The following is a 144179-nucleotide window of genomic DNA, read 5'->3' as shown; positions in this document are numbered from 1 at the left end:
AATTGGGGGTCCCCATCTTCCCTGCCTTCCCCCTAAGGAGGAATAGACCTGGGGGGGGGGCAAAGTTCTGCTACTGGGTGGCACTGGCAGGAGGCGGGGGAGGGGAAGAGGAGTGTTGGAGCTGTAAATTATTAACCCAATGGTGAGCCAAAATTTGTGTTCTTCTGAATTGTTTCAGTTACAATGAAAAAAATGATATTGAAGTCACGTATTTCTTTGATGCAATCCTATTTATTTACAAAGAATGTACAAAATCTGGTATCCCTCAACAAACTAAGAACTAACCAGCAGGAGACAATTTCTTTGCTTACAGTTCCAATCCTCTTTTTAGCCAGCACTTTACCCAAAAGCAGCTTTTTTTCAGGGTCAAACTGCAAGTTCTCACACACACACACACACACCTGCAATCCTACTACAGCCTTGTATGTGACTTGTATATTGGGTAGTAGCTCCTATTGTTTCAGCTTGATTGTTGTTTTTTTTTTACGTATATTCTGAAGGAAGGCTGTTACACCCACCAGCTTCAATGAGGATTCACCAATCCCAAGCATAACATTATTAACCTACAAGACTCTCTTAACCAAACATGTCCTCATCAAAAACAGCAGGGGAAAAAAAACAAAAACCAAAACCAGTGAGCCCAATTCTAATTATAGCCCAAATTATGTGAGAAACAAACCAAATAAAAACTAAGAAACTTTCAAAAAGAAAACCACCTCATTTTTAAAACTCACTTATCTATGAAATGCCTCCTCCCGTTTGCCTCAAACTTTCAGCAACCAAAAAACTGATCTCTGGCTTCAAATCAAATCTAGAAAACTGTAGATGGACTGATTTACTTTTGGCAAAGTAAGATATGGTAGATAGGGGTCAAAATTGGATTTATAATGGAAAAATAGCTCCACATTTCTTTAAAGAAAGGCGATTATCTCTCCATAGTAATATGACAGGCTTTTGAGAGAATTTCTGTTATATTAAGCAGAAAAGCTTTCCTCAGTAAAAAAACAAGATCTCCTCTTCCTTCAAACACTGAGGACCATGGATTGAATAAAATGTCTTTGAAAAGCAATGTGCACATACAGTATAGTCTGACATTATCCCAGTGGCACTGGAAATTTGTTGAACACAATCACCCCTCATGGAAGCTGTCTTATAATAGCAAACACACACAAAAATAATCTTTCACTACAAAACTGTAAAAACATTCATGTGCTCAACACAAATCCAATTAACAGCCAGGATTTGAGTTACAAACTGAAACTACCGTAGTTGTTAGTGTCTCTATTGCATGAATTGTATCAGCATTAAGGCAGAGATCATGAAGGGGTACACTTGCTATAAACAATCATCCTCTGGACACTCAAAGTATGGCAGCAGCAGAAAATGAAATTCAATGTTTCCCCCACTTTGGACTAGAAGATAGCAGGATAAACTATGCCAGAATGCTTATTGATGCCAGCACTACTCCTACTTGTACAAAGAAATCCAAATCCAGGCTTGCTTTTCTTTGTTATAAGCATCATCTTATTCAGTTTATGAAAGCTGATGCTCCTATAATTACGGACAGAACCAAGCAACAGCAAAGATCAAACAACATCATTCCTGTGGGGGTGTACATGATAACTGTTGCAATACCAAGAGGTTCATGTTCAGAGTATGACTACCGCAGAGCAAAAGGTTGCAACTGAATAATTCTTAAATATGAAATGACGGGGTACTGCATCAATTCAAACTCATTCACAGTGTATTTAGCTTCCCTACAATTCACAAGGAGGTGTTAGAAACTTGTGATTAGTATTAATGACTACACATGGTCTTTTCACATACATAAGTGAAGCCAATATGAACAGAGGGCCTGATTCTGATCTGACTGTACACTGATGCGCATCAGGAGTAAGTCCACTAGGATTCTCTGGGGCACAGTTGAAAACACAGAGATCCTAATGTAATTTATTCAGTTTAGAGCTGAAAATATACATGTCAACTCTGTGAAAGACTGTTATAAACAAACAGGTAATGAGGCTCATGCTGTGTTTGCACCGAAGAGAACACAATGTGTTGGAACAAGAGAGGGGAGCATGATGCTCCCTGCACGAACACACCTCATATGCACCATTAAACATTGCATTGCAAGGCTTGCACCCACCTAGCTGTAGGTGATCCTGAAAATGAACACTACTACTATGAACAACAAAAGCCTGTTATTCATAATGCCACCACTCTGCTTCTTGACAAGCCTCTGCACGAACAATTAAAATAAAATCACAATAAGTAAGTAAATAAAATTGAAGCATTGCAAAACCAGTCAAATATTTCACACAAGAGATAGAAGATTCCATTTAGAATACTTACAACACTCAATATACACTCAGAGAGGAGTGATGTCTGGGTGGATTCCCATTGGGAGCATGTTCCAACCCATCTTGGGTTAGGTAGTAATCAAAGGGGCAGTGATGGGCACCCTAAAAGGTAGTTGGTGTCAGAGTGCAAACACTTGTCACTTTATCTGTTCATATTCCTTTTCTGAGCATTTTCGTTGCAAGTTGGCCATTTGCCCAGGAAACTGAGGGTGTGAAAGCTTTGTTGCCTCATAAATACTCATGATATGCAACTCATCTCCAGGCTATTCTAATTGTTTTTGACAGATCCAGTCTGTGGGTCTGATCTGTGACTCTGCTGAGGCAGGTACAGGAGCAACCTCCACAACAACCCCATTTCAATCCCCTGGCTACTCTTCTCCTCAGAAGTTCATACTGCTTTTTGTGGATTCGTGCATCTTATCTTAAACAGGCATAACAGTCGGCTTCATTTGCCCAAGGAGAGTGCGTATCAGGGTGACAGTAAGGAAGACGTTGGAAAGCTATGAACACCATAGTGCTGGCACCCCTCATCCTACTTTCCCACAGCAAGGGGAAGCTCAGCACTTTCTATCTCACTGGATATGAGTTTCAGATTTCAAACGCATCCCTCCTTCCTAATCCAATTCTGCCTCTTCCTTGTCTGCATAACTGAAGAACCAGAGGCATGTAGATTCTCAAAGATTATCCCTCCCAGGTTCTCTGGACTGTGTTCTGTCTGCAATTGTAAAAACCAAATAATTCTGTAAGTTGAAAGGTTTGTTTATCCCTTTATAGCTTTTCTCCATGCATATGACTGAAATCCCTCATGCTACTCTCATTTCCTTTCAGATGCTTCTATCCTCCATTTTCTGTAGACCTGACAATGGTCCCTCTCAGGGTTATGGTTCTGTGACTCATAGTGGAAGGAACTAATGTAACTCCATGTTGAAGCCAAATAGTAATTTGGTAGCCAAAATAACACTAACACAGAATGGCAGAAGAATAAAGGAAAATGTATGCCTCTATGTAGGGTGACCAGACAGCAAATGTGAAAAATCGGACGGAGGGTGGGGGGTAATAGGAGCCTATATAAGAAAAAGACCCAAAAATCAGGACTGTCCCTATAAAATCGGGACATCTGGTCACCTTATCTCTATGAGAGTAACTAGTAATCCTGAGTACCTCTAGTCTGGGTTTAAATGTGACACTTTAAAAGTGCCTGATTTTCAGAGATAGCCTAGAACCCACCCTCTGAAGCTCAGGTTCCTTTAAGATATCTCACAATGGACATCCAGAATCACTAATTCTTTTGGAAAATGTAGGCCATTGAGAAGTTATCACTGACTGGGGAGTAAGGTGGGTGGGAAAGTAGAAGCAGAGATCAGTGCTACAGAGACTTGGGCACCTGTTTAGAAGAGCTGCACTGGTCAGCGAGAGAAGTACCTGCTGCTGAGCAGATCCTGGCCTGATGCCGGAAGTCATCTCCTTCGCCAACCAGCATGGCCACGAGATGTTCTTCTTCCTGTTCTTTCTACAGTCAGAAGATTGGCACTCCTGTTTGGTTCTCTTCACACCAGGGGCACAAAGACACATGTAGGAGAAAACATAGAAATTTAAATTCTACATCTTCACAGAATAAGCAGCTATTCCACCAAGGAACTTAGAAGATTACTGAATTTCTTTCAGCAGCTAAGCTGCCTGAGCCACATCTGTCTGGCTTAAACATTTTACAAACACTGCTAGAGCGTTTGCAGAGCTTCTGAACACTTGGAGCAACAACTATTAGGGTCGTAGTTTCCTGGTATATGTATATTGTATGTATGGAGCTGTTTGGCTTATGGAGCTGTCAAGATCCTCCACTTGTAAGATCTCTGAAGCAGAGAATTTCCTTTGGTAGCGTAAAAGCTCTGTAGGGTGTCTGCACAGTTTGTAAGCTCCCTCAGAGGAATCATGAACTATGGAAAGTGCAGATCACTTGGCTAATTACTCCTGAATTTGGTACCCTACTTTTGGAAAAATCGTCCAATGCACTAGAAATTGAGGCATAATAAAATACCGTAATTAAAATGTGAAATTTCTACGCCATGTCACTTTTAAGATTTCACTTAACAAACATTAAGAAACTCTTCCAAAAGTGAAAAGACATCATGTTCAAAGTCCCATATGTCAGAAACTCATCATCTGGTTAACATGAAACTTTTGACAACAACAACAAAAAACAATACATACACAGATAAAATCTGCCTTAGTACTAAGATCAACACAAGCCAAAATACATAAAGAGAGGAGTTGAGTAGAAAATTTAGATGGTGTTTAAAAATCAGGCTTATAATGCAAAGGGAGGTATGGCCTTAATTGTGGAGTCATTACTGTTTTCCACCATCTAACTATACCTTATGCATTTTGTATGCAATAAGTGTATACATGATCTGGCAAGCCAGACCCCTAAGGCCAAAATGTCCAATAATTGTGCCTTTAAAGAACTGTGGAGCCTAGTTGCTTGTGATGCTGACTTCAGTAGGTTGCCCATCAGAGATTTAGCCCATAGTCAGTAAGGGTGAGATTTTCAACAGTGCTTAGCATTGGCCTAACTCTGCTTTCATTTCAGCAATAGTAAAAACACTGACATCAACAGAAGCAGAGTTAGGTAGGTGCTGAGCACTTCTGAAAATCCCACCCCATATCTGTGTAATATGCTCAAGACAAAGGTTGGGGATGTGGCTGCCCACTCTTTGTTTGTTGCACAAGGGGACGTCTCTAAAAACTGAAAGTTTTAGAAAATTTTGTTTATAGAAAATACGCCACCCCTAAACACTGTGCTTTTACATTATTCTTTCGTTACCATGGGATACATGCCAGAATTGAAAAGACCCTCTTTTGCCTGGTATGACAGAAATGCAGGGCCAACAGCAATTGTGCACTGCTACACTCAGGTTCCTGAAAATCCTCAGTTGTAATTACATTATCCTTCCCCACTCTGAACTTTAGGGTATAGATTTGGGGGCCTGCATGAAAACTTCTAAACTTAACTACCAGCTTAGCTCTGGTCCGCTGCCACCACTCCCAATGTGCTAATTCCCTTCCTTGGGTAGCCTTGAGAGACTCTTCACCAATTCCCTGGTGAATACAGATCCAAACCCCTTGGATCTTAAAACAAGGAGAAATTAACCATCCCCCTCCTTTCTCCCACCAACTCCTGGTGGATCAAGATCCAACCCCTTTGGATCTAAAAAACAGGGAAAATCAATCAGGTTCTTAAAAAGAAGGCTTTTAATTAAAGAAAAAGGTAAAAATCATCTCTGTAAAATCAGGATGGAAAATAACTTTACAGGGTAATCAAACTTAAAGAGCCCAGAGAACCCCCCTCTAGACTTAGGTTCAAAGTTACAGCAAACAGAGGTAAACAGCCTAGTAAAAGATACATTTACAAGGTGAGAAAACAAAGATAAAACTAACGCCTTTGTAGGAGCTGGATTTTATAATGTACTATGAGAATTAATGTATGATTTGATTTCATCTTGTCAGCCACCCTTTTTGAATAGCAGAAAGGAATGACAGACCAGAACAATCCTTATGACTAATTATGGTCATCCTTTTGTTTTAGAATAAGTTATAAAGCTACTATAGTTTCCTATATGTATTACAAATTAGGAAGTAAGAGACAGGATTCTCTATTGTGTCTATGTTAAGTAGATTAGAGGAACATTGAAGGCCTGGGTCTCAATGTAAACTGTCTTGGTTATTGATTGTAAAACTTAGCAAGGTTTAATTTGCAATGCCCTGTTGCTCAATATAAAATACTACTGTTTGTATTCTCAATCTGTTTGTGTGAATGAGGAATGTATGCATTAGAAAGATAAGGTGTGAAGGCCATTGTTATAGCCAGAGTCAAAGAAGAAGGAGTGAAGAAACTTAAAGGACAGCAAAGAATCATCAACACGCATCCATAACGAAGGGCAGATTGACGACCATGAGGTAAGGGCTGGCACCCCTAAAGACAATTGATTAAATCGGAACAAAGGACAGGATGACCCTCTCTGAGGTGTATTGAAATGTTTACACCAATTAAGAAGTAACCAGTCACAAAGTGACACAGCAGAATCCATAGGCTTCAACAAAGAAGAAAACCTATAAGAACCGGGTGCTTTGCCATAGGACTTTGGGTTTGTCTTGTCAGACTCCAGGAGCATCGGATCACGACCGATGGAGCCCCACTCCCCTCTGCGACCAATCTGGCTGGCCACTAGATTGATCCAGACTCTGGACTGGTAACTATAAACATAACTGCAGGAGAGTGTGTGTGTGTGTGTGTGTGTGTGTGTGTGTGTGTGTGTGTGTGTGTGTGTGTGTGTGTGTAAAAAGCATATGCTAACTGGTATTCTCAATAAATGCTGTGTATTTACCTTCCTCTATAAAGATCCCGTGTGTCTTGTATGAGCATAACACCTTGCCTGGCTGTTTACTTACAAGTTTGAAATATGAGAGACTTGTTCAGAAAGACTTGGAGAGCATGGATTGATGTCTGGTCCCTCTCAGTCCCAAGAGCGAACAACCACCAAAACAAAGAGCACAAACAAAAGCCTTTCCCCCCCCCCACCAAGATTTGAAAGTATCTTGTCCCTTTATTGGTCCTTTGGGTCAGGTGTCAGCCAGGTTACCTGAGCTTCTTAACCCTTTACAGGTAAAAGGATTTTGGAGTCTCTGGCCAGGAGGGATTTTATAGTATTGTACACAGGAGGGCTGTTACCCTTCCCTTTATAGTTATGACATGCCCCCCAAATCACAAATAGTGTTGGACAGCTGGTTCCACATTGGCTGTGATTTCTTCCTGGAGCTCCAGGAGAAAACAGAGTTAATAAGACACATGCACCTTTAGACATACTACTGATTATATAAAACCTAACAATATGTCCCACATTCCAAGAACAAATTTTAACCAGTTGATTCTGGGAAACTTTCCCGGGAGAGTGCATCAGCCACTTTGTTAGAAGCTCCTGAAAGGTGTTGTATTTCAAAATCAAAATCTTGGAGAGCTAAACTCTACCGAAGAAGCTTTTTGTTATTCCCCTTGGCGCTATGAAGCCACGTTAGCGCAGCATAGTCGGTTTGTAGTTGGAAACGCCGTCCCCAAACGTATGGCGTAGCTTTTCCAGTGCGTACACAATGGCGTAGCATTCCTTTTCGCTGATTGACCAGTGGCTTTCCCTCTCAGACAGTTTCTTGCTGAGAAACACGACAGGATGGAATTCTTGATCCGGTCCTTCCTGCATTAAAACTGCTCCCACACCCTGCTCGGATGCATCTGTGGTTACTAGGAATTGTTTGTCAAAGTCTGGGGCCCTTAGCACAGGGTCAGACATGAGTGTCGCCTTAAGCTGGTTAAAGGCCTTTTGACACTCATCAGTCCACTGAACTGCATTTGGCTGTTTCTTTCTGGTTAGGTCTGTCAGTGGGGCGGCGATTTGGCTGTAGTGTGGTACAAATTGCCTATAATATCCGGCCAAGCCTAAGAAGGATTGGACCGGTTTCTTTGACTTTGGAACCGGCCACTTTTGGATAGCATCCACTTTGGCCTGTAGGGGATTTATAGTTCCTTGACCCACCTGGTGCCCCAGGTAAGTCACTCTGTTTTGGCCTATTTGACACTTTTTAGCCTTAACAGTTAGCCCTGCCTGCCTGATGCGTTCAAAGACTTTTTCCAGGTGCTCCAGGTGTTCTGCCCATGAATAAGAAAAAATGGCCACATCATCGAGATAGGCAACTGCAGATTCTCCCAATCCCACTAGGAGACCATCTACAAGTCTTTGGAAGGTGGTGGGTGCATTTCGCAGCCCAAAAGGGAGCACATTAAATTCATACACCCCTGCCTGGGTGACGAAGGCTGACCTTTCCTTGGCGGGTTCATCTAGTGGTACTTGCCAGTACCCCTTGGTTAAGTCTAAGGTAGAGATGAATTGGGCATGTCCCAATTTCTCCAATAGCTCATCTGTGCGTGGCACTGGATAGTTGTCAAGACGAGTTACAGCATTTAGCTTACAGTAGTCCACGCAAAAGCGTATTTCCCCATCTGGTTTGGGAACTAGAACCATTGGAGATTCCCATGCACACTTGAGGGGCAGATTATACCCATCTGTAGCATGTCCTGGATCTCCCTTTTTATAGCAGTTTGGGCATGAGGTGACTCCCGGTAGGGTGGGGTTCTAATTGGGTGAGCATTACCTGTGTCAATGGAGTGGTATGCCAGTTCGGTCCGTCCTGGGGTGGCTGAGAACATTGGCGCAAAGCTAGTGCACAGCTCCTTGATCTGCTGCCGCTGCAGACGTCCAAGGGTCGCAGAGAGGTTCACCTCTTCCACGCCACCATCACTTTTTCCTTCGTAGTAGACACCTTCAGGCCACTCCGCGTCATCTGTTTCCTGGGCTGTAAACTGGAAAACCTTTAATTCTCTGGAATAAAAGGGCTTAAGAGAATTAACATGGTATATTTTAGGCTTTATGTTGGAGGTGGGGGAGGCTATGAGATAGTTAACAGCTCCTAGGCGCTCCTGGACCGTGAATGGTCCTTCCCATGACGCTTCCATTTTATGGGCCTGGAGCGCCTTTAAGACCATGACTTGGTCTCCTACTTTGAAGGACCGTTCTCTGGAATGTTTATCATACCAGGCCTTTTGCTCTTCCTGAGCATCCTTTAGGTTTTCTTTAACAAGGGCTAAAGAATGTCGGAGGGTGCTTTGTAGGTTGCTTACAAAGTCTAGAATGTTAGTTCCTGGAGAAGGCATAAACTCCTCCCATTGCTGCTTCACCAACTGTAATGGCCCCTTAACCTCTTGGCCATACACAAGTTCAAATGGTGAAAACCCTAAACTGGGATGTGGTACAGCCCTGTAGGCAAAAAGCAACTGCTGCAACACTAGGTCCCAATCATTGGAGTGTTCATTTATGAATTTACGTATCATGGCCCCCAAAAGTTCCATTAAACCTCTCCACCAGGCCATTGGTTTGATGGTGGTAAGGGATGGCAACCAAGTGATTCACCCCATGAGCTTCCCACAGGTGTTTCATGGTCCCTGCCAGGAAATTAGTTCCCGAATCTGTAAGGATGTTGGCGGGCCAACCTACCCTGGCAAAAATGTCTGCTAATGCCTGGCACACACTTTTAGCCTGGTGTTGCTTAGAGCTACTGCTTCCGGCCATTGGGTAGCAAAATCCATGAAAGTCAGTATGTACTGCTTTCCTCTGGGTGTCTTCTTTGGGAAAGGACCCAGAATATCCACAGCTACTTGCTGAAATGGGACCTCAATTATAGGTAGTGGCTGGAGAGGGGCTTTGACCTGGTCTTGGGGCTTTCCCACTCTTTGGCACACCTCACAAGACCGGACATAATTAGCAACATCCTTGCCCATTCCCTCCCAGTGGAAGGACTTCCCCAACCAGTCTTTGGTTCTGTTCACCCCAGAATGGCCACTGGGATGATCATGGGCTAAGCTCAAGAGCTTTACCTGATACTTAGTGGGAACTACCAACTATCTTTGAGGATGCCAGTCTTCCTGGTGCCCACCAGAAAAAGTCTCCTTGTATAAAAGTCCTTGTTCTACAACAAATCGGGATCGGTTAGAAGAGCTGAGAGGCGGTGGGGTGCTCCGTGCCGCCACCCAAGCTTTCTGAAGGCTGTCATCTGCCTCCTGCTAGGCCGGAACTGTTCCCTTGATGCTGGAGACACCAGTTCCTCCTTGGACTGTGGACTTGGGCTTGGTCCCTCTGGAAGTGATGCAGGTGCTGGGGTTGTTTCTGTTGACTGTGAACTGCTGTCTGCTGGTGCACTACGTAGTATTTCAGGCTCTGGCTGAGCCTCTTGGGTAGTGTTATCTGCTGCTTCGGGCAGTTCAGGCTCGCTGGTGCCCTCTGGCGTTGGAGTTGTAGATGGGTTTGCAAGCGCTGGACTCAGTGCTGGCAATGGTTCTGGTGCTGGTTGCATTGCCAGTTCCGGTTCTGGGACTGGCTTTGGCTGGGTCTCTGGAATTGGATCCACTACGGCTGTTGCAGTCGTTGGCAGGGGATCCGGTTCCGCCACCTTTGTTTGGGTCTCCGGTAACACAGACGGGGCTCTGGTGGACAGCTCAGGAACAGGGATGGGTGTGAAAGCTTGCTTAGCCTGGCTGCGGGAGACCATTCCCACCCTCTTGGCTAGCTTCATATAGTTGGCCAAGTCTTCCCCCAGCAGCATGGGGATGGGATAATCGTCATAGACTGCAAAAGTCCACATTCCTGACCAGCCCTTGTACTGGACATGTAACTTGGCTGTAGGCAAGGTTACAGAGTGTGACACGAAGGGTTGAATTGTCACTGGAGCCTCTGGTTTGATGAGTTTGGGGTCCACTAGGGATTGGTGGATAGTCGATATTTGTGCCCCAGTGTCCCTCCACGCGATAACCTTCTTTCTGCCCACTCTCAAGGTTTCCCTTCGCTCTGAGGGTCTGAGAGAGGCATCTGGGCCTGGGGATCTTTGGTGTGATTGTGGTGTAATGAACTGTAATCGGTTGGGTTCTTGGGCAGTGGGCCTTTGTATGTCCCAGTTCATTACATTTAAAACATCGTCCTGCTAAGGTATCACCGGGGCGATGTTGGTTGGTGGAGACTGGTGTGGTGGGGTGAGAAGGCGTCTGGGGTTTCCCTTGGGATGTAGGTGAGGCCTTGGGTTGTCCCCGGTGGTAGGGTTTTGTTTCGGATTGCCCCTTCTGATATTCGCTCCAACTGCTACTAGTTTTTTTCTTTTCTGCCACCTCCACCCATTTGGCTCCAATCTCCCCCGCCTCAGTTACAATTTTGGGCTTCCCATCTAGGATGTACAGTTCTATTTCCTCAGGAACACCATCTAAAAACTGCTCCATTTGCATTAGGAAGGGTAACTCTTCTGTAGATTTAACATTTGCTCCTGATATCCAGGCCTCCCAATTTTTCCCAATGTGGTAGGCATGTCGGGTAAATGACACGTCTGGTTTCCACCTTAGGGCTCTGAACCACTGATGGCCATGCTCGGGTGTTAGCCCCATTCTGATTCTGGCCTTGTTTTTAAAAAGTTCATAACTGTTCATGTGTTCTTTAGGCATTTCAGCCACCACCTCTGCTAAGGGTCCACTGAGCTGCGACCTCAGCTCTACCATGTACTGGTCTGGAGTGATGCTGTACCCAAGGCAGGCCCTTTCAAAATTTTCTAAGAAGGGCTCAGTATCATCGCCTGCCTTATAGGTGGGGAATTTCACAGAGTCTTGGTTGGATAAAAAGTGCTTTAGTGTCTGCCAAACACATTCATGGGTTTTCAGAACTTTTGCTGTAATTTCCATGATTTATGACATGGTTACCATTACTCCTTCATGACTTTTCCAAAAATGTATCTTAATAATCAACCAACACAACCCCAATTATAATTATAATGTATTCTTTCAAAATAAGAGACACTCTTTTCAAGAACCTCTTTACTACAAAACAACCTTCTTTGATCTAAAAATACATGACAACCTCCTTTGATAATGCAAAGATTAATCATTAATGTAGTCTAGTACACTGGATTTAAAATATAATCCCAGGAAATAAAGGAAATTTGGAAAGACACTCATTCTTTTCACATTTTTAAATGTTGTTAGCAAATCATTTTTCCAAGCATGTAATGTCAGGCTCCAGAATACTTAATAAAAGCTACTACAGTAGAATCGCAGAGTTACGAACACCAGAGTTATGAACTGACTGGTCAACCACACACCTCATTTGGAACTGGAAATACACACTCAGGCAGTAGCAGAGACAAGACAAAAACAAAAACAAAATAAAAGCAAATACAGTACAGTTCTGTGTTAAACGTAAACTACTAAAAAAATAAAGGGAAAGCAGCATTTTTTTCTTCTGCATAGTAAAGTTTCAAAGCTATATTAAGTCAATGTTCAGTTGTAAACTTTTGAAAGAACAACCCTAACATTTTGTTCACAGTTACGAATAACCTCCATTCCCGAGGTGTTTGGAACTCTGCGGTTCTACTGTATATTGATATACAGGGCCGGCTCTAGGCACCAGCAAAACAAGCTGGTGCTTGGGGCGGCACATTTTTAGGGGCGGCATTCTGGCGTGTGCCAAGCCGCCCCTAAAAATGTGCCCCGGCCGCCCTAACTCACATCCGCTGCTGCCGCTCGCGCACCACTACTCGCCCGCCCTCCCAGGCTCTCAAACCTGGGAGGGAGGGTGAGCAGCGGCGCGCGAACCAGCTGATTCGCGCGCCGCGGCCGCTCGGGATCTCCCCCTCCCTCCCAGGTTTGAGAGCCTGGGAGGGAGGGGGAGACCCCGAGTGGCCGCGGTGCACGCGCTGCTTCTCCCTCTCCTTCCCTCCTCGGTTTGAGAGCCTGGGAGGGAGGGGGAGCAGCGGTGCGTGAATCAGCTGTTTTGCACGCCGCGGCCGCTCAGGATCTCCCCCTCCCTCCCAGGTTTGAGAGCCTGGGAGGGAGGGGGAGACCCCGAGTGGCCGCGGNCCCCCTCCCTCCCAGGTTTGAGAGCCTGGGAGGGAGGGGGAGACCCCGAGTGGCCGCGGCGCACGCGCTGCTTCTCCCTCTCCCTCCCTCCCTCCCTCCTAAGCTTGAGAGCCTTGGGGGAGGAGGCAGGGCTGGGGATTTGGGGAAGGGGCCAGGGGTGGGGTAAGAAAAAAACGGGGGGTGGGGGGCGGCCAAAATTGTTTTTGTTTGGGGCGGCAAAAATCCTAGAGCCGTCCCTGTTGATATAATAATAAGGAAATCTGTTTATATGAATGCAAATGCAAGGTAGAGAATCATACATATACGTCCATGAACAAAACAAACATTGTTCCTATAGTCTCTTAACAAAGCTAGACTATGTGTGATGTGAATTCTAATGGAAGCCAGGGTGGGTTTAGCTTTTCTGTTAGGTCTTTGTTCTTGTTTTAGACAATATTTAAAAATAAACATCTTATGAATGTAGTGTTCCCGAAAGCTGTTTGATTGACTGGTCTGGAGATGAAATCCTCTGTTTAGTCCCAGAACAGACACAGCATGATCAGTGGCCCTGAAAGCCACTGCCTAGCCTTTCTGCCTCAATCATAAACTAGAGGGAACACCTTTAAGCGTGAAGGCTGTTCAATTCCCATGCCTACTCAAGCTTTGGCCACTCTTCTGAGACTGCCAACAAGGGTGCCAACCAGGGTGGTGGAGTGTGATGTGGTTACTTATCAGCTAAAGCACCAATTCAATTCAAACAGACCATCAAAAACCATCAGGTAGTAACAGATTTTAGTAACTACTGGTTTGGCCTGGATTGAAACCATTAGGCTTGGGGTGAAAGGCTATATAATACCACACTGATAATTCTCTGAGTTATCTTGTATCATCTTGTGTCAATTTATAGTATCCCCGTGCATTAACCCAGATTGTCTCCCATGAGGTTGAGGGTCACTCCATATATGGATCTCCACTCTCCATTATACTCCTGCATGGAAGGGGGCTCATTCACATCCATGATACAATCTTCTTCTCCTATAGCCTGCAGAAGCCTCTCCCTGGGACAATGTGCACCCCAAGCTTAAAGAGAAAAGATAACACAACATATGCTATATTTGAGAAGAACCTACGTGGAATGGATCCATGCAAGGTATATGTATCCAGCACACCAGTGCAATACAATCTGACTATAGCTTCAGGATCAAATGGATCACTTTCCAGGAAATATCCCAGAGGTTCATTCTGGCGGTTGCAGTATGTGACATTAAGGAAGGAGGATATCAATGTGAGGACTGCTTCATTAGCTCTCTGAAGGATCATAGCCTCTGTTGAGATCCAATCCACTTTCTGACCAATACCGCTCTCACTTACACCGAGCTCCTAATTTAACTTATGAAATTATATTAAAAAATGGCAAAATATTTGAAACACAAAGAAAGCATTACAGTCTTAACATCTCTGCTGTCACTGTTCCTGAAAAAAATATGCAGCCCTGGGTGCTTGAGGGACCACATCTCCCACAATGTCTATCCAAAGTAACTGACGTTTCCAAGTTGTCCTTGCCCCCCAGCTTGAGGGTTCAGGAACCCTGTCTCTGGAGGAAATTCCCTGGAGTCCTAGTTGTTTTCAGGGCCCAGTGCAAAACCTTTCTATTCAGATAGATTCTTCTGACCATTCTGATCTCCTTGTATTTAGCAGCTTTTCCTTTTTGCACTGTTTCTCTTCCCTTGTTTTATGGGAGGGAATGATTTTTTTTCTAGGTACTGAGCCAAGTTCTTGTTTAACCCTGTGTAGAGGTTGCACAGTGCCTCAGATAAAAGTGGATGGGTTGGGCACTTCATAAATCAATCCATTCAAAGTGCAGAGAAATTAGTTATTTTCCAAGTGTTTGTTTACAGTTTAAAATGGCCTGTATTAATAGAGCTGACCTATTAATCAACAGGTCAGTGCACTTCCACCACTTCGTCTTGTGTGGGCACATATTGGAAGTGGATACCAAACTGTGAAAGATATTTTTTCGAGAGGCAATCAATGACTTTCCAGGGTATTGTGTCTGAATGATCTGGAACTGTCCTGAGGGTTCTCATGTAAAGTGGCTGATGGACTGTCATGGCTGTCTTGTCTCCTTAGGTGGTATCATTCTTTGAAGGAGAAACAGGCTCTCTTACCTTTAGATGGGGACCTCAAGAAACTCACCGGGGTCCCATTAGGACTTCCCTATAATGATTTTGACAGAATGAAGACTCAGATATTTTCATCAGTGAAAGATGCACATGGTAAATAGTAGCGTTCTGGGTCAAAACATTCTGCCTCAGTTCTACATCTGAAGCAGAGAAGAAATCCAGTAAGATTTAGAATACTGCTTGCATGTCACAGAAAAAGCTAAATTTGACATACTAAGAATAAACTAGATATATTTTAATGGCCCACTACTAATAAGATGCTTTAGAGAACATTGGTCTAAATCTGCCCTTACTCATTACTTTTTAAATCAGGAATAATTCTAGTGAAGTTACATGAGGATATATAATAAGATCAGAATAGACTCAACATGTTCCCAGCATTAGCATGGGCATATCCACCTGCAAAACATTTTTATACCATAGGTCTGATCCTGCATTCCTTACGACCCAAACTTCCACTGAGGTCAATAAAAAATGTGGGTGTCCTATGAATGTGGGATCAGGTCCCAGGGATCTACAAAAACCAGAAGCCAAGCAAAAAGAAAAGGAGCCATATTATCCACACCAGCCTACTTAAAGAAACTTCAGATTGCTTCCCTCTTTCACTTGGATACATGCTATGAGATGACAACCAAACACTGCCCACCTCATACCTATGGTATAATTGGAAACCAGACATTCTTACATATTGTTTTTCAAATGTGCAGTTAGCCTGAACATAAGTATTTGGCACTCAGGTTAAATATGCAAAGAGTTAAGAGAAAAACACAGGGTGTAAGAGAGTGCAAAGAACACGATCCATTTGCCTAATCAGTAAAAAGTGACACTTTACTAACCTTTCAAAAATAATTTCTATTGTTCAGTTCCAATCTGAACCTCAACATGCATTATGAAAGATATCTAGAGTACTTACATTTTAGAAGTAGTAAATATTCCTAACAATGCAGAATCTGGCCCACAATCTATAAATGTCAAGCATAGAAATTAGCATAAAACTACTGTAACAACAAGTAGCTCTACCTATTTTCTTGTAGATCATTTTTTCTCCCACAAAAAAACACCACCATATTTTGGCTGAAAAATATTTCAAACTAATGCACTTCTGAAAAGACAGTTAGAGATTAACAAAATAGTGTGAAATGGCTCTTCTGACTATTTTTAACTATGAGAGCTCATTTAAATCAAATATAAAAAGACACCACAAAGTACTTGGTTATAAACTGTATTATTTGCAAGGGCACTTACGGAGCATGAATGATTTGTATTGTCAGAATAAACATTCAACAGAATACACCAAAGCATGTGATGTTGTTTAAAGGGAAATAAAGTAGCTCTCAATTCCAAATAAACGAAGGCAAAGACAGAAGTGTGCTTAAGCACATACAGATACTGTGCTATTTTGATTACATGGGGCAAGCTAAAAGCAGAAAGGCTGTCTGTTTTGCCATTTTCTCTTGCTTTTCTACAAAGCCAAATATTAAGTACTTGGGTTACAAATCTCCTTTCACAGTCAATCCCACTTCCTTTGACGTTCACCTCCTACGAATGACACACAATCCAACACCCACCTGCCAGCCCTGAGAAAAAGAGAATAGCTGTAGATCTAACAAACCTGCACCACTGGTTCCGGCCAAAAAGATAAAACATTCTATAAATGCAAACAAATCATACCATTTGCTGATGTCAAAAGAGAAAAGGTGGAGGAGGGAGGGGAAAAAAAGGGAAATGACCAGAGAAAGAGCCCTTAGTCATCTTGACTTGGTGTAGCGATTTCAACTGAGTGTTGAGATTAGAATCCTCTACTAGCTTTTAAGAGCTATGCAATAGGCTGTAAAATATATTTTAACAAATCATTGCATCACAGTAGTTTGGAATGGGCAACCTTATCGAATCCTCCTGCAAAGGCAGTTTATACTCTTCACCAGCCCCACAACAGAGAATGTTTCAGATTTTAAAATTTTATTAAAGTTTATATTAAAATTATCTAAAACACGGATTAATGAAAACGTTTCTATTCATCTGCGTATAATGCTTAAATTATCCAAAAGTAGCAACTTTGGTTTAAAAAGTCATAAAAAAGGCATATAGTTCATAATCTGCAATATCCCAAATTAAGGATCTTAACCGAAAGGTCAAAAAGAAGAGACACTGGCAGAATGGCTGGGAGAGGGAGAGTTGAAAGGGGATTCAGTGTTATACCAAAAAGTGTATTAACTTTTCAAACAGTTGCATGCAATCACTGCAGATGATTTGATCTTATGCTAGGGGGTCTCAAATATTGGATGATGTAACATAGCCTTATGGAAGTTTCAGATGGGAAAAAAAACTCATTGTGTCCAACTGCGGCAGGTCCCTGACAGAGGATGAACCAGATACTAAAATTGATGCTACACTGGATTGAATGTGTGCCTGCTGTTTGTTACTTGAGTTTCCCATCAGGTATTATTGTGGGGTCCCCAGTTGCTTCAGAGGATCATATAACAGCAGTGTGTCCAGGGTAACTTAATCGTATCTTCATCTGGTCCAGAGGATTCTGAAAAGCAGCAGTGAAAACTAAAATGACTCTGGGGAGTTTTCATCCTGCTGCAGCTTGGGAAAGCCATGAGAAGCAACCAAGGCTCAGGAGACATCATGGGACAGCACTGCATTGGCTTATACTTGGTTCCCATTTGAAAGGTTCTCTTTGTCAACCATAAGAGATAACACTCATTTTTTTCATAATAAAAGCTTAGATGCTGAAGAAGTTGATGGCTCTCATCTGGGAAATCTTCCAACTCACCATGGTCTCTTTGGTGTTTTATGCCACACCTTAGGATCCTCTCTACCCACCACTAAAGGTTACTATTTAACAGCACACTGCACACAGTTAAGGACTGGAAGTGTATCTAACTGGAATTGTACAGGGAGTGTATTGAATCAGAATAGAATGGTCCAAATTGGAATGTGTCCAAGACACCCGCATTAACAATACTGCAAAATGTACCACAGAAATTTTAGTCACCACAGATAGGCATGGCAAAAGAAACTTGAAAGTTAGACTATCATTGTGGTATCTGAGCTCCTGATGCCACAGCCTGGACCTTGATTTTATATCTCATCAAAAAGAGAGCACAAAGTCTTCTACACTGATGTAGTGTTTGGCTCAGTACTGGCTGAGAGTCTACCAAATCATCAACATCATTGCCTGCAACACTTACATTTTCTCTAGCTGTCTCCCAACCAAATACTCTAATCCTGCTCAGTCCTACTTACCTTATGAGATATGGGGAAGGAACATCTTCAGCTAGTATGGCTGAAACCAATAAATAACTTCCCCCATTCTTTCATATCATATTTGTAAATAAATGTATTTTAAAAAAAAGTGTTTAAGCTTGAACACCATGCTTTAGCTAGGATAGGGGTGGGAAAACTTTTTGGCCCAAGGACCACATCTGGGTGGAGAAATTGTATGCAGGGCCATGAATGTAGGGCTAGATTTGGGGTGTGGAAGGGGCTGTGGTGTGCAAGAAGGGGCAAGGAGTTGGGGTGCAGGAGGGGGCTCAGGGCAGGGGGTTAGGGTGCAGGATGGGTACAGCAGGGAGCTAAAGGCAGGGAGTTAGGGGGCTCAGGGCAGGGGCTCTGGCCTGGCGCCACTTACCTCGAGCGGTTCTGGGGTGGCAGTGGTGCAGAGCGGGGCTAAGGCAGGCTCCCTGCCTGCCTTGGGCCTGTGCTGCTCCCGGAAGCGGCAAGCATGTCCGGCAGTGGCTCGTGGGGATGGGGTGGGGCAGTTGACTCTGCCGCGCACTGCCCTCGCCTGTAGGGACCACCCCCAAAGCTCCAATTGGCCACCGTTCCCCATTCCTGGCCAATGGGAGCTGCAGTGTGTAGTGTCTGCAGGCGAGGGCAGCGCACGGAGCCTTCTGCCCCATCCCCAGGGGCCGCAAGGATGAGGTGCCGGCTGCTTCCAGGAGTGGCGTGGAGCCACGGCAGGCAAGGAGCCTGCCTTAGCCCCGCTGCGCCATGGGGCTGGTAATCCCGCAGGCCAGATTGAAAGCCCTGATGGGCCAGATCTGGCCCATAGGCCATAGTTTGCCCTCCCCTGAGCTAGGGCAACATTACAACTGAGGTCAAACACTCTGAAAATAAGAGTTGCAAATAGGAAATTATTACATCCTTAACTGTAACAACACTAGCAGACACCACCATAACAGAATTATAGCCTCTTTTATCAAGGAATACTTAGTGTGGTAGAACACTGTCTAATAGATATTGTACCTTGCTTGATTGAATATGTTCTCCTTGGAAAGGTTTCTAATAGTTTTTGACAGAGTGTGGTCCCCTAAAGCTACATTTTATTTCTGATTCACACTGACTGACTGTAATCCTAATACAGTTATTGAAAGTTACCTAGCCGTGAAGTGCAAAGAATTCTAGGAATTAAAATGCAAAGGCAGAAAATTGAACACAGATCTGCTCTCTCGGAAAACAAAACAAAACAAAAAAACAAGTCAAATAGGTTAACATAGAATATCTCAAACCAAAAATCTGAGAGTGATTTCTTTAATAAATGTTGCTATTAACAAACCAGTTCTGTTAATAAATATAACTGAGAGGTGACATTTTTATAGGAATTGATTCATTACGTGAATAAACATAACTAATATGTCCAACATTTCAGCCATGACTTCGGTTGTGACAGAGAGGCTGGTAAAGGCAATCTTACAAATATCCAAATTGGATAAAGACCGTTGAAGAAACAAAACTCTTGGTGGCTCCTTTCTTTAGAGTCTGAAGTTCATGCTTAGTAAATCAAAGATATTGCACATTGTATCTAATGTAAACTATTTTGGGCCATATTCACCACTGCCTTGCAGCTTGCAAGGTAGAATCCACATTTATATCTGTGCTGAGTGAGTGCAGAGTGGGTGTAAAAGGCTACCAAATAAGAATGACAGTGCCTAACCACCCACTTGGCACAGGTGTAAATGACTAGACAAGGTGCAAGGCAGTGGGCAGGCCTTGTACATGTTAAAAAAAGCCAAGATGAAAAACAATATTGGCCATGAAGGAAAAGGGTTAGCTATTCAAGGGTCTGATCCAATTCTCATTGAATGCAATGGACTTCCCCCAGTGACTCCACTGGGAATTGAATCAGGTGCTAAATAATCCAGATTAAAAAAAAAAGACAATGACCATTTGGCACATATTAATTGTGCAGTGACAAAAAGAAGTATGAAGTCTGACAAAGCAGAATGTAAAGGGCAAATAAAGGATCGGCTATAAAATTAAACATTAGTAATGCTAAAAAGTCTTGACATATTCGTGCTTATTGATTTTCACAGTATACGATAAAAGAAAACATTTTACAGACACATAAACAAATGCTTAAACATCCTTCTTGTTCTCCAGCCACATCCTCACATCTTGCCCTGATTTGCGGCTGACCTGTGAAGCAAGAGAGAAGAGTAGCGCACTTGTGACGAACTCAGACTGCATCTGACGTAGCAAAGGTTTTGATAGGTCTGACTAAAGGTTTTTTAGAAGTCTTCTGCTGTGGCTATGAAGGAGGCAAAGAAAAGTTTCTTTGTCTACACCATAGCATCTGCAAAACCTCACTCAGGAGATTGCTTCTGCGGGGGCAGAGGGCCTGGTTAATCTGTGTTGTCTCTGCTTTGTGGCTGACACTAGCATCCCCTTTAATGAGGAAATCTTGTTTCTTTCCAAATAGAATTGTGTGGATCCAGACCAAACTTTATGTGTCTGGAGAGGAAAGGGGAGAGTGTGCAGAGTAACAGATTGAGAGGACAAATACTAAATCCTCTATGCCTGAGTTTTGGCTGGTTTCTCAATCTGAGGTGCTAAAGTGGTGGAAGCACCTCATGCCAGTTCCTGTGCTTTGGACATAGCCCAATCCTATCTTGGCTCTTGAAGACCAATTGAGAAGAACTGAGTCCATTGTTGGTGAAGATTGTCAACATTTCTTTTGGGGAGGACAGAATGGTGGTGATGTCCCTCCAAGAAGCTTTTGTATTTGACATGGGCCATCTGGTCCATTATTACCCAACATGTGATCTGTTTTTAACATGCATAATGTTAAGCATTTGCAGAATCAGGCTCTAAAAAGACCAAAAACAGATGAGGGGAGGGAAATGGAACGTAACATACAAGCAAATGACCCAATCCTGTTAACACTTACACACTTTAATGGGAGCTAACGTGAACTTTTCACAACTTCAATGGGACTACTCATGAGAGTAAAGTTAAGCATGTGTGCAGGGCCTTACACTGTAAATTCTTTGATTTTTTCATGTATGTTTTAAAAGCACCTAATGAAACAGGTACCTGAATAGGGCTTTTTGGTACTAATACATTATCAATGATAAATAATTAATACCCCATATTTCTTTTTTATATATGTATTTAACACATAGGGAAACTGAGATACAGAGATAGAACCAAAACCTGTTGATGCCCTGTCCTGTGCTTTAACTACAGGATCATGTATGCACCTGATTCTGCTCCACTAAAGTAGGGTTGCCACGTGTCTGGTTTTTGACTGGAACGCCTGGTCGAAAAGGGACCCTGGTGGCTCCAGTCAGCACCGCCGACCGGGCTGTTAAAAGTCTGGTCAGCGGTGCTGCAGGGCTAAGGCAGGCTAGTCTCTACCTGTCCTGGCACCACGCTGTGCCCCAGAAGCAACTAGCAGGTCTGGTTCCTGGGGGGGGTGGGGGAGGGCACATGGGGCTCCACATGCTGCCCGAGTCCCCCCCGACCCAAAGCCCCCTCCTCCACTCCAAACCCCTCATCTCCAGTCCCAGCCCAGAGCCCATACCCCCTCCTGCACCCCAACCCCCTGCCTCAACCTGCAGCCCCATCCCACACTCCGAATCCCTCAGCCCCACCCCCCAGCCTGGAGCCCCCTCCTGCACTCCAACCCCCCTCACCCCCAGCCCCACCCCAGAGCCCGCACCCACAGCAGGAGCCCTCACCCCCTCCCACAGCCCAACTCCCTGCCCCAGCCCAGAGCCCCCTCCCACACCCTGACCCCTCATTTCCGGCACCAGCCCGGATCCCACACCCACAGTTAGAGCCCTCACCCCCTCCCACACCACACCCCCTGCCCCAGCCCAGTGAAGGTCAGGAAGAGCGAGTCACCGAGGGAGGGGGAATGTAGTGAGGGGGGGAGCAGAGCCTCAGGGAAGGGGTGGGGCAGGGTCTCAGGAAAGGGGCAGGGCTAGGGTGTTTGGTTTTGTGTGATTAGAAATTGGCAACCCTACATTAAAGTCAGTAAGAGTTTTGCCACTGGTTTCACTGGGAGCAGCATCAGGCCCTACCTAAGAAGACTCCTGAGAAATAACAATTCTGTTTTCATGCAAGTGTCCCTACCATTGGGGGAAAAAATGAGGAAGATATTCAAAATGACATATAAAACAGAATGGCTCCTAAACAGAATGTTTTTCAAAGTTTTCCCTAAGGTATCATCTGCTCTTTAATCTCCTTATTACTACATTGTCTAAAGTTCAGAATACATGTAGCTCAGAGACTTCTTGCAGATTATTCCAATTCAAATCCAACTGTTTCCCAACGTGTCAAAACAAAGTTAAGTAACAAAACTAGAGTTAAATAACAAACAGTGGGACAGAAATATTAAAAGATTAAGACAAGAAAAGATACATAATTGGGTGAGAGTAAAGTAAAATGGACAGTTGATGAGACAAAGCCTGTTCCAGATGATAACAGCTGCAAAGAAAGTGGGTCTCATGTCAACAGTGATGAGATTCTTTCAAAAAAGACAGAGAGGAAGTCAGTGCTAAAACTGTGGAAATAGGGAAGAAGATAGACTAGGTCCATGTGCCGCTATAGCACCATAGCATAGACACTTCCTACATCGATGGAAGGGGTTTGTCCATTGATGTAGTTGACCCACCCCTCCATGAGGTGGTAACTAGGTTGAGCCAAGAATTCTCCCACTGACCTAGCCTGGTCCACACCAGGAATTAGGTCAACCTAACTATGGCACACAGGGCCGTCCCTACCCATACGCAAACTATGCAGCTGCATAGGGTACCAGGAAATTTGGGGCACCCTACGCAGCTGCGTGCTGCATCCAGCTCCAGTGGCCAGCCCAATCCCCCGGACAGCTGAACCGGCCCCTCACGAGCTAGGCACAGCAGGGTCCATGAAAGTTGTCTCCGCCCCAGCCCTGCCCCTTCCCGCCCCAAAACCCCCAGGGGACTGCAGCAGGGTCAGGGTCGGGCCCGCCCTACACTCACCGGGTGATGGGAAGTGGAGCGACCCAGCCCCAGCCACACTGCTGATGAGTGCTGGGGGGCCGTTCCCCCCCTTCCCCCAAGCCTGGGAGCCGGGGGAGCAGAGCGGAGCAGGCTAGGGCTGGGTCGCTCCACTTCCCGCTGCCCCGTTAGTGTGGGGGTGGGCCCAACCCCTGCTGCATTCCTGCACTGGCTGTCCTGCCTCCCAAAGCCCTTGGGCGCAGCCCCCCCCCCACCGCCACGGAGGCCTGGGATGCCCCCTACCCCCTGCAGAGGCCTGGAACACCCCCTCCCTTTGGAGACTCCAGGCCAGCCCCCCTGCAGGGGGCTGTATAGGGCACCACAATCTCTAGGGATGGCCCTGATGGCACACAGGGCACAAGATCTTTTATAGCCTGAGCAATGTAACCATCTAATTTTTGAGCGTAGCCCAGGTTTGAGAAAGGCAGGAGCAACTTGTTAGATGATTTTAAGCATAAGGAAGGAATTTTTGAACTAGATCCTGAAATAAAAAGGAAGCTGTGGACTGGAGTTCAGCAGACACATACAGATGTTCTGTTGAACAAAGCAGAGATGGATCAAACCCAGAACATCAAATTCAAACCCTTCCGACTCCAGGGTATTGGCAGGGCCGGCTCCAGGCACCAGCGCAGCCAGCTGGTGCTTGGGGCAGCCCTTGGAAGGGGGCGGCACGTCCGGGTCTTCGGTGGCAATTCGGCGGCAGGTTCCTCAGTCCCTCTCGGAGAGACGAATGAAGTGGTGCTGTAGAGCAGCCGCCGAAGTGCCGCGGATCGCAGCTTTTTTTTTCTTTCTCTCTCTCTCTCTTCGCTACTTGGGGCGGCAAAAAAAGCTGGAGCCAGCCCTGGATATTGGGATGTGTTTCCAGGGCTGATCTAGGGTTGTCAACCCTTCAGAATTGTCCTGGAGTCTCCAAGAATTAAAGATTCATTTTTAATTAAAGACTGTCATGTAATGAAACCTCCAGGAATACAACCAAAAATGCCAGCCCCAGCCAGATCCAAGGCCATCAGCGCCCCATCTTCTGGTTCGGGTGTGACCAAAACCTCAGGTGAACAGCGGGGGAGAATTCAGCGCGACCACTCACACCCTAGCCCAGCCTGAGCCGGCTCTGGAGGGACCCCAAGCACCGTCTGGGCCACTAATGGGCGGCGCAAAGGTTTAAACGTTTCCCATCCCCAGCAGCTGCAGAGACCGCCCCGCTCAGAGGCTCCCCGGGGACACTGGGTCCCCGCCGCGGAACAGCGGGAGCGCGATCTGCCGCTGGGGCAGCTTCCAGGGGACGGGGAGCCCAAGCAGCTCCCGCGGCCGGGGGCCCCGCCAGGGCCTCCCCAGCTCGGCGCCCGCCTCAGCCCGCGCGCCTCCCTCCCCGCCCCAGAGGCGGGGCCGCCCCTTCCAGACCCAGCCAGCCGATCGCCTCGGCCCGGCCTCCCGCTGCCGCCATTCTCCGCAGCCAGACGGAGCGTCGGCCCCCGCGGCGCCGGCCCATCCATCGGCCCGGGCTCGTGGCGTCTCGGCTGCCGGCTCCACCTTCCGACGCGCCGCTTCAAACGGCTGCGGGGCCAATGCAGCCCGCGGGCTCCCCGCTGCGGCTCCTCTTCCTCCTCTCGCTGGCCAGGGCGAGCGGGGCGGCGGCGGGAGCAGGTAACGCCTGGGGCGGGGGGTTCAGACATCCCAGCGGGGCTCGGCGCTTGGCTTCTGCAAAGCCCCAGGCTCTGGTCTCTCGCCTCTCCCGGGAGCGCGAACCCGCAGCAGCCCCGCGGAGCTGGCCGTTTGGCCGCTTCGTGTTATTGCCTGATCAGGAGAGCGGGGTCCCGGGCGTACGCGGGGTTTGAGCTCTGAGGTTCCGCAAAGGTGGCTGGGACGTACCCAGAACAAAAGCTGCGAGAGAAACTTAGTTTCTGTATAAAAATCCACGTGAAGCAGGATTTTGGTGACACCCCTCCCCCAATCCACAAAGGTTTTATGAAACGAAACACAACACGCGCTCGGTGTTTCACTTCGTCAGTATAGTCATTCTTCAAAGGTAAAGACACACATTGTCGAAAAGGAAAGATGGGCAGTTCTGTAAGTAAAATGTATTAATGGAGTCTCCTCTCCACTCTTGGCTCTCTGAGCATCATACTTTTTATCTGCCCTTAGATGCACCCTAGCCAACTTATTTCCATTTTCACCATTGAACCAATTACACAGTTTTGACCAAACCAGTGCAACTGTAAAAAGCAACAAAGAGTCCTGTGGCACCTTAAAGACTAACAGATGCTCCAATACATCTGTTAGTCTTTAAGGTGCCACAAGACTCTCTGTTGCTTTTTACAGATCCAGACTAACAATGCTACCCCTTCTAGAGTTTCAAAGGTAGTGGAAGCAGATTGCCTCCACTCAGTATTGGCCGAGAGGAATATCCTAGAGTTAAATTTCCACTTCTACCTAAAATAGCATTGCCCTGTAGAAAGATCCAGAGGCCTGAAGCCTACAAATCTCTTAGAATCAATATTTTTCTATTATATTTCTGAATTAGAACAATAGATATCCCATTCCCAGCCTGAAATGGTTACATCTATTTGTCTTAACCCCCCAGCCAAGAAGTTCAATATACAGCCTACCTACTCAACCATCTTTGCTGTGACTTTTGAGGAATTCCTAGTCTCACAGAACTTCAAGAGATAATAGTAGTGTGGTATAAGCTACATGTGGGGAAAATATTTAAGAATGAGCTCTTCAGTCTAGCAGAGAAAGGTATAAAACAAGCCAATGACTGGTAGGTGAAGTTAGAAAAATTCAAATGGAAAATAAGGCGTACATTTTTGACAATGAAAGTACTTAACCATTGGAACAATTTCCCAAGGGTTGTGGTGGATTCTCCCTCACTGACAATTTTTAAATCAAGATTGGGTGTTTTACCATAAGATCCGCTCTAGGAATTATTTTGGGGAAGTTCTCTGGCTTGTGTTGTACAGGAGGTCAGATTAGATGATCACAGTGGTGCCTTCTGGCCTCGGAATCTATGAATCTATTTGATTCTGCCTAGGTGAGCTGCATGGTAGACTGCCACTGTTCATACAACAGCTCCCATAAAATGGGTGCTGATAGTGGCAGCATTTAAAGAATCAGGAAAATGCAGTACTTCCTTACTTGACTCATTGCTAGCTCCTCCTTTCTGAACACTCAGTTTGCTGTACGCAAGACACTGGAACTTTTTGGAACCTGTAATGAATGAATCAAAGAGCCTACTGTTCCTGAGACAGGATTTCAAGGGAAACTGTCTACTTGAAATCTAGCCAATTAAATAAAAAGAGTTAAAACAGTTGCAGATACCACACTTGTCCCAGAATTCCATGTCTATTTTTGTGAGTTTACAATCACACTTTCCTATATTTAACAATATTTTCTCTCCCTTGTTGCTGTGTGAGAAGCCCATTTAAACACAAAGGGGCAGCTGACTATTAACTGATTGAACAGGGAAAATCATGAAAATTCCTATAAATAAAGTGCTGTCAAATGCACAAAGTAAACACCCTGGAAAAAATAAAGAAAAATATTTGCCCTGTCATCTTTTTTCAGTTGCAATAAACCAAGGTCTTTCTTGTAATAGTAGATAAAACCAGTTCACACAAGTGTGATATTTAAGGTGATGGTGTCCCTTCCGTTCTCCCTGTAGTCTGGTTCATGATAGCTGAGGCAGAGTGTAGCTTTCATCGGAGAGGACAGTGAAAGTCAGAGGGACTATTGAGATTCCAGTTGCAGCACTGATGCATAGTTCAAGAGGCATTTTACCTGCTTGTTTCCTTATTTCTTGCACTGAAGGTCTCTGCCCTTGGTTTTGTTTTAGGATTCTACAGTTGATCCTGATTCTCTCCATAGCTCGTAATCTCTCACATTTAGACAGTTGCCTTCCCTTCCTTACCTCAGGTTAAGTCTTGTTTCTCCGGTGATGAAGTCACTTGTTCAAAGGGCTTTTCCTCTTGGAACTCAGTTGGTTTATAGTTACCCCAGATGTCACTCTCATGGAGTTGAGGGCATCCTTGAAGTGGAGGATGGCTTGGGTCGGGTGGTTTTCTTCAGAGAGAACATGCATATTGATATGTTAATGCTTAGGGTGGTACTGATAAGAAAACATCTACTAGCTCTCTGGGAATAACTAGCAGGGAAACCAGTTCTAATCTGAATAGACAGTTTATTGTAATCACTTAACAAATAGGGCAGCACCCTCAGCTCTTGCTTCTGGAAGGAATCCAAATTACTTTTGCCTGGGCAGGCAGAAATCTCCCTGCCCTAAGAACCTATTACCTAGCAGGGAAGATAAATTACCTGCAGACAGTCTAAGCTGAAGTGCAGTCTCACTAAGAGAATGGAGTTCCCTACTAGGTTCACCTAACTTTTAGCCAGTGATGGTGCCCATCCATGAACCTGTTTTTGACACCAGCAAGTAACAAATTCCCCAGATAATATAGCAAGTACTAGGATCCTCTATCGAGCCAGATGGATGCCTTTGTGATTCCCTTTTCCAATGTCATCCTTTATTCGTCCATCCCCCCTAGTTCTTCATAAAATAGTTCAAATGTTCTGGCCAGACTAAAGAGCCATATTCACTCTTTCATGACCCAGAAGGGTTTGGTTTATAGGTTTGTATATGGACAGGTAGTGACCATTCTCTCCAGCCCCCAAATCTGTTACCAGCTTTGTCCGTTACTTTGGGGAATGCTCATTTATTAGGGTTACTCTTCTGGGATTGGGGGAGGGTTCTGTACTTCTATCAAGGTACTGCTTGCGTCACTGGTGTTCTCATACGGAGCTCTACTTCTCCCTGCTGCAAGTTCCCTCCCAATGGAGCTATTCTGCAGGACCTCGGTTCCCCAGGGCTGGGTTCTTCCAGCCCCAGAATGAGATAAATATACACACACACATTAACAGAGCGTGTCTGAGAGGACCAGGTTAATCAGCACTCTCAATCTGACCCCTTATATGTCCCTGGACTCAGTAACTGGGTCGAGCAGCACCTCCAAGCTGTCACCCTCATATGCCTTGGGCACCGCACCGGAATAGAGCACACCTGAGCAGGCTGGGTCGAGCAGCACTTTCAATCTGTCCCCCTCATATGCCCCTGGATTCAGCAGACTGGGTCGAGCAAGCTGCCACCCTTATATGTTCCAGGTTCAGCACGTCCTTATCCCCACTTTCACATTACAGTTGTTCTGGTAGTAATCTACTTGATGAGCAAACCCCACAGGATTTTTGGGCGCTGCAGGGATCTTTTAGCTTAGGTGCGAGGAGCATTGCTGCAGAGCAAATGAGGAAACCAAAACACACCCAAGGGAGTGGGGGGAGAGAGAGAAGCAACCAGCTTAATCATGAATAACCATAGGGGAGCCAAACAAACAAAACAGTTATAATATTAAATCTAACTTAAGCTTGATTATAAAAGTCAGGTTTAGAAAACTATAACTGATCACACAAGTCAGGGTCAGAAGGCTATACATAGAGAGAGAGAGAGCTGGGTTCTCACCGTTCCATGAAATTTGAATCAATCAGGGGTCCCAGGTGGTGGGGGTAGCTGAGGGTCCAGAGTACTGGAGACAGGCAGAGCCCCCAGCATGATCCGTCAGGAGAAGATGAAGTCCCCCGGTTGATGGGGTGCTTGCGACGAGCGAGTATCCCCATCAATCCTTTCTCTGTGATCTGATCTTCAATCCATTGCAGCCGCTGCATCAGTCACTGGATCCAGCAAATGAGTAGAACTAGATCAATTGCTAGTATAATTTGGAAACTGACTATCACCACAATAGGGTGAAGCATGATATTTAAAAGACCTGTTGCACTGGGGCTCCACCCAAGCAAAGTGTCCCACCAGAAGTGATGGTCTGTGTTTTTAACTGTAGCTGCTAGCCTAGAGATCTCCTGGTTGTAGTACTGAATCTCGAGTTTGCCATTCTCCCCCAAAGTTCGGAGCTTCTGCAGCTCAATTTGTAAGGAGGGATGAGTTAATAGTCCCTTAATGGCAGTGAGACCCATTCCCAGTGAAATGGGGGAAACCTCCTTGTAAAGCTCAGGATAGGCTTAATATCACAACTAACAATAGTGGTTACATCACAGAAAGAGCGATTAATGTAAGGCACCATAGGTTGAATCCAATGTCCATTAAACAATACAATATTACATTTCGTTCTTACACACACATGCTTTACCAGCACATAATAACAGACCCCTCTTCCTGGATAACATCGAAGGAAAAGTGAGACCTATTCCCAGGTTGTGGGAAGAAGCCTTCATCATGTTCCTCCAGTGCTTGGTCTTCACAGATATCGCCCAAACCTTTTCTCCTACACCCCTTTACATTTACTGTGTTCCAGACATCATCTTGCTGCTAGGCCCAATTGTTAGGATCTCTGGAGTACATTAGTGAGTTATCAATAATCTGTAATCCCAGTGGGACTACTGGGTGGATTACTCCTCAGAATAACTGCAAGCTTTGCTGGTGGTGATTGTACAAAGCATTAATAGTCTCCACCAGGGCCGAAGGACTAATTCTTCCTCCGTTACATGGGGCTGAATCAAGTTGATTGCTTCCATGGGAATTTGTCCTGCTATGGCTTGCCGAATCATTCCCATGATTATGTTCTGGGTGAGAGCCTGAGTTTGCTCACACGCTGAGGTCAATGAGACATTATTCTGGAGGGACTGCACACCAGACATTAACTCTTCATTTTTTTCATGAGTCTTTTCCACCCAGGAAATACTTTACTTATTAACTGCTGTTCCTCACTTAACTGTTTCAAAGATGCTGTTAATGGGGTTCCCATCTTTTCTATATTTTCGGTGGCATATGATAGTTTATTAGTCAGAACTTTTATATTTGCGGCATCAACTAAAGAGATCCCTGTTCCTACAGGTGCAATCCAATCACTTAATTCCCTTTTTACTCTATTTACATGGTCAGCCCCTTGCCACATTCATCCCAACCCTTATGGCTATTTCCAATCAAGGGAGCGCATACAGGTGCTATGTGAGAGATATTCATGCCTTTTAAGTGGATTTGAACCTCCTTCAGAGAAGTCTGAGGTTTAGGAACCAAATGTTCTTGATCCAGTTTTAACACATGGGGTCCTGAAATTGGGGCTCTTAAATGTCAGAGGGGAGCGAGGTTTGTGATCAGAGGGTCAAAATTTAAAACTTTTTTTTGTTGTTGGCCCAATTCCATTCTGTACAATCTGGGCTCATGGAATCCCTCCGAAATGGCAACATGCCCAAATTGTTGGCATGAGCTTGTCACAATGTGTGCCCTTTAATGGAACTACCCAGTCTGGGGGACCTTGTTGAATCAAGTCAGGTCTGGATTCTGACGACAATGATGACACGTAGGGGCATGGTTGCTCCCCAAATTGCGGAGGAAACCATGACTATCCTGCACCTTCCGCCACCTGGGAGGCGGTTACTTACTGGTTGCATTTGATAGCGTACGTCTCTTTCGAGACCACAGTGGCTTACAGAAGAATGGGATGGAGTCTGGGGTGGTCTTAGCTTCATAACAAAACTTGAGTGACTCCCCGGGGCACTCTGTGTGCAATTGGCAATGTTTTCCCAGGGGCAACCGGAGGAGTTGCCAACAGCGTAGAACTGGTAGAAACGCTGCAGGGCCAGGGGGTTGCTTCCATTCCCATAGAATCCATGCATGTGGTACAGCAATTTTACTTCCTGGGCTCCAGCTGGCAAGCACCTCCAGAGGCTCAGAGGGATCACAGGTTCAGCATAGAGCCTGGACAGCATCAGACTCCAGACACTTATGAACAGCAGAGTGCTGGTGCAACAGTGGGATGTCATGGCTCGTGTTCAGGACCTGTGAGGGGGCAGAGAAGAGAGAACAAACTCCCACACTCCCCCCATATATAGTGGGAGAGTCTGGGACCAATATTGCAGTGTGAACATAAAGCAGTGACTTACGTGAGGGTGGCCATAAGTCGAGGATTTCTCTGGCCTTTTCCTGCCTCAACATTGCAGTAGGCACTGCCAAGCCCACCCAATACATATTTTCCAACGGCCCCAAGCCGTTCCTTCTTGCTAACCAAGAAGGGTGGCTGGCAGGATGGAGAAGACAGTTATACTATTCTTTGTGGGTCAGGTGGTTTACTCTTCTACTCTTTGAGCTGTGAGGAATGAAACCATTTCCGCCAGGGTTTCCCATTTTTTCCATTTAGGATTTCTACCTGATAAACACTGGGGCTGGCCCGATTCACAATTAAGCAGGGGCTATGCCAGGTGAGTGTCAAAGAGTGCTCCTTTGCTGTACATTACTGGTTGTGCTACCCGCACAAAATTCTTTGTTACTTACACACTCTAGGGGCACCCCCCTTTACCCAGTTCGTAGGGCTCCAGGCGAAAGGCACCTAACTTTACTACTCCATGGGCTCTGGGATCTACTCCTCCGCAGGCTCCAGGCAAACATCCTTTCCCTGTGGACTCAGAGCAAACACCTTCTCCCTGTTCATAGGGCTCCAGGTGAAAGGTACCTAACTTTACCCCTCCATGGGCTCCCAAATCTTTTGTCCATTGCAACTTCAGATGCTAATCTGTTGCAGTTAAGAAGCAATTCATTAGAAGGACAGAATGTTGGGAATAATTAAGACAGGGATAGATAATAAGACAGAAAATATCATATTGCCTCTATGTAAATCCATGGTACGCCCACATCTTGAATACTGCGTGCAGATGTGGTCGCCCCATCTCAAAAAAGATATATTGGAATTAGAAAAGGTTCAGAAAAGGGCAACAAAAATGATTAGGGGTATGGAACAGCTTCCATATGAGAAGAGATTAATAAGACTGGGACTTTTCAGCTTGGAAAAGAGACAACCAAGGGTGTATATGATACAGGTCTATAAAATCATGACTGATGTGGAGAAAGTAAATCAGGAAATGTTATTCACTCCTCATAACACAAGAACTAGGGGTCACCAAATGAAATAAATAGGTTTAAAACATATAAAAGGAAGTATTTTTTCACACAACGCACAATCTGTGGAACTCCTTGCCAGAGGATGTTGTGCAGGCCAAGACTATAACATGGTTCAAAAAAGGAATTAGATAAGTTCATGGAGGATAGGTCCATCAATGGCTATTAGCCAGGATGGGCAGGGATGGAGTTCCTAGCCTCTGTTGGATCACTTGATGATTACCTGTTCTGTTCATTCCCTCTGGGGCACCTGGCATTAGCCACTGTCGGAAAACAGGATACTGGGCTAGATGAAACTTTGGTCTGACCCAGTATGGCCATTCTTATGTTCTGAAGGAGTAGTCCTTCATCTCCATCTCAAGCTGTTGGTGCTGATATCTTGATGAGTGAGGCACTAAACTACTGTACTCAAGGATTGGGATTGCCAGTCAATCCATGGACCGTATTCAGTCCTGGCCTGAGAGTTTCCAGCTTCTGTTGGCTTCAATGTGGGTGAGAGTTAACTAGTCAAAGGGCTTGGCTGCAGAAGAAAGTTTCACCAGTTTAATCTAAAGTGTGGATTTAAACCGATTTAGTTAAACCAGTGCAAACCCTTGGGTGGACAAGTCTTAGGCTACGTCTTCACTACCCGCCTGAATCGGCGGGTAGAAATCAATCTCTCGGGGATCGAATTATCGCGTCTTGTCGGGACGCGACAATTGATCCCCGAATCGACGCTTGTACTCCACCAGCGCAGGTAGGCGTAAGCGCCGTCGACGGGGGAGCCGCGGAGGTCGATTTGCCGTCGTCCTCACAGCGGGGTAAGTCGGCTCGGATACGTCGAATTCAGCTATGCTATTTGCGTAGCTGAATTTGCGTATCTTAAATCAACTCCCCCACCCCCGTAGTGAAGACGTAGCCTTAGTTAAGTTTCAGAGTGGCTTATTAAACTCAGATAAGTGTGTCCAGACAGGAATTTGCATCGGTTTAACTAAATCGGTTTAAAGCACAATTTAAATTAAACTGATGCAACTTTCTCATCTAGAAAGATCGATTTTACCTACAAACAGCATTTCTTTGAGTTGACTAAATTAAGGGCTTGTCTACACTGGCAATTTACAGCACTGCAACTTTCTCGCTCAGGGTTGTGAAAAAACACCCCCCTGAGCACAGCTAGTTTCAGCGCTGTAAAGCACCAGTGTAAACAGTGCACCAGCGCTGGGAGCTGTGCCTCTCCTTGAGGTGGTTTTTTAGAGCTCTTGGAGAGCTCTCTCCCAGCGCTGCACTGTGAGCACACAAACCATGTTAAAGCGCTGCCGCTTTAGCTTTGCAAGTGTAGACTAGCCCCTAGTCTGCACAGGAACTCCCTTTGCTATCCTCAGTGTCTGACAACATTCTGTCCTGGATTATTCAGATAGTTGTTACATTCATACCTAGTTTTCTCTTCAGTGAACCAAATTCTTCCCTGAGTTAACAGCTGTATTATGTTTCTTTATTCTGCTCTTTAATTATGTTCCTGGAATCTTGAGGTGATACACTGTAGGGCAGTTTGTGTGTGTGTGTGCAGGTTTGCATGTACGCTCTTGAAAATTCGCCCCACAAATCAGTTAGGGATATTTATACTGTGAGGTATGTATCTAATCTTGAAAGCAGTAGGGAGTCTCTAAAATTTCCATGAAGCAAGACAATGGAAATGATTGATTAGACAAGTTGCCAATGCCATTAGGACTGCTAGAGACAGCTAATTACCCTCACCAGGAGGTGTTATCACTGAAAATTATGTTAACGTTCAGAACATGTAGGAGAAATAATTTGATTACATATTTTAATATACTACTTAAAAATAACAAAATTACACCATTTCTCCACTTCAAATAGGTTATGATGTTAAAACTTCTTCAATCAGCAACAATATCGTGTGGTAAATGACTATTTTAACATTAAAAGCCTGTTTTCCTCATTAGACTTCTACAGTCAAATTCACCATTGGTTTAAGCATTGGAGTTACACCCACTTATACCAATAGTGAATTTGGCTCATGGACTTTATCCCAATGGTATCAAAATACTAGCACAAAAACCATTTTTTTCTAAATGTAGTAAAAAGCCAAAACAGGCTAGAGACAGAATGTTCCAAAGTGATGTAGGCACCTAAATCCCATTGAAAATCATTGGGACTTAAGCTTCTAAGTGCCTAGGCCAGGTCTGAATTTTCAGATTGGGCTACTAAGTCATTTCAGAGCTTCTGAAAATATTATCCTATAGCAGGTTTTTTGTGTCAGACTTGTTGCAAATTGCTTATGGCTGCTGGAATATCAAACTACAATACAACAAAAGCATGAATGGAGGAAGTGAACATATGCCCACACTTTGAAATGCACTTCATTTAGTGTTTTTCTTTCTTTAGATAAAAACTGTAGCCATTTGAAGGAAATGGACATCATCCAAAAAGCAGATGCAGATTGTTACTGTTATATGCAAAATGAAACAATGCACTTAAAATATATTTGGTCAGCTCTTCAGGTAAGATTCTGTGTTTGGAGCTTGCTTCAGATTTTTAATATGTTACATGTTTTCCCAGCAACCAATCTGATCAAGATATAAGATATCAGGTGCATCTCCGTATGAAATCAGTCCGAGGGTTGCAGTTTGATGTCTTGGCAGTTTGATGTCTCTTATTTGTTGCACAGATGGGGGGCTTTATTTCTTTGCTGAGAGGCAGAGAATTGTCAACACAACTGTGTTGTGTGTATTGGATGTAATATGATGACTTTTTGACAGCAAAATAAGAACAAGGCTACATAATATCAGATGCATATTTCCAATACTGACAGGAGTGGCAAGGGTGCACCTTGTAAGATATTCACCTTGGGCTGCAAAGTACTAAGTCTCAACTACTTAGAAGCTTAGAACACCTCTTTAACCCCTGTGCTAAGGAGCAAATTCAGGATCTTCTCCTTGGCTCTTCTGAGTAGTTGACTCCCCAGGTGGGGAAAAACAGTTTCACTTCACCTCCAGGTGTAAGGAACTGGAGATTCCTCTTCATCCCTGCCCAGAACGTTTTTCTCCAGGCAGATACAATGTGTATGGTCATTTTGATGAGCGGTGGCAGACTTTAGGCAGTGATCACATCCAGGAACTGGGAAAGTTTCTTGATGTAAATGCTTAAAAGTAGGCAGCTAAGATTTTCCCCAGCAGATCACTCTTTGCATTTCAATAAAGAAGCCTGTCTTATTAGATGAGATAATGCTTCTCCTTGTCGTTGGGCATCCATTATTTCAGATGCCCGAGCTCATTAGTTCACAATTTAAGCATCAGGAGGACTTTTCCTGTTCAGAAGGTAGAGAAGATCAGTGTTACAGCTCAGTCCTTCTTGAAGAGAAGAGGGCTGGATTTTTTATTCAGTTTTTGTCGCACTCTCTTTTGCTTTCTGACAATTTCCATTTTTGTTCTCCCTTAACATCTAATGTGCAGTTAGCATCCTTATCCACAAGAAGATTCAGGAACAGTGGGTTCATAGCCTATGAGAAAAGTGAGCCTGGGCATCTGCCAAAGAAAATGTGGGCAGTCAATGTTAGTAGTGTGTCAAACATCTGTAGCATCACAGTGCCCATGATGGAATTGTAACCTTAGGATCTGGTTCTTCAGATGGATCCATGCACCCACATGGGGGCCCACTGACTTCAGTGAGGCTGTATATGAATCATTAAGTACAGTAGGACTAGGTATCTGATTTAAGAGACTGCAGTGGGATTATTATTCCCTAGGCTTCTGCTCTGTTATTTCTCCCTATGTTATGTTCAAATACTGGGAGTGTTTTTGAAAGATACCTATCGATCAGAGTTCCTACTATGTATGTTTTGTTTTGCTCTGTTTACAGGTGAAAATTAACAGCACAGAAATGTTCAAGTTTGTGCCTATCACAGCTGAAAGCAATTGTCATAATTCAGAAACTATTTTTGCATTTTTCAAGTGTATTGTTCAAATCATTTGGCAATCAGAGGCATCTAAAGAAACTGTCATAAACATAAACCAATATGGAGAGAATGTGTGTTTCACAGTCCAACCCTACAAGAAAGTACCCTACACCGTGAGTGTACAACGGAACAGTAAGTAGAGTGAGGCTTTCCATTCATCCAGTGAATGGGCTGGATAATATTACCAACATTATTGCTTGAATAGTGCATTCTGAGTTGTAAGTTACCGTAATGGAACAGCTGAGACTGGTCTGATAATGTTTGTACAATTAAAATCACCCAGATGTATTAGCCTAAAATGCTGTTTTTTGGATTTTCAGTGGTGGATAGGAAACTCATCCTTTTGTTCGTAGCTGGTGTTTTTCTGTTCCATTTTGCAAACGCCTTGAGTAGGTAAGTATTAGCCCCTTTATCTTGGTATTCTTTCCAGAGTCATTGCATTCTTGGTGTGTTCCTATTCATGCATTGTCTTCTCTATTTATTTGTATAGCTCAATGATCCCAAGCAACTGTTTGTTTTTTAAAAAATGAAATAAGAAAAATGTATGTAAACTATCATAATAACGTAGCCATGAAGAGGAGAGATGTAATGTAAAGATTTTTCACTTGCATGGCTGTGTTAGGGCTTCCCAGATCATGGCTCCTAGCACTTGTGGGTGTACAAGGACTGCACCTGGGATTCTCCCTATGAGCAAGTGAGCAAAGAGTAAGTAGAGCCATCACCTCCCTCCCAATGAACCAATGAAGCCTGGGGGATGCCGCATAAAGGGAGGTTGCAAATTTCCCATCCCCAGAATGTGGGAATCTTAGGGAGGAACTGTGTGTCCAATGAGGTCATCTGGGCCTCACGGTCTCTACTGCTCCCCGCCTCCACCTCACCCTGTACTCATGGCTGCACATTAAAGAGCACAAACTAGCCCTCATATTTTGTGTAGTGTAGCAAGGAAGATATTTGCAGTCATTTTGTTTCATGTGGAGTTTGGCATCGTACAGTCAGTTCATTTGTGACTCATCTCAAAAGTTCTGTTCCACTTCTAAAATTTGCGAATCACCAAATTTTAAACAGATTAGGTCAAATTTTATCAAACCTTTGGATTTTGTAAAAATAAGTTTACAAAACCAAGAGAGTTTCTACATTTTCTTTTTATTTCCATCAAAACGTTTTTTAAAAAGTAAAATAAAAATATTCATGCAATCCAAAAATTACAGCATTGTGGACAAGAAAATGAAATTGACTAGAAACATGATAAACAAAAGTGGAACTGAGGAGATGTTTTCAGTGTTGAGATTTTGCGATATGGAAAAGTAAATAAAAGCTGAAATAGGGAAAAGGCAATGAGATTATTTTTAATTCTCACAACTCTAGTAATCTAATGCTGTTTGTTTTTTAAAGAGTACTAGATCCTCAGCTCCCTTGAGTTCACACTCAGTCCAGCAGAGGAGCTGGCTGGGACCTAATGTGACCCTTGTGTAACTTAAGAGCAGCTCTAAGTTTTGCCAGCTGCCCCCATCCCACAAGGTCATTTGGGCACCATTCAGGGACCAGCTAGAATGCCATGCACTGCCCCCCACCCTCCCACAAACCTCTTGCCACCCTAACACAGGGGTTGGGGACGAGCAGGCAACCTACAGCCATCTGTGACACTCAAAGATTCCTCTCTGTCAGGGAATTCTCAGCTGCCTCTTTATGGGAGTTTTCTGGTTGCCTCGTTCTGCCTCCGCAGTGCAAAGCAGATGAAGCCAGAGCTGAAAATCTCTGTGATTAAGTACAGCGTTACACTTTCTACTTCCAAACCAGTTGCAACTCAATAAAAGATTTTTACAGTGTCCCCCACCTTGCTGTTCCCTAACAGGAGTGCTATGTTCTATTACTGTGCTGGAGTGGCATTGGGTGTTCTTGCTACGCTAGTCTTTATCCTGTTGACACTTAAAAGATTTATTCCAAAGGTAGGTGTACCATGTGGAAAACAAAATAGCAAATAGCAAGTCTAGAGCCAGATTCTGATCTCTCATTGGTTTTATGACAGAATAACTCCATTGACTTTGATGGGGGTTTACTTCAGTGTAAAACCAGTGTACCTAAGATCAGAATTAGGCCCTAGATAGACTGCCCTCCAAAGTCTGAAATAAACAGTTACATTTGCTGATGTACAATGACGAGCATTTATTCTGAAACCATAATTACAGGGGTGTGATTTTAGTCTTTGAGGTCAGTTTGCTTATGTTGTAAGTCAACAAATCAGTCAAAATGAAACCATAATTTTTGTGGCAGTTGTAACTTTGACTTTATTTTTCATATCCAGTAGCAAAATTGTCTCACAAAGGCAGGGCTGAATCTTATGCCACCCTTCCCCCCACTCCCCCAATGCCTTGGTCTCTATAAAACATGTCAGAGTTAAGTATTAATTATTATTATTGTAATATACAGCTTCAAGAAGTTTGGACAAAAATCCCATGCAGTGGCTCCTCTTCACCTCACTTATCTTGAGACTTCAGAGCAGGATATAGCAGGGTTAACAAGTGAATCAGCTCATAAGCTCTACAGTACAGATAGTGCGTTTACCTGTATGTTTGTGAAATCCCTAGCCCACTGTGGCCCAATCCTGATTGGGACCTCTGGATGCTACCATCATATAAATAATAAACCACAAGCTAGCTGGTTTACTAACTATTTTCTTTTACTCCCAGCACAGCACCTTTGGGATTTTAATGAGTGGCTTCTGGATGTCCTCTCTCTACTTTATTTACTGTTTGAAAGGGGAAATGAAGTGGCTGTGGTCTGAATATAGAAACTACTTACTGGGTAAGAGAATGAGTAGAAATGTACAGCGGACAGGTTTTTGTTAAGAGGTCAGAACAAACAGTTTGTAAGAATTGCATCTGATTAATATTTTTCTCTCATGAATGTGAGGTGTGGGAGGATTCTGAATGCTCCTAATCCATTCAAATGAGCATTTATTCTCATTAGATCCTTAAATAGGGAGTTTGATGTTGGTTTGTAGAGGCATGAAGAAGAGGGAACGTTTTGCCCATCTTATGTTTCCAGTCATTTCCATTTCACACCCACCATGGAAGCAAAGAGGGAGGTGGTTGTGGGAGAAGACAGCTACCATCTCCTCTCTTGTCTGGAGCTTGGAGTGGGGGTTGTGCTGCCTGGAAAGGGGGAGTTGCCAAGGGGGCTGGGGAACCTATTGCTTCAGCACATTTCCTCAGCATCTTCCTTGGTCAAAACAACTGTGCAGCCTCTATTATCAGCTAAAGCCATCCTCCCTGGAGTTTGCCACTGTCTGATGGGGCTATGGTAGAAACAGTGCTATCTTCCCTGAGCACAGCAAGCATCTCTGGCACCTGGAGGTGCAGCTAGGGTGCACTTATTCTTAAAGCATTTACTAATATAGGAATAAGGAATTCTCATGCCCCCTGCTGGCCTAGGGGGAGAGAGATTGGGATACAAGCTCGTAACTTGGTTCTCCCCCTTTGCTCTCGCAGTACAGAGCACTGCTCTTAGGCTACTATGCCAGCCCCTTATGCTCTGTGCCTGTTAATATTCACGAACTGCTTTTGACTCAGTTGAATACGATATCGTTTTTCAATTTTTTGTTATGTTCACTCACCTTTGCTTTGGTGGCACCCCCGAAGCACACAGGGAAAGGTACAGTGAGAAAAATTGTTCTTGCAGAATTGCCAGCATGGCTGAAACCAAAAAGTACAGTGTTGAATAAGCATGGACTCCTTTGGATGCTTATCCAAACTGAAGCTCCAGACCTTTCAGCATTCACTCTTCACCAGTTAGGAGGGGAACCATGGCTTGCCCACATGCTTTTAGCATGAGTGAGATTAATTTGATACACATACTGTATTTGCAAGCCTATCAGCTTCATTTCCAACATTTTATTTGAAAATAAATACTGACTTATTGTTAGTATGGAGCCTACTCCATGCATATGTTTACACAAGTATTGAGGTATAATTAGGACCTTTCAACAATGCAATTGCACACCATTCCTGCAATTGCACATACAGGTGAATTAAACTGATCATTTTAATAACCATTAAATTCTGACATGTAATTGTATTGCTAATGGTGTTTTAGAATGCCTACCGCCTTGGATAAGCATTGTAAGTTATGATTTAAATCTGAACAAACAAACATATAGGATATTTCGGCACATAGATAGCCAGTTATGCCTTTAACTTGCCATCTGCACATGCAGATACACAGTTTACATATGCAGTCATTGTAATTACATACTCAAGTCCAGTGTGCCACTGTATGCATTTTTTTGCATATGTATTTTAAATATCAGGTCCCTCATGTTCCCAAAGTACATAGTAGACAGCATGAGGAGTAACAGTGAGATATGCTGTGTGGCAGTTTTAAGCTGTCAGTCTATTATTAAAGTTAATCCTTTGTGTCATTCTATATATGGCATTTTTTTCTGCTTTCACAGGGTATTTTCTGACTGTTGGATTTATCAGCTTTGTGGTTTGTTACAAGCATGGACCACTTACCAATGAGCGAAGCATAACCCTCTTGACGTGGACATTACAATTAATAGCCTTTGTCTTGATTTATTTTGGGGTCACCATCCCACAGGTTGCATATGCAGTAATAGCTATCATCCTCTGTTCAAAAGGCCTGTGCTATCCCCTTGGCATGGTCTGCTTTGTGGGCAGGTTGGTATCCATTTTCTGAATGTATAAGTCACTGTATTATAAGGTAATATTAAAAGGTTAATAATAAAACCCACATAAAATGACAATTATCTGTCAGTTACTAATCCTAGTACGTATTCTTACCTAATGAATACTTACATTAGAGACAAGGCTCGAAACCCCAATGCATAAGAATTTAATAATTCTCAATGCAGGAGTTTTAAGCATGGATCTTGCTGTATAGAGAACTGTGACTATAACCTTCATAAATACAAATTGAACAGCTTTTCTGCAGCATCTGGTAACTGATGGCTTTTCATTCGATTGATTGGCTAGACTGCAGGGACAACATCATGGTTTAATAGGTCTGACAGGACTTTGATTTTTAACAAAGAGTTACCTGCAGATTCCTATGGGCCAAAACACTTACCACAAGATGCCATGAGATATTGACATTAGGATACTCTGATAAAACTGTAGGTTAATTGGTCATCACTGTCAAGGGTAGAGTTCAGGGGTGAACTCCTACCCCTATTGAAGTCAATGGGAGTTTGCTAGTGACTTCAATAGACCCAGGTTTTCACCCCAGACGTCCTTATTTACTCTTACCAGGCCCCAACACTGTACTGAGCTCAATAGGGGCAGAAACCTGGACCTGCTTGGAGCCCACTCTATAGAAGTGGGGCTGTGTGCTGGAGCTGGGGTCCACCCATCTGGAGCTGCTTCCAGGATGGAGACCGTAGTTTCGAACACTTTTCAATCCTGTTTTTGGCTTTCCTGTATATGCGGTGTAGCCACATAGGAACAAGCTTCTGTTTGCTATTGTCCTGTGAATTTAAAATATGTTTTATCATGTCAACAGTAACACACAAATGATGATTCTAAAGGCAGTCCCACCTGTTACACTGAACTAAGGAGCCTACGGGAAGTCAAAGACTGAAGCTGGCTTTACAACAAACCACAGCAACTTAATTATTACTTATATTTTCTATGCTTTACCACCGCTTGGTTTTTAAAAACCATTTTAATATTTCTTTGCCTTCCCCTAGAAGCTTGGATAAGTAGTGGGTTTGGGGTTTTTTAGCACAACTTGTCATTTGACAAACACAGATTTTTCCACCCCAGCTGAAAAGAACAACCTGCTTTAAACAGCTTCCTGTAAGAACATTTATCTGATGTAAGTGGTGCTCAGCTCCCTCTGAAGTCAATGGGAGAAGTACCAGTTTAAACCAGTGCTGAATGTAGCCAGAATATACCTTACCGTCAGTATATACTCCGACATGTCAAAGTGTCTTTGTTTCTGTGCTGACCCCTGGCATGATTTCAGTTTTTGTTTTGACTGCTCCTGCAGAACCAAGAGAGTGGTAGCACATACAATATAATACGAAAAATCTCTTTCAGAAAGGAAGTTTTTGATGGGTTTTACAAACAGTACATTTTAAAGTTATTTGTTTGTTACTTAATTCTACAGAACAAACCCAAACCTTGACGGTTTGATAAAAATGATCACAGAGGAAGCAAGCTGTATAATTCAGTTTAGTAGCCATCTGCACATACTGCTGATAATCTGCTCTCCTAGTAAGCTCTAGAACCTGGTCCCATTAGCCCACTGGGAGTTTTGTCACGGCCTTCAGTGGCATCAGGATTTGACCCTTACCACACGAACAATGACAAACAAGAGCCTCAATCCATTTCCCATTGTCTCGAGGGAGTAAGTCAAACACAGCTGGCTAGCACAGGTACATTCATATAGAGCTTAAACTCTGTTTATGGGCATCCAGCCCTTGCTCGGCTTAACTCCAAAGTTACCACAACAACAAAAATGGAAAGCAGTCAATAGAAGGGAACAGAACACAGCAGACTGTCTAAGTGATATCTAAATACATTATAAATTACTACGCAGCATCATAACAGCTACATCAGATTATAAATATTTTTGTCTCAAACTACTCAGCTGTGTAATTTTAAGGCACAAGTAAACAATATGAACAATTTGCTAAAGATTTTAAGAGCACTGTTCATCTGCAAAGTTCCAAGCGCACACTGGGCCTGATTTTCAGCCCCATCGTCCCTGTGTGCCTATTTTGCATGTGCAAATCCCTGTTGCACCTGCAAATGGCTAGATAAGCATCCATTTATTAGTTTCCATCAGGGTTCTCTGTGTATATAAAGGACCTTTTGAAAGTCAGTGGGACTTTGCATTGACTTCAGTGACTTTGGATCCGACCCAAACGAGGCAGGCAAATATACATGGACCTTGGGAATGAAAATCAGGCTCATTATGTTGGACTTTTAAAGTAGCTATTTGTCTCTCCCTCATGCAAAGGCAAGATGATATTATGCTGTTCCCTTAATAGTAGATGCCAGAAAGAAAGAAAAGGTCATAGTGATGTGGGGAGCAATGTATTTGTAACATGTGCGATAAATTTGGAAATATGAATTGTGTTTCATTTTGTTTTAGAAAAATCAAGAATTTTTTTAAATCAAAAAAACTGGTGTTTCGGCTTCTTACTGAAGAAGAATACAGGGAGCAGGGGGAAACAGAAACTGTGAAAGCCTTGGACGAGCTACGCTCATTCTGCAGGAGTCCAGATTTCTCATCCTGGTTAGCCGTGTCCAAACTCCAGTCCCCTAAAAAGTAAGCAAGACTCATCTCTTAAAACTGAATGTATTTTATAGGCACTGTTACACAGAAGAGCCAAATACTCCTTAAAGCTGCATAATTTATAGGCCTGATCCTGCCAACACTCAATCAAACATGTAACTTTGTTCACGTGAATAGTCCTGTTGGTGTCCCAGGGCACAGATCTTGCAGCTTAAGGGGCTAAGGTGGCTTGAAGGGACCTCTGTGCCCTTCTGGTTCTGGGCTGCTGGGTCCTCTCAGCTAATTTAGACAGACCTGGGAGCCTCTCTAAGTTATGGCAGCCTAGAATCTCTGCAGTGATGCCTGTAGCCCTGTCCCTAATAGGATCCTCCCATTCCTGCTCCTGGTATGCCTCCTACATTGGGGCTTGCAAAGGGGTCCTCAGAAAGCAGCTGGATGGCTGTCCCCACAGTGCCTGCTTTGGTGGGAATCATCCCCTGGCTGGGTATGGAGCTCTTAGGATCCTTCTACACTGCTTCCCAGTCTTGTACATGGTGTAAAGGGGGCAGGGTGGGAGTGAGGATCTCACCCCAAATGCTGGCAGGATCTGGCCTTATAATCATAAGTTTCTGCATTACCAAACATAAACCAGTTGGAGTGACAGCCAGTGTATCTTTTTCCATAGGCTGAGCACTGGTCTACATGACACAGGTCGACATAAGGCAGCTTATGTTGACCTAACTATGTCAGTGTACACACTACATAGAATCATAGAATATCAGGGTTGGAAGGGACCTCAGGAGGTCATCTAGTCCAATCCCCTGATCAAAGCGGGACCTAATCCCCAACTAAATCATCCCAGACAGGACTTTGTCAAGCCTGATCTTAAAAACCTCTCAGGAAGGAGATTCCACCACCTCCCTAGGTAACCCATTCCAGTGCTTCACCACCCTCCTAGTGAAAAAGTTCTTTCCTAATATCCAACCTAAACCTCCCCCACTGCAACTTGAGACCATTACTCCTTGTTCTGTCATCTGGTACCACTGAGAACATCCCCTTTGGAGCCCCCTTTCAGGTAGTTGAAAGCAGCTATCAAATCCCCCCTCATTCTTCTCTTCTGCAGACTAAATAATCCCAGGTCCCTCAGCCACTCCTCATAAATCATGTGCTCCAGCCCCCTAATCATTTTTGTTGCCCTCTACTGGACTGTTTCCAATTTTTCCATATCCTTCTTGTAATGTGGGGCCCAAAACTGGACACGGTACTCCAGATGAGGCCTCACCAATGCCAAATAGAGGGGAATGATCATGTCCCTCGATCTGCTGGCAATGCTCCTACTTATACAGCCCAAAATGCCATTAGTCTTCTTGGCAACAAAGGCACACTGCTGACTCATATCCAGCTTCTCTTCCACTGTAACCACTAGGTCCTTTTCTGCAGAACTGCTTCCTAGCCATTCGGTCCCTAGTCTGTAACAGTGCATGGGATTCTTCCATCCTAAGTGCAGGACTCTGCACTTGTCCTTGTTGAACCTCATCAGATTTCTTTTGGCCCAATCCTCTAATTTGTCTAGGTCCCTCTGTATCCTATCCCCACCCTGCAGCGTATCTACCACTCCTCCCAGTTTAGTGTCATCTGCAAACTTGCTGAGGGTGCAATTCACGCCATCCTCCAGATCATTAAGATACTGAACAAAACCGGCCCCAGGACCAACAACCATTAGGGCACTCCACTTGATACCGGCTGCCAACTAGACATGGAGCCATTGATCACTATCCGTTGAGCCTGATGATCTAGCCAGCTTTCTATCCACCTTATAGCCTTGCGCCCACAGATGTAAGAGCCCTATTACACCAACATAACAACTCCACCTCCATGAGAGGCATAGGAGAGCTTATGTCAGTGTAGTTAGGGCGACACAGTGTCCATGTAGACACTGTGTTACTTGCATTGGCTGTTGGCAGTCATTCTCCAGGCTCTCTGCTTGGAGCTGAGCTGCCCCTGGGCTCCTGGCTGGGAGCCTGGCTGATCTGAGGCTTCCACCTCCGTGCTGGAAGCCCATGAGGCTGCCAGGTTGGAGGCGGGCGCTGGGGGGCAGTGAGCAGGGAGCAGAGAGCGGGGAGGGGAGAAGAGAGCTGGCAGGGAGCCAGGAGCCTGTGGGGCAGCTGGGCTCCTGGAGGGGAGCAGCAAGTGGAGCTGAGAGACCAGGCTTTCAGCTCCCCACACCACCCCTCTTAGGTCAGTGGAAGCACTCCACAAACTGAAGGAGGGTTGTGTGGACATGAACCACCACAGTAATTACTGCAGTGGCTATAAAGGGGGCAGAGTGGGAGTGAGGATCTAATATAGTATTTATTGTAGACATGCCCTGAAATAGGACTAGGAGTGCTGTGGAAATAGCATGCTCTGCCCCTGGGAATCTGAGTGGATGGAGAGACTGTGTCTGGAACAGTTCAACAGAGACACCGCTAGCAAATTAGAAGAATGATGGTGGTAGGGTAACCAGATGTCCCAATTTTATAGGGACAGTCCCGATTTTTGGGTCTTTTTCTTATATAGGCTCCTATTACCCCCCACCCCCTGTCCCGATTTTTCACATTTGCTGTTTGGTCACCCTAGATGGTGGGCTATAAAGGAGAGGCCATATAAAATGGGGGCTGGCAGCCAGAGGAGTTAGGGTCATAAGACCCAGAATTCCAACATGCTTATCCGAAAACCAAAATTAGAACTGTAAAATATTAGCAGCAGGGCTCTAGGTATTATGCAGCCACAGAACTCACCCATGCCCCTGAATTGTGCTTCAGAATTTAAAGCACCATCAGCTTGGAATTTAATGTGTTATCAAAACTGAGTTCAAAGGAGTTTCGGGAATGGGAACTGCACCTGCACTTGGCTTCCCATGACACTTTCTGTAGTCAGGTTTTTGTAGTTTTCAAAAATGTCTGTCTCGCTTATTACCATGGAAAAACCCATACCAAGCAGAGGGAAAACTAACTGGTTATGTGCAACATGCTGCCAAATGCACAAAGTAAACAAAGCAAGGAGATATTTTCCCAGTCACTTTTAGTTATTCTCAGGAATTATTTGTAACAGTAGTATGTAAAAAAAAGAGTCTGGCAGAAGTCTGATTCGTAAGTTGACTGTGTCGCTAAGCTTTCATTAAAGAATAATTATATTTCTTCCTCTTGTGGTAACAAAGAAAACCTACAAATGAAACCAAAGCAATGATGTCTGCCTGAGTCTGAAGTACATTTGTAAGAAGAGTGAACAGCCCTCTTCAACTCATTGAAGTTTTAGCTCAGAAATATAATGACAATGATATGAATATTAACATTAACTATTTAACTTGTCATCACTGTAACAGAGCTGTTTCGCTAATGTGCTTTTCTTACAACCCCTCACCAAAAGTCCCCCACTTTCCAAAAAACTCCAGCATCCCCTCTGACTTCTGCAGTGCAGCGGTCTTTTATCAAAGTAATATTGGCAGCATGTCAAAATGCATGGGCCAGTGTCAAATAAATGGAATATAAGCTCTCAAGTAGTACACAGAATATTACTGTACTATTTGTTTTCGTGTTTTATTCAGTGAATCCTCCATTTTGGAGTTTACCTGGAGCTGCTGCAGAAATTCCAGCCTGTCACACCAGAGCGCCATAGAGAGCAGGGATCCTGCTGCAGGGTTTAGGCCCAGTTGCTGCAGAGTCTACAGGGCCTGGCTGTATGCGAGGCTGTAGTGCAGGAATTCCTGGGTGTTGAGCTCTTGCACTTGTTTCTGTCAGGAATAGAGAATCAGCACTTCTTGAATTCAAATAAAGGGCTATGTAAGTTACAGGGGTTCTCTCTCAAGTTCTGCACAGACATTAATGAATCCTCATAACATTCTTGGGAAAAAAGTATTATTAGCCTCACTTTGCTAATTGAGAAACAAACTGAGAGAAGGCAATTGACCTACATAGGTCTACACCGTGAGCAGTAAGAGCTGGAAACACAAGTCAGATGTGCCTGGCTCAGTCACTGTGCCCTACTCGCTCTCTAAGGAACCAAAATTACTTAATTAAAGCATGAAGCAAAGACTGAAAACATTTGAAAGGAGGATGACGAAGGAAAACAGCTAACTGAGGTGACAGAGTTCAGTACTGGATGCTGCCCTTTACAATTTACCCTCTCGTGTGTGTGAATCCTTAGCTCAGGCTTAAACTCCAGCATGCCATGGGGGCATGATTCCTGCTCTGAATGCTGTCTATACACATACCCAAAACATGCAGGTCTCTGCTCCAAGTCAGCTTTAATTGGCAGCATTCTGTGTATTTGGTTTTCTTCCTGCCTGATCCTTTCCCCTTTTTAAATCTGGCAGATTTGCAAACTTTATTTTGGGATCTCCCCACGTGTCACCTGCAGAAGTGAACGCATATGATGAGCTATATGGCATTGGAGGCTCCTTCTTGGAACAGCAGCTCTTTAGCATAGAGTCAGAGCCAGAGCAGAACCGACTAGCTAATTCCATTCCGGAGGATGATTATGAAGATGATGATGAAATGCAGGAACAAAACGAAAGTGAAAATGTTTCATACTCCAACGGTATTGGATTATTCTGAACCATTTGGAAAATCCCCTGGAAGGAAAGAAAATGAAATCAAGTTGGAAAGGAAGGCTACCTAGGCTAAATGCGTGCTGTTTCAGAGAGCCCTACTTCTGACTTGGCTGTAGAGGGCAACCAAGATTCTTTGAAGGATTTATTCGGGCTTCACTGTTCAAAACAGTAGTAAGTTGCTTGGTTTCTTAAGTGAATGTTACGTTCATGTAGTTGGTATTTTGTTACCTCACCTGTTTATTTACAGGGCAGGTACCAGGCAGCAGCAGTGCAAACTTGTCCCACCACTGTACCTCAACTCCCTTGAAGAGACTGCCTCTATAGAGGTCTGTTCTCTCTTCATGCCCTCAGTGCTGAGAGTGCCAGATGAAGAGGAAGTCATTTATAATGCACTTTTACTAAGTGCTCTATCTGCTAATAAATTCCTTTGAACTCCTTTCCTAAGGTGTCTTGCTTACCGCTCTGATCCCTCCATCTCACCTTCCATGAGTTTTAAGTTCCTCTCCCTCTCGAGAGCCCTGCACAACTGTGCTCCTCTGTTTCATTGCTCTTCCCTTAGCCTTCCTACACTAGCCAAGCCACACACCTAGCCCCCACCATCTTTGTTTCCTCTCCCACCCGTCTCTGCCCTCTTCATTGTGGCCCCCTGTGCCAAGGGCCCTCCACCTGATCCAGTTCTCCATCTCCTCCTCTGGGAACTGCAGAGGGAAATGTGTTTTCCCCAGTGTATTCTTATTCTTCCTTTCAGCCTCAATCTTCCCCCACAACTAACAAAACCCCAAACCAAAACCCCACCATTCCAGCCCCACAAGTGTGCTCAGTAAAAGCCATGTAGCCTGGGACTGTATTAGCTGCTCCAAGGAGTCTCCGTCGGTGCGGGTACCTGGGGTAAGGATGGCCAGGGAGAAGCTGAAGCTATGCGGTACAGAGCACCCATAAGTGGCCCTGGTGTCCTGGGAATCCACCACCTTTGGCAGTGGGTCCTGCAGCTCATTTCAAGATTGGGAAGAAACCTTGCCCCCAGGACCACAAGCAGGGAGGAAGTGCTGGATAGATCCTCCTGGAGATCTCCTGACCGCGTGGCCTTCTCCAGGGTTTACCTCAGGAGGTGAGGATCTTACACTGGCAAGAAAATAATTACGGTCAACTGCCAACATCCATTTGAGAATAGGAGATTCCTTCTGAGAGTATCTATCCTCCCCTTACCCTTGTACAAATGGGATCTCCCTCTCTGTTGTCCTTCAGACTGTGTTCCCTACCCCTCACTTTTCATACACACACTGCTTCCCATTAACCCCACTAAGTATCTCTTTGTAGGAGAACGGGGGCCATCATTTCTCCCCCCAACTGCCACTCCAAACTCACCAGGAACTGTCCCATTCCAACATTCACCTCTTTCTAAAAGGTGTCGCTCCGCAGAACAGGCTGCGCTGGGTTTGAAGCCAGGCTGACTCTGTGGGCACACTCAAAAAGAAAGTTTCCCTTTGCTGGTGAACATGCTTGGAGATGTCGCAGTTGCTAGTCTCCCCATGGTGGGGGGTGGGAAGACACGAGATGGGACCCATAAAACAGTGCTAAAAAGGAACCGCTTACCATATACATGGGTGCCTCCTTACACTGAAAAGTCATCAGAGCTTGCCTTTGTATTAGCACTTCCCAGAGAGAATTATTGGGAGACTCCAGGAGGCTCTAGAGTTTAAATTAAAATTTTAAAATGAGATTTTTTCTGTTTTTCAGTAAAGAGAAGCCTAACACCTAATTAAACACCATTAGACCATCTCGCTCATTCAGGAAGCCAAGCTCATTCTATAGCCATACAGCGGGTGTGTGAGAGAAGATAAGCCCTACTTATTAAAATTTATAAACCAAACCGGGACCATGATTATGTTAGCAGCAAGAGGGCTCTACCGAACAAGTCTGTAATTGTCACCAATAAAATACGGGGGGAGGACTCGGCTAGATTCACGGCCACATCTCTCCATCCCAGTCCCGGCATCATATTGGGCTTGCTTTGGTGCTTTCTACTACTAGCAAGATAAACCCATCACAGTAGTAGATACATTCACCAAACAGTGGTCAGAACCACAGGAGAGGTGGATAAAGTCCAAGTTCTTTGGCTGCGTTGCAGACGGGTGGATCTCTCCTCGAGCACAATGGCCTTACATGGCTGGAGGAGGTTTATGTTACACCTGCATAGTTGAAGCTAAGTACTTGAAATGTATTGTTATAAATATCTGGCTCGTCAAGGAAAGGCAATGTAGTAGGACACATTTCAGGCTCTCTGCACCATACTGAAGCAAGTAAAGGATTTTCAGCCACAGTGCTCAGGTGGCTGAAGGTTCACAATCATGATTTTTTTTTTTTAAGGGACATATCTTGTCCCAATTTAAATCCAGGCAACCCCCTTGAGCTTTATGAAACAAAGCAGCTAATAGATTGGTGGTGATGCCCCCACACATGAATATATTATCCTTGTGAAGAAATGTACTACCCCTTTAAGGGACAGGCTGGAACCTACAGCTAGGACAGCCTGGGGTGTAATCAAGAAGACCCTGCTCCACCCTAGGGCTGGGCTAGATAAACAGAAAAGAAACAAGAGAGAGGGAAGTAGAAACTGTGCATGTGATAACAGGTGTTGGTTGTTTTCTCTCAGGCTAGTCGGTGTCCTGGAGCTTAACTAGAGGCTTTGTTTATGGATTTAAATTTTGAAGTTGAAACAGGTTCTGAGGTGAGGACCTTATGGGCGGGTTTTAATTGAATTACTCCTGTCCTGAAGCCTTGATAAAAGAGAACTTTATGTTGTTAGTGTGTGTTAGCTCCCCTCCGGGTGTTAAAGCAAACCTATGCCCCCCCCCCCCCCCCCATCAAGGGAAATGAAGGCACTGCTGCAGTACCAAACTGAGCCACAAGGTGATGTACAGGGACTGCCTGCACCTCCATAAGCATATACTCACATAGCTCACTATTAACATTAATATGTTCACTGCGGGGGAAAAAAACAATACAATACAGTTGAATTTTTCCTGCACTTTACCTGTTTTCTCAATATTTTTCAGTAGATGATCAAGTAGGGTGGCTGCTTCAAACACCTCGCCCCGCACCCCCAGGGGAGAAGAGCAACAGCAGCCTGAGATACACACAAATGTTTTAATGACTAGCTCACAAAGAACATTAAAACAAACCTTTAAAGCCTCCAAATATCGCTACGATCATGAACTTTGAGGATTTATGAATGTTTATCTATGTACTTATAAACAACCCCCCCCCAATCGCCCACTTGGTTTCTGAGCACTTTACAAAACACTGGAATTTATCCTCTGGCACTCCTATCTCACAGGAGTGCCAGTGAGATAGGTTGGTACTATCCCCATTTTAGAGGAGCACTGCGAGAGTTGAAAGTGACATCCCAAGGTCACACACTAAGTCTTTGTGAGAGCAGAACCCAGATCTCCTAAGCCCCAGGCCTGTGTCTTTACCATTAGAGCATCCTTCCTCCCTTAACGAAGGCTTGTATACTATTTTATCCTCTGCTTCATTTATTTTTTTCAACAATTTCAGGTTTTGGAAATATATGAATTTCATGTACAGTGCACTCGACATACTATGCTGTGTCAAGCTTTTAAATAAAAATATTTTTCAGCTAGCAACGTTTGCTTGGTTCATTTTAACCACTTTATGAAAACAGTACACGTCACAAAGAGCAGTCAGACAGGGGGGTGCACCTGTCTTTTTGGGGGAGGTTGAGGTCCTTTGGTCTTGTACCTCAACACATCTAAAGGGTGCAGTTCCCCTGCTGCTTCAAAGAGGTGTTTCTCTATTTCCCCCTAACCCCCAGAGAAGTGTTTGCATAGTGTGAAATCTTCCCAGTCTTCTCCATGCCTACAGAAGAGCCAAACCTCAGCAGAACCACAGTGTGGCGATGGTCAGATAGGTACGGTTGAAGAGGAGGAACATAAGAATGGCCTTACTGGGTCAGACCAATGGTCCATCTAGCCCAGTATCCTGACTTCTGACAGCAGCCAATGCCATGTGCTTCAGAGGGAATATACAGAACATGCAATCATCAAGTGATCCATCCCGTCATCCACTCCCAGCTTCTGGTTGGGGTTTGTAGATTTCCCCTTAATGAGTATGGAAGATCTATAGATTCCCAAGGTCTCCCCCTTCTGCTGCTCCCACATGCCCCACAAATTAAGCAGTCAGAAGAAAAACGCAAATTAAATTTGTTCTGTCAAGATAAACTTCACTGTGCCAACAAACACTGCTACTGGACACACTGGTGCAAATATATTCATTTAGTTAGGAATTTGCAGCTAAGAGGACTAGAATCAGACGTTGAAGATGGCTGCTTAAATGGGTTTATTGGGGCTAAGATACAAATATTCAGAAAGGTATGAAAATGTGGTTACAAGTGGCAGCTGAGACCACTTTCTACTTTATCTCTTGGCCTGCAATAAGAACTTGCATAACTCAAACCACACTCATCCATCTATGCCGGGCTGTTTGGGATGCACTGACCCCTTATAGATCATCCCACTACTAGCTTTCCATTACCATGAGACTTGGGTGATTTGCTCCTACATTCTGCTCCCCCCCACAAACAGATTTTGATTTGAGATACTGATTTGCCTTTCACCTCGTATACATTAAGGCAACGCAAAATCTTTCCTGGGAGAACCTTGCCAAAGCTGTTTAGGATTGATTTTTTTTAAACTCAGATTATCATCAGGTATGTGGCCAATATGTGAATACCTAAAATGGGAAATTTAATAAAAATATTCAGACAGGTTCTTTTAAACACATTATAGATATTTTATATTTTTCTTACTGCACTTTTACAATTTTCACAAATATCAAAACCCATGTGTACATGTTCACTTTGCAACAGGGAATGAATGTACAGTTCCAAAAGAGCAGGTATTTCAAAACAACAATTTGGAAGTGTAAACACAATATGTAAGATATCCACCTCACAATGTAGGTGCTGTTCAGTAGAAGTTGAGGTAACACCATATTGCATTAACTCTGTATAAATGTTTTCGCTTAGCTGAGAAGATTTAACACCTTTAGCCTGTCACCCATTCAGTTCTCCATTCCCAAAATGTTATACAAACATACAATAAATACATTTCTGATTTTAAAGGACACTTCAACGAGTCATGAGAATTTACAGTACAGTACATTTAAGTTCAAGTGCAAAACATAACTAGTGGCTAGTTATTAACATTTAATTGTACTCTCTTTGTGGTGCTGCTCCCAGGCACCAATGTGTGCGCTTGACCTCAGCCCCATAGGCCTTGCTAAGGCATGTGCGAGGATAGCAGGGGAGGCCTTAGTTCATCCAACTGGGGATCAAAGGGTCTGGAATTTCCACTCACCGCTTCATTCTAAACCATCATTCTTCTCTTCCTCCCTCACACCCAGCTGTATCATGCCACCGGCTGTGCACTGAAGTCAAGTGAGGCAGCATGCACCTTCTGCAAGGAAGCCTGCTGAGCACGTGTCTGATTCCAAGACAGGCTGAGTACCTGCAGTTCCTAGTCACTTCAATGGAAGCTACATGGGCTCAGCCCCTCAGGATCAGTTCACGGATGTGAGACACTGGGACAAACACTGTCCTGACTTACACCCCATGCCAGCCCATTGATTTCAACCTTGAACCCAAGTTCTCCTCTCAGCAGCAATCTGTGTTATGAACCAGCCAGTGGGCTGGCTACAGTTAACATTGAAAAGCATGACTAGACATAACTCAAAATCTTCCAGTGTCTGACACTGTGTAAAACAAGTCTCTAAACATACGGTCAATTTAATCATGTTTCTTTATTTCGGAGGGTTTTGCTCATTGAAACTCCTGTTAACAGCATCTCCCCCTCCCTACCCCCAATCATTATGATTTACAGGCAATTCCCTCCCCAGGCACTTGAAGCTCTTATTATCTTCTATACATAACCACAGTAGGAACACTTAGTTCAACAATATTTAATATGATGAAATAAAAAATAAAATAAAAAGATATTTCCAGTGGACACACTCAATCAATCTCAAACTGCCCAATCTTGACCAAGGTCTGTGGTCTTGGGCATATCATCAAACCTAAAATTATACACACATACATTTAGCAAACACCCCGTTTAGTGAAGGGCTGTAAGCATACTGAGTTGATTTAACCTCACCTCCATTTGGTTTTTTCTAAAATGCCCTTTTCAAAAGTTTATGCCTTGACAAAGTAAACCTACCTCTCGGAAGAGCGTTAATGGCAGCTTTACTATTCAAAGATTCCACTTGGTGTCACTTTATCCATCACCACATTATAAAAACATTCTTGCTGAAGCTATTCAAGGTTTTTGAGAAGTCTTTGCAAAAGACTAGGCTGCACCTTTATTTATGTATTTACTTTGTCTAGTGTCTCTTAGTTTATTTAACTTTTCCAGGGAAATGCAATTTTTCTCCTAAAAAGAAAGACCATAGTGTTTTCTTCTCCAGTTTAGTTTCTCTGTGGGGAAAAATTAAATTTAAACTAATTGATCAAATAGGGGAAATTATATCAAGTGACTTAGTGTTTTTTTTTTCCCACATTACACAACTGTCAGTATAAGCTCCCCTTTCTCTACAGATTGCAAAGAATCTCATAACATTTGACCAAACTTTAGCAAAGCAACTGAGAATTTCTAAGGCAGTGAGATTCAGTCCCATTTCCTCTACCAAGCCTTCTAGACCTTTAGCTTCCCCTGCAATGTTGCTATTGTATATTGTCATATAAATGGTCTTAAATATTTAAAAGCTTGTGCTGCATCATGTGATGTGTCTGATTTCAAGACGTGCTGAGCGCCTGTAGTTCCTAGTCACATAAGGTGAAGGGCTCTTTTGAGCTCTTGTTCCACCATTTCCCAGCAGAGCAGCACGCTTTCATGCAGTGGATTTGATAAGACGAAGTCATCTTAGTGCCCTGCAGCAGCAGATGGAGCGTTACTGACAGAGGGAAGCTGATCCCACACTAAGGGGCTCTGGGTCAGTTTGGGAGTTCAGTGTCGCTGCAGGTATTGAACAATCTCTGGATTCATCATTTTCTCTCAGATTTGGGGGCTGTTCTGTTGGACTGGCTGCTGGAGCACTCTGATTCTCACTGGCTTTCTAAAGAGAGAGAACACATGCAAATGTAAGTGCATACTCTCATTACACTACCCTATGGGAAAATGCATTCAGACACATTCGGAAACTGTTCTTACACTGAATGCATGCAACACAGCAAGTGAACATAAAGCAGGAAAGCAATAAGATAGTAATGTTATCTACATATGAATGTAACAACAAGCAGAAAACTTACCTTCCATTTTTTTTCCTAACTGCACTTCCACAAGAAGCATGCAAAAAACAAACTCGCTATGTTTTAAGACAAAAACTATGAATAGTCTTCTACTGTATACAGACAATAATCATTATGAGTGCATTGTTTGCTAAAAACATACTTCATGCTCCCGTCTGCAAATCCACCTATATTTCCTTAACATTTTTTCTAAGTAAGGTATTTCTCAGAGCCACTGAGTGACAGCACTTTTGCAGTAAAAGCACATAAATTTCATCCAATTTACTTAGCAATAGGCCTTTTCTTAGTAATAACGGTTAGGTCAGTGATTCAAGCAGGCAATTCTCTGGTTCAGTCAAGAAGAAAATAGTTAAGAACAATTTTCTAAAAGGCTCAGTGCACATTTTTAAAAGCGTTCCCAGATTATGTGATCTTATTTTAAAGACAAATGCTAGCTGCATTCCCTGAGGGCCAAAGACAAAAAAAGTCTTGTACAATATTAGTACTACAACATCTTCTAACCTCATGATTTATCTTGGAAGATTTGTTTTGTATCAAGTAATTAGAGTGGTGAGCATGCTCTTTCCTTGAAGGATTACTATAAGCAAGCAGTAATGTGAAATGAGGAGGAACCAAAGTTTTTCTGTCATTAATCCCCTTTTCTATGCTCAAGTTTCTCCTTCAAATGACCAACTTTCATGTGAATTCATTTAGGAATGCCATTTAAAATGTTTAACAAGATAGCTAGGCAGCCTTTTCTGGGTTTAGTGTTTTGTTAAATTCAGGCTAAAAGAAAAAGGTGAAATAAAGCAACAGCAATGCATAGGAAGTTTGTTTTTTAATTTTTAGAATTAAAATGTGGGTGTGTTCTTTTGAAAGCAGGCAATTTCTCCAAGGAGCTGAAATGATTAAATATATCTTTAGCTTCATGGAGCTGAGATGCATCATGTGTGTGGAATACTGCTTCATTCTGGGTCTACACTAGTTTTTAAATACCAAAATTTTACATACAATACAGTGGGAAAAGAAGCTATGCTTTGCAGGTGCTTAAGTGTCTTCTTGTCGTGATAGGGTTGAATGCTCATTGGCCATCTTTTATTCACACTCCGGAAGACCGAGATCATTGAAACTGGCCAGTTGCAGAACAGCAGACTGCCCTGATACGAGTGCAACCAGCCAGGGGAGAGAGGAAACATTAAGAGTCATATTTAACCTAATTTTAAAATTTGGATTTGGTTGAGCAAGAAATACGTTTTTGGATGTCTGACCCTAAAAACACAGGCCTTAATGAGAGACAGTGGGGCATTGCATGGGTGCAAAGATATACCAGTGCAGATCCAACTGCAGGATTGGGGCCTTAATAAAACAATTTTCTCCCAACAAAGATTCGTTGTTCCCATAAATGCTAACAATCCTATCTAAGGAATGGTCCTCAGTTCTATCAGTCACGTGTGGAGTAGATAATGCGATGCCCAACATTTAATAGCATTAATAAAAAGGCTCCATGAGTAGCTGCATGAAGTTATGAGAGGGGGAAAGAGGTTATTAAGAGACCATGTTCCTGAAGATGGCAGAGAGTTATAGGAGGCAATAAAAGACTTGAGAGTCCTTCCTAATTGCTCAAGTCATTTACTGAGAGTATCTCCAACATTATGAACATTTGTTGATTCTCTCTCCTAGAGCTTACCACAAACAATAAACCAGTTTTCTTGCCCTGGGAAGTATGGCAGATTCTGTGTGACTGCCATTCTCCAATTGATGCCACCAACAGGGCTGGGCTTATATTAATAATTGCTTAAGAGAAGACTGATGGAAAATTGCTTGGGCAAGTGGCATGTGTAGAGAGTAACACTACAGCATTGTGTCAATGAGGATTTCATTGTCATTCAAAAGGAGACATTTGATTTTTCCAAGATGTGTGTGTCTGAAATTCTTCTTGTATAAACAGACATTCTAGAGTCATTTCAATATGGATGCTCACTCTCCCTGAGGCATGCAAGTTAGTCTCATCAAAGCTAATGCAAGCTCAGCATGCATACTGAGAAGGGAATATATGCGTAGGGATGTTTACAAGAATGTAGGCCAATGGGGGAGAAGGGAGACAGCTGGTGAAGTTGGGATTTATTCAAATGTTGCTTTGCCACATCTGCAAAGTCATGTCCAAAATCATCACCTTCCAAAGGTAGGACTGGTGGAAATGACATTTGGGTGCATATAGGATGGCAAATATGCAAGGGGGAAACTGCACCACTCCTTCCCCAGGCAGACAGGAAGTTTATTACCCACACTGTTTTAAAAACCAGCATTGACAGCAGCAGCACAAGTTTCCCTACATTGCCTCACCAACAACCACTGTGCTCCAACTCCGTTCTGGAGGGAGCACCCCAAAAGATCGGATGATAGTCCAGTCTCTGAGTCCGTCCAATCCTTGGCCCCTCTGCCAAGATTCCTAATAAGGGTGCTGGGGGATTCTGTAATGTGAACACTGGAAAACAACAACTCATTTCACACAGGCCACAGAACAGCTCTCAAGTCGTAGTCACTTTCAGTCACCACAAGCCCAGGCCAAGCTCCAGTGGGTGAAGGGCTTCATATTCCATTATTAATTCGCTGGGGTGCCCATTTCCACCATAGTTTGGATGTTTGGCAATTCTCACTCCCCCCATGCCTCCAGGCTAATCTCTAAAAGGAAACATTTAATTAAAACGGGAAAAAAAAAAAAAAAAAAAAAAAGATAGACAGGCATGTTACACCTTAATAATTATGCAACTTTGTTAATGCTCACCCTGAAGCCACAAAAGTTCTGCAAGTACACAAATGTGTTCAAACTAATATGAAAACACTGTCAATTTAAGAGGCAATCCCAGTATATCCCACCTTGTCATGACAAAGGGTAAGAGGAGAAAGTGGAAATTAGACTATAAGTAGCAGAAAGATCTGCTCAAATGAATTACTGAACACTCCCCCTGTATCATACACATGCAGCAACTGTATTTGTTACTATTGTTCAACTATTGCTTTACACAACTCCAAGTTTCTGATATATTGATGGAGAATGCTTGCCAGATATTAATAATGTTATGGTGCTGTAGATTATATTTGGTCTTAAAACCTTCGGCAGGATATTTTTAGGTTAACATTAATGGTGATATGAACATTGTGTATTAAGAGCGGGTTACCTGCAAAGGCTGGTTTTCAGGCATCAGATTGCTTTTAGACAGCTGTACCATCTCCTTTATTTGATAGACAGCGTAAGCCAGAGTAACCCAGGGAGAAGAACTGATCCCCCATGCAGGCTTGTTCACATCTTCCTGTTCTTCTTGGTGCTTCGTTTTCTTGGGAGGAAGTCTGGGCTCAGTTCGAGGCATGATATCTTCTGACTGTTGATGTATGAGGTCGATGGTTGCTATGGGAACAGGGCTGGAAGGCACTGGGATCCTTTCTGCCAGCATTGTCTTCTCTGAAGTATAGGGCAACATAATCATCAATGAAGTCAGTGATCATTACAAGGAAATTGAGAATCAAAGCACTGAACATGAACATACACAAACATGCTTTGCAACACACTAAGAATTACTCTGTTCCCTAACTGTGATTCAAGGACCTCTTGATACCAACTGGCAGTGGGTACAAGGATTCCTCTGGGCTCACCAAAAGAATGTCATGTAAGGTCTCTAATGAAAGCCCGTGTCACACTGGTCATCAAATAATCATTGTGAGATGTATGTTTGGAAAATATGCAGAGTTATGCATATACACTAAAAATTATGTTCTTTTAGGTCTGCAAGTTCAGACAGACCACCAAAAGGTAATCCACAAGTCCAGGGAGTGTTCAGTGGAGCAGAGGCTGCACACTCCAGAGGGAGGATTCGTGGGTTGGTGGGCACTTATCTCTAACATGTACAGAGACAGAGAGGCCTGTGGAGCCTGGAAGCCAGTGCTTGCGTTGCCAGAGGCTGGTGGCTTCAGAGAGCTGAGCCCCAGGCAGCACAGAAAAAGCTCCCTCATCCTAAGGGCAGGTGGTGGTGAGGTGCCTCATCACCCTGGCAGTAAGAATTACACTGTTCCCTCCCTAACACACACTTCTATTGTACATACACAGTTAAGAATGTGGCTCTATCACAGTTTTACTTTTGATTTGAAAAGGACTGTTTTCAATCTGGGCATCATACATACAGAAGAGCTGCACCTGTAACCTCAGTGACAAGTGTCAGACACATAACAGCAGAGAGGCCACCAAGCACATCAATCACCTACGAGCTGCCCAGGAAAGCTACTCCAGCCTTGACCTGGATTCACGTCTCTCTGCAGCACTGCTGCACCAAGGCATGCAGGTTTCCAGGAATCGGTTTTTGTTTCAGTATATGTTTGTATTTCCATGTTAAGTGCAATTTAATAAGGCTTTTGAACAAAATAGTAAACTTTACTCTTTACACCCAACTCTTTCCTTGTGACTGACCATTCATAGTTATAACCACCAGGCATCATGTGATGAAATTCTGTGGCCTGTGTTATACAGGATATCAGACTAGATGATCATGATAGTGTCTTCTGACTTTAAATTTATGCATTTACTGTTCTTCTGATGGACAGACCAGAGAAACCTCTTCCCCAGGAAGTTACAGAGAAATTAGGGAGTTGGTGACAACAAAGGAAACCCAAGCATCTGTCATGGTGGTTTTGGCTACAAGCAGCCAGTTCTAACACAGGATAGAAATGATCCACTTTCCCCTCAGTTCTTATAGGTGACATGATGCTGTTTCAGACCAAGATGGTTTTAACAATTGCCTGGAAATATCTGATCAATGCAGTGATTTATTGCCTAACAAACTGTGCCCTAAAGATTCTGGATTGCTGCAGAACATTTTTTTTTTATATATGTTCTGCAGCGATCCAGAATATATTTTATTTTATTTTATATATATATAAAAAATAAGTAGGCTAGATTTTTAAAGCAATAGTTCTGTGTCATGTAAAACAGCCTAGAGATGACATATACTAATTTTTCCTCAGACATTTTCAAAAGAAAGCTTAAATAAAATACAAACAAGTAAAATACTTAAGGCACTGCTATGGCACACAATTAATCACATGCTTAGCTATACTCATGTGAGTAATCCCATTTAAATCAATGAGACTATTACAATGCTTAAAGTTAGGCTTACATTTAAGTGGATGCAAGATTTATGTTTAAGATTTACAAACAAGTACACAGATGCAGAAGGAAAAAGAATAATTGGAATATTAAATTCTAGAGAACTATGTCCCAAGAGAAAAATATGAATCCATTTGGGAGGTTCACACATGTACTCCATATGCAACAAACAGCGATTATCCCGTCCAAGTTTCTCTTTTGTGCCATTATCACTTGAACACAGGTGGAAAAAATTAAGGCAAAACAAATATTTGAACGTTCTTAAACCCAGGCAACTCAAGAACTATTGAAGGACAACCCTTGTATTTTTAGGATAAAGAAAAATGAACTTCAGATCTACCTAGGTTTTAGTATGGAATAAAAATAACATTTGGGTAAAAGACACTAAATGTTTGCTTATTATTTTTCATCTCTATGAAACAGGTTTATTCTCTGTCTGTAAAAATAATAATATATAGGATTAATGAAAAAAATAATGTCACAGCTCCTGTGGAATGATTCTGGGCTAGTTTTCCTGTATTATGACCAAATATCTCAAATATCACACAGTGTCTTGAGTTAAGAGCATAGGAACAGTCTTGGTCTCATTGACCTGAGTATTTACCTTCTTTTTCATCAGGAACAGCTAGCCACTGGATTAATGCGAAGAGTAGCAGGATTACTAAACAGGCCATTCCTATCCCCCTGAATGTTGCAGCAGCCCCTGTAATGAGAATTATTTTTAGAGCATTTGTTTAGGTAATACAGGAAAAGACAGATATTGTGATGACTTCATTCGGCGCTTAAATTCCCATTAAACTTTCTTTTTATATGGCATCTCCATTGCTGGAGGCTTGCAACCATAGCAGCCCATTTTGTATGATCTTCTACTAATCTCCGTGTGGATGAGCAGTCCTTTTGATCTACTCCGGATACCACATCAGAGTCCATCCAAGATCAAACTCATTAGGTTATTTCCTGCCCCCTCCTGGCACTTTCAGCAGCAGGTTATTTTACATGGATTCTGAACAAATTATGTTTTCACTTCTCGATTGAGTGTGCAGAGGTTGCATGACAACCACACAATAGTGAACAGCCATTGGTCATCTCATGAAGGATTCATCCAGCTGCCTAGCTGAGGACAGGGCAGTGCTTAGGGGTGGATATGCTCACATAATACTAAAAATTCAAGGCATAATATTACAAACACATACACATATAATTATCAATGTACAAAGCTACATGTGTATAAATAGATTTTTTATGTGATTGAGTGTAACAAATATGGCTTCATTAGCAATACATTAAGTGTACATATGCTTTTAGTCTAGTTTTGCTGCACTACTAAGAAACTGCAATCACACTTAAATAAAATGTTTGCTTACCAAGATAGTTGACCAAAACCCCTCCGATCATAGCCCCACATCCTCTGCCCAGACCTAAGTGGAGACCTTGTAGAATCCCCTGAGCTGAAGTTCTTAATTCTGGAGGCACTGCAGCACTAAGATACGAAATACAAGCTGCCCATATGGCTGCATGGGTTACACCTATGGAGAGGAAACATTTTAGAAAGCACTAAGTATGCTGTCATGATCGGTTTTCATTTATTAGTTGACAGCAGCAGTTAAATGTCCTGGGAAGGAAGTGTTTATAATAAAGTACAAAAAAGTCAGCCATATTCCTCAGTCTTTCATGAAATAAAAAAAACTTTCAATTTTTTCCTGTGATGCCCAACCTGCCTAGAGATGTCAATTAATCGCAGTTAACTCACGCAATTAACTCAAAAAATTAATTGCATTTTTAAAAAATCACGATTAATCGTAAAATAGAATACTAAGTGAAATTTATTAAATATTTTTGATGTTTTTCTACATTTTCAAATATACGGCTTTCTATTACAATACAGAATACAAGTGCACAGTGCTCATTTTTTATTACAAAAATTTGCACTGTAAAAATAAGAAATAGTATTTTTCAATTTACCTCATACAAGTACTGTAGTGCAATCTCTTTATCGTGAAAGTGTAACTTACAAATGTAGATGATTTTTTTTTTGCTACATAACTGCTCTCAAAAACAAAACAACGCAAAACTTTAGAGCCTACAAGTCCGTTCAGTCCTACTTCTTGTTCAGCCAATCTCTCAGACAAATAAGTCTGGTTACAATTGCAGGAAATAATGCTGCCCACTTCTTGTTTACATCACCTGAAAGTGAGAACAGGCGTTCGCATGGCACTTTTGTAGTCGGCGTTGCAAGGTATTTACATGCCAGATATGCTAAACATTCATATGTCCCTTCATGCTTCGGCCACCATTCCAGAGGACATGCAGACACTTGTTAAAAAAATAATGCATTAATTAAATTTGTGACTGAACTCCTGGGGGAGAATTGTATGTCTCCTGTTCTGTTTTACCCACATTCTGCCATATATTTCATGTTATAGCAGTCCCAGATGATAATCCATCACGTTTGTTTTAAGAGTACTTTCACAGCAGATTTGACAAAACGCAAAGAAAGTACCAATGTGAGATTTCTAAAAAGAGCTACAGCACCCAACCCAAGGTTTAAGAATCTGAAGTGCCATCCAAAATCTCAGAGGGATGAGGTGTGGAGCATGCTTTCAGAAGTCTTAAAAGAGCAACACTCAGATTCGGAAACTACAGAACTCGAACCACCAAAAAAGAAAATCAACCTTCTGTTGATGGCATCTGACTCAGATGATGAAATGAACATGCGTCAGTCCGCTCTGCTTTGGATTGTTATCGAGCAGAATCCATTATCAGCATCCATCTGAAATGGTGGTTGAAGATGAAGGGACATATGAAACTTTAGCATATCTTGCATGTAAATATCTTGCAACCAGGGCCGTACTTAGGCATATGTGGCTGCCTAGGGCACCCGAAAATTTGGGACACCCTGGGTCTTAGTGTCCATCCTCCCACCTCTTCCTATCCTTGTTCTGACCCTTCCTGCAGGCTCCCACAGCTAGCCTGGTGAGTCTGCCTCCCTAGGGGATCTAGTAACTTAAAATGAAAAAGCCTTCCAGACCTATTAGCACAACACTGAAACTGTTAAAGAGCCATTCAAGGGGTAACGAAGCCATTTAACAGGCATTTGCCAACCCCTAGGTACAGACGCTCCCTGGGTTACGCAAACCCGACTTACGGAAATCCGGACTTACGAAAAAAGTTCTGTACGCTTTTTTTTTTTTGTGCGCGTGCACAATAGTCAAAGATACGGTCCTGACTTACGCAAAATTCAACGTATGCAATGCGATCTGGAATGGACCACTGCCTAAGTTGGGGAGCTTCTGTATATATTGTCAGTTTCTGAACTTACTGACAAAAACAGTTGTGCATTACTGTAATATTTACTCAGAACATGTTAGTCTACAGGACCTTAGTTTAAAATTTGCTTTAAAAATATTTCATTAAAAGATTACTGAAGATTATAAAATCACATCTCTAAAAAAATTCTTGCATAGATTATTAGATGTACAATCTCCGTATTCATCTTTAGCCTTAAATGCTTGGATCTTCAGACATAGTTTTTGAAATAAATCCTTCAAAGGACCATCCTTATCTAAAATACACATTTAATTTTAATTACTATAGTACACAAAACTTGCTTCCAAAGTCTTCTGTCCTTTCTGTCCATCCCTATCTCCCTTCACCCCTCTGTTGAAGAGCCCTTAAAGGGACAACACCCCTTTCCTTCCAGATAGCTGGACAAATGAGTTTCCCTTTCTTTACTGCTGACTATTTGATGAACTAGTTTTAAGAGAACCCTCTAGCAAAATCAGTACTTAGTAAGATATAAAATCCTTTGTTATGCCTAAAATCTTTGGAAACATATTTTTTAAAGTTGGTGAAATTTCATAAACACGTCTATTGTTACGGAGTTCACACAAAGTATATTAGTGTTCCCTTTTTCTAAAAGTAATGAATATTGTTTTGAACACACTAAACCTCTGTGACTGATTATTTTAAATTAATGTCTTTGTTTCAGTGAGTCAAATATGTACTAATCTGGAATGATTACTTTATGAAGGCTTAAAAGTACATTTAAAATATAAAATCAATTTAGAAAAACTAATTAAGAAAATGTAAAACAGAGAAGAGCTGCATCATGTATTCCATAATATTTAATGTTGTATGCAGCAAGATAGCTGACTTGCCCTTACTACAAAGTTTTTGCAAATAAATCTCTGACAAACTTCAGGGCATATCAAAATACCTGCAACTGACATTTTTTATTCCCAAGTTTAGTGCTTTTAATTAGGTACCTTCTGCATATGCAGTCTTCACCATCTGGCATGCAGTGGAAAACATCCTCCATTTTCTTTAAAAAAAAAAAAAAACACTTCTGCAATTTCTTTGGGTTCAGGGATTTGGCTGGAAGGGGGTGGCAAGAGAGGAGGGAGACAGTGGGGAGAGGGCGGGGCCTGGGGCGGAGCAGGAGTGGAATATGGGTGGGGCCACAGGCAGAAGAGGTGGGCTGGGGAGCCTAGTATCTTTGCTGCCTCCCCCCTCCCCCCTACCCCTCTGGGCTGCGAGCCCAGGCTGCTGTCCGGCATAGTGGCACCTGTTTAATAATACTGCGTAGGGCCCCATAAATCCTAAGGACGGCCCTGCTTGCGACGCTGGCTAGAACAGTGCCATGTGATCGCCTGTTTTCACTTTCAGGTGACATTGTAAACAAGAACCAGGCAGCATTATCTCCTGCAAATTGTAATCAACTTGTTTGTCTGAGCAATTAGCTGAACAAGAAGTAGGACCGAGTGGACTTGTGGCCTCTAAAGTTTTCCATTGTTTTGTTTTTGAATGCAGTTATTTTTTGTACATAATTCCACATTTGTAAGTTCAACTTTCATGATACACAGATTGCACTACAGTACTTGTATTAGTTGAATTGAAAAATAATATTTCTTTTGTTTTTTACAGTGCAAACATTTAAATAAAAAATAAAGTGAACACTGTACACTTCGTATTCCATGTTGTAATTGAAATCAATATATTTGAAAATGTAGAAAACATCCAAAAATATTTAAATAAATGGTATTCTATTATTAAACAGCGCAATTAATCGCGACTAATTTTTTTTTTTTTATCACTGGACAGCCCTAGCAACAACCCATCTTTCTGTCAATAGCTCCTCCTCCTCATGAAAGTAGCTGGGGGCTTCACAAACCCTAAGACTGACAATGTGATTGCCCATAAGCTATGAGCCAATGTTAAATGAAATAAATTAATGGAGATATCCCATCTCCTACAACTGCAAGGGACCTTGAAAGGTCATCGAAGTCCAGCCCCCTGCCTTCACTAGCAGGACCAAGTGACCCCCTGAAGGATTGAACTCACAATGCTCAAACCACTGAGCTATCCCTCCCCTAATGTTTCTTAGGCTACGTTTGCAATACTGAGCCTGCGCAGGGATAGCTATAGCTGCCAGCACAGCCTTGTAGTTTAGACGCAGCGAACACCTACAGTACAAGGCGTTCTGCGAGGGTAGGAACACCACCTCCCTAAACAACGTTAGCGATGCCAACAGAAGCCTTCTTCTGTTGGCATAGCGGCATCTACACTGGGGTGCTGTCAGTCTGGCTCTACTGTTGGGGGTATGGTTTTTTCACACCCCATGACTGACACAGTTATGCTGATATATGTTTTAAATGTAGAAAGGCCTTAACATTACTGCCACACTGGAAGGAGTTCAAAGGCTAATCCTTATATGTACACCGACATACCACTATGGATATCAAACTGTTTAAAAAAAATAAAATAAAAGCATGTTCTAGGAACCATCTCAAAATCAATTCTTTCCAAACTCTTGGCACTACTCACTTTGCATTTGCACTTGGCTTTGGGAGATCTTGGCTGACAGACCACAGAGGTTCCTCAGAGTTAGGCAAGATACAGTAAGCTTTGCTTATGCTGTTTTGAGTCAGACGCAACAGGATTTCTCCCACTGTTGTAAGTCTGCTTTGACTAAGCATGCCATTACAAAACAGTTTTGCCCACCGGCTGTCAGACATCACCAGTTTCCATTGCTAACAGTGGTAGAGGTCCTTTCAGATATCAATAATGCATATGCATTTGAGGCACTCTTGGCTAATCAAATTATAATACATTTTGAGTGCCTTTATTTTTTTTCTTACCATGGAAAAACAGAATATGCAGAGACAATTTTGCCTAAGGCAGAACATAGTGGTCAGATGTCATGGAGCAAGAAAAAATAAAAATAAAAAAAAAGCAATCATCGGCTGGCAGGGAGAGGGGAAGGTTGCTATCTGCAGCCTCAATTTGAAATCCTGACTTTGGGGCAAGAGGCAAGAATAAAACGGCAATTTTGTAGAGAGTTACATGGTGAACACACCTGAAGCTATTTTACTGTGGTTCTGCTTTAAAAAACCCTCATGGATTGGGTGGTGATATTTTTTCGAGGTTGGGTGGAATTAAATATTGTCACAGCTCATCCCCTGACTAGCCATTGCTAGCATTTGTCCAATTGCCAGTTTAGAAAAATGGTTTGGAGAATGGATGATTTAACTAACAAGGATCAGTCCCATGTACCTGATTTATTAACCAACATCAGGGAGAGACAGTTCAGTTCTGCAATTGCTGATCAGTGTAGACTGAACAGCCACATAAACTAAATTAAATAAGATAAAAGTAACAAACCTGTAGGTTGCATACTAACATACGAAATTCCACAGTATTCATTTAATGAATGGCAATATACTGGAATTGATCTTCTGGTCAGGAGCCTATTTGATGGCTAAAAAGTTCTATGTTTATTTTTCACTCTCTGCAAAAAGTCTGATTTAGATACCTTACAACAAAAGTATCTGGGAGCTTCAGGAAACTTAGTAATGGAGGGTTAGTCAGCAGATTATAGAACACACCATGATTAAGTACACATCTAGAAATAATTTTTGAATTGTGAGTCTGTCCTTACTTATAACACATCAAGCTTGTTGAAAGACAACTTATGCTAGACATGCTGAATGATTTTCAGACTACTTTATACAGTACACATGGGTCCAAAATAATTTAAAAAGTACTAATATTGAAAAACCTACTGGTTACATAATGATGAGATTCCTGATTGATTTCATTGTAAGTAGAAAGTAACTATTGTCTTCTTGATCCCCAATTTAAAGGCCTAAACTAACAAGGGTGATTCAGTTTTCAGAAAACTGTCTCATGCTGATTAAGGAAATCACTTAAAAGCTTATGTAATGCATTCAGACAGTCAGTTCCAAAAAAAAAAAAAAAAAAAAAAAAAAAGAATAAAATATTAATCATCAAGTTAAAAACCTGGCAAATCCAAAACATTTCTGGTGTACTTTTAATAATTTGAGTACCATGCTAATTAATTTGGTAAGGAAAACAAAGGTTACAATACTAAAAAGGCACATACACCCCAAGTCTAGAACAATATGGTCCAGAGAAATGCCTGGTGTTTTTAACTCCCTTCAAAATGAACCTAATCCCTCCTTTAGAGCCAAATAGGATGAAGTTAGCTTTTTATTTTCTGTGTGTTACTAAATCATTTGGTTTTTGCGATGGACGTCTATATAGCATTGGCAATTTCAAGCTACTTTAAAACCGAACCCTAGTAAGAAATCTGTTTGGATTAGAACTAGTTAAGTGTTTCAAGAGAGACTGTCCATGTGAAATATAAATCAAAAATCAAATACATTATCTTGCTTTAGCCACTGGCATCTCTGGACACAAGATCTACAGTAACAATTTACATCAAAGTTTTCTACTCATGCTCACCTCTAGCAAACTAAGCTTTAGAGCATGGATATTTTATGGGATGTAATTCATCCAAACAAAAAAGGAAAGATATTTTATTCATTACCCACATCCCCCTCTCCCCTTTGGGGAGTCAGATACATATACTCTGACTCTCCCATCTAGCTGTTTAAAATAGCCACAAATAGATTCTGTGACCCCATTCCACTGTTACACAATCCTGATGTACAAAGGAAGCTCTATTGCAGAAGGCACATGAAGAGACCTGCTCTGTCTTGGCTGGTCTTGTCTTGTGAGGACTGTTCCATTTTGTGTCAGTTAACTATTCTATTGGAACATATCTGGCATTGTTTCTCAGATCAGAACAACTGTGCATTGCTCCTCCTTGAAGAGTCACAATCAAATCATAACCTTTATATAACCAGATGGTCAGCGCCTATATAAAGAGCTTTCAAACGCACTGGGATTGTGTAAAAGGAAAAGATTTTAGTATCATAGCCTATCCAAAAAACTGGCAGAGTCTAATAAAACTGTGGTGAACAAACCATCCCTCCCTCCCCGAAGTGATTTACTCCACAAAAGTAACCATCTTTGCTAACTTAAACTGGAGCTTCAGGTGCAAAAGGGAAGCAAGATTGGTCCTGGTACTCATTTCTGGAGCTTTTTAGCCAGTTGCCACTTTGTAACAGCTCCATATCTTTAAAATTGATATTTTCAGGTCACTAGTCTCATCACCCAGCTGGCCAATTTAGAATGGCTGCTATTTGACAGATGAGGTAATTTTATACTGGGAAAAATTCTTTGCCAGAGCAGAGTTCAGCCCATCGTTTTGAAACAGACATGGCCTGAGTATTTGAGTGTTAAAACTACAGTCACTGAATTGAGACAGAAAAGTGATTGATGAGGCTCTTAAGCTTCTTTATATCTATTAAATGCAAAAAGTCAACATGTTTGAAAGACAACAGTTAAGAAGGGTGGATTTATGCTTGTATTAACTTTTTTAAATCTCTAGCTACCAAGGAAAATGTTCTGGAACATCCTGTCTCTGTTAAAGTTTTCAATGGCTTTCTGAACTTATAATTTAGGCTACTGAATGCTCTACTGTAACCTGACAAGAATTGAAGACAGGTTACATTAACTCATGTCCTTGCATGTTTGGAGAATTAACACATGCAGCATTGCATTTACACCTCATAGGCACTCATTTGGCAGGCAGCGTTGACACTTCTAGCAATTTAAGAGTTAATCCAACCCCTTATTTTCATATAACCGTGCATATGTGAATAAACAAGGCTTATAGTTTCCAAACTCTTTCATTAGGAAATAAGTGTAAAATAAACTCCTCTCATTTTCTGGCTTAAGAAGATGCCGGGCTTGGAGCAGCTCTCACCAACTTATATACACTGATAGCAATGAAATTGTAGCATGGTTAAAATTACAATCAATAGATGCAGTTTGCACAGAAATCTCTCCACGCCATACGGTGGTCTTGAATTCTTATCTAGAAATTCAATAGAAATTTCTAATTTTATGTTAATTAAATATTTAATCTTCTTTAAAATTAACTTATCCACCATTACATACAAGTATTTCATTTACTTTGATTTGACAATCAGAGACCAATAAATGAAACAGTTTTACATAGAGAACGTCAGGCATCACAAATGTCAAATCCCACCCTAGATAATAAACAGCACAAGTTTGCCATATTTTACTCTATCAGTTCTGCTAAGTATATAATTCTACAGAAAAGTCATTAGGCATTGAAAACACTGTTAGAGCATATAGTGATAAGATACTTATCAAATCAACAATTTTGAAATATTACATTAAAATGCTCTCATGTGATGTATATAATTTAAAAAAAAAACATTTGGAAACCAGAAGCACTAGATCAAAACAGAAGATTCATTAACACCACAACTTGTAGTGACTCATCGGATGTTGCTCACTTTAAATGGGAGAGTCAAGTAATCTAGGTCTCAGATTAGAACCACCTCAAAAATGGTAATATGGTGTGGGGGGGTGATCTTTCTGTGAACTGTGTTGCATGCTATAGTAAATTAAGAGTATAAATGGTAGAAAGTAAATCTGAATTATAGTAATCTAATACTGTATGCTTTCAGTAACACAGCTAAGGTCTTTTTTAAAAAAATATTAATTTTCATCTGACAGTAGGACTCAAAATGATGCTTCTGCACAGATCACACATCATTAATATCTCTAATTTAAAATAACGGCCCTGTAAGCAATTGACTTGAATAAAAAGTAAAACTAAAAGGCTTGCCTTGTCTTGAAAGCACATACAGGGCTTTGTTGAAACCCTAAGTTCCTGTCAGGTTACAATAGCCTAAACTATAAATCACAGAACGCCACAGAAAAACAATTGCAGAAAATTTTAACAGACAGGACGTTCCAGAACATTTTCTTTGGCGGCTAGGGCATTTAAAAAAAAAAAGTTAGCAGAAGCATAAATCCATTCTTTTTAACTGCTGTCTTTCAACCATGTAGATTTTTGCATTTAATAGATATAAAGAAGCTTAAGAACCCCAGCAACCAAGCAGCATGCGCAGGTGTGTATTCAACCCATGCTTCTGTCTCTTTGTTTAGTTATAGGGTGTGTTGATCTCAAGCAGATCTGTTTGGATCAACAAACAGAACAGTGTGCAGATCAAATGCAGAACCAACCTCCTGACGTCAAACCTTCTCCATGACAACCACTGTAAAAATTTATGAGACCATAAAGTCTTTTGGGATATTTATAGTCAGAAGCAAAGAGCTACTGGACTTTCTCTTAATCACAGCTCAGATGGCAACATGAATAATTAAATGGCTCGCTTTAAACTACAAGATCATAACTGCATCATCTTACCTTGAAGTACTTCCATAGGGAGAACAGTCCAGGCATTTTCCAAATAGGAGATATAAATGTAGCGAGCTGTATTACAGGCAAGGCCAATATAGAGCACTCTAAAAGGAGGAAGGGGAAAAAACAGTCATAGAGGTTTGCAGTTTCCATGTCTTGTATGGTACCATAAATACACCTGATTGCTTTCTAAATCCTAATAAGAAAGCGAAATGCAGTGCAAGGAAGTGTGTGCTCACACAACAATTTCTTACTCAAAAATCTTTCTTTACAAAGATCCCACACCCAAACGCAACCTCTTCCTGCTCTTCAGGCATGCAGTTAAACTTGTTCCAAGTTAAAAATAAAAATGTGATTGATTAAATTTAAACAAAACCTCAGGAGAATTCTTTTCAAACCACTAATGGAAAACAAATTAATCCTAAGTAGAGGGAGGTTTCTGTCTAGGGTTAACAGACCCTCTGACTAGGTACACCTCTACCTCGATATAACGCTGTCCTCGGGGAGCCAAAAAAATCTTACCGCATTATAGGTGAAACCGCGTTATATTGAACTTGCTTTGATGCACCGGAGTGCGCAGCCCCGCCCCCCCCACGGAGCACTGCTTTACCCCGTTATAGCCGAATTCGTGTTATATTGGGTAGCATTATATCGAGGTAGAGGTGTAGTGTCTATTTTAATTTTATGCAATGTCCTATTGCATTATATTTTAGAGAGAATATGGTTTCCATCACACCTGACACCAGCCTTTTTAAATGCCTCAATGATTCAGACATCATGATGTCCTGTAATTAGTAACAGAGCCGTACAGTTTAAGATGAGTATAGATCCATATTATTATAGGAATTTATTTCATCCATGCTGATGTAAAGTTAGCATTACACGAGTTGCATCCAGTTCACTACTTCTCTGAAATATGCACTCTTCCACAAAAAACAATAAATACTACATGTAGTGACAACATTACTGTTGTCACCGGTCTTGTTTTCAACAGGACAATCCAGTTTGGAAGCAAGAGGTTAAGAGTCAGGTTTTAAAATAACTGTTGACCAGAAAGCTCAAGCCTAGTTTTCCCAGTTGATTTTCTCATCTCACACTTTAACCAAACGTTTTCTCTCCTTTCCTGACTTCAGGCTTCAACCCAATTGTTTCTTCCTCACCAAGCTAAACTGTCATTACTAGAAGCAACCTTTGTTGTACATTATATTTTTCCTGTGGCTCTAAAAAGGAAATATTCTAGTAGGCGGAGATAAATCATCTCTTTTCCAGGACCAGGGAAAGAGGTAGATTTGGATAACAGACTAAATTAGTTTAAATTAGTGACAAGTCACTTTCCCTTGTTGTCTATCACTGACTGGAAATGCAATCTCTAAAATCAGAAAGGAAGAGGAGCATGACTAAACCGCCGTACCGTTCACCCATACATACAGGGGTAACATTAATTTCCTCCCTGGTTTGAATTTGACAGGTACAAGGTTCACCTAACTTTACAATAACCTTTTCTGATTTAAAAAAAAAAATAGGTTATTTTTGGCTCTTGATTTCAACCACTCTTTTAGCACCCTGCTTATTACATCTCCCTACAGGGCAAAGATGAGACTGCAGTATTTTCTGATCTGCACTCAGGTGTTTTGTAAAATATCTTATTATTCAACTTGCAGGTTTCTAGTGGACCTGTTCCAAGTGGGAGCGACTGCAGAACATTCAAGGTGGACCCACAGATGTTAATAAAAAACAAAAAACAACAACAACAAAAAAAAACCTAATCTTCGAATGATGCACTGCACCTCTTAAATAACCAGGGTACGAGGGCTACTCAGGATTGACCCACAGGAAAATTCAAAAGGAAAGGCTGGCCTGGGGGTTAAGGCACAGGCCTGAGTCTCTGAATATCAGGGCTTTATTTCTTCCACAGCCTCGAACTCACCATGCACTCTTAGCAAAGTAATTTAATTGTCATTTAATTCAATTTACCATGCTCCCATGATGTTCAGTCTTTCTGGCTTCCACTCAGACAAATGCCACAGCATGTACTATGCTCTTGATATCATTACCCAAACATAACTACACTGGAGCCAGCCTACTGGGATCAGGTAAGCCTGTGTTTTCTGCAATAATGCCCAGATTTGCAAAGTTTGTAATATTTTATACCTTATAGTAATTCATGTATTTTTGCAGAAAGTCTTACCAGAAACCCCAACAGGCCGGCTCCAGACTCTCTGCTTCCACAGGTGTGGCAGGAGGTTGGAGGGGGTCCATAGCCGATGTGTGTTGCCAGGATAGTGACACTGGATCACCACTTAGAGCAGAAAACGGGGAGCAATGGCAAGGCCGGATATTAACAGGCAAAGAGGGTAGGGAGATTAAATCTGTAGTGAACAAGAGCTATAACAAATTTGTTCCTTTCATCCATTCATCTCTACCATCTTTCTGTTCAACAACTTCACTTCTTTTCCCTGATTGACTCTTGTGCATACAATTTCTTGCCAACTTTCTCCCAAAGAGAAAAGTGGCCCTATTCAGGAAGCACACTTTTCATATCCCTCCCTCCTCACCAGTTTCTCTTCCTTTCTGCCAGCCTCCATTAGCTCAGAAGCAAAAAATCAAGTAAGGAATACGGACAGAGTTCTCCTGTTTACTTGTCTTTCAGAATGTTCAGCTAGATATTTATAAATCGAACCCAAAATGATCACATTTGAGTGTCAAAAGTTTAAGCACTTAATTAAAAGTGGCCTGATTTTTAGAAGGGCTGAGCCATTGAATTCAGGAGCTAGTAAGTACTTAGGGAGCCCTCATCATAACCTCTGAGCAACTGCTTGTTTGATTTTTCTCATCTTTCCATGATCTTTCATATCTTAGGACACAGCTCCTTAGCAGAGCTGGGCAAATATTGGATTTTTCTGTTCACTGACAGTTATGAAAAAATTAACCAAAATTGAAAAATTTCAAACTGGAAAAAAATCCATTTTGGGCAGTAGTAAAAGGCTAGATTTACAAAAATACACAGAGGAGCCACTGCCCTCCTTATAAAACTTTTAGTCCAGTGGTTAGGACACTCATCTGGGATGTGGGAGACCCACGTTCAATTGCTCTCTCTGCCTGATGTGGAGCAGGGACTTGACTTGAGACCTCCCACATCCTAGGTGAGGACCCTAACCACAAGTCTATAGAGTCATTCTCATGCTCTTTCCCTGGCCCAATGACTATTCATTGTCATTCACAGTGACAATTTATAGTACACCACCACCACCTCCTCCTGTCATTTTATGAATAGCATCTAAGGCCTGGGGGTGGGGAAGAGATGGGGATCAAAACTATTTGGCAAATTTCTGTCAAATTTACTAATAGTTTCTGGTCAACTAAAATTGCATTTTTCAGTGAATAAACTGTACACATGAAATTTTTTGCCCAACTCTAGTCATCACCCAACTGCTCCCCAGGAGAACAATGGGTGCTAAACAATTTTGAAAATCTGTCCACTTAATTTAGGTGTCTAAATGAGAGCTATTTTGAAAATCTGGCCCTGATGCTTTAAACTTCCTACCCTCCATATGACATGCAGACAAAATAGCTAAGTGCCAGCATAGAAAAACTAGGAAGCAACTGGAAGAGTAGGCTTATGCCCAGAATAGAGCAGTGGTATTCAGAACTGTCTGAGTTAGCAACCAAGAAAGAAGTGCTCATTGCCAGAGAGAGCAATTATCTCAATTTGAAGAAATTTGGACCCCTTCTCTAGATACATTTAGACATAAAATATTGAGATGGTTCAAAGAATGCCAGACCTTCATTCCACTTAACCTCTTTTTCCCTACCCCCTCCTCTCCCTATTAATGTAGATCATCTCCTAGCTTTTTACTTTTAACCCCACCCTGACATGTTATGTCTATGTGTTATTGTCTTTGCATTATACACATTGACTGGTATGACTGGTTTATTTTATTTTACTTTATTTTAAGGTTACTCCACCTATTAATAAAATGAGTAGCATTAGCTTTCAACTACACTAATGCATTAGGGATGTTTAATGTATCTTATGGAAAACAGGGATAACCAGACGAGACTAAGGCCTGGTCCCCACTTAGTCCGGACTTCGGACTAAGGTACGCAAATTCAGCTACGTTAATAACGTAGCTGAATTCGAAGTACCTTAGTCCGAACTTACCGCGGTCCAGACGCGGCCGGAAGTCTCCCCCCGTCGACGCCGCGTACTCCTCTCGGTGAGCTGGAGTACCGGCGCCGACTGTGAGCACTTCCGGTATCGATCCGGGATCGATTTATCGCGTCTTAACCAGACGCGATAATCGATCCCAGAACATCGATGGCGTGCCGCCAGACCAGCCGGTAAGTGAAGACTAGGCCTAAGGCTGTATGTTGTACATCTGTATAATTTTTTAATGGCCCAAAACAGAATGTGAACAATTTTGGCATATACAGGGTTAAGTGTCTCCAGAAACTGTGCTGTAAGGTCTCATATAATAGTGGGCGGGGAAAGGTTCCTCCCACTCCACACCCAGCCCGAAGACTTCCTAGGTCTGTTGTGAAAGAAATGACTATGACTTTTCTGTTACGGTGTGGAAAGGTCACAGCAGAAGTTTTTATCTTCCTTTAACTCCTATTACTAGCAAAGAAGTACGCTGATGTCTATGTATTCTTCCTCCCATTCTAAAGAATAGAAGTTCTTGCTGTAATTTTTCTGATAGCTTAGTACTAATACCTTCACTATCCCTTCTGCCTGAGTTTTTGGAGACAGGCACAGGCTTGATTCTTGTAATCACAAGCTCTGATACAGATAAATAGGGGGGGGAAATGTATTGGCACTTTTCACAGTAAGCTGTGCTTAGGTAGATCTGGGAGCTAGCTGAGCAAACACTTGTCTCCTCTCAGCTACTCACACAACTGTCATCCACCAGTATCCTGAAACTGCTGATTCCAGCATTCCAGGCTCAAACCCCTATGTGAGCTCTGAGTAGATCTGGGAGGGTAACTGATTTTTTGATTTGATGGAGGTTTTGAAAAATCAAAAATAATTGATTTGGGTTGAACTGAATCTTGAAAAAGTTCATTTTGGATTTGTTTCTGAGTTGGGATTCAACCCTGGGTTTCCCTCTATCACAGGTGAGTGTCCAAACCACTGGGTTAAAGACTACAAGAGGGGGGCAGTGGTGGCATCACCATCTCCATCTGCCTCCTCCTCTGTGACTGGCCGAAACTATTCATGACAAATTTGCATATAGTTTTAGGTCCACCGGAGCTGCATTTTTCAGCAAATAAACTATTCATCTGAAAAATGTTGCCCAACTGTAGCTCTGAGACACACAGCAGGTTCACATATCACTGTACTATACTCCAATTATGTTGTAAACATTTTAGAGATTACCATAGCGCTTTGTGCACAATTCAATGCCAGCATACTTACAAGGGGAGATAGATTCAATGTTTGTAATGGCTCAGCCATTCCCAGTCCTTATTCAAACCGGAGTTGATTGTGTCTAGTTTGCATATCAATTCTAGCTCAGCAGTCTCTCGTTGGAGTCTGTTTTTGAAGTTTTTCTGTTGTAATATAGCCACCCGCAGGTCTGTCACTGAATGACCAGACAGGTTAAAGTGTTCTCCCACTGGTTTTTGAGTATTTTGATTCCTGATGTCAGATTTGTGTCCATTAATTCTTTTGCGTAGAGTCTGGGACTGGGAATGGCTGAGCCATTACAAACATTGATTCTATCTCCCCTTGTAAGTATGCTCACACTTCTTATCAAACTGTCTGTACTGGGCTATCTTGATTATCACTTCAAAAGTTTTTTTTTCTCTTAATTAATTGGCCTCTCAGAGTTGGTAAGACAACTCCCACCTGTTTATGCTCTCTGTATGTGTGTATATATATATCTCCTCAATATATGTTCCATTCTATATGCATCCGAAGAAGTGGGCTGTAGTCCACGAAAGCTTATGCTCTAATAAATTTGTTAGTCTCTAAGGTGCCACAAGTACTCCTGTTCTTCTTTTAGCTACTGTTAGTATCTAAGCAATTTAGGCCGAGTGATGCAATACACTCTGCCCAATATCCATCTAAGTTTAGAAGAGATGGAATTTCTTTTTAAAAAGAAATCCTTAATATGGGAAATGTAGAGCAAAAGCAGCAAGGTCTACACCTCCATTCTTGTCCATTTTACCCTCTTACTTCCACAATCCTGCCATTTCTCTTTCCTACTTAAACCACACATGAAAGAAAAAGGACTAAACCTAAGTTTTTGTACTATAATCAAGCACATTTTGAAAACACCAGAAAATGGAAGTAACTTGATGTAGCCCTATGACTGACTGCGCTGACCACTTTGCTTGTATATTTTAGCTCCTCCTCCCCATACATGTTTTTAGAGGCTTTAAGGTCTTTAGGCAGGGAATTTCTTCCTATATATGTGCGTACAATATATAGCACATTGTACTGCAGTAGAACCCACAAAGAAAAATATTAAGAGGGGGAATTAGATCTCATGTTAAGAGTTTATCTTAACTCCCAAGGTTGCACGGGAGCATTATACTACAGAGCTTTATAATTAGTGTTGTATAAACTAACTCCTATTGATATCATGATTATAAACATCAAAGGTTAATGAAAAAAGCAGTGTTTAAAGGTACTCTAGGCAGCCAGGAGCTATGGAATTGTAGATTCCAAAGAATTTTGCATGTAGGAGATATAAGTCAAAACTGGCAGTCTCCTGTTCTGCGATTGCATCATACCCAGATTTAAAACCATTTTGACTATGGTCTGCTAATGACGGTTCTTTCCATGATTATTATACATTTCTCAATGTCACTGTGACCCTAAAAGAAAATTATGCATTTAACATGAATAAGTCCCAGGTCCAGATTATCTCCACAATTACATTGCATACACACAAACAGACAAGATTAATTATTATCTCTTGTTCATTTATATACCTTTATAGTCAATATACACATGTAAATTTCAGGGCTTCAGCTCCATCAAGGAGTACTTTCTGGTGACATCAGGTGCTACATATGTATCTCTTACCTAGGCCATGTCATTACCAAAACCTCCAGTATATAGAATTTAGCCATGGACTGTCAAATAAATAATTCTTGAATCTAATCTTTTATTTAAAAAGAAAGCTTTCCCTTCCATGATCACTCCTTCCACTTCCCTTTTCCATCCAAATGCATCTAGATCCAGTAATGAATATACTACATTCACACATCTGGCACAAGACCTCTTGTCAAAACATAGTGCCTCATAACTCCACCAGATTATTTATGTTTCTTTTTCCAACAGACACTAAATGTCAGAGGAGAAATACATATCTTTTTAGACTGCAATCCATCTAGTGCCTGTCACATAACAAAGCTAATATTCAATACACTTCATATGAGAGGAGGAAAGCAAAATTTAGTATGCCAAACAAGACATTTTCATGCTGCAGGTGTAGAAACTGTCTCAAGGTTTCAGCATGGTCTATGAAAATTAAAAGCATCTTTTGCTATTAAATTATACTCTTCTTTTTTCCTTTGCCTGCAAAGTGCCAGTAAATTTTGTCAAACTAATTATGTTTAAAATTTAAAGTTATGGAAGCTATTTATCCTTATTATGCAACCAGCTTAAATGGAAGAAAGATATGAAAATATGACAACTCCTGCTTCACCAATAAAAACAAGCGACGGGAAGGGAGAGAACATCTTGTGATCAGCACAGAAAAATGTATATTTGTTTGCTTAAAATAATGGATCTAGATTAATTAAAAGCCTAAAGACTACTTGGTATAAAATTTGATATCCCATGTGCCAGGCACAGTAACTTGAGAGATCACTTGAAACATACCTTTGAGGTCAAAAGAAACAACAGTGGGATCAACTCACCGAAAACAAACAGGACAGGATGCAGAAAAAAACCTGAATGACCCATATGGTTGAAAATGCACTGACATCTAGATAACAGATCCTCAGGTGTATTGGGAGAGGATATGGGAACAAGACTACATATACAGTTCTGTGAAAACATGCTTTGCCTCTGTTTAGGGGACCACCGTGAGATGTTATAATATTACAGACTTTAAGATAAAAAAGCCCAGAATAGATGGTTGTTCAAACAAATCATGGCGTTTTGAAGCAAAATCATTGAGGATGCACTTTAAAGTAATCCTTTCAAAGTTAAACTGCCAAATATCACTAAAGTGCTGAGGAAACATCTTGGGTGTTATGAATAAGTTATATTATATACATGTTTAAAATGAACATTTACTTCATCAGGCAGTCATATATCTGAGTGTACACAGGTCAGGACAGAGATCTTTAAAATAAGGGGCAAGAGTGGTTTTGGAGAAGTGTTGCCTCACTGTTTAAATCCACAGTAAAACAGAGTGCTGCAATTCAGAGACTGTAACCTAGTTCCATTCTCTAGAAAATGTATTCAAAGTATTTATATACATTTTTGTAATATAAAGTTATAGCACTGGAATATATTACAGATTCACTGTGTCACATTAGGAATTTGAAAGAGATTGGGGGGAAAGGATCACATTAAAAATAAGGCTTGCTAGAAAAAATTCATAGTAAACTTTCACCAGTTTCTAGCATTTTTTTTTTTTTAATATTGGGTAAATGCTACAGGGATCTTTATATTATCTCTTCTGTTTCTATTGCACTGGACTCCTAGCTTGCCTGATGTATCAGACAGACTACACTATTTCTGGATGTACGGTGTTCTAGCACCAACACAATATCACTCCCTGAAATACTTCTAAGGATGGCGCTGGCAAATACTGACATCTTCACAGATGGTGCTATCCAACAGTTAAGAGATAGGTGAGGTGGCCTAAATATCCCACTTATCTGCAGGACTGGGGGAGGGTATAAGCTCCAGGCAGAACCATTCTTGGTCCAGCTCAGCCAGGAAGAGCACAACTTAAAAGAAGTCTCATTTATAAGCAGCACAAATATAGTCAAAAAACAGATTCACAGGAAGAGACTCTTTAAAATAGAGAAACGTGAAGCTAACTCAATTTAATACTCTACACACTTAGCTCCACTAACACGTGCACAGTTCTTTAGTGATTATTGTCATTCGCTTACCTGATGTGACCAATCAGTTCAATCAACTTGTGGCTAAAGAAGTAGGCAGTCAGCTCAGACACGTGGCTCAAGACAGAACAGACTCCAAAGAGGGTGGTAGTCCCATTTAGGTCTTCCAAGTGCCAGTAGAGAAAGGTGAACACAAACCCATACCCAAACCCCATAAACCAAGCCACAAACAGCACAGACCCATACTGTATACTGCAAAGAAGCTTTATCAGGTCCCAAAAACTGAATGACTGAGACTGGCTTATGCTGCTGGGGGTGTCATCAGAGGATTCAGTGGAGGCATTTCCATCCACCTGTGGGATCTCTACTTCCTTCCTCTTGTTTTCATCTTCTTTGTAGTGGTTATAATGGAATCTGAACTGGGTGGCCACAATAAGCGCCATTGACATCAGTACACCAAAGACTATGAAAACAATCCTGTAGTTCTTGTACTCAGGAGCTTTGCACCCCAGACCTTCGATGATCACTTCTATACGGGTATAGTCTATACCAATTCCCACCGATAGCATGGCCAGTCCCCAGCCCAGAGAACCCCACATCCGTTGCAAGCCATAGCGGTCCCTGTGTTTGCCAAGGTATTGGAGAGTCACGGTGTCCACAATGGTAACAGATGAGGCACTGAAAAACTCTCCTATAATAACAACCAAGAGAATGAGTAGAAAGATAGCTTCTACTTCTTGATGATCATAAACCAGCATGACGTGGTCAGAAGATACTGGTTTTGTGGTGACAACAGGTGGTGGTGTAGGGTGGGTCATATTTCCTGGCAGTCCTGGGTTAGTGGTGGTATTCTTTAAAATAAAATTTGTATTGTTGTTATCCAAGGCAAGGTCTCCATTTCTGGTCTGAGCAGAAAATGGAAACAATTCCAAAGTTGGGGGACTGTTAGTTAACAGGTCCCGCTTCCCACGACCCTTCTGTAATGTAGCACTAGCTGTAGTTAGTAAAGAAGAAATGGTGGCATTTTGCGGCAGCGATGTTAAAAGGTGGCTGGCATTGGAAGGATGTGGTGGTGGAGGGACCTTTGGTACACATCTTAAGGTAGCTGGTCTAACAAATCCAATCCCCAGGTTAAATAAAATCCAACATAAAAGCGAAAAGAGAAGGACAACTTTCCCTTTTTTAAAGCGATCTGCCACCACTCCCCAGAAAGGAGCACTGCAGAATTCAATAAAGTACCTAATGCCCACCAGAAGTCCACTCTGACTAGCCGACATGCCCAGCTGCTTATAATACACAGGAAGCAATGGGTAAAGGGAGCCATATGCAGAATAAAAGAAAAAATAAAAGACCTTGGAGATCAGAAGATCATTGTTTATTTTGACACAGTGCCTTTCTAACCAGTCTAGCTCCTCATCTGGGACAGTGGTGGTCTCAGTTGAAGGGGTTTCATTTTGGGGCTGGAGATCTTGCTCTTTGGAAATTCCATTGAAAGGATCAGCAAGCACATACTTTCTCTTCTGCTCTTCTTCATCATCAGTTAAAATGGCAACTTTATCGTCAGCCGCCATAGCTCACCACAAGCATCCGATACTCAACACACTCTCCACAATGACTGCAGCTATCCTGTAGGGCAAATAAAATAGACTACGGTTAAAGCACAACACAGAGAATGAAGGGTGCAATCATGGAAGGTCAGGCACTAAGGAATAAAAGAAAGAGAGCCTCTTTTTATTACTTACATGCCTTGCCCATAAATACCTCAGGAGCGGAGGAAAGAAAAACATTGTATTCAACTGTTAATTCACTTTGATAACGATAGACAATATTGGCAATCATGAAAAAGTGGATTTAGTGACTGCCACTGCCACTACTATAGCAACTTATCTTCCAGTAGCAGTTCTGTAGCTCTTTGCAATAACCATCCTATACATTTATTACAGGAGAGATTTTCAAAGGCACAAATAGGAGCTAAACAACTAACTGCAATTTGTGCCTTTGAAATCTCCCCCTACAAATCATCTGCTTTCCTAAGAATCTAACTCCAGTATTTACCGTTTTGCTTAAATAACCGTAGGACAGGGAATGAGGTGACTCCGGGGACAAGTAATGAGTCATATCCATTCCACCTGGAGTCCCATTTTCAGAAACGCTGTGCATCTACAACTTCAGTTGAAGTCAGTGGGACTGTGGTTGCTCAGCACCTCTAGGAAAAAGAAAAGTAAGACCCCCTAGTTCCTAGTGGGCAGGTACCTACATCATACAAATCATCCTCACAAATAGGCTGGAAGCCTCAGTAGCAGGGGGCAAGGATTGAACAGACATGGGACTAAACTGATCTTTTTTCCCTTCCAATCAAGGTTCAGAAATACAGGAGGGACTGAGGAGAAATCATAATGCCACTGCAGGCCCCATACTTATTCTGTGGAGAAACAGTGGATTTCAGGAACGTCAGGCCTGTACCTTTTTACAAATCATAATTCATTTAAAAACCAATTTTAAAAGCCAGCAGGATTTAGATTTCAGTTTTAAGAGCATCTTTCATACTCAATAATAATTATTAATAATAGTAGAGTTAGCCATTAGTAATTTTCCTTACTGGGAACAAAAAATTGGTCTCCCACACAGAAGTGCAGTCCGTTAGTTCTTGGCTACCAGATTGGAGACATATTGCATTAATTTGAGATTTTGCAGTATTAATATTTGTGAGCATAACCTGGAAAAAATATTAGATTAGCAAACTATATAATGTAAATATGTTTCATTCTAAATAAATATTTCAGTGCATGTTTCTGGATAAGTCAAAAGATGCCACAAAACAATTTAACTTAAATGTTTAATAGATACTCTCTTGCCTGAAGCAATATATTTTTGTTTTTCACTCTGGATCAACTTACATTCCAAAGTAGAATTTTTTTAAGGACTAAGTTTTAATTATAGTGGTTTCAAGCTCTTTTGGATTGCTGATAAACTGTTCCACTGAAATTTATTAATGTCATAATATTTAAATTGTGAAATATAGAACAGGTTTCTCCAGTGATTCCTTTAATATTCTGTAAGGAACTTAACTTCCTAGTCTCTAAAAGCTAAGAAGCCCTCAGAAGATTCCAATCTCTAATATTTTAGAATCAAATTGGAAGCTTAGTTTTGCCTGCTTATGAACTCATTGTTGATTGAGATAAGCGGAGTTTATCCCTTTAAATAACTGATTATAGTTCAGAATTTTCTCCCAAACATTAAGGGCAATAACTGACAAGGGATGTAAGTTTAGAAGATTTCTTTCTGGCCTAATAGTATTCACAGGTATTATTCTAGTTCAGTGATGTTTATTAAGTTCTGTTCCATATTAAACCAATGTGCATTAGGTGTTGTTGTTTTTTTAATTAAGTACATCAGAAGTAGGAAGCCTGCCAAACTAATCAGTGGGGCCACCAAATGATCGAGGTGCTAAAGGAGCACTCAAGGAAGATAAGGCCATTATGGAGAAGCAAAACGAATTCTTTGCATCAGGCTTCATTAAAGAGGATGTAAGGGAAATTCCCATGCCCAAGCCATTCTTTTTAGGTGACAAATCTGAGGAACTGTTCCAAATTTAAGTGTCATTAGAGGCGGTTTTGGAACAAGTTGATAAATTAAACAGTAATAAGTTACCAGGATCACATGGTATTCACTCAAGAGTTCTGAAGAAACTCAAATATGAAATAGCAGAACTACTAAATGTGATATGTAACCATCATTTAAATCAGCCTCTGTACCAGGTGTCTAGAGGATAGCTAATATGCCACCAATTTTTTTAAAAAGGCTCAAGAGGCGATCCTGGCAATTACAGGCTGGTAAGCCTAACTTCAGTACTAGGCAAATTGGTTGAAACTATAGTAAAGAACAGAATTATCAGACACATAAATGAACACGATTTAGTTCATGAACGAAAGAGTCAACATGGCTTTTGTAAAGGGAAATCATGCCAATCTATTAAAATTCTTTGTGGGGGTCATTAAACATGTGAACAAGGGTGACTCAGTAAATATAATGTACTTGTATTTTCAATAAGTCTTTGACAAGGTGCCTCACCAAAAGCTCTTAAGCAAAGTAAGCGGTCATAGATAAGAGGGAAGGTCCTCTCATGGATCAGTAACTGGTTAAAAGATAGAAAACAAACGGTAGGAATAAATGGTCTGTTTTCAGAATGGTGAGAGGTAAATCGTGGTGTTCCCCAGGAGTCTGTATTGGGACCAGTGTTTTTTCCAACATAGCCATAAATCTGGAAAAAGGGGTAAACTGTGAGGTGGCAAAATTTGCAGATGCCACAAAATTACTCAAGATAGTTAAGTCCAAAACAGACTGTGAAGAGTCACAAAGGGAACCTCACAAAACGGGGTGAGTGGGCAACAAAATGGCAGATCAAAGTAAATTTTGATAAATGCAAAGTAATACACACTGGAAAACACAATCCCAACTATACATATAAAATGATCGTGTCTAAATTAGCTGCTATCACTCAAGAGAGAAATCTTTTGAGTCATTGTGGATAGTTCTCTGAAAACATCTGATCAATGTGCAGCAGCAGTCAAAAAAGCTAAAAGAATGTTATGAACCACTGGGAAAGGGACAGATAAGAAGACAGTAAATATAAAACCACTATCTAAATCCATGGCATGCCCATACCTTGAGTTTGTATATTAAAAATAGAAATGGTACAGAGAAGGGCAACAAAAATGATTAAGGGTATGGAACCGCTTCCATACGAAGAGAGATTAAGACGACTGGGACTTTTCAGCTTGGAAAAGAGATGACTAAGGAGGGATATGATAGAGGTGTGGAGAAAGTGAATAAGGAAATGTTATTTACTTCTTCACATAACACAAAAACCAGGGGTCACCCACTGAAATTAACAGGCAACAGGTTTAAAACAAACAAAAGGAAGTACTTCTTCACACAACATATACTCAACGTGTGGGACTCATTGCCATGGGATGTTGTGAACGCCAACAGTATAACAGGGTTCAAAAAAAGAATTGGGTAAGTTCATGGAGGACAGGGCCATCAACAGCTATTAGCCAAGATGGTCAGGAGTGCAATCCCATGCTCTGGGTGTCCCTAAGCATCTGACTGGCAGATGCTGGGACTGGACAACAGGGGATGGATCACTTGAGAATTGCTCTGTTCATTCCCTCTGAAGCAGCTGGCATTGGCTGCTGTTGGAAGACCGGATACTGGGCTAGATGAAGCATAGGTTTGACCCTGTTTGCCATTCTTATATTTGTGGAATAAACTGCAGTGGACCCAGTAATATAATCTAAAATTTAGTCTGGAAAGCTCTTCCCTTTCTCTAGACTCCAGCATTGTGGTTGATTTTATCTGCAGGCATTTTTTATTACAAAGTAATCTTTGAGAATTTGCAATTTTAAAACAAGTTCAGTGTTGCCAATTCCAGGATTTTACCATGAATGTTGCAATACCTGGTGTTTTTCTCACCAACCCCAGCTGATGAATAATATTACCTGACAATCTCTTCTTTCATTTAAAAAAAAAGGGTTCTATCCCTCATGGTTGAACCCTAAACGCTCTAAAACCAGAAGACAAAGAGAGAGAGAGAGAGAGAGAAAAAAAAAAGACATGATTTTTAAATCAATGTCATAATTTTGGGGGCCTGAATCTTGATTTTTAAGTGTTTGGAGCTGGCAAACTGCAGAAGCTTACACTGATTTCTAATTAACTGATGCACATTGTTGTCAAATTTGAAAATAATTTTTCTTGCTCTTATTCACTAATATCATAAGATACTCTTAAAACCAGTTTTTGGAGTATACATTAGACCTGGTACGTTAAATACTATTACTAATCAATTTAATTAGAGTGCTGGAATCATTGAGGCAAGTTCTTTTGCACATTTATAGTGAACTTTTTCTATTATTGCTCATTTTTGGTTAAAAAACAGACAAAACAAATTCTACTGATTACCAGGTTAGATTTGCCATTGAGTTCTTCAGTTTTTTCTTTTAGGCCTGCCTTGGTTCTGCAACTTGTGAGTGGGCAGACCCCTACACATGTGTGGAACCCCGCTGACTTTAATAGGAGTCAATTGAAGGATCATGGCCTTACTCTCTACCCTGAGATTAACCTTATGAACCTATACAAGTATCTACATGCTCATCTAATTCTAGCTGCTAAGAGTTATTGTGTCAGAGTTTGGTTTCTCTCGGTTATAGACAAGTTCTCTCTTACATGGCAAGATCAAGTGGAAAAATGTTGTGCAGTTTGACATCAGCTCTTCTTAGGTCAAGAGAAGCCACCCTGATGTGGAGAAGTCAGAATAATCTTGATTAAAAACAAAAACAAACACATTGTATTCCTAATCCTAAGCATATGGATTCAAAACTATCTGATTTAGCACCAAAAATACAAGGGTGGCAACGTACAAGGAATTTTTAAACACAACAAACATGATTCTTAATCTGTCTTTTTATTTGCAGTTTCCTTTCCAATTGCAATAGGTTTCAGATTTAGGTTTCCTGGAGTATGTTAATTTTATAAGGTTTATGGATAACTAATATATTACAATTGCTTATTATTGTTGGGGTTTAAAAATATTAAGCTATTGGATCTTTTCCTCATATTTTTACATCTGTTATTGCATCCATTTTCTTCTAAATTTGTGATGTATGTGTAATGTGATAGAAACACCTGTATTTTCACTGTACTTTGTGAAATGTTATAGAAAAATATTTCATAAAACAAAAATTATTTTAAAGTAAATATTTCATTGAATTCCATTAGTAATGCACTATATACCCTTTCAGTAATAGGACACAGAATCAGCATTAGCAGAAATTTCACAGGATTACTTTTCAGATTTTGAGCAGAGTCAATTTAAGATGTGGTGTTAATTAAAGGGGGGGGGAAGATAGTGGAAATGAACAAACTAACAAACAGGTTCCTTGGAATGTCCTACAATGGTTCTAACGATGGCTTTCCAACTTATAACAAAAAGCAACACAGCTTGGCCATTGGGCACCTCTTCAGTGAAATCAAACTAAGCAGCAGCAAAAACATTTCTAAAGTTGAAGTGAGAGGAATAGACTATACCTTCCCCATTCCAAGGTTAGTTTAATTACATCATCACTATTGAAATTTTACGAACGTTAGTGCTTTATAAAAACATTTTCCATATCTACAAGATTGTAGTCTTAAGAGGCAGTGTGTGGACTATAGTTCTAAGGATCAGCTTGGGCAAACTACAAACATTTGTAGCAGGAACAAACATGTTGAGAATGTCCAGACTAGATCCCTTACAAATGTATTAACTATCTTGAGCTAACTGGCATTTAACTGGAGCCCAAAAAACTCTAATTAAGACAAGACCTTAGAAGAACATGGTGATGGAGTGTGGAGTTTTAGCCCTGGGCTACTGAACACTGATTTCTGACCTCATCATAGAAATCGTGAACATAAGTTCTGAAGGCACCTTTTACCAATTTACCCAAGTGACAAGGTTAAAGTGAAGAATAGCTGCTAGCAAAGATCATGTATGCTCCAATTTAGTTGTAGATCTTGAACAGCCTAATAAACCTTTTGCAAAGAGGCGAGATGTAGCATGTTGCACAAATCCGCCTGTGTGATACTACCAAGAGGGATCTTGTCCCCCAACATGCAGGGCAAATAAACAAACTTCCCAGAAGTTAAAGTGCCCAAATCACTCACACAAACATAAGAGAGAATTATGTATGTAGGTCCCCAATATCTGAACACCTCCCTGACATAAAGGTCATAACACTCCCTCTCAGTTATGAGGTATTCTTCTTCCCATATTACAGATGCAGAGAGAAAGCCACCTGCCGAAAATCACACAGGAAGTCTGTGGCTGTTCCAGGAATAGATGCATAGACTCAGTCTATGAGACCACCCTTCCTCTGAGACTACTTACGTAAATGTACACTGGCTTCCTTTAACTACAAGCCTATCCTTCCTCTCTCTTTTGTGACTGTGTATTGTTTCTTTTAAGTTAAGGATAAATAATCAGTTATATGCAAGAAAAACTTTGAAAAATAAATGATTCCTTCTGTTATAAGTCAGTGTTCCTATTCTTTCACCTCTGCTGTATTTACTTAGGTTTTATTTCAAACATTCAAATCTAGAACCATTTTACTCCTTTTGTGGCTGATTTTATCAAAAGGATCATCTAGCCTTAATAATGACCGTCCACAATAACTGTTAAACGCAGGAAGAAAAGGGAGGCAACCCTTTGCTCTGAGAAATGAATAAGATAAAGTGGGTGTCTGGTGCTAGCTTTAATATCCAATATTACCCTCAAGAGAAAACCCCAGTGACTTGTTATAGTCAATTGGCTGGCAGGAGCCAGCTATCACAATATTTCCCACTATATGTTAACCAGACATCTTATGTAGATTATTTTAATAATTAACATTAAAGAATGAGTTTTAGATAATCAAATGAAGATAAATTTATAAAAAAAAAATCTTTAAAAGAAAAACAATCAGATCTGTTCCTAAGGCAGCTAGAAAAATCATAGAAAATATGTGTTTTTTGAGGCACCCCACTGTCTTATAGTGACATACAACATATACAAGCCTGTAACAGGCAGAATCTTTTGGAGAGGCCAAGCAGAGAATAGCAGGCTTTTAAACTCAACGTAATATAAAGAAGGTTGCACACAAAGCAAAGTAGTTTCTCTTCACATTAAAGTATCTCATTAAAACACTTATTTCTATTTATTTTTAATTTCATAAAAGGTGCAATCATACAAGGAATTGGAAAATACAAAGAGCCAATCTATTCCCGACAGCTCAACCTGGCACTACAAATCAATCTCTATAATCAAAGGAAAGGATCGAATATATCAAAGCTCAATTCTCCTCCTGCACTTACCCTTGCCAAAAATTTGAGAAAACATGTGTGCTTTGCAGTGTGCCCTGAAATCAACAAATCGGATAGGGGAGTTAATGCCAGAATTGAGGGGCCCCCCTTCGTAGAAAGTGTCCTATCATTAGCCCCATCTCATTTAAACCAAGGAGTACACAACTCAAGTGCCTCCAAGCAGCAAGTGCAGCAATATAGCAGGGACACAGCAGCAACCTCCTAGGGAGGCAGATCCCAGGCCACTTGGGATATGTCTACACTGCAATTAAATACTTGTGGCTAGCCCATGTCAGCTGGACTATTTGCCAGCCACGGGTGTTTAATTGCAGTGTAGACATACACATAGGGCTTTATAGGCCAAAACCAGCACCTTAAATTCCACCTAGAAACCAACAGGCGATTAGGTTTGATACCTTATGGGGAACTGCTAATACTTAAATATATAGCATAAATATTTGATTTTAACAAGAAATTGGGTATAGTTAAGAATCAAAAAGCAATATAAAATTAGAGAGCCTCAAAAAATAAGCATATTAAGTGCAAAAGCCATAATTTGTTATACACACAGGGTAGACACTTACAGAAGGACTTTGATGAGTTAAGTATCTTCAACAATATGTGCACAAAATTATATTTACATATCACTGAAAACTAATACATTGAGAGCATCCAAAACAGGAAGCATTAACTAAAGCCTTCAAACCCATATGTAGCTATAGCAAAAAGAGCAGATTGGATTGCAGTCTGCATGATGTTGATAAATCGGAGGAGAATTTATCAGTCAGGCCTTCCATGTCACACTTACCAATATGGTATCAAGTTCCCATTTAATTATCTCAAATTTTTGTTAAACTTAGCAAGTAGAACAGGATTGCAATAAACGAGAAATTTCACAGGAAACTTTCTATTAGCAGATTTTCAAGTTTTCAGTCACTAAAATAATAAATAAAATAATACTTCATAAAATTTACTTGATATTTTGCTAATCACTGTTTAATTTAGAAATAACCCTGTGCTACAGTTGAAGATGCATCTGTGTCAATGCTTACAAGTTGTGCAATTCTATCTTAACAGTTATTAATATTCGTTGTTAGCCATCAGAGCCAATAAACAGTACATAAAGCCTATGTAAGATATCGGAAGTGGTGTTTCTGTTTCTAGTGTTGAGCTGTAGAAGTAACAGAGCTAACTTTCCTCCACAAACATCTTGACAAGACAATCTGTTTCAAAGAATGGGTAAATGAAAGAATATTAGCAAATGCAGAATTATGGGCTAAATGGTGTTTCTACTAAAGCCACTGGATATTTTGCCATTGAAACGCCAGCAGAATAGGGCTGAATCTGCAATGACAAACAAGTAGTCCCATGTTGACTACAATGGGACTACCCCCTTTAACAAAATTACATATGCAAGTCTTCATAATATTGTGCTCTATATCTGTATTATGCTTTGTTGTTTTAACATTACAAACAAACACAGATGTGCAGGACCTTTCATATAGCCTTTTAGGAGTATACCCATCAAAACTTGATTGCCTGGGCATCAGTTTGCATTCCAGAACACTCCTATGGAGTACAGACTCTCAGTACTGTACTATCAGAATTTCTAGAGCCACCACTTTATCCTCCTTTAAATCCATTTTTAAAAGGTCCTTTGGTGTGGTGCCTACAAATCACTACCATTGGTTACACTGGTGACCACCTGAAACTTCCAAGACCTCTATGACTACCTACTTATGCAAATACCCAGGTCTCTGCTCTTGCCTCATCCTCCCTCTTCTCCATCTCTCTGTTGATTCACCTGTTTAGTATTTAGAGAATGTGATTGTTAGCCCTCTGGATCAAGGGCTGGCTCTGCGTTATTTATTTGTCCAAATCCTCTAATCCCTTTGTGGGGATTAAGGCAATACAACAAAGGAATAACAGTAAATTCTCCACTACTCAGCACTTTGTGTATTTATTTACACCTGAGCAAAGTGGATGTAAATGCTACCCTTCTGGTTTGGTAACATTTTACACTCACTTTGCCCATGTAAACGACAACGCAAGATGCAAGACAGTGGGCAGCGAGACCCTGCATTTATTATATATATAGACTAGCGGTTCTCAAACTGTGGGTCATGATCCCATTTTAATGGGGTCGCCAGAGCTGGTGATAGACTTACTGGGGCCCAGGGCTTCAGCCCTGGGTGGTAGAGCTCAGGTTACAGGCCCCACCCCCACATGAGGATGAAGACTTTGTGCTTCAGCTCCCCCCACACACACCCCCGGGGCGGTGGGGCTCGGGTGGGCTCAGGCTTCAGTCTCCACTCCTGGGGTCATGTAGTAATTTTTGTTGTCAGAAAGAGGTTGCTGTGCAATGAAGTTTGAGAACCCCCGGTACTGAGTAAACTCCGTTCAGGAGAGGCTGGTATTTCCAACAGACACAGCCTTTATCAGCTCCTCTGGAACACCAAATTTATTTACACTATCTGCTTAATTAGGAAATATTTATCCTTATTTCAAAGTACTGCAGAAAAATATTTGCCAAACAACATTATAGTTTATTCAGCTATAATATGTTTTACTGCTAGAATTTTCTCCACTCACTCACATAAGAGTATTGTTTTGGCCCAACTGAGAATGGAAGTGTTTTTGCCAACCAGTTTAAATCCAAGATTGAACCAATCTTTAATAGGTTAATTTGATAGTGAAAATCATATGGCTTTTAAAATATGTAGTTTTTATTTTAAAACTACCAGTAGCTACATCTTATGAGATGCTAACACAAAACTAGATCTTAAACTCTATACATGGCAGCAAACAATATTCACAGATAAATATTAAACTTCTGCTGGGTTTGTGAGGTAAGCTCATATACTACATATGCCAATAGCTATGCTGATAAATGAAGCATGCAAGAGTATGAACAAAGCAGTAAATAAAAAGTTCCTACTGAGAACGTGGTTAGTTCACTAAGATCTTAATTTTTTTTTAAATATACAAAAATTGAATATCAGCCCGAGGGAGTGTCATATGTAGACACCCCCAGCACAAGATAAAGAGTGACAATGCTTCTGAAGAGGTTTTAGAGGAAACTTAGCATTTGGTCAGCGCCTCCAGTGAAATGTGAACTATTAACGCAGTACATTCCATCAAAACCTGGACGTTCAACTGGGAAGCACTGGTTAATTTGGCATGGAATGACTCAATTACATAGACTGTGGTTAGGCCTCACCCACAACACTGAATACTGTGTTGCTACAATTCCTAAAGAATGAGGCTAGCGTCCGATGGAGGTTATAGTCTAACCACTGCAGATGCCAAAGATCTGAACTAAGAGGAAAGATTGGATGTGACCAGTTTTCTCAAAAAGCAGCATGTGTGCCAATCCACCCAAAACATTCACGTTCTTATAACGGACTTGGGGAAATTGGTTAAACAGAAACCTGTCTGTCAATCAGAAAGATCAAAAGTATTTGAAGAATAAATCTCAGAGATACCAGGAAAGTGCTATGAGAGAGGATTCAACCTGAGGAAAATACAAAACATCTCCCAACTACAGTGTAAGGGAAGGGAGCAAATACTTGGAGAAATGGGGGTGGGGGATATAGATAGTCTTCAAAGTAGATGGGAGGCACTGAAAGTTACAGGGCAGGGGAGAAGAGAGGGCTGCACTAGCTGGGAGAGAAGCTTGGCTACCACTGTATGATGATTATCAGCCTCTTAATACTTTATATAAAAAGAAAATCTGACTGGTCCCCACATGCAGGAAGAGCAAGCTGGAAGACTGGTATGTGGTCAGAAAAAGGAAGCAAAGCAAGTCCTCATTATTACAGTGAGAAACACCCTCAAGGCAATCCCCGTAACTGCTAAATCCTCCTGCACAATTAAGAAGAATTGTGCCCCATCTCATCCCCACACATAGCACACACACCGCTGAAAAACACTTCAGCTGAACCCCCAAATCACCCAACCCCTATATGAAAATACCCGATCACTCCTCTTAATTTCCAAACCCTGTTCCTTCCATCCAAGAGCCCTGACCCGTCTTCCTGATGTCAAAAATCTTTCATCCCACCATTGTGGCCCTCAGAGAAGAGAAATGGAATGGAGTTTAAGACACTGGACTAGTTCTTGCTAGCTCAGCCACAGACATCCTGAGTGACCTTGGGCAAGACACTTATTCTCTCTCAGTGCCTTACCTCCCTACCTCACAGGGTTTTGAGAGGATATATATATATATATTAATGTTTGTGATGTACTACTCAGATACTACAGTGGCCCAGCACCACAGAAAAAGCCTGCTAACAAAAACATTTGGTCCTAGCAATTATGCCTGCTCCTCCCCTTCTTCCAGTTTTACCCACTTGAAGGGCCACACTCATTTCTGGTTATTTTATAGGCCACCTCCTTGTGATAAAGGCTTTTCACTATGCTCCAAAGAGAGATGTAAATCTCACTCCATTTTGCTAGGTAATTCATTCAGTTTGGGGTATCACTCATTCATACGGACCCAGCTGGGCAGTGGGGCAGAGAGGACATCTGTCGATGTAAAAAGACAACAGCTGGCTGGCCGGGCAGGGGGGTTTTCATGCCGACGGACAGGTGCATGTCGGGGGAGCGATGGGTCCTCCGCACGCAGCCCCAGGCACCCGGCTCCGCAGCGCCTTTGTTTGCAAGGGGAGTTACGTTTGCGGAAGTCCATGCCCGGGCGATGCAGCAGCTTCCACATTACAAAACAAATACGAACCGGATTACTCAGTCTCACCTCCCTGCAGCTGTGACACCAAGGGTGGAGCCGGCGATGCTTTCCCCAGGCCGGGCAGCACGCAAAGCCCCGTCCACCTCAGCCGGGGCGGGGAGGGGAAGGGATGGGGACTGGGGTTAAACCCAGGTAAATAAAACGCCCCCTGGAATAAAGCAACAGCAGCTGCGGCACGAGTCTCGGACCCAGTGGAGTCACACCAGACACAAGTCACTGCCAGCCCCCCGGGAATCCCACCCACCCCCCAGCCTGCCCAGGGCCGCCAGTGCTGAGCCAGCTGCAGGCGGGAGGGGCACCAAGCCAGGCAGATTTCCCTGCTTTCCCCCGAGTGCGTGTGGAGGCGACGGGCAATGACTCACCTCGTGGCGGGGGGTCCCTCACAGCCTCTTCCCTCTCGCGGCTGCTCCCGGAGCGCGGCTGCTGTGCTGCGGGCGGGGGCCGCGCACCATCCCCAGCCGCCGCTGCCAACTCCTCTGCGCACGACCGCGGCGGGGCTCAGCGGCCGACCCGACCTCCAGCGGCGGCTGCTGCAAGGTGCCGGCTGGAGCTACAGCGCGGAGGGCAGGGCCCGACCCGACCCAGTCAGACAGGGCTCCGCCCTCCCGGCGCTCCGCGCCCCGCACGCCAGGGGGCAGCCCCGGCACAGCGTGGAGCGCCCTCCCGCGGCGTGCGCCGGGGCAAGGAGCAGCGAGCTGGGCACATCAGCCCCGCTAACAGCCTGCAGGGCGCGTCCCGGGGGGCCCCTTAACCCTGCCTGCCCCAGTCCGCCCAGGCGCAGGGGTATCCGTGAAAGCCCCGGATCTCAGCCTTCATCACCCCCTACCGACACCCCTGTGGTATCCACCCTCATCACCCCGTACTGACACCCCACGTGGTATCCACCCTCATCACCCCCTACCAACACCCCCTGTGGTATCCGCCCTCACCATCCCCTATCGACACCCCCTGTGGTATCCGCCCTCATCACTGGTACCGACACCCCTGTGGTATCCGCCCTCATCACCCCCAACCGACACCCCCTGTGGTATCCGCCCTCATCACCCCCTACCGACACCCCCTGTGGTATCCGCCCTCATCACCCCCTACCGACACCCCATGTGGTATCCGCTCTCATCACTGGTACCGACTCCCCCTGTGGTGTCCACCCTCATCACCCCGTACCGACACCCCATGTGGTATCCGCCCTCATCTCCCCCTACCGACATCCCATGTGGTATCCGCCCTCATCACCCCCAACCGACACCCCCTGTGGTATCCGCCCTCATCACCCCCTACCGACACCCCACGTGGTATCCGCCCTCATCACTGGTACCGACTCCCTCTGGAATGGTGGCCGAAGCATGAAGGAGCATATGAATGTTTAGCATATCTGGCACATAAATACCTTGCAATGCCGGCTATAAAAGTGCCATGCAAATGCCTGTTCTCACTTTCTGGTGACATTTTAAATAAGAAGAGGGCAGCATTATCTACTGTAAATGTAAACAAACTTGTTTGTCTGAGCGATTGGCTGAACAAGACGTAGAACTGAGTGGACTGGTAGGCTCTGAAGTTTTACATTGTTTTGTTTTTGAGTGCAGTTATGTAACCAAAACAAATCTACATTTGTAAGTTGCACTTTCATGACAAAGAGATTGAACTACAGTACTTGTATGAGGTGAACTGAAAAATACTATTTATTTTGTTTATCATTTTTACAGCACAAATACATGTAATCAAAAATAATGTACACTTTGATTTCAATTACAACACAGAATACAGTATATATGAAAATGTAGAAAAACATCCAAAATATTTAATAAATTTCAATTGGTATTCTATTGATTAACAGTATGTTTAAAACTGCGATTAATCATGATTAATTTTTTTGAGTTAATCACGTGAGTTAACTGCGATTAATCGACAGCCCTAGTAATATCCAACCACTAATCAATGAGTAACAGCATCTGTACAAAATATGCCACAAATCAGTACTGGGAACTCTAGAATATCCTCCATAAATCAGTCAGTAATGACATCCAGATAGGATTTCACCACTAATTAGCCATTTCTGGCACACACACATTTTCTACCACAAATCATTCAGGACTGCCAGTATGCCATGTTCAGCAAAAATTGACCAGAATTGGCACCTGTATTGCGCTTTTGACAGTAAAGGAAATAAGAGCTTCAGAACAAATGTTTACTCTCACTATCATTTATGCTTAAATTAAGCATCTGCTAGTCTTGGCCATACCTTTTAGATTGCAAGTGTTATCCTGATTCTCCAACCTCCATGATGTGCATCTCTGGATACTCTGCCTACAGGATTTTGGTTCTCTCTGTACCGGATACACAACCTGTACTAGCTAGTCTTGGCTACAGGTCTGACCTAATAAAATAATTAGCTCTGGCCAGAGGCTGCTGCTCTCTGCCAGTAGGCGTACAAATAAGAAAACAATAAAATGCTATGGAGTTCTAAGAAAGGTGCTGGGAGCAGCCAGGAAATATTAAGGCAGTACTTTTTAAGGAGCAACAATATGCATTGCTGCTGCACCACTTTAACTGTCAAAGGAGGAAGAGCTTTTGGCAAAAGTTCAATCTGATTTTACCTGAGTTATTCTGGCATGTCACAGTTCATCACCATGGTAGCACTTGGGCTGTCCCAAACAGTTGATTATATCATAGCATGAATCAACCAAGATTGGGTGGCATGGCTGAATAGAAAAGGCAAATTTTCCATGCACAAAACTTACAGTAATCAGAAATGACAGGAAAAGAAATGCAGTGTGTGTGTGTGTATTGCATAGTTTTCTGGAATATGGCAGTATTCAGAGTTAAGTTAATTTGGAGCCCAATCTTGCAGTCCATTTTCAAGAAAAATTCCACTGAAGCCAATGGGAGATTTCCCTTCACAAGGATTGTCATTTTGAGCCTTTTAGGTTTAAAGAAATGCTCTTGGAATGCTTCGGAAAGCCCAAGACACTCAGACCTCTCTCACTTTTACAGCATTTCCTGCTGTTTGGAAGTAAGTAACATCAACTACATGCTACAATGTGTAATTTTGCTTTAAGTAGTATTGTTACAGACATACATAAAAGCAGAGACAAAAGAGTTAAGACACATGGGAATGGAAGAAACACTAGTTTTTTAGATGAGATCTGAAAATAATACAAAAGTCAATGCGGCAAAGAGATATAGGAAACCTGTTCCAGATGGCAAGACCTACAAAGGAGAAGGATCTTGGCTCCAACAGTGGCAAGTCTGTGTGAAATGCTAGAAGGGTGATCAGTGCTAGATGAAAGGAAAGAAACAATCAGGAAGAAGATAAGATTTCATGTAGTAGGCACGGAGGGAGAACATCCTGAATAGAACAGGAAGTTAGTGAAACTAAGGGTATGTCTACACTGGCAAGTTTCTGTGCCACAAGTTATACCACTTTTATTAAAACACTGAAATTAAACCACTGTTGTGTCTCCACACTGTGCTCTTTGTGATGCTGGAGTGCATCCACATTAGCATCTCTTGCAATGGCAAAGACAGCAGTGCATTGTAGTTAGCTATCCCTCTGTGCAACTGGCCGCAGGGTGCTTTGGGAAGGGTTTGCAATGTCTCATGGGGCAGGCACAGCATCTCATGATGCAGGTTTCCCAATCCCATTGTTCCATGGGCATCCTACTACATTGCCAGCTGCTTTTCAACTGAAGTGGGTGGAGGAGAGTGTGTGACAGGAAGTGTGTGTGTATGGAGGGGAGGAGAGAGACTGTGTGTTTTGGGGGACAGAGAGTGTGTCAGCATGCTGTCTTGTAAGTTCAAACAGCAGCAGGAAGCAATCAGTCCTGAGGCAGGGGGAGGACACCTCCCCCCCCCCGCCTCTGTGTTCAACAGCACGAGCATTAGGGTTACCATATTTCCACAATCAAAAAAGAGGACACTGGGGGGGGGGGGAAGCCCCACCCTAGCCCTGCCCCTATCCACTCCCTCCCACTTCCACCCTCTGACTGCCCCCCCTCAGAATCCCAACTCCCCCTGCTTCTTGTCCCCTGACTGCCCCCTGCTGAGAACCCCCCACCCTAACTGCCCCCCCAGGACCCTACCTGTCCCCTGACTGCCCCGACCCTTATCCACTCGCATGGGTGGCAGGGTTGTAGAAATTTTGGTGGTGCCCAGAACCCACCCCCCCACACACCTGCCTAAGGCTCTGGGAGGGGAGTTGGGTGGGGGAAGGAGGTCTGGGGTGCAGGTCCTGGGCTGGGGAGTAGAGTGCAGGAAGGGTGCCGGGTGCAGGTTCTGGGATAGAGTTTGGGTGCTGGGTGCAGGCTCCGGGCTGGGGCAGGGGGTGGGTGTGCAGGAGGGGGTGAAGGGTACAGGCTCTGGGATGGAGTTTGGGGGTGGGAGGCGGTGCAAAGGGACGGAGTGCAGGCTTTGGGACGGAGTTTGAGGGCAGGAGGGGGTGTGTGGGAAGGGAGGAGGGGGTTTGGGAGGGAGTTTGGGGCTGCTGGCTCTGGCAGTACAAGCAGACAAGGGAGAGGGGGGACCCACGGGGGGGGGGGATGCGCGGAGGGGGGGTGGCAGGTGGAGGCCGGGGACCCATCCAACACTCCCCCGCTCCCTGACTGCCCTCCCCCGACTCCCCTTACCATTCTGGCTCCACGTGTTTGCAAAACACGCTGCTCAGTGGGTCGGTTTGTGTGTTACACAGGGCTGCAGACAGAGGGAGGGGGGGCAGGAGACGGCTCTGGCTGCTGGAGGCCAATGGGAGCGGGTCAATTGGCCCAGCCATCCAATCAGCAGCCGCACTCTGCATGGAAGGGAGGGAGGGAGGCAAGGGAGAAAAAAAACGGAAATTTTAACCTCGTTACCAATTCCTCCCGGACGGCTATTTAGAGACGCAAAAGCCAGACATGTCCGGGGAAATACGGACAGATAGTAACCCTGATGAGCATTCCACATTAATGATTTGCTTTGTGTCCTTGAGCAGATCAGCACAGCACACAATGTCTGTCAGAAACGGTGCTTTGAAAGGGGAGGGGCGCATGTCTCCAGGGCAGCTGAGTTCAAAACAATGAGGAGAGTGGTCACTTGAGGCATTATGGGACAGCTCTGGAGGCCATTTACAATACAGAGAGCAATCAAGTGTCTACACTGGCAATAAAGGAGCCTCTGCGCACATAGCCTTACAAATCTCATCTAGGTGGTTTTTTGGAGCGCTGCAACTGAGGAGTTTCTGTGCACAAAGTGGCGAGGCAGTGTGTACATATCTGCAGTTTGAGTGCAAAAAGCTGCTTTACTGCACAGAAACTTGCCAGTGTAGACAAGGCCTAAGGATGGAGCTGGTGTGGTTTTACTATGCACATGACAGCTAGAAACTTGGAGAGGTTTCTGAAAAGGGAGTGGCAATACTGCAAGCAAAGGGAGGCAAAGGAATAGATGAGAATTTCATCAGAGGCAGGCAAGTCAATGGCATGCATAATGTTGTGGGGTTTGTTAAATGCAGATTTCCAAGCAAGGAGATGTAGGAGGGAAAAGTCATCTAAGTCAAGGATGATGACAAGATTACAGACAAAAAACACAAATGGGAGGCGATCAGGCAAATGAGAGGTGTTAGGGGAGAAAGGAGAAAGGACATGAAGTTGTGCTTTCCCAAGAAAAACATTCCTATCTTTGAGACATTTAGCTTAAGGAACAGGGTGACCGTACGTCCCATTTTGGCCAGAACAGTCCCTTTTTTAAGCCTTGTCGCGGCCGTCCTGACTTTTTTGGCAAAACTGGGCATTTGTCCCATTTGCTCTTGCCAACTGATCAAGTTGGCAAGAGCAAACAGGATAAATGCCCAATTTTGCCAAAAAGTGGGGTGCAGAGGATTGTGCAGGGGGACCAACAGTGATGCTAGCTCTGCATGGGGGGTGGTGAGGGCAGGGCTCTGGTGGGGGGCAGGCAGGGCTTGAGCAAGCAGTGATGCCAGCCCCTGCCTTTGGGAAATATGGTCACCCTATCTTTAAAGATAACTAGGGTTATCGGTAAAAATAATAAATTGGAGAGAGAAGTAAAAGTATGTCTTTACTGCAGTTAGCCCAGATGATTGGCACCTGGGGTTAGCCTCGCCTGGTGTGAGCAACCACACTGCAAAGTCCTACCCAAGTTATGGTGCACTCACTGGCTGCATCCACAGGGCTTCTGTGGGCACAGCCAATGGTTCTTAATGTAAGGGGATTGTTGGTCCCTTACTAAAACTTAGTGGGGGGGTTTGGTTGGCCATTTCCTAGTCCCAAAGAAAGGGGAAGGGTCAATGGGAAACCAGGACCCTGAGACTGACAGTCTTCAGCGGCAATGGGGAGAAGCCAACGTTCCAGGTCAGCCTGATTGACAGGGCAGGTAGGCTAATGAGGGAGTCAGGAAGCCAGGGGTCCTGTCCTGCATGTGAGCTGGAGCTGCCTGACCAGAGCAGGGCCGAGCTAAGGAGAGAGCAGGATCCTGAGCTGCACCAGGGAGCAGGGCTGCGCTGGCCAGAGCCAGAGCAAACCAGAGAAGCAGCCCAGAGAGCTGTGCTGAGAGCAGAGCTGCAGCAACCAGGACCAGAGAAGCAGCCCCGGGAGCTGCACTGGAGGCTGGGCAGCAGCAGCAGGAGAGCTGCGGCAGAGTGGAACTGGGGCTGGAGCTGTCTGGAACCAGATGCAGTGAGTAGCTGGGAAGTGTGAGGGGGACCCTGGGCAGTGGGCCCAGCGCAGGGAGATGCTCCCAGCCAAGAGGCCTTGCAGGCCAGACTTGAAGGGGGTTCATAACCCTGACGGGACGGGGGGTGATGGGGGGAGACGATGCTGGGAAGAAGGGTCCTGCCACCTAGAGCCTGAAGGTGTATGGCCACCACCAGAGCAAGTGTAGGAGCAGGATTTTATAATGTCCCATGAGAATTACTGTAGGATTTGATTTCATCTTGTCAGCCACCCTTTTGGAATAGCAGAAAGAAATAACAGACCAGAACAATCCTTATGACTGATTATGGTCACCCTTTTGTTTTAGGATAAGTTATAATGTCTACTATGGTTTCCTATATGCATTACAAATTAGGCACTCTAGTTAAATATACATTTCTTTGTTTTAAGGTTTTAGTAAGTAAGAGACAGGATCTTGTATTGTATCTATGTTAAGGAGATTAGAGGAATGTTGAGGGCCTGAAGCCCCAATGTGAATTGTTTTAGTTATAAGATTTAGCAAGGCTTGATTTACAATGTATTCTGCTGAATATAAAATGCTGTCTGTATACCTTTAAAGGTTTCTGTAAGAGATTGTTTGTGTGAATGAGGAATGCGTGCATCAGGAAAAGATAAGGTGTGAAAGCCATCACAAATGTCCAGATGGTCAAGAAAAAGTGAGAGACTTGGAAAGACCAGGAGACAATCAGAAAACATCCATTGTATCCGATGCTAAACATGTTAGCAGCATTGACGACCGCAGAGGTGAGACAGGCACCCCCGAAGGCGAGACAACAAATAGGAGATAACGATGGGAAGCCCGACAATAACCATCAAATGATAACACCACTTAAGGACTAATGATTACAGGAGGACATTGCAAAATGCATCGACTCAAATGGGAATTTACAAGTATAAAGCTGGGGTGTTTTGCCATGGAACTCTGGCTTCAATCCTGCAAAGCCTCGGAGCATCAGATCGTGACCGACAAGAGCCCAACTCCTCACTCGTGCTCAATCTAACCGGCCATTACATTGACTCGAGCTACAACAGACTGGTAACTATAAACATCAACTGGCAGGAGGGAGAGAGAGAGAGAGAGTGTCTAAAAAGCATATGCTAACTGTTGTATTTTCAATAAATGCAATGTTTTTGCCTTCTCCTATAAAAGATCCCGTGTGCTTTGTATAGCATAACACAAGTGTCTGACCTGCGGCATCCCTGACCTGGCACATGTGAGGAACAGGCTGTGAACTTCCCTTACATTCCAGAGACAGCTGTTTGTGATGTCCCCATGCCAGAGAGCAGGGTTACGTTTCCCTTTAATCTTTCCCATTTTCCCCTTATTTTTTAAAATTGATTGCTGTTTAATAAATTGTATTTGCTTGAACTATATGCAATGATCAGTGGGTCAGGGAAGCATCCAGAGCGGAGCGAGAACCCCAGAGTGGGGACAATCTAGCCCTGTCATAAAAGACCATGACAAGATCGGGGATCAAGCCCCTCAGGAATCCTGGGCCCACCCTTTTTGGGGTTATGAGGACTCTGCCGCATAGAAGTGTGGAAGGGGAGTCCTCAAGGTCAGGCAGGCCTCTGGGTAAAGGGAATGGGAGCGAGGACTCAGATCCTTACACCAGCCAATTCCACCAGGGTAGTGTAAAAGCCAGGAAATTCCCAACAATAGCAGGACCATTCCCCCACTTATATTTGTGCTGCAGTAAGCTGAGCCACTCTGTGATTCTTTTCCAGTGAAATGTGGGAGAACCCCTCTGTCCTTCTGAGCACAGGAGGGAACTGGGGGAACACACTGGAGGACTATCAAAGCTTGAGTGATTTAATCCAAGTGCTGACTGCAAAGTGGGTGGGTTACCAGCCTGAATGAAAGCAGAACCTGGGCTCTAAACCCCAGCTAGCCTGGGCTGAGTTGCAAGCACCACTAAACTCAGGTGAGAGGTTTTTGTGTGTGAACAGGAGGAGTTTAGGGGCAACATCCTAAAGAGCAAACATACCCTAAAGGGCAAAGGGCCAAAACCTGAACTCCAGGAAGGAGATGTCTTGACACAGTGAAGGACTCACCTAACATTTGTCTATGGCAGTGATTCTCAACCCGCAACCCAATCAACACACAGCTGCAGCCCATGTGACACCCTCAGGGCCACACAGGTAGTGTGTATATATATTGTGTGTGGATGAGGCCCACATAACACACAGAGAGCTGCATCTGTGGCCCATAATGGTAAATAGGTTGAGAACTGCTCAGTGGCGCCGGAACATTTTTAATAGTGGGGGTGCTGAAAGCCAGCCCCCTTAGTCCACCCTCTCCCCCCAAGCTCCCCTGCTGAAGCTGGGACTCTGGGCGTGTGGGGCGGCAGCTGGGACCCCGGGCCAGCAACTGAAACCCCCTAGTTCCTGCGCCTATGGAACCGCTGGTCTATGGGGAATATTTTCAAAGGTCCAGATGGAGTTGGACACTTCTCATTTTGCCTTTCAAAATCTCCCTCCTCTGTCCATTTCAACTCCTCAGATACGGACACAGGAACTATATAAGATGAGAGCAGGAGCCTCACAGGCGTCACAGAACAATTATAAACTCTGACATTAACATTCAACAGCAACAAAAAGACTGAAAATTATTTTAATAATGGAAGCGCCAAACATTTTAAAATGCTCTGCCAGTGTTGGATACATTTGTCAGACTATACAAATGTTTTCAGGACCAGTAAACATTTGTAGTCAGTGGTCATGGGTCACAAAGAAATAATTGACCTTTGCAGTGTCAGACTCCATTGGCTGAAGCTGTCAGACCAAGCTGTCACTGCAGTTCAATTAGCTCAGTACTGCAAACACAGGACGCCCCACCGAGGGGTGGAAATAGAATGCTAATATGCTGCCTCGTCTTGCAGACCCAGCTATGTCATTCCTCAGAGCTATGTTTTTAAATAGATGGACTTAACCATCCCTCTCTTTTATGGCTTTCTTTTGACATTCCTGGAATATTTCTTAAAGGATATATTCTCCACTCTGTGAATGGAGGAATTTGGGCAAACTATATAACAGTCTAACATCTGTTAGCAAGAGTGAATATAGAGGTTTGCTATAACCTGTGATGGGAAAAGACGGTTACTCACCGTTGTAACTGTTGTTCTTCGAGATGTGTTGCTCATATCTATTCCATTAGGTGTGCGCGCGCTGCGTGCACGATCGTCGGAAGATTTTCTACCCTAGCAACACCGGCGGGTCGGCTGTGGAGCCCCCTAGAGTGGCGCCTTCATGGCGCTGAATATATACCCCAGCCGACCCGGCGCCCCCTCAGTTCCTTCTTGCCGGCTACTCCGACAGTGGGGACGGGGGGCGGGTTTGGAATGGATATGAGCAACACATCTCGAAGAACAACAGTTACAACGGTGAGTAACCGTCTTTTCTTCTTCGAGTGCTTGCTCATATCCATTCCATTAGGTGACTCCCAAGCCCAACTTAGGTGGTGGGGTCGGAGTGAGACATTGCTGTGTGCAAAACCGCTGACCCGAATGCAGCATCGTCCCTGGACTGTTGCACTAGTGCATAGTGAGCTGTAAACGTGTGGACTGATGACCAAACCGCCGCTCTACAAATGTCCTGTATCGGAACATGTGCCAGGAAAGCAGTCGAGGAGGCTTGGGCCCTCGTGGAGTGAGCGGTGAGGTGTGGTGCTGAGACACCTGTCAGGTCATAGCAAGTCCGGATGCAAGACGTAATCCAGGAGGATAGGCGTTGTGAGGAGACCGGTGAGCCTTTCATTCGGTCGGCCACTGCAACGAAGAGTTGCGTCGTCTTTCTAAAGTGCTTTGTGCGGTCAATATAGAAGGCCAGGGCCCTTCGTACGTCCAGGGAATGCAAACGTTGATCCTGGCGAGTGGCATGTGGTTTGGGATAAAAGACCGGGAGAAATATGTCCTGGTTGATATGAAATGGAGAAACCACCTTAGGGAGAAAGGCAGGATGTGGACGAAGCTGCACTTTATCCTTATGGAAAACTGTATAAGGGGGCTCGGATGTAAGTGCCCTGAGTTCAGAAACGCGCCTTGCTGAGGTGATGGCTACGAGGAAGGCTGTCTTCCAGGATAGGTACAAAAGTGAACAGGTGGCTAGTGGTTCGAATGGAGGACCTGTGAGTTTGGAGAGAACCAGATTGAGATCCCACGTCGGGACGGGATGACGCTGTTGTGGGTACGTCCGGTCTAAGCCCTTGAGGAATCTAACGACCATCGGGTTAGAGAATACCGAGGACGCGAGTTCCCCTGGGTGAAAGGCCGATATAGCGGCCAGGTGAACTCTAATTGAAGATATCGCCAACCCCTGCTGTTTTAGGGAGAGGAGATATTCCAAAATGAGAGGAATGGGTGCCTGCAACGGGGACGTGGCTCGTTGTTCGCACCAACAGGAGAACCGCTTCCACTTGGCCAGGTACGTGGTCCGTGTTGAGGGCTTCCTACTGCTCAGCAGAATCTGTTGGACAGAGTGCGAGCATTGCTGCTCTGCCTGGGTGAACCATGGAGCAGCCACGCCGTGAGGTGGAGTGATTGCAGGTCGGGGTGACGCAACCGGCCGTGGTCCTGAGAGATGAGATCCGGACATAATGGAAGCGGGATCGGTGTCTGAACCGAGAGTTCCAACAGTGTGGAGTACCAATGTTGTCTCGGCCATGCTGGAGCGATCAGAATTACCTGTGCCTGGTCTCTGCGCAATTTGAGCAGTACCTTGTGGACCAGAGGAAACGGAGGGAATGCATAAAACAGGTGGTCTTTCCAGGGAAGGAGAAACGCATCCGAGAGGGAGCCCGGAGCTCGACCTTGTAGGGAGCAGAACACGTGGCACTTCCTGTTGTCTCGAGATGCAAACAGGTCTATCTGGGGAAACCCCCACTTCTGGAAGATGGAATGTATGATGTCCGGACGGATAGACCACTCGTGCGTCTGGAAGGACCTGCTGAGTCGGTCCGCCAGAGTGTTCTGGACTCCAGGGAGGAACGATGCCGTGAGATGAATTGAGTGGGCGATGCAGAAGTCCCACAGGCGAATGGCCTCTTGGCATAGAATTGACGAACGTGCTCCTCCTTGCTTGTTGATGTAAAACATGGCCGTGGTGTTGTCGATGAGAACTAACACACAGCGGCCACGTAGGAGATTGAGAAATGCCTGGCACGCCAGGCGCACCGCCATCAGTTCCCGAACATTGATGTGCAGGGCTAACTGGGGTGCAGTCCACAGGCCCTGGGTATGGTGTTCGTTGAGATGGGCGCCCCAACCCAGAGATGAAGCGTCTGTGACCAGGTGCAGAGAGGGTTGTGGGGCGTGAAATGGCATCCTCTCGCAGACCACATTGTGATCTAGCCACCAGGTGAGGGAGGCCAGGACCGAGTTCGGGACCGTGACCACCATGTTCAGGCTGTCCCGATGTGGACGGTATATTGATGACACCCAGGTCTGGAGTGGGTGAAGCCGAAGTCTGGCATGCCTGGTTACGTACGTGCAGGAAGCCATGTGACCTAGCAGGGTAAGGCACGACCTCACCGTGGTAGTTGGGAAGGCCTTGAGCCCTTGAATGAGGTTCATGATGGTGCCAAAGCGGTTGTCTGGCAGGATGGCTTGTGCACGTCTGGAGTCTAGAACTGCGCCGATGAATTCTATTCTCTGGGTAGGTTCTAGAGTGGATTTGTCCTTGTTGAGTAGGATGCCCAACTCGTTGAATGTGTGCACTATTCTGTGGACGTGAGCTTGAACTTGCTCTTTGGTGCGACCGCGTACCAGCCAGTCGTCTAGGTACGGGAACACCTGTATCCCTTGCCGACGAAGGTACGCTGCCACGACAGCCATACATTTCGTGAACACTCTTGGGGCCGAGGATAGGCCGAAGGGAAGGACTGCAAATTGGTAGTGCACCGTGTTTACCACGAATCGCAGGAAGCGTCTGTGAGGTGGGTAGATTGAGATGTGAAAGTATGTGTCTTTCATGTCGAGGGCGGCGAACCAGTCTCCAGGATCGAGGGAAGGGATAATGGCCCCCAAAGAGATCATGCGGAACTTCAACTTTACTACGAATTTGTTGAGTCCGCGCAAGTCCAAGATGGGCCGCAGACCTCCTTTGGACTTGGGGATCAGGAAGTAACGGGAATAAAATCCCCTGCCCCTTAACTCTATCGGAACCTCCTCTATGGCCCCCATGGCCAGGAGCGTAGAAACCTCCTGTATAAGAAGTTGCTCGTGAGAAGGGTCCCTGAAGAGGGACGGGGAAGGGGGGTGGGAGGGGGGGATAGAAGAAAACTGGATAGCGTATCCCCTCTCCACCGTGCGGAGGACCCAACGGTCCGAAGTTATAAGGGACCAAGCACGGCGGAAGTGGGAGAGACGATCCCGAAAGGAGGGGGCTGGATCCTGGGGGATGACTGGGGCGCCGTCCTCGACCGCACCTTCAAAAGTTCTGCCTGGGGCCTGAAGGTGGTCTAGGTGGCCCCTGGTTCTGGCCGGGTTGAGGGCCGGTCCACCTTCTTCTACCACCTCGCCCTCGGGCCGAGTCTTGTCTCTGACGAGGCGGGGGGGGGGGGTAGAAGCGCTGAGGCTGCGGCCTAAATGGTCTGCGCTGAGGGCCCACAACATGCATCCCCAGGGAGCGCATGATTGTTCTCGAGTCCTTGAGGCTCTGCAGGCGAGAGTCCGTCTTGTCCGAGAACAATCCATGTCCCTCAAAGGGCAGATCCTGTAGGGTTTGCTGCAGCTCCGGAGGCAAACCCGAAACTTGAAGCCAGGAGATCCTCCGCATAGCGATACCCGAAGCCAGGGTCCTCGCAGCCGAGTCTGCTATGTCCAAGGAGGCCTGCAAGGAGGTCCGAGCCACCTTCTTACCCTCCTCTACCATGGCTCCAAACTCTTCCCTGGACTCTTGGGGGATCAACTCCTTAAACTTCCCCATAGAGTTCCAGGAGTTAAAATTGTAGCGGCTCAGTAGCGCCTGTTGGTTCGCCGCTCTAAGTTGCAGCCCTCCGGCTGAGTAAACCTTACGGCCAAACAAATCGAGCCGCTTAGCCTCTTTTGATTTAGGCGCTGCAGCCTGCTGGCCGTGGCGCTCTCGTGCGTTCACTGATGCCACCACCAGTGAACACGGTTGGGGGTGGGTATACAAGTACCCGTAGTCCTTAGACGGGACAAAGTATTTCCTTTCCACCCCTCTCGCTGTGGGTGGGATAGAGGCAGGAGTTTGCCATATCGTATCCGCATTAGTTTGAATCGTGCGGATCAGGGGTAACGCCACCCTCGATGGGGCATCCGCTCCGAGGATGTTCACGATAGGGTCCTGCACTTCCACTATCTCCTCCGCCTGCAGGTCCATATTACGGGCCATCCTACGCAGGAGATCCTGGTGAGCCCGAAGATCTATCGGAGGGGGACCTGTACATGAAGTGCCCGCCACTGCCTCATCCGGAGAGGAGGAGGAAGATGCCTCCGGTGGTACTGGATCCAAGGGGGGGTCCTGATCCCCCTGCTCTTGGGCCGGAGCATCACCTGTACTTGGGTCTATGGTGTCAGGTGGCGTGGACACGGAAGCCTCCATGCCCCCTGGCGGAGGCCGAGAGATGGTGGATTCTGGGGCCCTTCTAACCGAGTGACCCGAGCGAGAGGTCGATGGTATTGGAGCCCCTTGCTCCTGGTGGTACGCCCACGGGGTCCAAAACGACCAGTGAGATGGTCCATGAGAGTGGTCCTCTGCCATCTCCTGCCAATGGCCCAAGTTCCGTTCCTCGGCTTGCCCTTGAGGGGGGTATGCCGATCTCGACAGGTCCTCCGAGGAGCGAGACACTGATCTTGACTATTAAACTACAAACACTAGAACTATAACTATAACTACAACTGCGAATAACTAACTAAGCTAGGGAGAGTGGAGAACAGCTATGCCGCGCTCCACAGTTCCAACGACCGTCAGGGGCGGTAAGAAGGAACTGAGGGGGCGCCGGGTCGGCTGGGGTATATATTCAGCGCCATGAAGGCGCCACTCTAGGGGGCTCCACAGCCGACCCGCTGGTGTTGCTAGGGTAGAAAATCTTCCGACGATCGTGCACGCGGCGCGCGCACACATAATGGAATGGATATGAGCAAGCACTCGAAGAAGAATGTGGAATTATAGCTGAGGAACATTGAGTGTTGATGTTCAGCAGTAGTTAGTAATTTACATTGATTTATTTTCCTGTATATAAAAGAATGTTTCTTAGTAAATCTACACAGCATCCATAGTCAGCATTGACTGAATTTGGCAAAGATTTCCATTGACTTCAATGACAGTTAGGCCTAGTCTTCACTTACCGGCTGGTCTGGCGGCACGCCATCGATGTTCTGGGATCAATTTATCGCGTCTGGTTAAGACGCGATAAATCGATCCCGGATCGATCCCGGAAGTGCTCACAGTCGGCGCCGGTACTCCAGCTCGCCGAGAGGAGTACGCGGCGTCGACGGGGGGGGAGACTTCCGGCCGCGTCTGGACCGCGGTAAGTTCGGACTAAGGTACTTCGAATTCAGCTACGTTATTAACGTAGCTGAATTTGCGTACCTTAGTCCGAAGTCCGGACTAAGTGGGGACCAGGCCTTAGATTGAGCCCTGATGGAGTCATCCTGTTGACTTAAGCCAGTAAGGACTACTTACATAAGGAAAGGTAGCAGGATTCGGCAACATTACAAACAAGTATCTGGATCATGGCCCATGTCTGAAAATCCTCACCCTCCTTGAGAGTACAGATCCCTCCATTCTTTCAGACATAGAACTGAGGATGAGTAATGCCAGGAAAGCTATGTACTTATAGCCAAAGAAATGCTCTAAAAAGAGAGAATGTGGTTACAATTTATTCCATTTGCAGAATTTTTAAGGAAAACTCTAAGATAATATAAAAGATATTCTCAGCACTGTTCCTGAAATGGGTATGGGTTTGATCCAAAGCACATTGAAATCAGTGGCACACTGACTTCAATGGGCTTTGGGTCAGGACCTAAATCACTACAAAATTTAGTATCTGAAATATAATAAACAAAAAACAACAACCCAAGAGGAAGCCCGTTTTGTCAATGAGTATGCGGCGTAAGACTGAGAAGCTCCCACTTAAAACCAATGGAAATCAGCGCATTTCAAAGTAGCTGTAAAGTTCTTACATATATAAATGTTCGATTAATTTTAGCAGTGCTTGAACAAATTGTGACATTGACATTTTTATAAATAAAAATGGTTAAAGTTGTTTTAAGCACTAGACATTTTCATTGCTATGAATTGGGAACTGAATATTCTCAGTCCTGCTGCACATCAAGGGCTGGACATCCTGCTGAGAAATACAATGCCGTATTATTATAATTGTAGTGTTAGCCTTCACTAATGGTGGACTTATTAATCAGAATTGTAGGGAAGGGCAATACTGCATTTTGGTTGATTGCTGGAGATGTGCCCATCTTAACTTATAGAGATTTAAATTATCCTATTATTTTCCCAGCTATATCACTAAGTAAAATATTGTAGAAAGAACATTAACTGTGTTGAACATCTTTAAATTACCCAGTAGCCTATAAATAGCTACATATGCTTCACTGTTTAAAAATGCTCAATACATTGTAATGAAATACAGATATTAAAATAGTGATAGGTGTTTGAAAAAAACTATTATTGCTCTGGCAGTATGTGCCTGCCTAGAACACCCCACTGTGCTAAAAAACGTGGCTCCTGCTGGGAAAGGGCTCAGTGGTGTCTGCTGCCTCATCTAGCTAGAATAGAAGTTGGAGAAAAATTTGAACATAAACCATAAGTCATTTAGTGCAATCCGAACAACACTTGCTCTGGAAAGAAATATTGGGCATTATATACACGATATGCACTTTTTATACTTTGCCTTTGCCTTTTTATACTTTGCCTTTTATTTTTCAAGAGAGCTGAGAGACACCTAGTGGACAGGATTTTTAGTTAAACAGCTTAATTTCCCTTACAGGATCCACCTTATCTGACAGTGCTTCCACATTGTAAGATTGTGCTTTGAAGGCAAAAATTCTCAATAGATACAATATAGTCTATATTTTCATATAGTGGCTTCAATACTCTGAGTCACCAAAGCCTTTACTACATCAGTAAAACAGGAAAGAAAGGTTCAAGGAGAGATTTATGCCATTATGGCCTGCTCCAAAAAATACTGTCATTAAAGGAAAGACTCCTATTTCAGTCAGGCCCTGAGTATGTTCCACAGAAAACTTAGATAACTATATCACTAGTTTGAGTAACTCCTATGGGACTTGATCTGATTATATACATAAGGGATTCAGCAAACTGACAATATCAAGAAGGCTGAGGAGTTTAATGTATATTGTGTTTGTCTTCATTAAAAAACTTAATGGTGATCAGATCCTCAACACAATATTAACAACAAGGGGGAAGGAGAGCAAGTCAAAACAGGGAAAGAACAGGTTAAAGAATATTGAGATAAGTTAGATGTATTCAAATCAGCAGGGTCCAATGAAATTCATCCTAGGGTACTTAGGGAACTAGCTGAAGGAATCTTGGAACTGTTGGCAATTAACTTTGAGAACTCATGGAGGATGGATGAGGTCCAGAGGACTAGAGAAGGGCAAACATAGTACCTATATTTAAAAGAGGGGAACAAAGAGAACCTGGGGAATTATAGACCAGTCATCCGAATTTTGATACCCTGAAAGATACTGGAATAAATGATTAAACTATCAATTTGTAAGGACCTAGAGGATAATAGGGTTTTAAAGAATAGCCAGCATGGATTTATCCAGAATAAATCATGCCAACCAATCTAGTTTTCTTCTTTGACAGGGTTACTGGCCTAGTACGTTGGGGGGGAGGGGGGAGCAGCAGATGTGATATTTTGATTTTAGTAAGGCTTTTGACTGTCCCACATGATATTCTTATAAACAAACCAGGGCAATGTGGTCTAGATGAAATGACTAGGAAGTGTGGGCGCAACTGGTTGAAGGATCGTAGTTGTACTTCAAAGAGTGGTTGTCAATGGTTCACTGTTAAATTGAAGGGGACTTATGTAGTGGGGTTCCACAGGGTCAGTCCTGTGTCCGGTTCTGCTCAGTATTTTTATTAATGACTTGGATATTGTAGTGGAGAGTATGCTTATACAATTTGCAGATGACACCAACATGGGAAGAATTGCAAGCACTTTAGAGGACAGGCTTTAAATTCAAAAGAAACTTGACAAATTGGTCTGAAATTGACAAGATGAAATTGAATACAGACAAGTGCAAAGTACTTCACTTAGGGAGGAAAAATCAAATGCACAACTACAAACTGGGGGGAAATGGTTAGGTAGTAGTACTGCTGAAGAGGATTTGGCTGTGAGAGTGAATAACAAATTAAATATGAGTCAATAATGTAATGCAGCTGTGAAATATCACATCCCAGAATGATTTTGGATCCACAGAAGTATCGTATGTAAGATATGGGAGATAATTATCCTGGTCTACTCATCACTGGTAAGACTTCAGCTGGACTACTGTGTCCAGTTCTGGGTGTCAGACTTTAGGAAAGATTGGGACAAATTGGAGAGAGTCTAGAGGAGAGCAACAAAATTGATAAAAGGTTTAGAAAACCTGACTTACGAAGAAAGATTTTTAAAAATTGAGCATGTTTAGTCTTGAGAAAAGACTGGGGGGGGGGGCACGTTAACACAGTTTTCAAATATGTTAAGGGCTGTTATAAAGAGAGAAGACTGTGTACAATTGTTATCCATGTCCACTAGAGGTAGGACAAGAAGTAATGGGCTTAATCTGCAGCAAAGAAGATTAAAGTTAAATATTAGAAAAAAATTTCTAAAATCATCATCACTGGAGGTTTAAAGAACAAGTTGGACAAATGTCTGCCAGGGATAGTCTAGGAAGGTGGTTTTCAACCTGTGGTCCATGGGCCCCTGAGGGTCCACAGACTATGTCTAAGATGTCCAAAGGGGTCTGCACCTCCATTCAAAAATTTTTAGGGGTCGGCAAATGAAAAAAGGTTGAAAAGCACTGGTCTAGGTTTACTTGGTCCTGCCTCCGCGAAGGGGGCTTGATGACTTCCTGAGGTTCCTTCCAGCCCTACATTTCTATGATTCTATGAAACATAGCTTATCCCTTGATGTACGCTCTCATACCTCATGTTCAAAGAGTGTTCTACACAGCACACAAAACTTGCATAGTTCCCAGTGTTAATCTGGAGGGCATTCAAGACATTGAAAGAAATAAGGAAAAAATGGCTGTCAGGAACTGGAAGAGAGTTTCTTATTAATATAGCAACATAAATGAAAAAAGCAAACCCTAATTAGGTAAAGAGGAGAAGGGTATGAAGTCAGAGGATATGAGTGCAAGGGCTGCTGCTTATTACACAAATCATAGTCCTCTCACTGTTTCCTTGTGCTTCCTGTCTATCTGTTGCATCCAACTGTTGTCTTTTGCTGTATACTTTGATTGTACTCTTCAGGGCAGGGCTCTTCCATTATGTGTGTATTCAGTAGTTAGCCACAAAGCGTCTTGATTCCTGTTTGGGGCCAATACAATGTAACACAAGTATTAAAAAATAAGAATAAGAGTATATCACATAGCATGAAAATGAATTAATCATTTAAAAATAAACTCATTGGACAGGAGAAAGTAATTTTTATTGAGGAAAATATTACTATACTGCTACAAATTTACTGTAGATGTCTTTTGTACAAATTGGAAGTATGTGAATATAATAAATACACAGATGTGCAGAATGTACTGTAAACATAGGCCCAGATTTTCAAACATGTCAGAAATGAAAGTGCATGCCTACTTTATGCACACAAATCAGGTAACTGTGCATGTAAATTTTGCATGTGCAGATACTCCTCTAATCATTTGACAATGTGGTCCATAATGCACTTACTATGTTTCCAAGAGCAAAACAAAGACATTGATACCAAGAAGCAGGGCTGCCGAGAGTGGGTTCGGGCCCCGGTGAAAAATTTTTTTCGGGCCCCCCAGCAAGGGCAGACTGGCTAAACAGGGTCGACGAGAGGGGGGAAAGCCAGGCCCTGGCCCCCTTCTGGACCGCCGGGCCCTGGTAATTTGTACCGGCTTTTCCCCCCCCCCCCCCCCCTCGTCGGCCCTGCCAATAAGAGAAAAACCCTGGCAGAGAACTGAAAAACAGTCAGATGATGAATAAGCAGGTTTCTGCTGTTTACATCCTCATGGGTGAATAACAGAGGAATCAAAAGCAATGTCAGATGCAGCTCAGGGGTGTGAAAATTATTATTCCCTACTGACAAGGCAATCAGATAACCCTGAAATGCCACTGCCCTTAATGTGACTATTCTGTGGAGAAGCGGGCTTTTAATTTGGCACCTTTACAAGCATTAAATTCATTTGGTAAAGGGAAAGTAAAGTAATGTGTAAAAACAAATACTAACTACAAAGGATATATGCCTTTCATATTTACATATGCACTTTTACATATCACTGGGTGAACACCAAGACAGGAGCTACTGTTTATTTGTAAAAGCATTAAGGCCCTGAACCTGCAACTAGCTTCATGAAGGCAGACTCTGACTTCAGTGGGACTCCATGTGGGTACAAGGCTCTGCCCATAAAGAATTCATTGCAGGATAAGGGTCTAAGATGACATTTTCTATTATTTGTGGTTTAGGAGTGAAATTCACTGTAGCACTGGGTCTATTACTGGGACTTAAATCATACATAAACTTTGTGCTGGCTCTTTCCACAGGGAGGAATGTTACCCTTTGAGAAATTCTGTTTTAATTATACATTGAAACAGTATCTATACATATGTGTGATAGTCCCTCCCCCATTTTTGTTGACACCAGGGACTTCCAGAGCCAAAAAGCACGAGTCTCTACAGATTGAGTTAAAAAGTGAGGCTCCGCAGCTGAAGACCGTAACAGACTCACTTCCTGTGGCCATTGCAAACAGAGGGAGACGCAACACACATTGACCAGTAGGTTTCATGTGGAATCTGCCTTGTTTTACACTGGACAATAGGTATTGTTTATTAAAAATAGTAACAATAATAAACCTACTATTTTATATACTCAGATATGAGATCAGTTACTCTGCACAGAGATGTGAAGACCCTGAAATAATTGTAGTTGTTTAAATGGTTTTATATTGCAAAATATATTTAGAGGTGAATTTGGATGTTTGAATATTTGTTTTATTGTTTGTGTTTTTGTTAATGGGAAATGTACTTTAAGACCAGAGTGGGCACTTGATTGTAGTGTTTTTAGAAGACTCCAAGTGCATGACAGCCCCAGCTATATTTCCAGAGTGTGAAAGACCCTGCCTTTGTAAGTTCCAAAAGGTCTAAACTTGGCTTAATAAATTTGTTTGGCACATCTCTTTAGTACATTATTTTTTGTTTTTGTCTGTACCATTCAGGATATGTTTGATAGCTGTTCATATCTCAAGACTGGCGTGTGAGGGTTGTGCACGACTGACGTCTACACTTACCGGAGGGTCCGGAGGCAGACAATCGATGTTCTGGGATCGATTTATCGCGTCTGGTTTAGACGCGATAAATCGATCCCGGATCGATCCCAGAAGTGCTCGCCGTCGACGCTGGTACTCCAACTCGGCGAGAGGAGTACGCGGCATCGATGGGGGAGCCTCCCTGCCACGTCTGGACCCGCGGTAAGTTCGGACTAAGGTACTTCGAATTCAGCTACGTTATTAACCTTGGCCCCTTCAACTCCCATTAACTTCAAGGGCTGGTGAGGGAACTAGTCACCTTGCAGGAGACACTCAGCACCTCTTGGTTTTGTAAAGCAAGATTTGTGGTGTGTAGATATTCCAAGCTATTTTGGAACCAACTCCTCCTCCATTTCCCCCTGCTAAACAGACAAGGAGAAAGAGTCACAGCTAATGAATCTGATATTGCTTCCACTACAAATCAATGGAAGTTTTATTAATCGGGTCTTTAGAGCAAGAACTATGTGATTAGAATGCAGTGAAATCTGTATGAGACCACGCATGCTAGGCAACCTCTGGTCTTAAAAGGTTGCCTCAAAGCATCCTCATGTGTACTATGGGCTCTTCAGCTTTCCCTTTATTAGTAGGCCACCTCTACTGAGCAACTGGTTTTGGGGCAAGTTTCACTACAGTTGTGTATCATATAGAGATCTGGTTTTGCCTTAGAAGCTACATAGGCAATTGTTCATCAAACTGTATTTAATTCATTCTTTAAAACAAATGAAATAAGAAAAAGTCCTCTACCATTTACAGTAGGTTGATTGACCATTTATGGTAACACATTGATCACACAGAGGTTTTTAAATCAGAAGACTTAAAGCTTCCCAAATGTTTCTCAGATCTGTAAGCTGCAACCCCACCTTTACTGGCCCATTTTTCTGTTTCAGTGGCCCCTTAAACTTTTACATTATATAGTAAATGTGGCACATCATGCATTATTTCTTGTCTTCTCATTAAGCATTCTTTCAAGTCTACTATTCCCTCCTCCTAAGGATCTCAACACTGCATGCGGGGCATAGCAGTTCCACTTGAACGTGGAATCTTCTGAAATGAGATAAATATCAACAAAACCTTGTACAACTCAAAGGCTTTTGTAACCAGTTGCATGTTGAGACCATGGGTGAAATCCTTTTCCCAGGGAAAACGCCAGTTGACTTCAGTGGGGCCAGCATTTCACCCTATGGTGATGGGACCAATCTTGGGTCTCTTCCTCAAGAATTTAGGCAAACAGTTCTTTTTGAGCCACACATTAGTACAGCTCTATAAAATGGGTGATAGGAAGCACCAATGGAATATGGAAAAGCATCATTTTACCTCTCTGCCCCAGAAGCCTGTGTATATCTCTTCTACATTGTACCAAGTACTCCTGAGCCAAGAAGAGAGAGATTCAAGGTTACTCTCACACCCAAGCCTCCAGGCTCCAATACACAGCATTACTGCCAAGCTAATGGGTCTAAGGCCTTGACATCCACTGCCATCCTAACAACACAGAGAGAAGTATTATCTTTGTATATGTTTTGTTTAATAAGCTCCATTTGACTTTAAGAAAACAGTGCCACTAGTGAGCAGCAAAATTATTAACCTCTATGGATTTTACATGGGGCCAAATCCTGCTGAATTCACTCAGTGCCTGGTTCTGGTATCACTTATTCTTCTGCAGGAATAACTCAGCTGAAATAATCCAGTGTAAAATTGATGGAAGATCAGAATCAGACCATCAATTTTCTCATACTAACTTCCTATTGACTGCAATAGGATTTTTTGCTAGCGTGAGGACTGAATAAGCATTGAGCACAACATGTTTACTTCATAAATATAAATGCGTATTTTGTGTTTTAGGCTATACTTGACTGAATTTTGTGTGTTATGAACTGTAAATGCAAGATGAATAAAAACTAACTCAAAATATTTCTCTTTTTTACCTGTCTCTCCTTGGATCTTGTGCTGCAAATGGTTGATTGATGACTAACATCAAAGGCATCCCAGTTTGTATGTCATATGCTCCATTTAAAATAGTTACACATGGAAGCCCAGATGGGAAAACTCCTTGATTTGGCTGGACATCTGCAGAACCTTTTATTTACTGGGAAGTGGAATCTAAAAATGGAATAATTTTATAACAATTAAAGACACAATTAGAACCATGATTAAGTATATACACAATGGGCCTGCGTCAGCAGTGAATACACTGACTTCTGGCCCCAGGGACGGCAAGTCCAGCTGGAAGAATGCTGCAGTGGCACAAGGTGGCCTCTTGCAACCACTGCCCCACTGTTGGCATGGAGACAGCCAGTGGATACTCAAAAAGGAGTGGCATTGGCCAATGACGGGGCATGGCTAGAGCAGGGGTTCTCACAACAATTTTTTTGGCAGCCTCAGAGTGACAATTTTTTCCCTAAAATACTTAATTAACTTTAGGAAAACTCAACAGTAAAAATACTGTACATTTATATTTTGGTGCCCCTGGCCCCCGCTGCCTCCCCGGGCCCCACTGCTTCTCCCCCATTGTCTCAGGCTCTCTTCCATGGCCTCAGACCTCAGGCTCATCCCACTTCTTGCCTCTGGACCACAGCGCCCGGTAAGGCCAGCCCTGCAGAAGCCCAGAGCCAGAGTCCCATGGCTGGAGCCAGAGGTGGGCTGAAGCCCCGAGCCCACAGGCAGAGCCCTGCTACTATCAGGGGGCTGAAACCCAAAGCCCTGAAGTTGGCGGGGAGAGGACTGAAGCCCACCTCAGGAGGCCCTCAGCTGAAGCCCGCTGCCAGAGTCCTGTGGCTGCAGCTGGGTAAGGGGCAACTATAGCCTGTCGCTGGAGCCTCTGGCTGAACTGGGCAGGGGAGGCTGAAGCCTGCCCCTGAGCGCTGCAGGGAGGGGCCACTGCTTTGCCCCTCCCCCATTTCTGCACAAGAGGCTGTTGCGGCCGCAGGAAAATCCACTGGTGCCCGCATGTGGCCACGGTGGCCACATTTGAGAAATGCTGGGCTAGAGTATCCAGGATATGTGCTGTTTGGGGAATCCTCTGCTGCTGAAAACTTTTATGGAGTCCCAGATAGAAACTAAAGCTATCCTTCCCTGGTTGAGTCCCCTGGGTGAGTGGTGGTGTCACCACTGCCTACTCTCACAGGGGGTGAATTCCCCCTGAGGCACAGTGGGTCCCAGTGGCACAACAGTATAGGTTCAATTATACCTGTAGAAACAAAAGGGGCTCAAGGGTAATAAAAACCTTCTATCAATTAAATAGGAAAAAGACTGGTGTGTCCAGTGCATACCAATTATTTCCACAGGAAAAGGTTGATTGTGGTCATGGTGATACAGTATACTAGCGAGGGTATAAATTCCTCAGTTATCCTACCTATATTATCCACCCAGATACCCAGAATATCTTGTGGAATGTTTATCTCCTTTACTGCATCCAGTGGGTCTGTAAATGCAACATCCTAATGAACTACTTCAGCTAGTAATTTTGATGCCAAAATGTTACCAGCAAGAACTTTACTAAGAAACTATGCAGTTTCATCTCGTTGAGCAAATGGTAACTTTGATCTTTTCTTCAAAACACTAACATAAAAGGATTCAGAGTAGCAGCCGTGTTAGTCTGTATCCGCAAAAAGAACAGAAGTACTTGTGGCACCTTAGAGACTAACAAATTTATTAGAGCATAAGCTTCCGCGGGCTACAGCCCACTTCTTCGGATGCATAGAATGGAACATATATTGAGGAGATATATATACACACATACAGAGAGCATGAACAGGTGGGAGTTGTCTTACCAACTCTGAGAGGCCAATTATGTAAGCTAAAAAAACTTTTGAAGTGATAATCAAGATAGCCCAGTACAGACAATTTGATATGAAGTGTGAGAATACTTACAAGGGGAGAGAAATTCAATGTCCATAAAAGGAGACTGTTTACAGAATTTCTGTCACCAGAGGAAAACTTATAAAATAATGTTTGTGGTGATTAATACAGGGAGGTTAGACAAGGCTCCCAAGTTTCTCAGAAATCGTTTTTTAACAATGCTAGGTTCTTCTTTCTGCTTCTTTACTTTCAATACTAATTAGAATTCCCTCCCCTGTCCACTTGACAAACCCAATTTCACTGACAGTTGGATATACAAGGTATGGAAGATCATGTCCCCGATTAACATGCATACCATGGAGACGCTCAGTAAGAAAGTGGTCTAAATCCTAGAATCCTTAACTCAGGCAAAATGCCCACTGAAATCACTTAAAAAATTTAAATAAAAGATTGAGTTATTTGGTTTAAACAATAGGTTACTGTGCATGCAAGTGCATATTTCTTACAAGATAGTACTTTTCATTAGTCCACAATTACATATTTACACAATTTAACATCTGTTGTCATAGGATAAATACATACAGTTTTATTCAATATTGAAAAGAAATTCGACAACACTGAAGTGAAAGAAAAATAATGACCACTATTTGCAAATTGGAAAGTCTAAAGTTAGGCACCAAATACTTAAAAGTGTTGCTTGATTTTCAAGTAGCTCTCCCTGAAGTAATTCAGTGCTTCTAAGAACTCAGCACTTTTGAAAGTCAGACTAATTGCTTACATGCCTAAATATGGAGGTTGGAGCTTAACTTTAGACTCCTACTTTTGAAAATCTTGGTCCCAGCCATTTTTTACAGTGATTTCCATAGGAATTCACTGGACTCTGTGACTTTAATCAGAGGTTCAGGTGTTCAGCACCTTTGAAAGTCAGGCCAATTAAGTGCCCAAACATGGATTTAGGTGCTTACGTATAGGCACTCAAATTTTTCAATTTTTCATTTTTTGGCCATGGCCTCCCCTTACGCCAGGGCTGAATTTGCCCCATTATAAATGGCAGCATGCAGTGGTGTTAGGACCCTCTAATTTCTCAACACAGAAAAGTGAGTCAGATAGTGTAAGTCAGTGCTTTAATAGTTAGCTCTGAGTTTATTTGCTTTTATTTTGCAGTGAGCATCTTAACCTTAACATAATCTATATTTTGTGCGTGTTAATATTTTAGAATCTGGGCAACGCTAGTAGTTGAATTCAGTTTTCATTTTAGTTATCCACATGGTATTAAAATAATAGGCAAGTCATTGATGCGTTGATGAAACACATTCTCATGAGAACATGCCTAGACTTACCCCATCCTCTGTATTAGGAAATACTGTCTTGAGCTTACACCATTATAGCCAATGGGAGCATTGCTATTAACTTCAATCAGCATAGGATCAGGCCTTAATACACCATGTTATTCTTCAAGTTTTAAAGAAACATCCCAGATAAAGATGTATGGACAGATTACGATGCTTACAAAACCGTTGAAGATGGATAGAAACATTAATCTTTAATGATTCTCATTAAAGATTTCTATACATTGGTATAGACTATTGTATGCCAGTCATAACAAGAGTTGATAATGTGAACGTCTATGTATAATTGACATAAATACTATACTATACATTTACCATACTGTTTTTGTCTCTACTCACATTTTCAGTTGGAAATTAAATTCACTAACAATAGATGAGAAACCTGAGATATTTGCTTTTTAGCTATCGGTACAATCTAAGATCAACTATTCATGTGTGCAGCATTTCTGAAGTAATTTTCTATCACTGACATTCCTGTTTCCTAAAATATACCATGTTCACAAGGTATTTGAAATGGGACTTAACATATTGTAGTATTTACAGTGGAAAGCTTTAAAACATCTGTTTGTTTCAGAGTGTCAAGATGAGGATCAAAATAACACAGGAATAAAGTTACAAGAAGTAGATAATAATAACCCCATACTTACCCAGCTCATTAGTAAATTCATTGGATTCCTCCCCAGCAATGTTTTTTTCCAAACCTGGAAACTAAATTGAGTGTGAAGAAAAACAACATATGTTTAGTTTTGAACAAAATTTTAATTTAGCTTTGAAGGGCCCAATTTTGCAAAGTGCTAAATGTCCTCAACGTCCATTGAAGCCGGTGGGAATTGAGAACATAGAGAACCATAGAAGATCAGGTCCAAAACTAATAATGTAGTACTGTACTCTGCAGAAATTCAGAGATTCATGGCTTATACTGTACTTGCTTCTCAGGTCTCCCAAGACATAGTCCCATGGAACCAAACTGTTTCAGGAAGCAAAGTAACCTCTTTTTTTCCTCCCACAGAACTTTCTTCTCCAGACTTTGCCAACAAAGCATAAACTTGGCTGGTGATTAGTCATATCAGAGAATTAGTCTCTTGTCCTAGGAATGATAACAGTTTAAAATCCAGAGTCCACTGAAATCAATGGAAGTCTTGTCATTGACTTCAATAGGATTTGAATCAGGCTGATAGCATACATACCTGTCAACTATTCAGAGAGAAGATGTAGGTGATATACAACATCTAAGAGCAGTACCCAGAGAGGGTGTTCCCTCCATTTTTCCTCTCTCTTCTGGTTTTGTCTGTTTACCAGACCATCCAGTTCCATTCATCCTCCTGATGGTCACTGCAGTGGAACGGAGGTCCAGGAGATAAGAGCAATGCTGAATAGTCTAAGCCAGCAGTTCTCAACCTTTCTGGGCTCAGGATCCATTTGAAAATGTTTATGGCCTGTCATGGTGCCTCAGGTGCCAAAATGTTGTGGGCTGGCCCTGATTCCCAGAGCCAATCCAATCCTTCATTTTATATGAAGAAAAGTTCAGAATGACAGTAGTTGGCAAGAGAAGGCTATATTTTAAGATTAATTTTAGCTTGAAAATTCTGTATGTGAAGATTGCCATGAACAGTACCTTTAAAATTAATTAATCCAGTGGTAAATGTGGTATGGAATTACAAATAAGATCTTTAATGCTGCAGAAAAAAAACTGACAAGGGAAATGTTTGCAATATTCTAAAGGAAATCAGTCAACTTACATGTGTTTAACATTAGGAATATTTCTCTTTCCTCAGTGTGGGCCTGTAACTCCAGCAGATTATAATTATGAGTTACATGTGAATCAATGGATAGTTATAAGAGGCATATATTTAAAATAATAAACACTAAAGTCATTCAAAAAATTTTTTTAAAGTCTAAAGGCAATTAGTTTCTTTTCAGCTTGTTTCTACTTTCTTTGTTTAACTTTTGCTAATGGAATCCCATCCATTGATCCTTCTGCCGCATTATATGCGAACGTGGTAATTAGATTTCTACATCATCTCCTTTGTTTCTGGGCTAGTCAGTGGAAGGAATTATTCACAGATAAGCATTATTAGGATTCTGTTCCAAATCTCTCCATCTTCCCATTCCTCCTTTAAGATGATACATGTTAATATAGGCAAACAGTAGTAAAATAGGGTCAGATAGTGCTCCTATTGAAATTAATGAATATGATTCTCCACTGCCTTTAAGACCTGTGCAAAGTTGATATAAAATACTATTGTGGATGTAAATCACTGCAATTTGATAGCATTTAAAACCTACTGTCTACTAATTTTTCCACCTTTGTATATTACTACACAAAGTACAAGGCAAAAGAAAATAAAGCTTAACAAGATTTTTAATCATTAGATTTTGTATGCTTTCTTATACCATTGGCCAAGAAGAGATGGCACAGGAGCTATTACAACGTCTTTATGCCACCTAAATATTCCTCCAGCATTGAGGAATCTTCCAATACCGGCCTACACTGGCTTTAAGGCATTTTTGTGCTGAGCAAGCAGCACTAAGACATTGGAGAATTGGGCTCTACATATTTGCAACAATTTTACTTTCAGCAATGAATGAATGAATCAATAAGTAAATAAATTTGTCTCAATTAAATAATGTCCAAGCAAGTTGACCCAAACCTGTAGCGGTTATTAAAACTAACAATGAAGAGCCAAGTGTGTTCAGATTATGCTGAAAACAGTACACGTAAATAGCTTACAACTACACATTACTATGGGCAGAGACACAAACATCAGTCTTCCTTTTTGCTGGCCAAGCCAAAAAAATCCAAGAGACTAAAAAAACTTGTCTACATAGCTTTCATGTCATTTTATTATTATATAGTATTTGTATTAATGTAGAGCTTGGGAGCTCTAGTAATGGACCAGGACTCCACTGTTCTACAAACAATAAACAAAAGACAGTCCCTGCCCCAAAGAGTTTACAATCCAAGACTAAAACAAGAGACAACAGATAGATTCAGTCAGACTGATGTGGAAGTATTAAAAAACAATGAGACTGTATTAGTCAGCATGACAGACAATGGTCTCGGGACACTAGCAGCCTAGCCATTGTCAAGTTATTTGTCAGCATCATGGAAAATAAGAATTTTAAAGAGGGTTTTGAAGGAGGATTTAACTATATTGGTTTAGAAAACAATATAGTTTAAGCAGCACAACCCCTTAGTCTGGATACAGCTATGCCGTGTAAAAGTTCCTTATCCGTATAGTTTATTTCTATAAATATGCAGAAATAAACTATACTAATAAAGTAACCTTTATTCCAGTATAATCACGTCCACACTAGGGGTTCTGCTTTAACTATATATCAGTTTTTAGATAGCATTCTTTTTTGTATCACTTTTTTAAGAACAAAAACTATACTAAGTGATAAAAATAATGTAATCTTTTAAAGGTATTTCTTCAGAGTAAAATAGTGCCTTACATTTTTCACAGTTCTGTACAAACTTTAATCTAAGATTTAAAAAATTGATTTCTATTTAACTGCTCAATGTTAAGCTAAACATTTGCTGAATTTAGCAGGATTAACTATTTACTGTACTTATGCTGTTCTATACACTCGAATACTTTATAAAGTCTTGAGAACCCAGAAGGTGCAAAGGACCTAATCCAACACTCATTAAAGTCAACTCTCTTTGACTTCAGTGGTTTTGGATCAGGCCCTAACTGAGCTCACATATAATCCAACATCTGGGATATTTTAAAAGATCTAGTCCAGTCCACCTCAAACTATTTCTCCTTTGACTTTGAAGTGCTATCTGTGAAGTGGTGAAGGTCTTGTGATATTACTTCACAGTATGAATCTGGTTGTTAGTTTTACAGATTCTACTTACACATACCAATACTGCATAAACATTTCCATCCTAGGGAAAACAACAACAACAAAATCTTGGGCAACATTCTATGTAAAGCTGACGAACTGGATTTCCCCCTCTTGTATGCCAGTGTAAATCAGGAATAACTCTTCTGAAGCCAGTGAAGTTACATAGGTGTAAAGTGGGCATAAGTGAAGGAGAATCTCAGGACTGATATTTTGTAATATAAATAACCAATCCACAATATATCAAAAACAAGCAACCTTCTCCCCTTCCATGTGCAGAATACACATGGTGATCACCCTGAATCTCCCACAGTGACAGCAGAACACAAGGTAAGGTGACATAAAGGGATACATTTTGTCTCACCATAAATTTCCAAAATAAACTCAGTATTTTTCTATCTAGATTCCTGAAGGCCCCTTTTAAGGGTAAGCTTCTCTATGGGACAGTCTATTGAAGTGGTACAGTGGCAGAGCTGTGGCACTGTATCGCGTCTGGTGAAGAGGCTCTACGCTCTCCCGTCGGCATAATAAAACCACCTCCGTGAGAAGCAGTAGCTATGTCAGTGGGAGAAGCTCTCCTGTCCACACCGGTGCTTAGGTCCTTGCTCAGGGGAGTGGCTTATTCACACTTCTGAACGACATACGTTATACCAGCATAAGTGGCCATGTGTACAAGCCCTAAGTGATAGCTGCTGGGCTGCCAAAGTGCCCTCATTAGAGCTATCAGGGGAAAAGCAATATAATCATGTCATTCATATAGAGCTACTCACTTGCCTGAGGACACACAAAATAACAAGAGAACATGATGTTCCCTTCAGGAATACCAAAAATAAGCGTCATTAGTGACTAAGAAAGTTCATTCCCCTCAAGCAGCTATTTTCACCCACACTTGAGCTCTTTCTTGCTGTGGTTAAAGAGCAGAGAAGGTGAGAAGTGTTGCTACTGGTGCTCTTCCTCCAGTGGGTGGTTTAGATAGTCAGCCAGTTGTAGCATTTCTCACTGCTAAAGTTGAGTGGGAGGCTGGGACGAGGGGATTGGAATCCTCTTAGCAAGGGAAGACATCAGGGCAAAAACTGCCCATCTCACACATACATGCACTCATACACACAAAGCTATTGCTATAGACTGCACACACATTTGCCCAACCTGTTCTCCTAGGGCCTGAACCTTCATGGTGCTGAACATTCAACTCCCACTGAAACCAACTTCAGGAGCTGCTTAGCACTTTGCAGGATCTGGATCTCTTGAGAAAGGTCATTTGCCTGCTGCTCGAGAAGGAAGATGTGCTATGGAAGGTACTGCTTATCCTAATATATAGGGGAGAGACAGATAGATAGTGGAGAAGGTGATAAAGGAGATGCTACTACCCCTACCCCCTATGGTGATGTGGGAGAAAGTTTGATGAGGTTGACATCTAACCCAGGGAATAATGGAGAGATTGGTACAATGGGGGGTATTGCTGCCCATAACACCAGGGGGGTGGGAAGGAGCATGTGCAGTGATGGATGTTACTGGCTGAGATCGTTGCTGCTGGGCCTCCATCCCAGCAGAATCATAATAGCAGCTGCAGCTGCTGCAGAGTGCAGCCGCCCCCTCATTTCCCCATGCTTCCTTTGAGGCCCTACAATGGAAACAGCTTCACTAAAAACAGTTTCATAATGCCTTTGCTTCCATCCTTCCCTGCTAACAGGATGCAGATTACATTTGGAGAAACACACTTACTTCTTTCTCACACATTCTTGCTGTGGGACAGAAGTCACTGCTCCCTCACGGCTGCAGGCCAGACCCCAAAACAGAATAAAGCAACTATGACTTCAAAATTTAAGTGAATTTAACATTTGTGAAAGGTGTTAGACTAAAAACTCTGGAGACTGCAGTTCTCCGGCCACAGGATTACTAAAGTACAAGCAAAGGATTCCCCCTACTATACTAGTCTCTCAACTCTTTCCTGGGCGAGGGTCACTTTTAGGGAATGTAATGGTAGTTCAGTTTCCACAGTCCACTTAGGACCTGCTAAGTGGGAGATTTGCCATTGGCTTCAGTGGAGCAGAACTGGGCCTCTCTGTTGAGGGTAACAAGTAGGGTTGCCAGGTGTCCTGTTTTCGACCGGAATGCCCAGTTGTAAAGGGATCCTGGTGGCTCCGGTCAGCACCGCTAGTAATATACAGGTGTAGGTTATATATAGGTGATATACAGGTGTATGTTATTAATCATTAGTATACAGGTGACAGGCCAGGAATCCAGCTGCTGCTGGAGCCCTCCTGCTAAATCCCAGGAGTTACATTTAGTTGCTAGAACTGTATTCTTCTCTGCAGAAAAACATTAACTCATGAGTCCTCCCACAACTGCATTATATTTTCTCCCAAACTTTGAGAACCCTGACCAGACTCTCAGAACCCTCATCTCAGTGGGATAAATACAACTTGCCCTTCCTTCTGGTTGCCATGGCTCTCCCCCTCACCAAATATCCACCCACTTTAAATACCTGACTGGGCTACTAGGGATATTCTTCCTCCTCAGTGTCCTTTTTCTCAGTTGCTAAGACTCTCCCACACCCCTTCCACTGGACTGACAGGATCACCTGGCCCATAAATTCAGAGGTGAAAGGGTTACAGTACAACTTATTTCTTCTTGTACAACTCCATCAGCCGCATTGAATTTTTTCCTGTTTCTGCTTGTAGGAGTCAGTGGACCTGGCAGTTTTCTCTCTGACATTCCTCTCTGCGAAGTGTTTTTGGAGGAAGACTACTGGAACAATGACATGTGTTTAGAGATGGGCTGACGCCAGTGTTGGTATAACACATTTTTTTGAGAAAATGTAAGAACAACCTCACAAAGACCAGCTTCTTCTGTCACTGTGCCCTCACAGAAGGCTTTCCCTGCACACACACACACCTGTCCCCTTGACAGTGTTGCTGTTTCCACCTTCCTATGTAAACAAGAAAAAGATTTAAAAATTTTATTAAAGTGAATGTTTAAAATTAAATATACACAAGTTAAGAGGGAAGGTACTGTACACCTTGGGTCAGGCTTGGGTTATGAGGGATTACAGGTATCGGTTGCAAGAGTGAAGAGATACATACAGATCACATAACTGGCATAGACCCAGATTGGGGTGCAAGAGTTTTTCAAGTGTCAGTGGATAAGTGGGCTCGGGTACGCCACCCATGGAATGTATAAGGAGTCCAAGTCAGCATCGGTGTAGCGGATAAGTACATGGGTGGGGTGCGTCACTTGGTCCGTCAGGGAAGGAAGTAGGTTATTTCCCTGGTTGGCAGTCTCAGTTACTCAGTGTGGTATTGGCGGTGTCCTGTGATGTGTTCCATATAAATGTCTCTGGACCACCTGATGGTGTCGGACACCATGAGCTGTCTCATGAGCCGGGCGTAGCGTCGACCGACTCCGCACGCTCTCAGAACCGTCTCGTTGTGGGGATCCCACGAGCCCAGGGCTCCCACGATCAGGGCACGTATCTGGACCTCGTATTCCTGGGCTCTCAGGGTCTCGACCAGCGGGGTGTACTTCACTCTTTCCGTGCTCGGGCCTTGTGGAAGGCCGGTGACCTGTTTTCAAAAGGCACCATGACGTCTATCAAGAGAACCTTCTTCTTTTCTGCGTCCGTTACGACGATGTCGGGTCGCAGTCGGCTGTCTGTCCCGGGGATGGCGGAGTCGAGGATGATCTTCCCCAGGGACGGCGGGATGGCTTTCACCAGCCAGTTCTGGATGGCATTGTGGCGGTGCCGCCAGGCTCCGGAGTGCTGCTTGCATCCACACAGGACGTGCGGCAGGTTTCGTTTGCATAGCCGCACTTCCCGCAGCGCTTGTCCCAGTTGCCATGGGGGATGGCTCCGTTGAGAGGAACGCAGTTGAATCGGGCCCTGTGGACGAACTGCCAGTTGGCGAACCTGGTGAAGCTGCCCCCGGAGAGGAAGTGGTTACTGGCGTCCCACTTGCTGGAAACCTCGAACACCTTGCCCTGGTCCGGCTTCCACTTGAGGTTCTCGGCATAATGGCAGCGGATGGCGTCTTTCGGGGACCTTTCCAGCATAGCTCTGGCGGTCGGGGTGATGATGGTGTGGTCCGGGGTCTTTACGAGTGGCACCAGTATTCCCAGCTCCCGATGCTCATCGCACCACTTCCAGCAGCAGCCGATCCTCTTACCCAGGCGTCTCGAAGCGTTGCGGGCGCGGGACCAGAGAAAGGACAGGTCTCCCCCCTCTCTCCCGAACTCAGCCTCCAGGTAGCCGCTGAGGTAAGTGGCGACGTCCTGGTTGGAGGGAGCCCGACCACGCCTCGTACGGCCTCCTGCGCGATGCTTCTCACCGTCGGGTCCAGGCACGTCAGGAGGCGGAAGGCATGGGTCATCATACTACATACTTTCTGCTCCAAGTCCCAGCACTTTGGACATGGAATGCAATGGAAACCATGGCTAAGAAAATGCCTTGTGGAACCTCACTGCTTACATAGCCTACCATCCACTCTGGTTCAAGGTGCAAAATTCAGATGTGGAGCTATGAGCAGAGCACAGGATTGGGAGATGGGAGACCAGGGGCCCAAAGTCCCATCATTTACACTAGTATTCATCTCAAGTAACTGTACTGAAGCCAATCGGGTCACACTGGTCTAAAAATCAGTATAAGTTAGAAAAGAATCAGACCCTGGGCTTCTATTCCTGGATCTAACATAGACATCCTGTTTGACCTTGCATTGAACACAATCCTCCCCTTTGCTTTAATAATGGGCTTCCAAGAGCTCCCAAAAGTCCCCTCCAGCACATTTCTATAATTTTGAGCTAGTCTCTGAGTCTATATTTCCTCAGCTGTACAATGGAATAACAACAGATAGCATTTACCTATCTCAAAGAGATATTGTAAGGCTAAATACACATTGTAAACTGTAGAGACTCTCAGATGGAAGGTGCCATATCACTGCAAAATATGACCTGGATATCAAACTCCTCATAATTCAGGTATGTTTCAATTTGAGCTTTATGTTCAGTCCATTTACAGAGAAGTCATTTTTAAAGCCTGGATGGAGACCTGGGTTCAGATCTTTAACACCTCCACACTTTGGGGGCATCCAGTTATGGTGTTTTGGTTTGGGCCTATTTCTAATTGTACTGTATTGAGAGACAGAATATTGATGTCTTATACACTCAAAATAGACTAACAGGCTGCATTTTTAATAATAATATAATTTATGGCCAAATCTAGACCCTGATATCTTGCAAATGATTCCATGTGGGTAGTCCCCTGGGTGCCTGCAAAGTGAAAATGGGGCTCCATATTGGTGCAGTGGTCTGTCTTTGCATAACAAGTTGCAGGAGTGGGGCCCTAGTGTAACAGCCTGTATTACAGACATTTATTTCCTCCTCTTTTATGTCAAGTTTTAGTCTGGATCAATTTTTTACAATTGAATTTAAAACATTTGGAGAAAGAAACTGCAACAGAAATGCTATTACAGATGGTGCCACTACAAGTAGGGGCGGACATTTTCAGAAACAAAAAGCAAGTCTGCCATCTGGAGTCTTTCAGTATTTCTGAGATGGATTTTTATACTGGAAAACAAATCTTACTGTAAGGTTTTAAAATGAAATTGGATCAAGACAACAAGTTTAGCAACATGCCACACCAAGAAATGCTGATGATATGTCCCCACTTCATGAACTGCAGTTTCACCTATCCCACAATCTCTCTCACACACTTTTAAACTCTAATACTAATATTCTCACTCAAAGTGTTAACATAACGTTGGTGTATATCCTTCACACTTATATGCTAGAGAACAGCACTGAGAAGACCTCAGAGAGATTACTAAATTATTTTTACTATATTATTGTAACAAATACATGGACACGTAGGACTTCACAGCTCTTTTTACACAGGACTGTCTGGCTACTTAGAACTTCATAGTAGCAGTGGGATAAAACAGAGCATTTTCCTCCACTGAAAGCACAGGCCCATATTATTTGAGTTAAAGTAGAATCTTTGTTAACTGTTGGCAGGGTAGGGCCTGTGAACCCAGTTATAAAGTTCTGATTCCATCCTATAGCGAGCAAAGGTATAAATCACCCCCAAAGTTTTTCTTAAACTTTAATTTCATTTTCTATTTTAAGACGAGTGGTGGCACTCCAGGGATAAACCCAGTCCTGCAGGAATCTCCATATGAGCAACCAATGAGAATCTGCAGGACAGCAGGGATCCACCTACATGAACCTCATTGCAGGATCATCACCCAAGTTCCTAATCTCACCAAAGATATAACCATGTTTGAAAATCATTCTAAAACTATGTTCAAATAGACTCCCATCCCCAAACCTGTTAAAACATTTGCAGCTGGCTTTTCTAGACAGAGCAATATGTTCAAAACCACTTTAAAAACCCTGTACTTACTATTAGCCTCTACCATGTCTCTCACATGATTTGGGAAAACTGGTGCAGCCCTATTCACATTCAAAGCCAGTTCAGAGGGATCCCATTTAAATTGTGTTTTGAGATAATGTTCAAACACAGTAAAGCTGAATAAAAGGAGTAAAACCACGTTTGCTTTTGACTTCATGCTAAGAACTGCATCATGCTAAAAAGCTGCACGTAAGAAGCCATTTACAAAGCACAAGTTTTATAGTTCCTACAAAACCAAGGCATAATGCTGCATACTCTCAAGCACCCTCTTCTGTTAACTATTTACATATTAGTAGTAGCATTCATTATTTGTATGACTACGGCAGTTTGTCATAGAGCAGGACATTATGCTAGATCCTATACAAACACAGAACAAAAAAGATGGTCCCCAGCTCAAAAAGCTTACAATCTAAGCAGAAAACAAGACAAACTCTATATCTCTCTTAGAGACTACTCCTGTGACAATGAGGATGGGGCCATGTTTGTGCTCTTTGTAAATGCAAACTTCAATGCATTCAAATTCCTCCAGGACTTCAGCTGTGACAGTGATGACAATGGTATAGCTAGGTAGCTAAAACTTCTTCAATTAAGTTTATTTTTAGTGACAATGAGCCTGTATACCAACACTTAGCTAGCATTCCTCATGTGCTCAAATTGAATTGCAACCAATTTGAAGGGCTTCTTCAAGACTTCTCTACTGAGGTGGGAGATGTGCCAAGCCCTATGCAGTCCTGTTTGCCATTAGGGAAAACGGGCTGTCGGCTGTTTCCTCATAATATGTTCTCTTCACAGGAGAGCAGATCTACCTACTATTCCCCAGCTGTTCAGTATCAGCAGGAATCAAAACCTATTAATGTTGCTCAGTGAGGAACCCTCTGACCTTACCCTTAAAGCCTGTTCTTAACAAGTTCCTGATGGTGTGGCTGATGTGGGTAGGTCCCATAATGGTGTCCCTTGAATAGATATGCGAACAGAGTTGGCACTGGGGTTTGTTGCAGGGTTTGGTTCCTGGGTTAGTGTTTTTGTTGTGCGGTGTGTAGCTACTGATGAGTATTTGCTTCAGGTTGGGGGGCTGTCTGTAAGCGAGGACTGGCCTGTCTCCCAAGGACCATCATAGGACCTAACCACATCAGCCACACCATCAGAGGCTCTTTCACATGCACATCTACCAATGTGATATATGCCATCATGTGCCAGCAGTGCCCCTCTGCCATGTACATTGGCCAAACCGGACAGTCTCTATGCAAAAGAATAAATGGACACAAATCTGACATCAAGAATCATAACATGCAAAAACCAGTAGGAGAGCACTTCAATCTCCCTGGACACTCAATAACAGACTTAAAAGTGGCCATTCTTCAACAAAAAAAACTTCAAAAACTGACTCCAACAAGAAACTGCAGAACTGGAATTAACAGGGCTCGGTGTGGCTGGGTCGGAGTGTTGGGGGGAGCAGGGCTCGGAGTGGCCGGGTCGGGGTGTTGGGGGGAGCAGGGCTCGGAGTGGCCGGGTTGGGGTGTTGGGGGGAGCAGGGCTGGGTCGGGGGGAGCAGGGCTCGGTGTGGCTGGGTCGGGGTGTTGGGGGGAGCAGGGCTCAGTGTGGCCGGGTCGGGGTGTTGGGGGGAGCAGGGCTGGGTCGGGGGGAGCAGGGCTCGGTGTGGCCGGGTCGGGGTGTTTGGCGGGAGCAGGGCCGGCTGCGGGAGCATGTGGCTACCCAGCGCAGAGCGCGAGCAGCATCGCCCCGCGGCTCCCGGTCCGACTCTCTGGGGGCCGCAGGCCAGGCGGGGCCACGCCGCTTCGTGTCCAGGCTACAGGTGACGCTCATACGACTAGCCAGCAACCGCGCATACCATCGAGAAGCTTGCTGGGCTCTGAGAACACGTCACTTCCGTTTTCTATGGCTTCCGCTGAGTGTGGTTATTGCTTGTTTCCGGTCTGTGCCGAGGTGGCGCGGCTCGGTGACGCACATTGTTTGCGCCGTACTGGCCGGCGTGTGGCCTGCGCGGGGTGGTCGCGGTTTCTCATTACCTGCTGGGGATGGGGCCGCCAGTGGGTCTGGCGGTGAGGCAGCTCCCCAGGTAAAGCGAGCGGGAAACTGGCAGCGAGGGGCGCGGGAGCGGTCAGCACCTCTGGCCCTACCGTTAGGGGCCCGTCCCCGGTCATGTGCCGGTCACAAGTTGTCCCTAGATAAGCGGGTGCGGAGCGCTCCCCCCGCCCCCCTCCGGGACCAGAGCGGGAGGTGCCGTATAGCTCCCCGGAGAGCCCCCCGGCCCCGTCCAGTCCGAGGCACTGCCCCCGGTGCGGCCCCTTCTCTCTCTGTGGCAAGGAGAGGACACTTTTGTGGGTCAGGCTCCTTCGGGGTGAAGCCCCTCAGCACAGTCTGACATGGAAAAGTGTCCCCAGTTTGTGTCGGTGCCCGGATACATCATCTTACACTCGGCCCATTGCAGTCTCGCTTGTTTTAGGGAAGTGCTGTTTAAAAGTATCAGCCACAGAATATCTCCCCACTACTTAATAATAAGGAGTTCTTAGAGGATAATTTTTCTTTTGATGCTGTTCAAATTTTAGTTAGTTAAAATTATGCATTGTAGGCCACACGTTTGAGTTCTTGCAGTATTTCTGGAGAATGGCAAACATAACCATTTTTAAAGAGAGTTGGTAACAGAGGACCCAGGGAATTATAGGCCATGTAACTTCAATACCTGGAAAGCTAATAGAAAAAAATGATTAAGGACTCACTTTGTAAGCACATGGAGGGTAATAAGTAATAGTCAACAGATTTGTCAAGAACAATCATGTTGAAACAATTTAACTTGCTTCTTTCATAGGGTAACTGGCCTAGTGGATATGAGAAGCAGTAGATGTGATCTCTTGACTTTAAGGTTTTTGACAGTGTTCTATGCGACATTCTTGTAAGCAAACTAGGGAAATATGGTCTAGATTAAATTACTATGTGTGAGTACATAACTAGTTGCAACACTGTACTCATTATAATGAATAATTCGCTGTCAAACTGGATGGACATATCAAGTGGATTCCCTGGGTCTACTACTATTCAGTATTTTCACTTAGTGATTTGCATTACAGAGTAGAGCTAGTACTTTTAACATTTGTAGATATTACCATCTTGAGAGCGGTTGTAAGCACCTTGTAGGACAGGATTAGAATTTAAAATCTTGATAAATTGAAGAATTGGTCTGTGATTAACAAGATCAAATTCAATAGAGGCAAGTGCAGAGTATTTTGCTTAAGAAGGTGGAAAAAAATCAAAACACAGATACAAAATGGTACTGCAAAAGAGGACTTGGAGGTTATAATGGATCATAAATTGAAGGAGAGTCAGCAATGTGATGCTGTACCTAAATAGGTAAATGTCATTCTGGGAAGTATTAACAGGTTATTGCATGCAACACATGGGAGGTAATTGTATTGTTCTGCTCTACTTGGCACTGGTGAGGCTTCAAGGTGGAGCATTCTGTCCATTTTGGGGCACCACACTTTAAGAAAGATGTGGATAAGTTGTAGAGAGTCCAGTGGAGATCATCAAACAAATGTTTTTGAAAACATGCGCTATGAGGAAAGGTTGAAAGAATTGGGCATATTTAATCTAGAGAAGTAAAAAAAACTGAAGGGGAAAGTAAGTCTTCAAACATGGAAAAGGTTGCTACAAAGAGGACATTGATCAATTGTTCTCCATGTCCATTGAAGATAAGACAAGTAGTAATTGGCTTAGTTTGCAACAAGGGAGATTTAGGTTGGCTATTAGGAAAAACTTACTATACGTATAGTTAAGCACTGGAACAGGCTACTTCGAGAGGATGAGGAATCCTTGTCCAAAGAAGTAAAACCCCTGTCAGGGATGGTCTAGGTATACTTAATCCTTCCTCGGTATTGACAGACGGACTAGATGACCTCCTAAGGTCACTTCTGGTCCTACATATCTATGATTAAAATTATCCTGGGTTGGGGGCAGCAACCTGCAGCATTTAACTTTTAAAACTCAACCTGCATTTTGGGACCACTTGCCAATTATTCATGGCAGAAATTAATACCCTTAAAATAGACAAAATACAGTTTTTGAAGTGGGGAATCTGATAAAAGTGAAAAATCTCCATCTACAGGGTTGTTTCTCACCTGGGGCTGTCATCGGAAGAATTAAAGGGGCATGATCAGAGAAAGCAATTAATGGAGTCGTTAGAGAATTAACCAGGTCCCTGGAGATCAAAAAGAAATCTATATGGGAATAGGACCCATGTGGCAGGGAAAATATGTATAGTCCCTACCCATTGAATATATAACCACCAGATATCAGTCTCATGTCTTCAATGTGCAATTCTAGGGTCATTCTAGTTTTGGTTGGTTAATGTCCCTGAGAGTGAGATTTGTCCACAAGAGGATCAAGCATTTGATTAAAATCCCCAGGAAATGCAGTAGAGATACGGAGTTTTACTAAATTATATAGAAAAGACCTATAGACGATTGCATATAAGCAATGATTAGTTCAGATCCATTTATGGTGTTTTAAGGATTAAAAATCTGCCCTGATCTAGTAAAAGTGACTCAGACTGTTACTGCCATTGCTTTATGGAAGAGTATGGATTCCCCTCTGGATTTGGATGAGAAACAGCAAGGCATTGTTTTTCAGGGGTGGGCAAACTTTGTGGCCATGTTGGGGTTGTGAAACTGTCTGGAGAGCTGGGTAGGGAAGGCTGTGCCTCCCCAAACAGCCTGGCCCCAGCCCTCTAGCCACCCCCTCCCCCTTCCCCCCACCCCGACTGCCCCCCTCACAACCACCAACCCATCCAACCCCCCTGCTCCTTGTCCCCTGACTGCCCCCTCCTGGGACCCCCACCCTTAACTGCCCCCCCTGCAACCCCAACCACATCCAACGCCCCCTGCTCCCTATCCCCCGTCTGCCCCGACCCCTGACAGACCCCCCGGGACCCCACCCCCTATCCACTGCCTCCTGTTCACACCCTAGGACCCCCTAATCCTTATCCAACCCCCCTGCTCCCTTACCATGCTTCTCAGAGCAGCAGGAGCTCGCAGCCTTGCCGGCTGGAGCCAACCACGCTGCCTGACAGGAGCGGCTGGCCAGAGCGCTGCCTGTGCAGTGGTGTAGCTGTGGGGAAGGGGGGGACAGCACGGAATGGGGCCGGGGGCTAGCCTCCCCGGCTGGGAGCTCAGGGGCCAGGCAGGACGGTCCCACAGGCTGAAGTTTGCCCACACTCTGTTCTAATTTGAGTGTCAAGTCTCTCTCCTGCAGTAAAAACTACATATCTACCCTTTGCTTGCTTTAATAATGAGTACACTTTCTTTTAATTGGAGTGTTGAATCCCTTTACATTCTAGGAAATAAAACTGAACTGCAGGACCATTTGGCGGTGTTAATTATTTTTGTCATGTGTGGCCTTACAATTAAGGGTGACAGTGCTTGTGTCATGTGCTCTATTGCACTCCAACCTATTCCCTACACAGAATTCCATGAGGAGTCTACAGATTAAATGCCTCAGACACTTATTCCACAGATTTTTTGGATTATCTTGCCAGATGCTTCAGGGAATAGGGTAGATGCATCAACATTAGTTGCAGCCACCTCTAGATGCAAGTCAGTCATGTAGGGTGTAATTTTCCTATGTGTTTCTGGTCGAAGGAGGTGGGAAGAGTAGCGGTAGTAAGGGGATCTTAGAGGCTCGGAAGAAGGAAGAACACAGACAGGTTAAAGCAAAAACATAAAACCATAATGCACAACTTGGCTTATCAACTGTGACCAGCTGTCTTAGATATTAGTATAGGACAGTGGTTCTCAAACTTTTGTACTGGTGATCCCTTTCACATAGCAAGCCTCTGAGTGCAATCCCTCCCCCCCTTATAAATTAAAAACATTTTTTAATATATTTAACACTAGTATAAATGCTGGATGCGAAGTGGGGTTTGGGGTGGAGGCTGACAGCTTGTGACTCCCTGAGCCATCTCCAAGCCCCCAGTTTGAGAACATCTGGTGTAGGACATCACTGTCCCACGTGGTCCTGAGTGATATCTCTCCATTCACCACTTAAAAAGTAAAGCACAATGAAAAAGCAGCCATTGTGAAACACTTAACACTATAAACTAAACTAACTCAACTAGTCAGTTCTGGAGAGGGTAAGCCAGGGAGATGCCATTCAAGTCCAGATCTTTGCTGTTTATATTATATTTAACAGGCACTCTATTTCCCATAATGCAAGGTAGTAACCACATCATACGGCGATAGGGAGTACACACTCTGCCAACATGGTATTTCTTAACCTTGTATGTCAAGGATATTCCTGTGTATTAATCTCTTAACTGTAATCTTTCCAATTTGCCAAAGCAAACACCAGAGTATTGGTAATATAGTGTGGTGTTCTGAGTGAGACACTGTACGCTGTGGGGATTATTTTCCCCATGCTGCATGCCCGTTTCTTTGGTTTACAACCAAACATTCAGTTTCTCTTCCTCATATTAAATGAGCTTAAATGACAGGGGTGAAGTCTAACTGCTCTCACCTATTGCAAGTGTCTGTACCAACAAGCATAGCTAACAATCAGATTCAGCTAATGATTCTTCTTTATATGTTCATGTACTCGGGCTAATTTTGCAGAAAGTGTTGGGATGGGGAAAGGGGTTCTGGGAGGAAAGATGGAGCAGTGGAAGAGGAAGGGAGCAGGGGCTGGAGGCAGGGGAGATGGGGAAAGGGACAGGGTGAGAGGGAGGAAGTAGGTGGGGATAGGGAGGGCAGAAATCACTGGTCGGTCATCTTCCCTGTTGCTTTGGCCTAGAAGGGGTACAGCTGTATCCCCCAGGTCCTGTGTGCCTTTGCATGATGCCTTTCAGGAGGAGAGCCTTCTCTCACAGATGATGTCAAGCTGCCAAGCTTTGAGGACCCCCCAGCAGTAGGGTGTGGCAATGCAACATTGTCTCCCACTGGCAACTATTTTAAAAGGTGGAATGGGAGCCCTCAAGTTCCTGCCGAGCAACAGGGATCTGCACCAGCCCCTGGTCATCTCTTTGATGTACTTCACTGCTGAGCTTACACACAGACTTTGTATAAATCACAAACAAATAGTACATATTGATTTCTCTGGTAAAGATGTCAAATAGAATAGAATCATAGGGTTGGAAGGGACCTCAGGAGGTCATCTAGTCCAACCCCCTGCTTAAAGCAGGGCCAATCCCCAAATGGTCCCCTCAAGGATTGAACTCACAACCCTGGGTTTAGGAGGCTAATGCTCAAACCACTGAGCTATCCCCCCCATTTTTAATTCCAACATAAATACAGGAGCAAAGGCACTTACTATTGCTAATACACAGTTTTAATAAGTCCTTTCCACTGTCAGTTTACTCCCCTGAGGTCAATTTGGGATGAGATGCACCTTTAACGCCCTTGCATGAGCTTCAGATTCAGCTGTTGGATGAGAATTGATGTACATGTCCCAAAAGTTAATGAAGTATGAACTTGGAGTAGAAGGGAACCCAAGCAGTTAGTCACAGAACTGGATAAGTGTATTGCGCAAGTAGAGCCAACATAACAATTGAAAAGTAAACCTGATGTAAAACAGAATGGGTGCTCAGTTTTTAAACATCAATGGTTCTCAACCAGGGGTATGTGTACCTCAAGTGGTATGCAGAGGTCTTCCAGGGGGTATATCAACACATCTAGATATTTGCCTAGGTTTACAACAGGCTACATAGAAAGCACCAGTGAAGTCAGTAAAAACTAAAATTTCATACAGACAATGACCAGTTTATATTGCTCTATATATTATAGACTGAAATGTAAGTATAATCTTTATATTCCATATAATTTTAAAAAAATCAATTGGTAAAAATGATAAAGCAATTTTTCAGTAATAGTGTGCAGTGGCACTTTTGTATTTTTGTAAACAAGTAGTTTAAGTGAGGTGAAACTTGGGGTACACGAGACAGACTCCTGAAAGGGGAACAGTAGTCTGGAAAGGTTGAGACACTGTTTTAAATAGCCTGCAGTAACCTTTCTACTTCTTACAGCTTTGGGAACAGAGGCACTTTTTCAATCAGTCTTGACATAGAACTGAGTGGGGAAACTTCATAAAATATTTGAGACTTCATTGCTTGGCAAGTTCCTTAGCTCTTCTAAAGTCTAGTCTCTTCAGCCACATCTTTTGCAAAATCATTTTCTTGGTATCCCTCAAACTGTCGCTCTCCCTTTTGAGCTAGCTGCATTTTTCCCTCTTTTATAGTAAGTACTAGAAGTTTGATGATCAGTGCATGAGATTTGGCATTTGAGGCTGGCTTTAAGAACTAGGGAACTGTGTGCTCTAAGTCAAATTTAAAATAATCCATTAGGTTGAGCACTTCTGAAAGGAGCCTGGGAACAAATTCTAAGGGGTTGCACTGTCTGCTACTTCAGGTACTCCTATAATTCTCAAAGTATTGTTGTGAGACCTTCCATTGGTCTTCCACTTTAGATTTAAGAGAAGGTAAGTCTGTTTGGCTTTTCTGCACCTGGGTAGAGACCCCTTGTACTTGATCTTCCAGAATTGATATTCTTGCTTCTCCTTCATTCACCTATCCTGTCAGCACTTGCAGAGAGAGTTAACTGAGAGAAGTCAGAAGATAAAGGCCACAATACAAGTGTGTTTGCAGCAACTTTCTCCAGCAGGGCCAACACAGACACAGTGCCCTCATTAGCTATCTTGTCCAAGGGGCTAGGGTCTCTGTTCTCTTTGTCTTTTAGCTACTTGTGGAGCCCACAGTAGACAAATATAGGTCTGCTGATTGTCCAGAGATTTGGGGGTGCCTTTTACTGAGGCTGGTTTTGGTCAGGGGCTCTGTACTGCAGATGGATATAGATATTAGCGGATGGATCTAGAGCTCAAGGGATCTGTTCCTCCTGGCCATGCAGCACCTCCTGGACCTCATTCATATTAGGTTTTGTAAACTCCCACTTGTTGCAAAATGTAATTCAGGCCTAAAAGTAGTTGGCATATGCTTTTAAATATATTCTGTTAATGAACTTCAGGATGGAAACGCCAACAATAGGATAATATTGGGAATAAAATGAGGAAAGTGGTATAAACTAGGACACTGATAAGATGGTTGATTGCACACTGGCAGTTCATGTACAAGTTATACAAGACATCTTTTATAGTCCAACTACCATAATCTCTTGGTAAACTGAAAAAAGTCTGGAATCTTGGAACTCTGGCAAGTGTCATTCGGTCTGTTCTCAAGAATGGGGCAGGATAGAAAAGAGGAAGCAACTATACAATATTCTCAAAACAAAACAGTTTATAGATCCAACAAAGTACGACTATATGCCAAAATCTGCTCTGATACATTGATGTAAATTGTGCATAACTCATTAGATTTTAGTTGTTGTTCTCAATGCACACCAGAGAAACTAGAGCAGATTGTCCCCAAATAACTAATTTATATAATTGTCTCCAGAGGTTATGATGGGGCAACTGAAAAAAAAATTGCAGTAATGCAAGGGCTAGAAAATGTGCCTTAAGCACTTAACCATGCACTGATATTTTTGGAATATGCCTGCTAAATATTGGACATTGAGCCAAGCTGCTGCTTATAGCCAGGACTTCCTTCTGTATGTGTGCAAACTTCCTTTGAAACTTCTAGGCACTTCAGAAATGGCAGGGATTTGTAGGTGTTGACACATGCTATTTGTTTATTCTTTTTTCCCCTGTTCCTTTAAAAACAACTATTTATTAATGCTAGAAACACATGTTTTAGCATGCTTAAGAAAACATGTTAAACCCATTTTAGTGATGTTTATGACTTTAAAGGGTGATTGCTTTTACACTAGTCATACTAACCATAAGTTAGAACAGGGATCGGCAACCTTTGGCACGTGGCCCTACAGGGAAATCCGCTGGCGGGCCAGGATGGTTTATTTACCTGCAGCATCCGCAGGTTCAGCTCGTTCCAGGCCAGTGGGGGTGGTGGGAAGTGGCAGCCAGCACATCCCTCGGCCCACGCCGCTTCCCACAGCCCCCATTGGCCTGGAACAGGGGACCACGGCCAGTGGGAGCTGTGATCGTCTGAACCTGTGGACGCTGCAGGTAAACAAACCGTCCTGGCCCGCCAGCGGATTTCCCTGATGGGCTGCGTGCCAAAGGTTGCTGATGCCTGATTTAGAAGTTGAATTGTGTGAAGTTGTATATGTTAAGAAAACCTGCCACTGACTTGACATGTACAGCTAGAAACTTCTATCAAAGCTTAGTGCAACTCATTCAGAGCATTTAATGTTTGAAATGCTTTAGCTACCATTGAACTTGGCTTTCTTGTTTCAGATTGAAGCCATTCAGCAGATTACAAATAATACTACAGCACTTGGTAAGTATAGGGTTCTATCTGGTAGCGATAGAAACAGATTTGCAACTTCTCCCCTTGTGTGATAGAAAATAAGTGTATACACCACTTTAGTTTATCCAATCATGGCAGTATTACACTGTAAATTCAGCTTTTTAGTGTTTAGGTCCAATGTTGCCAGTTCCACTTCAGCTGGCTTTTACTACAAATTCCTCTTGCAATATGAATTGATGCTTATTAAATATAGATTTATTAGTTTTTGGCACCCCACATATTTTGAGTGATTGTTCTGTTTGTTTCAGTACACCTCTACTCAGATATAATGCGACCTGATAAAACATGAATTTGGATATAACATGGTAAAGCAGTGCTCTGGGGAGGGTGGGGCTGTGTACTCAAGCAGATCAAAGCAAGTTCAATATAACACGGTTTCACCTATAACATGGTAAGATTTTTGGCTCCCAAGGACAGCTTTATATTGGGGTAGAGGTGTAGTTTCAAACTGAATGTTTTCCAGTGTGCTAAATTTTCTTCTGTGTATTTTAGTTTGCTTACTCTACATTTTAGTTTTGAGTTTTAAATTGAGATTGCTTATGAAAATAATTTTCATAACTTTTGTATAATATTGCCGAACGATCACAGACAAGGCCATTTGTCATGATCCGATGTGTACTGTCTTAGATGGCGAGTAGGAGAATAGAGGATTGTCTTGTACATCATAACTGATGCAAGTGTTTTCAATGTGGTAGTCTCAATGAAACAATATCACAACCATATGTCCTAAATAAAGACATTGAGGAACATAGTGTATTTCAGAATGTACAACACAAAAGCCGTTTTATTTCCAAATATTTCTGCAAATTAACAAGCTTGAAGTTAGTATAATATACTTAAGTGTTGCTCCTAAAGCCATATTAAAGAGTAGCTGAAATAAATCAATCTTTAAATAATTTGAGAGATGTGTAGGAAAATGTCAGTCTAGAATTCTGTCAAAATAATCACAATGACTTTAACCACAGTTCAAGTGAGTTTTGAGAATATAATTCCATAAACACTCTATACTGTATGGTTATTCAACATGAAAGATATTGTTTTACTTGGTCTCCCTATTTTTGCATGTACAGAATATGTCCAAAACCACAGATTCTGCAGCTGAAGTGTTATTGGAAAAGAGAGGATGTGCTGGAGTAATAACTATGAATAGACCAAAGGCTCTAAATGCATTAAATCTTTCCATGATTCGACAGATTTATCCACAGTTAAAGGTTAGTGGCTTTATTTTAACTCAGCTTAAATTCATACATCTACTAGCAGTTTTAAATATAAAGCTGCCACTTTTTTGTTCTTTCTAATCAATTTGTAACTTCTTGTATGGAGTCACTGACCAAATCGTTAAGAGCCTGCTTCAACAAGGTACTTAAACTTGCACCTAAACATTTGAGTAGTTCCATTTAATTCAGTGAGACTACTCACAGTTTTAAAGTAAGGCACGTCCTTAAATACCATCCTGACCTACGGATTAGATCAAAGAATCCACATTTGCATGGTAGTTTGGTTCCCCAACTAACTTTCTACATTTTAGTGAAATGCTGAATGGTGTTGCATATGTGGTGATATGGATTCCTTTCTCCAAAGATTATGTAAGCAGGGCTTGGGGTGCAGAGTGGGAAGTACTTAAACTAGTCCAATTTCTGACTGTCTAAATGTAGAAATCATGCCACTTATAGTTAAAGTGATACAACCCCCTTCTTTAGTGTGGATGCAGTTATATTGGTATAAATGTTTATATTTGTATAGCTTATTACCNGACCACCAGACTGCAAGGACAGATGACCTCAGTAGCAAGGGATATTTCTGAGGAAGCAAGTTCTTCAAAGTGCTTCCCTCTTCCTACCACATTCATTTCAGTCATGCCTAGTTTTAAGCTTTAGCCAGCTACTCATAAAGAGTTATTTTTCAACCATTGTAACAAAATTTTGCTGTCCCAGGGCAAATACAATTTTGCTTTCTCTGTATTATCTACATAAACTGAAAAGCAGCTCATGTAATGTAAGATACATTAAAATCTTGTATCAGAGGGGTAGCCGTGTTAGTCTGAATCTGTAAAAAGCAACAGAGGGTCCTGTGGCACCTTTAAGACTCCCAGAAGTATTGGGAGCATAGGCTTTCGTAGTAAGAAAGCTTATGCTCCCAATACTTCTGTTAGTCTTAAAGGTGCCACAGGACCCTCTGTTGCTTTTTACAGATTCAGACTAACACGGCTACCCCTCTGATACAAGATTTTAATGTATCTTACATTACATGAGCTGCTTTTCAGTTTATGTAGATAATACAGAGAAAGCAAAATTGTATTTGCCCTGGGACAGCAAAATTTTGTTACAATGGTTGAAAAATAACTCTTTATGAGTAGCTGGCTAAAGCTTAAAACTAGGCATGACTGAAATGAATGTGGTAGGAAGAGGGAAGCACTTTGAAGAACTTGCTTCCTCAGAAATATCCCTTGCTACTGAGGTCATCTGTCCTTGCAGTCTGGTGGTCCTGTTAGACAACCCACTGATATTGAAGACCCAAATAATCATGGCAGGAAAAAAAAAACAAACAAAAAAACCACACACTGCTTATATTTGACTTGCTATAAAGATTGTACCCCATTAGACAAGTCTGACCACAGCGATCCATGCATTTGTGAGCTTCTGATTGGATTATTTTAGCTCAGGGGTTGGCAAACTTCATGGCCTGAGGGCCACATCGGGGAATAGAAATTGTATGGCAGGCCATGAATGCTCACAAAATTGGGGTTGGGATGCAGGAGGGGGTGCAGGCTCTGGGATGGGTCTGGGAATGAGGAGTTTGGGGTGTGGGAGGGTGCTTTGGGCTGGGACCGAGGGGTTTGGAGAGTGGGAGGGAGAAAAATCAGGGCTGGGGCAGGGGTGCAGGTTCCAGCTGCGGGTGTGGTCTCTGGGGATGAGAGGTTTGGGATGCAGGAGGGCGCTCTGGGCTGGGATCGAGGGGTTTGGATAGTGGGAGGGGGATCAGAGCTTGGGAAGGGGGTTAGGGTGTGGAGAAAGGCCCAGGGGGGCACAGGCTCCGAGCGGTGCTTACCTTAAGCGGCTTCCGGAAGCAGCGGCATGTTCCTTCTCCGGCTCCTATGCAGAGACATGGCCAGGCGGCTCTGCACACTGCCCCATCTGCAGGTGCAGGCACTGCCCCTGCAGCTCCCGGCACTGCCCCTGCAGCTCCCATTGGAGTGCGTAGGAGCCGGAGTGGAGCCATGCTACAGCTTCTGGGAGCCACCTGGTGCAGCCCCTGACCCAGGGCCCCGGCCGGAGCGGGGCCGAGCTGCCTGGTGCAGCTCGCGGGTCAGCTTAAAACGGCTCCGGCCCACGGGCCATAGTTTGCCCACCCCTGCTTTAACTCATTTAAGAGCAAACCATGTACCCTGAAAATGCAACAGCCTGTCTGCTCATTGTAAACTAGTGTCCTCAGCACTGGGTCCTCATTTTCCAGTATTCAAAATCTTTAGTAGGAATGTTTT

General features: G+C 43.1%; 4 protein-coding genes across 8 annotated transcripts in view; 2 read left to right on the top strand and 2 right to left on the bottom strand.

Moving 5' to 3' along the window:
* The first annotated feature begins 24694 nt into the window (after positions 1-24694).
* NEMP2 (nuclear envelope integral membrane protein 2) lies at positions 24695-48449 on the top strand. 4 transcript variants are annotated; one of them, XM_034785883.1, is made up of 10 exons: positions 24695-24925; positions 31617-31781; positions 34614-34729; positions 36087-36315; positions 36504-36576; positions 38036-38129; positions 38871-38985; positions 40634-40859; positions 43300-43476; positions 47777-48449. In XM_034785883.1, the coding sequence occupies exons 2-10, from the start codon at positions 31679-31681 to the stop codon at positions 48015-48017; spliced, it is 1374 nt and encodes a 457-aa protein (XP_034641774.1). In that variant the 5' UTR covers positions 24695-24925; positions 31617-31678; the 3' UTR covers positions 48018-48449. The 4 variants fall into 4 exon arrangements, with proteins under 4 accessions (XP_034641774.1, XP_034641775.1, XP_034641776.1 ...); XM_034785884.1 differs by lacking the exon at positions 31617-31781; XM_034785885.1 differs by lacking the exon at positions 38036-38129 and having other exon boundaries at positions 38876-38985.
* Positions 48450-52804: 4355 nt separating this feature from the next.
* On the bottom strand, positions 52805-94274 carry MFSD6 (major facilitator superfamily domain containing 6). Of its 2 annotated transcripts, XM_034786017.1 has the most exons (8): positions 94097-94274; positions 80165-81739; positions 71087-71184; positions 61836-61997; positions 61076-61174; positions 58496-58776; positions 55338-55356; positions 55003-55144 (listed from the first exon to the last, which is right to left on the bottom strand). In XM_034786017.1, the coding sequence occupies exons 2-8, from the start codon at positions 81682-81684 to the stop codon at positions 55134-55136; spliced, it is 2190 nt and encodes a 729-aa protein (XP_034641908.1). In that variant the 5' UTR covers positions 81685-81739; positions 94097-94274; the 3' UTR covers positions 55003-55133. The 2 variants fall into 2 exon arrangements, with proteins under 2 accessions (XP_034641907.1, XP_034641908.1); XM_034786016.1 differs by lacking the exon at positions 55338-55356 and having other exon boundaries at positions 52805-55144; positions 94097-94273.
* Positions 94275-115704: 21430 nt separating this feature from the next.
* On the bottom strand, positions 115705-124754 carry INPP1 (inositol polyphosphate-1-phosphatase). Its single transcript, XM_034786059.1, is given in 7 exon segments — positions 115705-115899; positions 115901-116072; positions 116841-117015; positions 118268-118441; positions 120021-120043; positions 120706-120770; positions 124689-124754. Coding segments are annotated over 7 exon segments (870 nt in total).
* A 7491-nt stretch (positions 124755-132245) lies between these two features.
* HIBCH (3-hydroxyisobutyryl-CoA hydrolase) overlaps positions 132246-144179 on the top strand; it is an 89975-nt gene continuing 78041 nt past the window's right edge. Inside the window, exons 1-3 of the mRNA XM_034786058.1 lie at positions 132246-132394; positions 140626-140668; positions 141769-141985. Of these exons, the coding sequence (XP_034641949.1) occupies positions 132354-132394; positions 140626-140668; positions 141769-141985 (301 nt within the window). The 5' untranslated portion in view covers positions 132246-132353. The remainder of the gene's footprint in view (positions 132395-140625; positions 140669-141768; positions 141986-144179) is intronic.

This window comes from Trachemys scripta, chromosome 11 (genome assembly GCF_013100865.1).
Source record: "Trachemys scripta elegans isolate TJP31775 chromosome 11, CAS_Tse_1.0, whole genome shotgun sequence".
NCBI classification, from domain to species: domain Eukaryota; kingdom Metazoa; phylum Chordata; order Testudines; family Emydidae; genus Trachemys; species Trachemys scripta.
The sequence above is the reverse complement of the archived record's forward strand: the minus strand, read 5'-3'. Positions and strand labels throughout refer to the sequence as shown.

Coding starts and splice junctions, on each gene's coding strand:
- NEMP2 (XM_034785883.1), top strand. CDS start 31,679: ATGGGCTCTGGGATCTACTCCTCCGCAGGCTCCAGGCAAACATCCTTT. Junction 36,577..38,035: donor TTTGCAAACGCCTTGAGTAG/GTAAGTATTAGC, acceptor GTTCCCTAACAG/GAGTGCTATGTTCTATTACT. Junction 38,130..38,870: donor TTAAAAGATTTATTCCAAAG/GTAGGTGTACCA, acceptor TTTTACTCCCAG/CACAGCACCTTTGGGATTTT.
- MFSD6 (XM_034786016.1), bottom strand. CDS start 81,684: ATGGCGGCTGACGATAAAGTTGCCATTTTAACTGATGATGAAGAAGAG. Junction 61,998..71,086: donor CCCTATGGAAGTACTTCAAG/GTAAGATGATGC, acceptor TCCTCTCCATAG/GTGTAACCCATGCAGCCATA. Junction 61,175..61,835: donor GGTTTTGGTCAACTATCTTG/GTAAGCAAACAT, acceptor TTCTCATTACAG/GGGCTGCTGCAACATTCAGG.